This window comes from Emydura macquarii, unplaced genomic scaffold (assembly GCF_026122565.2).
Source record: "Emydura macquarii macquarii isolate MOO-44397 ecotype Brisbane River unplaced genomic scaffold, CSIRO-AGI_Emac_v2 contig_2205, whole genome shotgun sequence".
Classification (NCBI taxonomy): Eukaryota; Metazoa; Chordata; order Testudines; family Chelidae; genus Emydura; species Emydura macquarii.
The window spans coordinates 28,475,877-28,620,055 of NW_027132342.1; the positions used below are offsets into that span (position 1 = coordinate 28,475,877).

Genomic DNA, 144,179 nt, shown 5'->3' on the forward strand with positions numbered 1-144,179 from the left:
ATCCTGACTTCTTTCCAGATGATTTAGTTTGTTTTATTACTATCTAGACCAGTGGCAGCAACAGTTCAAAAAGCAAAGAATAGGTTCAAGCTGGCCAATATATAGATACCTATATGTTCTTTATAAAACTGCTAAAAATAACCCACGTGATATACATAGTGTTCAGAGTGCGTACTAAGGACAGTACCTAAACATGACAGGAAATTCTATATGGCTGTCCAATTTCTGCCATCAGACACATTCATGCAATCCTGCTGAATTTCAGCTCAGTTCCAGATAGTGGGTGGTCCAGTTCTGCTTTCAGATCATTACATATAACTGTCACTAGCCTCTCTCTCAGCCCTTTATCTCACTAGTTACGCTTGGCAGAGTTGCTAGCTTACTTCACAATATTTAAAAAAAAAAAAAGGCTTGTGTATTTCTAAAAAATCTACACCTATAGTTGGATGAACGTGTTTTAATTTTTTTAAGATTCTACGAAAAATGCTGGAATACGTTTTTTAAAATTTGATTCTGGTTTTTGACCAGGTGTGAGAGAGGTGGACATTTTTTAAAATCTCTAAAATACACACACAAAAAGATTTTTTTAATTGTGAAAATTTTTCTGCAGTTTTTTAAACCAGCTCTACCCACAGCCATATTTTCATGGCTTGCTTCCCCACAGCTTGTGTATAACACTGCCTCCATTTTTCCATGGTCTGTCTTCACCCAAACATTCTACCAAGGAAAGATACCTTTAAATTGAGACTGTTGCCTTAAAAAGTTATTTGGCACCAAAGAGAAGCACTGAATCATTGTGTTTCCTGAATACTCAGATGGAGCAGGAGTTGTGGACGCTTATGCCACTGTGCCCTACTTTGAGGCAGATTTTTCCACCTCATTGACATTAATAAATTGAATTTCACTTGTTGAAGAAATCAGTAGAGCAAAGTATATGTAAATATTTTTGGACTACATAATTAGAATGGGGACATTGTGAGGCCTGCCATAGTGGCTGACACACCCAGGTTTGAACCAGGGAACTGACAGAGTTAAAAAACACAAACTATTACAGATTGAGCTAAAGAGCCAAGCCTCTAAAAGTACATACTGTCACTACTCATATCATCTGTAGAGGAATACAGATGGGGACCTAAAATACACATATTGTGGGTTACGCTGTCACTGCATACAAATCTGGGTTACTATTTAATGGAAGTTTTGCAATAAATGACGTGAAAATCAGAGATGGTCATTAGGTCTGAATTTTAGAAATTAGATAAAACTAAGTTTGTACACTTCTGTTATCCACCTTGTAGGCATTTTTAAAATGATAGTAGAGGACATTAGACTCTGCAGAATATTGAATGTGCATTTTCAAAATAAAAATAAAGATAATTTCATAGTCAAACATTGTATATAAGAAATAGGAGTTCCATAATATTTATGGTAATGATAATGTGTGAAAACCTACTTACTTAAATTGTTTTCTTAATTTCAAATTTGCTCTGGATGATGGTTGGCATTAATATCTTTGTGCTATGTAAAGGAATTCTAGAGGCTATATTCAGTCACTACAATATAATACGCTGTCTTGAATGTATGTGTGTATCAACTCAGAAAGTAGCTAGGACAAACTGCAACATACAGCATGTCCCACGGTTAATTTCAAAATCTTGTATTATTGAATCCTACTTCTGGTTTATTGCTGCATCCCAATCAAAACTTTATAGTTCTTTCAGTGAGGAATACAATACTCACATCTGAGCTGTATTTGTTTAGCTAAGCAAGAAAATTCTAAACTGAAGTTTTCCATCTCTGTGGCCAGGAACTGCATTTTCCTGAGAGTGTCTAACACCAATCCACAAGTTGGGCAGGAACTACAGGCCATAACTCTGAATGTTAACAAAAAAAACCCACATTCTGCCACACCACATGTTTGCATGCTCAGCAAAACTACTTTATGTTCAGCTATGATTAAAGAAAGATCAAACTTTAATAGACCAAAGCTGTGGCAAATTATACCTTTTGAACTGTACATTGTAAATTTGGTTTTAAAAGAATGGCATTCTGTAATGTGAATGAAATATAAGCTAAGAAGAATCAGATCCAGCAGCTATTATTCAAGCCAGTGGCCTTAATGGAAATTCTGTCTGAGTAAGGACTGAAGGATTTGATCCTAGAAGATTTCTGTGTCTTCTCTTGTAAGCTTTTTAGAGATGTTTTCCCTCCACATGTGTACATTAGGCATTGCTGAAGAAGAGACAACATAGAGGTTAGCAGTAAAGCTGAGTAGATTCTGCTGAGTTTTTGCTCCCCAGAACCTTAATACAGCTGAATTATTAATCTGGGTCAGGTAGTGGCAGACTTCAGCAGGACAAGGCAAGCAGCTTCCTTGTGTCGTAAATTGGTGTGCTTGTGTTCTTGCTATATGCTGTCCCAGCCCTGGACAGACAGTTGGTGCAGCAGAGCTTGATAGTACTACCCAGAAAGAAAGACCACAGGCACAGTTCAATTACAAAGGCACTTGGCCAGGTTTATTGCCTTCAAGGCACAGTACTAGCATCATGGCTCTGTGATTACAGGTACAAAGTACACTAACACATGAGTGCCCAGGAGCAAAGAATGGCTCAGTCAGCAGCAGGAGGCTCTGCTGTTTCGTAGGCCACACAAAGGGTTAAGGTGAGATACCAACAATTATAGACTGAGACAAACAAACATCTGTTTGTTACTTCCCCTTGTATCTTGCTCCAGGTGTCTTGGGTAAAACATCCCGATTCATCACATCTGTCAAACCCTCTTGTCCTGTGTTAGGTCAAGCTGTACCTGGGCTAATCTTTTGGTGTGTGTAACGTCAAACACAAACCCAGTTTCTCTTTCTTCTTAGAGGTGTCTGTGCTCTAGGCACACTAGTGTTACCTTCGCCAAGGTCATGTATCATACAGTAAATTTGTAGGCATCTGCTTTAATATGTGGCCTAACTTTGGTTCATGACACTTCACAGCCTCACTTTGCTGTCTATGGTTCAGGACTCAGTTCAGGTCCAGTGCCCCAGGTGTAAAAGCACACACTCTCTCACTCTCTCTCCCCCTCTCCCTCCCTCCTCACCTTGGAACTGGAGACAGACCTGCAAAGAGACACATGGATTACTGCTGCTCCTCACTGATCCCCACCATCAGTAGGGTTTGGTAGATGGGTAGGTGGTGCCACCATGGCACTACTACTCTGAGGACATTCTGATTGGTGGGTGGAAAGAAAGTTAGATAGAGTACTGCCAAAGTTACTGGAAGAGTGGGGGTTGTTTTACTCTTTATTTGTACATGTATTCCATTATGTTTTCCCAGTTTATGGCTGCATCCCAAGACTGTTTCAACTGCTCCTTGATGAGTAACAATATGACCTTACGGAGGCCCTCCACAACTTCCTGCAAGTTCAGAAGGGGTAAAGAGAAATCTTACCACTATTCTCTGTGGCTTCAGTTCAGTGAAACACATAACCATATACTTAAGTGCCATTGACTTCAATTGAGTAGGAGTAAGGAGGTGATTTTACCTCTTTGTAGGGTGCTGGTGGGACTGATACTAGAATACTGCATACAGTTCTTATGTTCACATTGTTAAAAGGTTGTTGGAAAACTGGAGAAGGTGAAGAAGACAGCAAAAACTATTCCAGGCTGGAAGAAATGTCTTAGAGTGACAGACAGAGAGCTCAATCAGTTTTGTTTATCTAAAAGAAAATTGAGAGGTTACCCCATTACAATGTATAAGTACCTTAAAAATACAAGGTACTAACTAGGGTATGTCTATACTGACGGCGGCAAAGTTGCTGCCGCCAGATTGATCTTTCTGGATCGATTGAGTGGTCAGTGTAGACCCGCTCAGTTGATCAGGAAGTCAATTGAGTAAAACCACCCCGTCAAGTAGCATAGCACTGCGTCGACGGGAATGCAGTTCCCGTTGGAGCAGTGCAATGAAGACACTGCGCAGAAGGAAAGCCCAGCAGTCGACAGGAGTTACGCAAGCTACTCTGTGTAGCTTGCGTAACTCCCTTCAACTGCCACTGAATCGCCAGGTCAGTGTAGACCAGGGCCTAGTGAAGAAAAGCGTAATAAGAACCAATGTCTGGAAGCTGAAGCCTGGCAAGTTTCAATGAGAAATATGGCATATAACAGTAGGGGTCATTAGTAATTGGAACAAACTATCAAGGGAGAGGTGGATTCTTCATCTCTTGAAGTCCGCAAATCAAGACTGGATGCCTTTCTGGAGGACATGCTTTAGCCAACCCTGGTTATTAGGGTCAATACAGCTATAACTGGATCAAATGATATAACCTGCATTATACCATAGTCAGACTAGATAATCAAATGGTCCATGTTACCTTAAAATTTTTGAATGTACTTGTAAGACTGTGTACTCACCACCTGTAATGCCCCTTTCTGCCAGGGTGTGATGTTGGGCGGGGTCCTCATTTCTGGCTCCTCGTGCTGGCTATCTGCTTCTCGCTGGTTTAGCCCCCGGCTATGCCATATCAAGTTAAGTCTTCTTCCAGGTAACAAAATGTCCTGCTTAAAGCCCTAACACAAAAGAACCTTTCCCCACTCCACACCCTTGGGCAATTCCTTGACCCATCCTTTGGGGTCAACTTCCAGCCTCACCCTGGGCTCAATTTCTTTCTGTTGGGCTTGCATGCCTCTTCTTCCAGGACTGGTAGGGGAATCCAGCTCAAGCCTTTACTCTGGGTTTGGCTCAGGGACCCTGTATTAAGCAGCTAGGCCTGTTCCTTTAGATATGCTGCTGTCTCCAGGTGCTCTTGTGCTCCTTCACCACAACTTGTGTTTAACCCTTTGGTTCTCAGCTCTCTGGCATCTCTCTAGATCCTCCCAGTTTCTCCTTTCTCTGCTCATCTAATAAGCCTTCTGCGCCACTCGGGCTCCACTAGAGTGCTTTTACTGACCTACCTTGGGTCCTCCCCCACAAGTGCCTAAGCCACTCCTGCAGAGTTCTTCCTTTGTTGCTTCTTGTTTTAGTAGCCTTTCCTTCACTACCTCCCTTCCCCAGCGACTCTGGTAACTTGGCCATAGCATCCTAGTTTGTCAGCCCTTGCTCAGGAGCCTATGCTGCTCCCTTTGAGCCCACCTCCCTTACTTCTTACCCATTTGAGTCCATCTAAATACATTTTGACAAAAATGTAAGAGTTGTCTCCCTGACCCAAAGATAAATGTCAACTTTCACAGATTTCAGAACACTCCAACAATTCAATCTCTCTGTAGCCTGAATGAGAAGGGGGTTATTGTTACCCTGCAAGTTAGAATAGGGTGTTCCCCCTCTGTTGTATCCACCCATTTATTCATCTTTTACTTAGGTTATACAAGCTTTTTAGCCCTATCTTGTCAGGCAAAAGGAAGGTATTTTCATTTGTGTTAGCTTAACCTGACTGAAAAGTTTTAGTCAAGTAATCTACCATCTCTGGTGTCTCCCTCATATAACCAATGAAATTGTTGCAACCAAATTAGCTGCAGAGCATGGGTTGTGATAGGCTGAGTTGCTGCTGATATCACAATATTCTAGGACACTTGGCATGGCATAGATATATGCCTTGCTGTCTCACAGGTGCAATTTGTAAAGTGAAAATGGCTGAAAATTTAAAAATTGGATGGTAACAGACCAGTTAGTGGTAATCCCAGTAATTATTGAACCTGGAGATATTCTGAACAAACAGAACTCTCAACCATGCTTGTAGCTGTTTCTATCACTTCACACTGGTTCAACAGATATTCTAGACTTCAGAATAGCAGACATAGTGATAATCTTGGAATCTTATTACATGGATAATAATTAATACATAATATCACCAAAATTAGCATAAACAGTTTCAAAAGAACAAAAATATTTTCCACTATTGCCCAAAAAGTGATTAGTAACCACTTTTCTCATAAATCACTAATAAAATATTGACAGTTAAGTAATTTCATACTGATGTCACCACCTCCCCAAAGAAATGCACAAACACTTACATAAAACTGCTTGATTTAGATTCAGAGAGCGAGAGAGTGAGCACATACTTATTTGGAAGACACTCTCTTGTTCAAGATCCCTCCCTTGAATTTTGTGCTACTTATTGACTATTGCTGACTATAATAGCAATGAGTAGGGAAATGGAATGGGAATAAAGAGACCTGGATCTGCCACAGACCTGCTGTTTAATCTGGGGTAACTCACATCACATCAATAACCCTATTTGTAATTATACTCATCCTCCCCTGTAAAGATTTTTACAATCTAAGGATGAAAAGCACTATACTTGTGCTGAGTGCCATAATTATTTAGGGAATTAAGAGAGAATCATTTCTTAAAAATCCACATGAAATCAGTGGAACTGTATATATGTTAACCAGGGGAGTTTATAGCAGCACAAGAACTAGTATTTTCCAATTTGAAATACATTGATCTGAAATTCTGTAACTTCAACTGATTAATATTACTTTCAATTCTTTTCCATGTATTCAAGTTCAAAGTTAAAGAGGAGGAATTCCTTGTGGACATTAGCTTTAATTACTAAAGGCTGAGTGAGTGCCACCAGAAAATCAGAAATCCAAAATAAGTAGGTTACAGTTGGAGTTATTTATGGTCACAAACAAAAAAAAAGAGTCCAAGCATTTATAGAAAGAAAAGTGTATGTGTAAAGCAATACAGTAAAGTGATGCAATACAAGTATTACCAGTACAGCCTTGAATTTTCTTCTACCACATGCAAAACATGCTACATACTATATAAGGCTCTTAATGCAATCAAACTAGTTCTTTCTGTAAAAAAAGAAAAGAAAAGAAGTTCCACATCCTAGCCAAGATTCTCCTCTACAGTCCTGTGCTCCAAGCCCCCCAGCCTTTCTTGACAACCAGGGCACACTGCTGACTCATATCCAGCTTTTTATCCACCGTTGGAAAGGCTCCGTCGGTCCCCAGTCTATAGCTGTGCATGGGATTCCTCCACCTCCCTGCACTTGTCCTTGTTGAACCTCAAAAAAGCTCTTTTCCTGGCTCTGTGTGCACCAAGTGACTACCTAGAGAACAAGTTTAGAAATAAGATTTAAAACTTCTACAGTTTTATAATGGAAAGGCTGACATGCTTTCAACAATGGCCTGATTAAGTATAGTTGGTGCCCTTTTTCTCTGGTGAGTCCCCAACAAGATCTGTGAAGGTATTAGGGGATCCATGGGGTACATCTACACACAAGTAAAAGACCAGTGGCATGGCTGCAGCTGGCCTGGATCAGCTAATTGGGGCTCCCACGGCTTGGGCTGCAGGGCTAAAAATTGCCGTGTAGATGTTCAGGCTCAGGCTGGAGTCCAATCTTGGGAACCCACCACCCTTGCAGGGTCTCCAAGTTCAGGCTCTGGCCTGAGCCCAAGAGTGTACACAGTCATTTTTCAGCTCTGGAGCCTGAGCCCTGTGAGCCCAAGACATAGGAGATTAGGGTTGGAAGGGACCTCAGGAGGTCATCTAGCCCAACCTCCAGCTCAAAGCAGAACCAACCCCAACTAAATCATCCCAGCCAGGGCTTTGTCAAGCTAGGCCTTAAAAACCTCTAAGAATGGAGATTCTGCCACCTCCCTAGGTAACCCATTCCAGTGCTTCACCACCCTCCTAGTGAAATAGCTTTTCCTAATATCCAACCTAGACCTCCCCCACTGCAACTTGAGATCATTGCTCCTAGTTCTGCCATCTGCTACCCCCGAGAACAGCCTAGCTCCATCCTCTCTGGAATCCCCCTTCAGGTAGTTAAAGGCTGCTATCAAATCCCCCCTCAGTCTTTTCTTCTGCAGAGTCAGCTGACCAGGGCCAGCCACAGTTTTTTTTTTAATCCCTGTGTAGACACAACCCCTATTGTAAGTGAACATGGACTCCTACTCTCTTCAACTGGGGCCAGACAAATGGAGCTCCTCTCTCGTATTCAGGTTAGTTCTACTCCGGGGACAATGTGGTCTTTAGCTTAGTGTTCTCATCTTTTATGGAAATGTATCTTCATTTACTGCTTTTGCTATATGATGTAATATCTAGGGGAAGACTGTGCAACCTTAATTATCCCAATTAATTCTTCGTATTCATGTGAATAGGCCTGATGAAATCAAAGTGACCCATCACCTGGCGCTCCATTCTGCCCTTCCTACTTATGTTGAATACTTATTTAGTGCACATGAGAAAGGGTGGCAGACTTGTACCCTAAGGGTCACATAAGGACTGTAGGATCTGGCCCTTGGAGACCACAAAGTATCTCTTTCAGAGACTGACTTAATTTTCAGATTTTGCCATAAAAGAATACCTTGTCTCTTATTGCAAGTTTTTATATCTGATGTCTGTGATCCCAAAAGAAAACAAAGCAAAAAACTAATCAAACGGATGCTGACAGTTGAAAACACATGCTGAATATTTTATATGGCAGATTGTGGAAGAGCAAGATGACACTGAAGCTCTGGGACTGAATTCAAGTTCACAGAGGTCTTTCCATCTCCAATAGCTGAAGAAGCTAAAATGCCAACAAAAACTTCTCAAAAACAAGTAAATAAATTAATTCATTTAACTCTGTCAGCTATTAGAGAACAGGAACACATTTTAGATAGTAATGTTTTAGGCAATAACCACAGCTGCCTGTAGTTGTATCTAAGGACTTGATCCAAAAAACAACGAAGGAAATAGGCATCTCTACATTGACTTCAAATGGGTTGTGGATCAGGCCCTAAATTAGTACATATGAGAGCAGGACTTGCAAGTGATTGGCAAAGTTTACAAGGCAAAGTAATATACGATGCTTTAACACAAGAAGGCCCAGTTAATTACATACCATGTATGGAAAAATAGACTAAAAATGTATGCTAGTCAATAATCCATTTCATCATCGTCTGTAATGGCAGGCTGCATCAGTAAGTATCAGCTTGGGAGCCAGAGATCCAGAGTCAATTTCTGGCTCACCCTTCCTGTGTGACTGTGAGTATATCACTTAATCTTTCTATGCCTTGGGTCCCCAACTGTAAATTGAAACTAACAATCCTGCCTTTCTCTAACACCCATCTCTGTTTAGACTGTAAGCATTTTTTTTCTTTTTTTGGCCAGGGAATGTCTTTTATCATGATTTTGCAGTGCCTAGCACAATAGGGCTCTGATCTCCAGAGGGTCCTCCAGAGGCTACTAAAATAAAATAATAATAATAATAAAATGTTTGAGATTGAATATATTGTTGTATAGTCAAAAAAGCATATTGTAGTTTTACAGGAGTCCAGAAAGCAACAAAAATCAGTTAAGCTGAGGCCCACAGTCAAGGGGATTTAAATGTTGTTTGTTCTGCAAATCACCGAAGCAGAACTTCTACAGAGCCACAGGTACCATGGATTGCAGGCCCTAGGCTACAATATGTCTAAATCAACCTTATTATGGGAGGAGTATTAGAAAGATGGATCTCCTTTATGATGAGCTTACCTTAGACCAGTGGTTCTCAAATTTATTTGATTATCCCCTCTTCTTTAAGTGTCTGTAATAGTTTAGGCTTTGCCCCCTGCCACATAAATACATGTACCACCATCCAGCTCTGAAGGCAGAGTGGAGAGTGGTGGCTGCTGGCTGGGCGGCCAGCTCTGAAGGCAGCGCCACACCAGTAGCACTGAAGAAGTAAGGGTGGCAAAGCCATATCACGGACCCTTACTTTTCCACTGTTGCTGACAGTGGCGCTGCTTTCAGATCTGGGTACCTGGCCTCCAGCCACTGCTCTTCCTCAGTTTTTCATGCCCTCCACCAAATATATTCTGCACCTCCCAGTTTGAGAACCTCTACCTAAGACAGTTACCTGCCTTAGACAGGCTCAGCAAAGAGTCAAGGATCAAGGCCTTGTGTGTAACTGAAATTCTATCACTGAAAAGTGTGCCTCTCTGGAAAGAATAATTTATAAAGGAAAGAGACATATTGAAAGTGATCTGAAGTAGGGAAAATCCTTTAAATGCACAAAAACATTAATGAATAAAACACTTAAAATAAATTTTAATGTAAAGAGCATAGTTCACCAAGTACCCAGTGAGCAGGTAAAAACACTTGTGTAACCAATGGAGGTGGAAAATCAGCACTAGATCAGTCAGGATGGGACTTACTCATTTTGCTGCAGTGTGTGTAGAAAGTACAACTGCTTGCTCAAAATGCAATCAGGTCATTTGCTTCAGAGCCCAGGTATAATCCCTTAGACTTGAGCCAGTGCTGCTTGATTCAAGAGCAAAGAGTTGGAATTATTTGCAGAGTGGGCCTACTTTAGCATTCAATTGTCCCAGTCGTCTAGTGGAGGTAGCTATTGATATGATGGGAGGAGACCAAGGAAAAATGAAATGACTAATATCCTGTACTCTTAGTTAAGACCTACCTTCAGATAGAAACAGAGCAGACTGAAAGTTCTTTACAAACAAGAGGGCAGTTCAAGAGAGGAGGATACCATCATGAGGCAGGGGCCCACATCCTTTAAACAGTAGCTATTTCCCAAAGACTGGAATGAGAAGCTTTTCAAGGATATTACTGCAAGACTGTTCAGTGAAATGTAAGAAGAGAATATTAAACAGTGCCTCCTGAATGCACAGTACCTATAGTAGACTCTAATTCAGTTAACACTGTCAGGTATGATGAATCAAAAAAGAAATATTACTTGCAGGGAGAACTATTTAATATTTAATCCAATTTGCTAAGGTCTTGCATTTACAGCAAGGGAAAATATACATCCCCATATTGCATCCCCATAGTGTTTGCTTACAGAATCCTGGTTATGTATTACTTATTGAATGTTTTAAATGGCTAAGACAAAATATGTGCTTTCCATTTAGTAATAAAGGGCCAAATTCAGCTCTCAGTTAAATCATTGTCACTCCAGAATAATTCAACTTAATCCAGAATAATTTCATTGAAGTCATACAGGTATAATTTAGGTCAGGATTTGGCCCAAAGTTAAAATCAATACAAATACCTTTTCAAAGTATGTAGATATTCTCCTGGATTTTGTTAAAAACTAAATTACATTTTCTTTCACCATCCTAATTATCCTGTAATTGGTTTTTTTACTTAATATCTATAGCTGAATATTAAATATTAATAAAGAAAAATCCTTCTAAAACCCTTCTTGAAATCCTTGTAAAAAACCCTTGTTGCTTTAGGATTTTTATTCCATTTGTTTCATTGCATTAAAGCAACCAGTACATCTTTGCATAGTTATAATACATAGAATGCAAGTATTTTGTTTTTTCCTTTATTGTAGAACTTATAATGAATGGAGTCTAAAATTAAAAGTCTCTCTCTCTACTACTAAGATCTGAGGCACATTGGTGGACTTTTTTTTTTGGGTACCATACTCCATAACTTCTGAAATAAACTGTACTTACTTACAATACTAGCTTTGTTTGACTTCACTTCTATTTGTTTCAACAAAATCAATATCAAGGTGTTTAAAGACCAAAAATCTTCTCAGAAGGAGGTCTCCACTTGTGGGTAGGAATTATACCACCCTCCCACAGGTTCAAAATCCCACTGCCATTGGTCAGGGTCAAATACCACTGGCTCCGCATTCTGAGTAACTCTGTGCCATTTGAGAAAGTAGAAGCCAAAGGTAAGTTTTACTACTTCTTTTCTTGATTGGTAAATTGGATTCTTAAAGATGGAAATAATTTTTTTTATGTTTGTTTTATACTATTATGAAAAATACTAGTTCAAATGAGGTACATTACTGATGCTATTTACTTTTTTTTTTTTTTTTCCTTTTCTTATTTCCTTCCTGTGAGAGTACATGATCTTCAACAAAATATTTGAACTTACAACTACAGTAGATGCCAATATAATTACAGTGTGTTCCAATATCGGATGCATAAAAAAGTAAAGAGACACACAAACTTTACAAGCAAGTCTTGTTACTACAGTCATAGTCATAGAGATACAGTTTAATGGCTGTGAGACCATAATTGATTACTTATTTTGCTGCTGATAGTCTTTTTATATAAGATAAAGTCTTTAAAACACATACATTTAAACTTTTATATCTAGGAAATGGTTTTAAAATGCTTTAAACATAAAGAAAATATAGAAAATTCTTAAATGATTAATTACATACTATATTAATATTAATATAAAGGAACTGTTCAGACATTTTTTCACAAGGCAAAAAACCCCTATGCCTGATATGTTAATGTTAAAGTTAGAGATAATACACAGTACACTTTATTGTTGGACCTTTGGGGATGGATGCCAGAATCAAGCCAACCATAAAATGAAGCCAGTAACAACCCTGAAAAAAAAAAAGGGAACAGAAAATAAAGAGAAAGAAAAACAAACAAACAAATGATTTCTTGTTTGCTTTGGCTATTAAACCAGTACCAACAATTAATAAAATCTGGGACTACAAAAATTGAGTGAGGACTGTAACTAATGTATTCTTTGTATATTTGAAGGATCTGTAATAGAATTATTTGTAACTTGCTCAAAGACTAGCTAAGCTGTCTCCAGGTTCTCCCAGCAGCAGCTAAAAAAATTGTTTGAAAAAAGCACTGGAAAGAAAAATGAGTGCCTTGTGCAATTCATCATCCCCACTGGAATTTCATATCCTCATGCCTGAACCTGCTTCATAAAGACCTTCTTTCAAGTAACTGAAGTTCAGTTTGTTGCTCAAAGTATGCAACCTCAAAAGGAAAGATTCTCATGAATTTCTTATCGTTCATACACTGGGTAGTTTTTTAAGCAGCTAGAATTTAGAAATGAAATAATAAAATACTGTATACAGTCCTCAGTTGTATTATGGTACCACATAAGAAGTACAGTTTATTAGACCTTGTTAGACCTATTCAGCACTCATTATTACTGTCAATACTGTTGAAATCAATGGTAGGTACAGAGAAGAAAAGGAGGAAATAAGAAATGCTGGAGAGGGCTCTACATGTGGATATTTTAGATAATATTGAATGTACCACTTAAGCAAGAGAGAGGATGAATGTTAATATTCAATCTTAGTGTGGATTTTCTACTGATTTGATAAATATGGAACATTTAAACATGTTCTAAATCAATTTCACATGGTCAGTGTTCTAGCTGGGGAGAAGAGGTGACTACATCATACCGCCATTTCTCATTGGAACTGGTTAAAAAATTGAGCAAGTGGCTAAGGAAAAAATGGACTATACCATCCCTTTTAATAGTGATGGAGACATACTGCTATTTTTTTTTTTTCCAGTTGGAGCTCTGCAGAAGCGATTTTTTAAAAAATGTATCATGCCTTCCAACCAGTTAAAATTACATATTTCAACATATTGGTAAACCAAAGTAAAAGTACTTGAAATAAGCTACTTCAGGAATGGTGGAAAAAAGGTTTTTCTCTTCTTGGGTTTAATTTTGTTGGTTGGTTTGTAGGGGAAATATAGACTATTGTTGCTGGACATTTTGAAAGGTGAATCATTTTTACTGTGAAGTATAAAAAGTCTACTAATTTGCCCCTTGATTAGCTTCTCAGAAGTCATTTTATGATGGAATTGAAATGGACAACACTATGAGAGTCACAATGTATTTCTCTTTCAGCTTTTCAAAGCTATTCTCATAGAGGCTAGTTTTGTCAAGAAATCATGTTAATGCTCTCCTGAAATATATCAAAATCAGTGGGCCAGATCCTAAGGTGGTGTAAATCAGCATAGGTCCAGTAAAATTGTAAGGCATATTCACATTAATATAATCATCAGTTAATAAATAATTACAATGAATGCTCCTGCAATTATTAAAAAAGCCTTCTTAGCCTTCAGAATTCTTGCTAAAATTGCATATACTAGTTGCATGATTGAAATTTTACAGGTTATTTGCAATTATATATTTATGCATATTATGTTTCCATTTTTTCCTTTAGAAAGGATTGAACAATGAAGACATTTGCAAATATTTTTCTGGGACTTTTTATCTTTGAGGCCATTGTGGCTGCTCCTACAATAGATACCTTAACATATGACTCTGAAACCTATGACATAGCATTGGAAGACTTGGATAATCTTTATGACTATAATGAACACCTCCCCGTCAATCAGGCAGAGGTAATCTGAACTTCATTTATTTTGTTTTTCCAAAAAGTACAATGCATAAATTCAGTAGATATTTATGTTTTTTAAAAAAAACTATTCATCATTAAGACAAGTCTATTTATGAGGTGGCTATTGCATACAGTTAACAACAGTTTTCTGTGTAATTTAATATACCACATTTAACATATGCTTTCTCCCCATTTTCACATGTAGTCCAAAATGTGCCCCTGAATTTTTTAGAGCTAATCCTTGAGATTATAGTCAGTAGCCTCTGTTTCCCTTAGCTCTCCTCCTTTGACTCCGATACATGCTGGAGGCTCTCCTGGTGGTACCATTATGTTAGCGGGACAAAACCAAGAAATGAAGAAAGTTGGGATGCAACAAACATCCACGGCTCCCCAGAAAGTAGGATATAGAGAGGCTGTTTCCTGAGGCTGCATTATGGAATACTGGATATGAGGGATACAAGTATCTCATCTGACAAGCTCTTTCTGTAACTGTTGGAACAGAGATGAAGGAAAGGAGAAGGGAAGGAAGGGGAAATAAGAGAAAAGAGAGACTGAAAGAAAGGAGAAAAGACTAAAAGAGAAAATGATTAAACTAATTATAGTCCAATCCTGCTGTAAAGATTTAGGCAAAACTCTCGAAGAGGGAATGGGGGATTTGCCTGATTCAGGACTGAGTGCTAAGAAAACATTAAGAATAAAAGAATGGTGACTAACACCAGATTTAGATAATAAAACATGGTATTTTATAAAATATTATATAATGGGGATTTTGAATCTGAATTCTTCCTGTGATATCAGATGTTGCTTGGGGCATAAATAAGACTCCGCCATCCCTGTCTATCATGATATTTGCCAAAAGGACTACCTTGTTGTGTTTCTGTAACTTCTTCAGGAGGACAAGTTATTGGCCTCTCATTTAACCCCTAACCTAACCAGTGACCGCTTTTTGTCTGGTCTCTACATTTTGACATGCTAAGTTTGGACAGCACTGCCAGGAGTTAAAGTTCCTACCTGCACAGTTCTCAGGGTCATGGGAACATGCAAAGTTTTTGCAAGGAGCAGTCCCCGACCCCCAATGTTTATCACTGAACAGAATTATACAGTTTATAGCAGTTGTTATTGCTTAGAGGTTTCATGACTGAGGACAGTAACTGTAACTAACATTTGGAAACTACATAATAAACATTTCCCAGCAGCCAAGCAGCCAAAGGACAACTTATTAAAAAAATAAAAACAAAAACAGCTCAGAGTCAGTTGATTCAAATTAGTTTGGGCCATTGAAATCAATGCTAAGCACCAGCAGAGAATCTGGCCCTAAAATTGTAAACACTTTCATGAACTTATTGATGTAGTGCAGGAGAAATATAGTGTTCCTTTTAAAATAGGGAGGGAGATTTCTGCTAAGCCAGGGACCAGTCTGTACACAAAAGTGTTTGAAGTGGTTTTAAAATGTTCTCAAAATATAAGGTCCACAATGAACTGATTGCTCTAAGAGATGTTTGCAAACAGTTTCTAATGGCCAGCTTCCTTCCCTGCTCCAAAGCAGCACAGTGATGGTGAAAAGATGGTTGACTCTCCCCTAGAGAGAGGACTTCCCTTTGTACACCTCCCTTATGCACAGCTCCCATTTGCAGATACACAGCTGTCCACACACTCATGTTTCAAATGTGTCTTCCCTGAGAAATTTACCTTCACTCACTGCAAGCCCCAGCTGCAGGTCAGCTGAGTTTATTTGATGTTGATTAATATGTAATACCTATGCCTTGCTTCCATCTGAAAAAAAAAAAATGAAATCTACACCACTGTTATAAGGCTTCTCAAATTTAAGAGACAATTTTTCACCTGCTATCCTGCCTTTGTGATGTTCCGATTAAACTAGTAAATATATTACACATTACAAATATATTACACCTTCTAGACATGAATCCCCTTCACTCTGTTCTCTTTGGGAGAGAAGTGTCTCTCTAGCTCAATTTCCCTCCACGTCTCTATGAAAGTAATGAATGAGTGCTAAGAAAGACTGAGACTAAGAAAGGGTGAGAGCCCCTCAAGAGGAAAGAAAGAAGAGATGGAAAAGCCCTTTTAATTTTTTTTAATCAATCTCTCACTGGAGGCAGGATTGACTCTTATTACTGAGCAGCTCATTCAGTCTTATTTTATATTCCTCAAGTTAATGCATTATCCATCACAGCACTTGGAAGATTTTGTAGTTTAATAGACCTCCCTGGAAGAACATTTTCCAGATATCTAGCCAAAAATGTCCTTTGCTTATTTCCATCACATTATTCCTTCCATGTCCCATCCTGAACAAGTCAAGGCACTCACAGTTCCCTGAAATCAATGATAGTTCTGGGTGCTCAGCACTTTTGAAAATCAAGCCACTTTAAAGTAGATATCTAAATATGGATTTAGGTGCTGAGGCACCCACATTTTAAAAATGTGGCCATCATTTATATTTTTAATGGCTACAAACAAAATGTATCTACTCATTCCACCATTGCTATGACTCCTATCAGAAATGGAATCCAACCGTGTTTATAGATCTGAGCTACACAAAAGGGGTCTGTTTAACAGAAATTATTCCTGCAAGAACACAGATTATATGTATTGGTGTCAAGTGCCGTGGAACCCCAGTCTATCCCATTAATGCATGGCTGCTCTTTAGGCACCTGACATTTCCATTCACATCAGTGGGCTTTGGATCAAGCCTGAGACCCTTAAGGTAGTGTAGATCCTTGTGTTAAGGACTTTAAAGTCAAGTTAGCTGCAAACTTTAATTAACTGTTTTAGAATTTCCTGTTTGCCATGTAGATGGAGGGTAAATTTTTCAAAGTGCCTGACTTGTGCACCAACATCCCATTGAATGCCTAAGTGCTCATCAAAATTTTACCCAACAGGTCTGATCCCTTGGTATTCAAATGTGTAAGCACCACATTCTGTTAGATCTCAGCAGACTGGGAAAAGAAATAAGGATATGAAATTCTGAATTCATCCCCCACATCTATCAGTGGTAAAGAGTGGGTGAGAAGAATTAGGTCCATTCTATTTATTTAAAAAGAGAGAGAGAGTACTTGAAAGTCTTCTTTTACGGAAGTCCATCACTTCAAGATGGAGATCATGTAGTCTGTGAGGTGAGCGCCATCTCAGCATGGAATTAATAGAACTGGAAAATGACAAGCCTTATACATTTATCTTGAACATGAGAACAAATAAAGAGCAGATTGTGTTTTCTAGACTGGTGGGGGTCCACTACTGTGAAGCAGCTGGAAGGAGCATAAGCAGATGATCTTGCAATAATGTGAAATCATATGAGTGTGTGCTCAGAACTGAATGTGTGAGAAGCTTAGTCACTAACATTTCCCCCTCTTTCGAGTTTGTTGGTATGGTGTACGAGCGGGGGGGACGGTGGAGGAGGGGAGGGCGCGAATGAGCCTGAAGGGAGGTAGCTGTAGAAAGGTTTGTGAGAAGGAAACCATTTGGGAGGTAGGTGAGGAAAGTGGGAGCTGTAATTGGTAGAAGAGGTCATTGGCAAGGTTATTTTCAATTAAGGGAGCTCAGAGAAGAGATCTGGTTGGGTAACATAAGCAGCCTGCTAGAGGCAAAAAGGGCTTTAAAGATCCTATCATTTTATTTCCTCTGATTACAAGTATATTTCCTTTACATTTTTTCCTGGGGATCCAAGTCCAGGAGTTCATTTCTGTGTCTTTGGTTTTAGAGATTCTTTCCTTAGGGAATCTTTGTATTCCAGTGAAAATAAATGCAGAGTGGTATTTTTACACAATTCGTTATTTTTATAGACTCCGTGGACTCGTCTGTGAATTTTGTCACACAACCTGTGGTTGTTGAAGTTACCCCCTGTGAAGCCTCAGGGTGCCTATTGTTTTTATTTGTTAGGGCAACTTTAAGGTTTGTAAAGTTAATAGGCTGCCCAGATGCTGTCAGTGAACCCCCAACAGTATGTAGGTAGCAACAGACCTACTCAATCTCCTTCGGTGTGTTCATCTGGTGTAATCAGGGTGTGTGGGAAATACCATATATGGATGTTAGAAAGGCAAGATAGCTGAGGTTTTGTATGACTTAGAAAAAATGTACTCAATCCTGAATCAGAGCCAGGCAGCCGTATAATAGGCAATGTCAAATTTTGGCTATGAAACCTAAAGTTGCTTCTGAGCACCATTGCAATGATACCTGTAAGTCCTACTAAGGCTATGTAGCTGAAGGAAATGTATTGTTGGACAGCCTTAAGTAAAGAAAAGAGGTAATTCATGTAGAATGTTACATGCTGTTTGTAAATAGACTAGTGCCAACCACAGACAACAGGAAAAAGAAACTAAACTTAAGAACCAGGAAGAAATGCTGAGGTCCTGAAAGAATGAGATTAGTAAGGAAGGAGATTTAAAAGGCAGTCTTCAAACAATTTTAATAGGGTTTTTCTTCTGAGATTGACAGGCAATCACAGTGGTACAGATATAAGTTGAAGTACCACAGCTTTTCCTCATAGTAGTTTCTATTATTAATGAATATTTATATTATGGTAGCAACCAGAGGGTCCCAATCAATGTTGTACTAGGTTCTATCAAAAACTATATACAAAGACATATTTCCTTCCCCAAAAAGGGTACAGTCAAAAGGCCAGATTGTCAAAGGAACTATTTGTGTGAGAAAAATGATCACTGATGTCAGTGAGGGGTTCAGAGACTTTTCCCTCCAAAAATGGCTTACACTGAGCCTTTGCAATGAAAAAAAACTTGATTTGGACAGCATATAAAAAAAATATCGAGAACTGGAGACTGATTTATGCATATTACAGCTAGTCAAAGAAAATCCTAGCACAGTCTGACTAACATGACTAACCCCCCTTCCTTATAGCAGACAAAGCTTCTTTATAGCAGAAGGAAGAAGAAATTAAAACTACATCTACGCTATGAGCTAGGTGTGTGATTCCCAGTTCTTGTAGACTTGTGCAAGCATAAATAATAGCATAGCTGTGGTAGCATGGGCAATGGCATGGCCTGCCTGGGTCATGTGCATACCCAGGGGGTTCAGGTGAGCAAGTATTCTGCACAGCTAAGCCACACCACTACTGATGCTGCAGCCCAGGCTACTATAGCTACAATGCTAGTTATACATGTGCTAGCCTGATGGGAGCCAGCATGAATATGTCTACATGAGCTAGGAATCACATCCATAACTTGTAGTGTAAATGTGACCTAAGAGGTATCGAGATGGGAGTGAAATCTTTTCAATTGAGATACACAATGAGATGGGGTAATCAGTGCTGCTGAGATACAAGGCGGCTATGTTAGATGACAGGAGCTAAGGAAACACTAACAACTTTAAGAGGAAAGATGAGGGCCAGGGTGAGATGTGGAAAAATTGGGTTGCGGAGTAAAGGACAGGGGGGGAAAAAAAAAAGAGTTAAAGCAAAACAATATCCTGCAGCTGGTATTGGGAGTGCAAAGTGGGAAACTGAGTTACACATCCCTACAATTTAGGCTTAATACAATTTCATACAAATTTGTTGTTATAATGTCTTACCATATGTTTATGCTAGACAATAAACACATAAGATGAAATTGGTAGAGGGCCAAGTTACCACATTCCTGGACACGAGGAAGTGCTGTACTTTGTGATGGCACTCACTGCCTGAGATCTGGACATTCAGTCCTGTTCTTTCAGTTGATGGTCTGGTGGTTGTCCAGTTTGGACTTGTTCACTTCAGTCTTTTTATACATTTCCTCATTATGTATTACTTAGCCTTTCTCCAAATCACCATTAAGCATTTGTTTTAGATAATATGCATGTGCAAGCTTCAACTTTTGCTACTTATACATTATATCATTCTAGTTCTGTGTCATCCTGCTTTTGGGTTTTCCCCATAAAGGTGGCTTCTTCTCATTAAAGGTTTATATATTTTACCTAAAATCTTCCAGTACAACATGTTCTTTTTCTTGTCAGCAACAACATCAACAATTCTATGTAAAAGGAGAACTGAAAGAACAACACTGTTACTTTATCTAAACTCATTCACTATCCATATTTGTGAGTTATTAAAGTACAACTAACAAAGCTCCTAATCTGAGCTTTCAACAATTCTTCATTTTTATGTTTAATTTAGCATGTGTGTCAAATAAACAGGTGGTAAAAAATGCCATGCCCTCAAAATGTCAGCATTTTCTTTCTCTTCTTTAAACATAGGTTTTCAGAGACCTTTCACTCAAAGTCCAACCTTATGTTTGCAAATCATTACAAAAAAGCTTTGTTAGCAATTTTCCCTGTATTGCATTTTAAGGGGTGTCTTAATTTTAGGGCCTTAATAGTCAACACTGGGGAATAAGAACCTACACAGAGGATGGCGCAGAAGACTGGTAATTGTCTGCCCACTATTTTATCACACTCATCAGTTTAAACTTAAATTATGTTATTAGTTTAAAGTTATTGCTCAGCTGCCCACACGAAATAAATTGGTGGTTGCAGTCCAATTCACAGAGTACAGGCACACATGACTAAAAAAATCCATCCTGCAACTGGCACACTTGTTGGCAATCTCATTTGAGAAGATGAAGACTGAAAGGGTGTGAAAATGAAGCTGTGAACTCACTCCAGCACGTGATTTAGGCCTCTAAGCCTAAGGTGCATTGTCAAGGTAGCGTGAGGAAGCTTGTACTGCTGCTACTGCCAATGCTGTACTTTCTTGGGCTAGACAGAAGACTTTAGGCTGACAATCCAACACTTTTCATGAGCATTGCATGCATTGTTAAGACTTTCCATTTGATGAAGCTAATATGGAGCTGGGAAAACCTCAATCAGCGGGGGAATTAAAGCTTTCACAAGACACCATTGGTCCTTCATCTTAACACTGAAAATCTGCTTTCTATTAGCTTCTTATGTAGCCCAACTGTGATAGGGCTCTGCAAACACCACACTAGAGAAAAAGGGGTTAAGGAGATGCTCCAGGCCCTGGTGGCCCAGCCCATTTGCAAAGGCTTTATAGGCTGGGGGAGGAGGATCTGAAAAAGGGAAGCAGATTAGTTCAGAGGCAGGTGACCTGAACTGACCTCACCTCCTGGAAAGTAGCATCATAGGTGCTCTTGCTGCCTAAGGCCTGGTGATACTGATCTGACCAACCTGCAAAGGAGGGGTTGATGACTTTTGAAGGTCAGAAACTTTATCTTTATGTTCTATTATTTACTTTACCCTGTGGGAAGAGGGGACAGTGGTAGAAAGTGATCTAGGGAGGCAGCTGCATAGCGCCTGGAACTGCAGGGCTTAGCTGCCTACGACTGGGGTCTGGATTGGAGTTTGGTGGAGAGGGTGGTCCCACGCTCCCTATCAACCTATAAAGAGTGGACTATAACAGAAGTCTGTCCCTTAGTGGAGAAACTATCTGGGGAAGGCTCTGACCCAAGGGGGAAGCCCTGCTGACTTCAGAAGACTTCCACATTATTGGACTCTGTGTATCCCAAAAGGGGTGGACTAGAACATGTGACCTGGCCAGAGGGCTAAGCCACTAAAAGTACAGGGTGCAGCTATCGTGAGAAAGGAGAAGACATCTGCCAAACCCTGGTCTGATCATTAATCAGCACTGGTGTAAGTGTTCCCCTTTGCACCAAGGTTTAACTGCAGCTTTTAAATTTTTTCAGTTATTTATGATTGTCTTTGCCCACTTGCACTCTCCAAAAGTGCAAACTCATGGCTATTAAAGGGTAGTAATGGAGTTACATGGCTGCAAATCTATTACTATAACTAATTGATAGAACTCTTGTGAAAGCAGAATTCCCTAGAGTATATGGGTGGCAGATCAGCTCTTTACCATGCCTACTCCCTGCCCCCATTATGACCCCTACATCAAGTGTGGAAAATGGCATGTGCAGGATCTTGAGCTGGCACAAGATGATCATAATTGTCCATTATGACTTTAAAAAAAAAAATCTATGACTTGCATGAACAAGTCATTCCACTCTGACTGGGAATTATCTGACATCCACTCCTTTACACCTCTTGGGCAAAGGGGTCATATCTAATTATCAAAACTAGCCTAGTACAGCTTTATATAGCACTATTGCTACCACTGGGTTTCTGGCATTGGTCCAAGCAAAAAAGCTGCTGCAAGCTGACTTGTTTCACCCATCTAATACACTTCTAAACAAAACATCAGGACCAGAACCTAGGGTACCTGAAACTGCAAATGAAACTGGTAATCAAGCTGGATTGAGTCAGAATTTTACATTGACGCCAATAAAATCAACCTAAAGCCTGTCCATTTAAATCAATAGGCTAAATCTGTATTCTGGTACAAGTACAACAGGAGCAGTAGTAAAGCCTCAGTCACACTAGTAGAATCAGTGTTTATTTGGGATTTACTCAAGCCTGTCTGAGGTCAGAACGCAACCCAGAGACTCTTGCCTTTGGAAAGAGGAGATTCAGGATACCTACTTGGGATTCTGTAACCAAAGATGAATGGATGGAACATTTCTGCGTCCCATAAGAGATTCAGTGGAAGAATCCAGGAACCTTCCTAAGTTTCCACAGACGTTAACTTCTGAAGAATCATGATACAGCTAATTTTGTTTGGACAGAGCTATATACGTATGACAGTATATCTGCCCTGAACAGCTTGCCAACATCTTCCATTGTTAGGTATTTTCTTGTATAGTAGCTTCTATCTTCTGAACCGCACAACCCCCCTCTTTTCCTTCAAATGCCTCCCCAAAACTCATTTGCTTTCAGTTAGTATTTCATCACTCATTTCTGTTCAGGGGTATTTGCTCTCTCTTGTACCTCACCATAAAAGTTCATAAACAAACATCACAAAAAATAAAGTAAAAGAGCAAAAAGCTCAATACATTGAGTAGTTTGTGTTATCAAAAATACTCTCCCACAATTTTACTCTGCCTAAAAAAAAATGCTCTGCTATGCATATGGGCATATGAAAATTGGTTTTAAGTGGCTCATTCCATGAATAGCATCTAAAGAAAGCGGTGATGCTGGTGGAGGAGAAAGTCTATAGAACATTGGTACTGCCCATGGGGCTTATCCAAAGCTAGTTGATTTCAATGGAAAGAATCCCATTAATTTTAATGGGCTTTGGAACAAGCCCAACATTAGTAAATTTCACACCTGAATTGAATAGTTCTATACAGTATTCAGTTCTAACAATTTCAGTCTGAGCTGCTAGTGCTCAGCAGTTCTGAAAACCAGGTCTTAAGTTATTTAAGATGTTAAAAAACAATGCCATTTTAGGTGTATCAAGTTGGGCACCCAAATTAAAATGTCATTTATCAAAATTTAGTACATACTGTATAAATACACAAGGGGAAAAATTACAAGATGCTATGTGTGTATCTGAGCTTAAAAGTTTGTATGATATATTATTACTTGAGAAATGGTTTATGATCATGTGATTAAATATTCTACCTTAATGTGTATGCAAAAAGAAACAGCTACAGTTATAGATACAACCTTAAATTTGTCGTTTCCTTGCCTTTGAGGGTATAAGTTTGCAACCTTAAAGTTTTCTGTTTGTGTGTGTGTGTGTGCATGAAGGGATATTTTTATACAGTTTTCTTTTGTTGTGGTGTGTTACGCAAGTCTCGGGAGATTGTTAAATATTGTGATTTTTTAAAATCATAACCAAAGAAAAAACAATCTCCTATACAAAAAAACCCATTTTGATTCTCTGCAGTTTTTGTAAAATTCTTCACTTTCTTATTTTAAGAAAGTACAACGAACTACAGAGAAAAAAAAACTACTAAATCATCTAGAAATGTTTTTGCCTGAAATATCAAAATATCTAATAAGGCAAATCTTGCCAAAAAAACAAACATCTGGAAGACAAAGGGCCATTTTTGACAGTATATAGTCTAGGAAACATCTTTCTCTCATTAAAATTTTGCGTGATCCATCAAATATGTAAAAGATGGAGGGCTTCAGGAATCAGAAGCTTGATAATACAAAACAGACTTTCACCTCTTGGTCACTGGTTCAAAGCCAGCCGATGTGTAGTGGCCAAGTGTTCATATTTTGTGATTTGTTTGTAATACGTATCTGTGGTTTCTGTCCATTTTCTAGTGAAGAGGTGTTGACATAAAAATCATGTCAACTGGCATTTTCCTTATGGCCTCACCAGAGGTGCTAAGAATTGAATGGACTTGAAGATTGTCTCAGCAACTCACTTTTTCCAAGTGTCTCCAGATCAGTATTTAAACCCATTGGCAGGACAAGTAAGGGACGCTTCCACTGCCCATGCTATAATTGCTTTGTTTGAAAGAAATACAATTGCAAGCCTTCTGGATTGAAAATCTAGTATCTTTTACAACCACTAAATTTAAAATAAAAATACCTGCAAGTTTACACAGGAACACAATAGGAAAAATGATCTTTTGCTTCGGTTATAGGAGTGGAAGCTGGAATATCAGGATTTCACTTCCTGACTCTGCCAAAGACTGACCTTGGATAAGTCACCTAGAGTGAAATTCTTGCCCCATTGATATCCACTGGAGTTTTGCCATTGACTTCTGTAAGGCCAGAATTTCACTCACTCTCTTTCGTTCAGTTTCCCATCTGGAAAACCAGGGATAATACTTATTTCAGAGGGGTTTTGTGGGACTTCATATCAGTGAAGTGATTTGAAATCCTGAGAGAGTGTATCCTAAAATATGTAAGTAGAAAGACTATATACTGTAAACATCAGTGTTCCAGTGATGTACCTAAAAATATGGATCTTGACATACAATAATGGTGTGGTAGACAGGAGTGTTGCTAGACCTCTCTCTATGACCTGTCAAATATAGATCGAGGTTACAAGAAATTATTGGATATCTGTCAGTAACTACTACCTCTGAACCTCAAAGGTTTTCTTCCCCAGAATTTTCTTTCCATATGATTTCCATATCTAACGTGAAGAAAAATGTGCCCAAAGCCATTACTGAGTTTGGAAACTTTTTGGATGTATTAAACTTTTCCATATCTGCTCTTACAAAAAGTGAAACTTTGCAGATGTCCACAAAACAAATAAAAGTTGACATCTGTAGACAGACATATGCAAACACTTTTGCACAATACTAGCACAGGGTCAATAAGTTTGGAATGCATCTCTCCCTCTAGGCTCTCCATTCAGGGAACATCTGTCCCTATTTCCTGTGTTCTCTTGGTCTTCTTTTAATTTGTCCCCACATCCATTCCTGTTTAAGTGGTGTCACTCAGCTCCACAGATTGAAACAGTATGTGTTTTTGGTAGATATGCTAACAAGGTGCATCCTCACTCACTATTACCCCAAAATTAGCAAGCACTCATATGCTGATTAGAAGTTTTTAGTTTTTCCTCTCTCCATTTGCTATCTTCTCTTACACATTTAGAAACACTAGAGCTTCTTAATTCCAGCATCACATACTATCATTTCAATACAATTAAAAGGAAAGCATCTATGAATCATTTCAGTCTAAACAAATATTGCTGCTTCTTATACACAGGTCATTAGGACAGGCTAAAGATATAGGGCTTGATTCTGTGTGGTACTGAACACTTCCTGTGAGATTCTAAACTACCTCACTGTTCAGTCTTCAAAGGAACTCATCACTAGAGCTGGACAGGAATGTTTTGGCTGTTTTTCCACTGAAAAATGCTGATTCATCAAAACTGAAATGGGTTTGCAGGAAAAGATCAGTTTGGCATTTTTTTTTTAACTTAAAAAAATTGAAGAGTTTTAAAAATGTTGAAACATCCTGTTATGCATTTTCAAAGTGAAAAATTCTAGTTGACCAGTTTAAAGGGACTTTTGACTCCCCTCCGCCCCCCAGAATTAGCTTAAATTTCCAGTCAGATTTTTCAAAATTATCAAATGAAAATGTTTAGATTGATCTAAACTCATTTTCTTTTCATTTTACTGGTTCATGATCATTTAAGATTGACATTTGTCCCAATTCAGGATGGGAATTTTTTTTGAAATCTTGATTTTCCCCAGATTGGGAAAAAACATTTCTCCCCTTTCAACTCTATGGGTCCCAGTATTGCAATGTGCTGGGTAATTACCATCTAAGTTTAAAACAAACTATTTCTGCTCAATGAGTGTAGTTTAGGTGGTTGCCAGGATCTCTTCCAGTTCAGCCTTATGGTGTTTATTATATGCAACAATATAAAACTATAGCACAATATTTAGTGAGATTATAATAAGTGTGTTTTTTCTTCCAGGACTATCCTGGAATCTATCCTTCCAAAACAAACTGCACTTACTGAAGGTTACTCAAGGTATAATCAAGCTAAGTGCTTGTATGGGAGTTACAATAGTGCATATGCACAGTTTGGTTTATGTTTAGGATATAGACCAAGTGACATTTGTTTGTTCTTAATTTATTTGGCCTTTATGGAAGGCCTGATTTCAAAAAATCCTAGCAATAAATGTCCTCCTCATTAAAATGCAGGTGGCTAGGATTTATGGTCAGCAGCTTAGGCCACCCAGCAACCCACACTCAGCTGGAGCCCGCGAGCCAAGAACAGACTGGGTTGGCCAAGGAAAGGACAGTGCTAAATCACCTGGGAGATGTGGGGATCCAGCTCTTCTCTCACGTCACCTGGTGGGACTTGTATAAAGCACCCACTAGTTTGTAAAGCTACTTCCCCCAGTGGAATGTGATTGTGATATGAATGCCCTCCTCCAGCACTACTCACATATGGGCACAGGGGTGTGTTAACTGCACCACACTGCACTTGCAGGAGAGACCTATAAAGGCAGGTTAAATATGCAAATTATCTTATTAGCACCCTTCCAAATTGCAAAATAAACCATTTACTAGGAGAAGAAAGATCTAGGACTAGATGCAGGCCACCCAGTAAATAAGTACACACAGCACATAGATGCCCAAGGTTTGGTTTCTAATTTTCATAACATCAGAATGATGAATCTGGACTATTCTTTAGTTTAGCTCTGTAGTTTGAAAAAAAAATAAATCAAAATGGTTTAGCTAGGGAGTCCATTACGGCCAGCACACCAGCATGTGTTGTTTGTTCAGTTATCTGAGCTGATGCAAGGCAGGCAGCTCTATTCCATTCTAAAAAACATTCTTTAAACATAATACTGAGATGGTGAGAGAGGGGTGACAGATTGTGGAGGATTTTATTCTTTGGAATTAAGATTCCTCAATGTCCCTTACTCCCCTCAAAAATGTTCCTTAAACTCCTACACAAAGTAACAATTTATAGAACTGGGGCACCAGATGATACATTTCAATTGGGCTCAAACACTAAAAGAGGCTTCCGTACACCTTAATAGGTAGGGATATATGTCAATTTACTGAAATAATTAGTTCTAGCCTGAGTACTTGGGGCTCATTTTCAGTGTACAAACATATGGCCCAAACCTGCAGTCTTTTCTCAGGCAGAGCTCCTACTTACTTCAGTGGGAGCTGAGCTTGAATATTATAAATACTTAGAAGTTATATAGCAACTTACATGTTAAAAGCATTATAGACATTAGCTACTTGTTCCTTCTAAAATAAAATAGTAATGCTCACTCACTTCCCTCAGAGGGGCATTTTGGGTACTATTTCCTTTTACATATGGGGAAATGGAGGCAGAGAGCTGAAGAAACATGTCAAAGGCCACATACTGAGTCAGTGGTGGCTGAGTCCAAAGAATTTCTGTTGAATTAGTTTCCAATCCTGTATTCATTCCTTCAGACCCCACTGCCTGTCTGTAATGGTAGACTTCTCCTGTACTCACCTGTCAACAATGCTTTGTTCTATGACAGCAGCAGACATGACACTAGAAACTGGCCACATTTATATTTATTCTAAAGTAGTGTTGGAGCAACATTGACAGAATGCAGCTTTATAGATAGTATAACAAATATTGGTTCTTCCAACTAATTAGGTGGTGGGACTCAGAAGGAGAAAATGTTTTCTAGTGCTATGGCAGGGTTTACCAAAATTTATAGGATTTTCTTCTGTAGCTCTTCATGCTTAGATACTTTTTATCTTCAACTCTTCACTTTTGTACCCTCTGCAACTGTTGATAAAGCTGTACAGTGCCTTCAACCATTCAGACAGTGAGAAAAAGGTTGACAAACACCAACGCTAATTTATTACGACAAGCACTGACTGCCTCTCCTCTTTTAAGATGCGGGCTTTTAGAAACATAATACAGTTCAAAGGTGATGTACATGTGCTGGTATGTTGATTTGTGGATTTATTCTGACAGCTTTTGCCATTCTAAATTCAGATGATTGCATTTTTCTTTGGAACCTCTTAGTAACTTTTCATTTGTCAGACCAAACATCACTGTATGTATCACAAAATTGGTTAGCTAGTTCTCTCTTTGAAGAAGTGTGAGAACTTGAATAATAAATTCTCATTAATACAGAATTTGTGTATAATATTTTCCATAACAAAAGAAAATCTGAGGTGAAAAGTGAATAAATATGTTTTATAAGCTCTACAGTTGGACCAAGTCAAAGTCATCTGGCAGCTGCAGTATAAAATGTGGATGTACCATTGAGCTTCAGAGCATGTGTGTCCTCTAGTGGTAGAATCTGATCAATGAAGTATTGTTAGAACACCACCAGCCAATGAAAGCAAACAACAACATGTGATATACCTCCTTAATATAACTATGTTTCTCCCCAGATAGAGATTGGCACCGTGTTACCTTCTGTAACTCAAGAGATTTATTCCCCACCACCACTGCCAGAAGAGGCTGAGGAAGAAGCATCAACACCAAAACTAATTGATGGTTCTTCACCACATGGGTCAGGGGTTCTTGGGCCCCAAACACATGATGGTTAGTAAAAAAAAACCGATGCCATTGCACGGGGTAGATTTCCATGATGCACTGAATACGTTGTGTCTGGTGGTGAGTTTGTACTTTTTATTAAGCATCTAAACTACTGAATATTCAGTAATTATCTATAAACCTAGTCAAATTTTTCTCACAAAAAAAAAATTGATGAGAAGTGGCCTGTTCAGAAACAAAACATTTTGTGAAAAAAGTCAAACATTTGGCAATTTGTGAAATTCTGTGACATTAATTCAAATTATCAAAATCAACTTCAATATTATTGAACATGTTTGTTCTATGATTTCTAACAATTTCAGTAAGTATTTCAATTAAAAATATTGATTTAAACATTGTGGCAACTGGCAAAAGACAAAAAAGATTCATGTTTAACTTACAAAATGGAAACATTTTAGACATTTCCTGTGTCTTTGACCATCTCTAGTCAGACAGAAATCTTTGACAAGTCACAAGGGAAATTCCTTTAAAAGTCTATAATAAAATGCAACTCTGCCAAACCACCCTGCCAAACCACTACACCAAATATCAGTAATTGATCTAAGCTGAAGCCACAGAAGTTGGAGTGGGAGTTCACCAATGTTGGTGGTTGTCATGACAAGTGTCAGTGTTATGTGGCGACAGAGATGCAACAAGGGGAAGACCCTGCAGGTTCTGTTTTGGTTTCTATCCATGAACATTATATGAGTGCCTACAGGGACAAAAAAAAGAAAGGAGTTCATATTTCCAAATGTGTATTTCAGTGGGTGGAATGGAATCACTTCTAGACCAATTTTTGTAAATGACACCAGTTAAACTCGACCAAGATAAAGAATCTGTACTGATGTCAAAACAAAAATGGGGACAATTCTGAAATATCCAGTGCAATTTCCTCCATTTTAGAAAATTTAAAAATGTTTCAAAAGAGGTGTTATGCTAAACTTCCCTATGCTATGCATTATGAATCTGTCATCCTTCACAGGAGTTCAGTGGGACCTAACAGAAAGACAGACTTTTCTTTTGAAAATGTGGATAGGGAACTCCAGGTTGGAACACCTGTTCTTATGTGGAGTGTTGCTGAGGATCCACCAACTAGCAGGAAGGCCGTGAGACCCAGGAATTCCAACTGCTCTTGCTGAATCCACTTCAGACTCTCTTGCCTCCTAAGTCCACACCAGCCAAGGAGGAGGAGTAGCAGTCCCCAAGACAAGAGGGAGAAGAGGAGAAACTCTGTCCCTGTTTTAGCTGCAAAGTCCTGTCTAAGGGTGGCCATCTAAGACTCTAAACTAAGGCTGGCTGGGAAACAACTCCGTTTCATGAAAAGTGAAAATGTTTTAATATTTATTTTCACTCCAGTGAGGAATGAAAACAATGCCTTTTGATATTTTTCACAAAAAAGAGCGAGTCCCACCCCAGAATAGCCAACACCACACTGATAAGGGCATTCATCTGTGATGTGGAAGATCTAGGTTCAGGTTGATGCTCTGAATGAGGCAGAACAGGGACTTTAACCTGGGTCTCCTACAGGCCAGGTTGGTTGGAGATTATAGAGGCAGTCTTTCTCAGTTTCTCCTGTTAGAGCTCTACCACTATGTATAAATAATCATTGGAGCAGAGAAATAGAGACTGACTGTATATCCCAGTGAGTAGGGCACTCCCCTGCAATGTCATTCAAAATAGGGACTAAAGTTTGGGTCTTCAACTACCCATGTGAGTGCCCTAATCATTGCACTATTGGCCATTCTAAAGTCTGTGGTTACATCTAGATCCTGGAGCTGAGAAACCATTTTAGTTGAAATTGATACATTCCCAAGAAAATGGTTTTGACAAAAAATAATATTTTTTTTGCCAGAAAAGTTGTCAATTTTGCCCCCCAAAACAGTTTTACTCTAAATTCACGTAGGCCCAGATTCATTACAACTGGTTCAAGGAGGTGTAACTTACACCTTCCTGTGTCAGCCATGCCCCTTCCAACCAGGTCAAATCACCCTGTGGCAGGGAAGGCAGGCAAGCAAAAAGAGTTTGCCTCTCAGAAATGTTTCTCTTGGATCCCCGAGCCCTGCAGACAGAGGTTCCAGAATAAGGGAGCACTTTACCCTGTGGTTCCTCTCTCTGTTTGCCTGAAGAGAACAGGCAGCAGACCTAGCATGTCCTTGGAGGGCTGTTCCTCAGCTAGGCACTGCTAACAATGATCATGGTCTTCGGTGATTGACCTTTTTGCAGAAAATAACCTTATCCTAGTTGGCCATAGAAGTCAAGCCAACAGGCAACTCCCAAAGCCACCAAGAGCCAATCCACCAAGAGCTTTTAAATTGTAAGTTCCACTATCTTTCACTAACTACACTGCTAACTGAACTGCCTAGCACAACTTACCAATTAAATTTTACAAACAAAAAACTCTCAACTGTGCATTTTGTACTGGATAAAGATATGGTGGGGCAGGAGTATTTAAAGCCTCAGTCAGTGAAATGTTAAGTTTCAGCGTTACACACATGTCCACTAATATTCACTACTCAAAATGGTCTGAAGGGCATCTGGACAAGCACATGATTTCCACAGTGTGACTCAGTGGAGGAAATATCAGAAAGAAGACCCACTCTAGTCTTCCATATCCCACACCTTTCAGTAGAAACCTTCTGTGAATAATGTGAAGTGGCTTGAGTTTCCATTTTCATGCTCCTCCTGGGGCATCTAAATGTTTTCTTTGCAAATGCACATCTTTCAAGCAGTTTTAGCTCCAGGGATGAAAAATCTTTCCTGATGTCAAGGTTCCGGATCAGAAATGTTCATTAAAAACAATGCAAAGGAAATTGATATCCTGTTTCCATAACCCTCTAAAAATTCATTTCCTTAATAATCATCCAAAAATACTGTTTACGGAACTAAACTTAAGTAACTGTAATAAGTTTCAAAGCCACCACATTTGAATCCTTAGGGTAGCATGGCATCTGAGGAGTACAATGTGACTTCAATCTCATAACCCTAATAAGAAGAAAATGTCAAATTAATTCTATTTCTCATATGAAACTCCTCTGAAAGTGGATTACAGTTGTTGTGACTGCTGTTCTTATCTCACTTTTTAATCACCAAATGAATCTATCAGTAACTTAGATGTTTCATATTATTGTGTATTAAATTCATGTTCAATGGACTTCGTTATATTGAACTCTGAAGCATTAAGTTTTGACTGACCATATCATGTCTTGTTCCACTGTTAAATAAGATTTATCAAAGAAAAGGATTAGCCATTTAAAGACATCAGGAGGATTGTCCAGCATCAGCCTATACAAATAAGTGAGATGATTAATTCCAGTTCACATATCAAATCTTTGTAATCAAAATTATATCAAGAAGGAATTTGCACACAATGTGGATTGTATCCATTGAGACCCTTTAAAGAAATCTGACAAAGGAACTTGATTCATTCCACTGCCATTTTAAACTTCTGCTCTTCTGGAGATGCCATAGGAATATGGGGTGTCTCGAATGTGTAAGGATTCAAGGTTCAGTTTCTACATATACTGTTAGTTCTATACAAATGTTTGCATCCTACAGTCTCTAGGAGCATGTATAGTAAAGATAATGACAAAACTTAGCATGCTGACAAATGTCAATATGGATAGTCCTCTCCATCCTAAACTACTGCACCTTATTAGATTCTGTACTTTAACTCTCCTCTGCCAAAGCCTAAGGCCAAGACCGTGAGTGGGCCTAACATAATTATGCAGGAGTGGGCAAGCAGCTTTAACCTCTTGCAATGCTGCTCAATAGCAGTCCCCACACCCTTGCCCTTCTAGGGGAACAGGACACTGGAAAGGGAACAGAAGGTGGTGTGGGAGGGAGGATCACAGTACCACACCAGGCCACAGAAAGGGCCTGGAATACCAATGGGAGCATTCTCCATTCACTCCATCACCTCAGGGGAGCTCAGTATCAGTATCTTCCCAGTATTGGGCCTGCACAGGTCTGTACTGCCCCCTATTGAACACTTGTGGCTAGCTACCACAGTCTAGCCTTAAACAACTCTTGCACCATGATTAGAAGGTAAACAGACTGACAAGAAAGCCCTGGGCATGATTTTCCACTTCATTGTGATCAATAGAGTTATACCCATGGCAGGGACGGCGGCAGTACAACAGAGTGAAGTGTCTTCAGAATAGCAAAGCATAATCTAGGAATTGAGGCAAATGGCTCCAAATGATTTCAACTATCATGAAGAGAGGGAGCGAGATTCCAAACCGTGCAGAGCCTTCTAGATCAATGTCAATACATTGAATTGCTCCTCAAAGCAAATGAAGAGCCAGTGAGATCTTTGGAGAGGACATGATCTACACCCTATAGCTAGAACATTAAACAAACAGCCTTATTCTGTGCTAACAGTAGACTTCAAGTGATCTTAGATATTAGTCTAATATCAAACACTGCCATAATTTAATCTGGAGGTCAGACATACATAACTGTGACAAGGTCCTCAGAGAGGATTAGTGCCCACCATCTTCTAATTAAAAATAGTTGTGGGGGGGAGAAGGCATTTTGGCCTCTACTACGAGCTGGAAATCCAGAAGTGGTAAGGGATCTAGAACCATCCATATACAAAGAGCCTCACTGACACACACTGGTAGACACCATCTTTAGCAGAACATCTACATGCTTCTGCTTCATTGTAATCATCAGCTACATTTTATCTGGATTGACTTTTATTAAACTAACCTCATCCAGACCCTTCGTACAGCTAGACACTTGGAAAGCAGAGAGACCGCACCAGTTGGGTCCAAAAAAAAAAAAAAAAAAAGAAAGTAGAGCTGGGCAGCATCCTCATAGTGATGGTAATAGAAAGTCCACTCTCACAAGCACCCCAAGTAGCCTTCCAAACATGCTGAATAGGAAGGGGTGACAGAACAGAACTCTCCATAAGAGCTCTCAAAGGACATGAGCAATTGATTCCCCCCCTCCTCGCCCCATAACCACTTCAGAGATATAGAGGAAGGAGATCCCATCCATCCCAGCAAGGTTTAACAGTCAGTGGCACTGAAGGCTGCTGATAAATATCCATATTGATTCCTTCGGCTCTAAATGTCTTTCCTGAGAGGAAGTCACTCCTAGCAATGAATACAGTGTAATCCCATTGCCATTTCTAGCAGAAAGCCAGGCTGAACAAAGTCAGGGAAATCAGGGGACTCCAGCTGGCACCAGAACTGCTTTTCCCAAACCAGGAAGTTTACAGAGCTGGCAGCAATTGACCAGTTTGTCTAAGAAAAGCTAGCATCTTTTGTTCTCCCTTCTAGAGGCATTAACAATCTCAGCAAATAAAGGGCCAAACCACCCCCCCTCAAACATACTTGATTTTACTGCCCATTACTACATCTTGTAAATTGTGGGCGCTCTGCAAAGAGATGGAGATGGATCCCTCCACTCTTGTAACTGCTCTCCCAGTTTATGGGCTGAAGGAGCAGCCACTCCCCATGTCTGCTGGTCGCCCAGGATGTTGAAGCAGTTTCCATGGCTTGGTCCTGGCCTGCCCCTTTAACCACCTTCTCAGCTGACCCATTCACCCATGAGACATTTGTGAACATCCTTTGTTGTGTTTGTAGATGTGCTCAGGCACCCTCCTGCACATCCCTTATGTGAGGCTTAAGAGCTGTAGAAACTCTTCCACCTGCCCTCTATACCATGGAGGAATCTCACCCTTTGTGAACGTGTAAAAATATACTTCTTTAGAAGCACAGAAAAAAGTCAGCTACTGTAGGATTATTTGGCTCCTCTTCTAGTATGATAAACACGTATATTTACAGCTACAATTACTTTAATTTCTATCTCAGTCATCAATAAGTCAAACAGGCTAAAGTATACAACATTAAAAACTTTTTAAGTTTGGAAGGAATATCTGGAACATAGTACAATTATTGCACAGTGTGCTATTTTCTTAATGATAATACCTCTTAAATAATACAGTTTTTATGAAACTGGGGCAATCTTAATACTCTCGTACATTTTTCTTCACAAAATTGTTTTTCTTTAATTTTTCATAGGCCTTCCAACTTGCCTTCTGTGTACATGCCTGGGAACCACAGTCTACTGCGATGATCACGAACTCGATGCTGTTCCTCCACTGCCCAAGAAAACCACCCATTTCTACTCTCGTTATAACAGAATCAAAAAGATCAACAAAAATGACTTTGCTAATCAAAGTATGGATGACCAAACTGATGCAATTGGTTTCCCTTTCTTTTTTCTTTTTTGGTTCATGCCATTTTAAGTGGTAAACTGTCATATAATCTTACATCAAATCTGTCAATGTTAATGGGACACATGCTGAAAGTTAAGCACCTGGTGAAGTACTTTGCTGCATTGAGCCTAAACCTTCAGTAGCTTGACTATAGATTCACTAAAATTTAATCCTAGAATTAGTGCAATTAGTACAGTACAAATATTTGACTATATTTAGCTATGCACTTGCTAGCATTTCTAATTAACTTTAAATTCTCCTTTGAAGTACAGTGGAATTAGTTCTCTTCTTTAAGGAAAGCAATTACCATTTAGGTAGTATAACCACTAATTAGCAAAAGTAAGAAGGGAATCTATGTAAGCGCTTTAAGAAATTTCTACATTTAAAGATACTTATTGATTTGCTCTGGTATGAACAGGAAAATCTTACAGAAAAGGATATATTGAGGCTAAGATTTAAAAAGAAACGTGCTAAAGGTTGGCTCCTTGAAGCCTAAACTGCCAAAGGCAACTAGGGATTTTTAGTCCCTCTGTTTTTATGTAAGCAACATGCCTTAAAGGGGCCTTTTTTAAAAAAAAAAATGCAGAGCCCCCACAATTGATTTCAGTGGAAGTCACTGGGTACTGACCACTTTTAAAATCAAGCCACTTTTCAGGAACCCAACTTTTGAATTTTGAAAATCTTGTCCTGATTTTGTTTACAAAGTCTAACACCAGTACTGAACCACTACAGTAATACACTTAAAATTAATCATGTTATAGAACTCACTGACTTATATTATCATTACATTTATTAATTTGAAAATGTTCTATTTGACTAAGTAAGAGTTCTAAAATAAACAAATTTATTCTTACTGGAAGTGATTGAGTGAAATTATTCATCTCAAACACATTTACAATATCCAGAGACACTATCAGGCTCACAAACATTGTACTGAAATTTTTTTGTGAAAATTTCCACCCCCTTTTAATGGAAAATACTTTTTAGACCAAAAGAAAAAACTCTCCTCTTTCTTATGTTTGTTTTGTTTTTGATGAAAAATTGTTCCACCTTGGTAGAAACAATAAAAATCAAAACTCACTCTCACTTTTTACTCTTTTCTACTGGAAAAAGCTAGTAAAAAAGACAGTGAGTAATGAAAGTGTTTGGATAGACATGCTCACTTTTTACCCTCCTCCCTTTCATTTTTCCAGTATGGAAAATAAGGGTGCTAATTTGTCCAGAAAACACTTATTTTAAAAAAGCAGAAAGTTTAGAGACTATGACAACATTTCATTCTGAAATTTTTCAATTAAGAAACATTTTGAAAAAAAGGAGAGAGTCTTTTTATGCAATTTCATGAAAGACTCACTTTTTTTTTTTTTTTTTTAACAGCTCTCCTCACAATCTATCAAGATAAAACTTGTTCCCATTGTGTAATTTTGCTCTTAATGGAACACCCCCACTAAATGGGCTTACTGGAATTCCTCTTGAAGCTACTATTTGTGCTCATTAATAATGGAAGATGGTCCCTTTCAGAAAAGGAAAGGTTTTTCAAGCCTGAAATTGGAATTACTGCTTTAAAGACCTCTGGGAGAAGTAATCAGTGCTTTACCATACAGGTGCATGTGTGTCATTAAATACCTTAAGTGGCTGTTCATTTGTAATTTAAAATATATTTGCTTCTCTTTTTTTTTTTTTTTTTTTTTTTGCTTTTTAGGTTTTAAGACAGTCAGAAATAAGTTCTGGAGTGCACTAAATATTTTATTAATTTTCTCTGCCAGACAATTTAAAGAGGATTGATCTGACATCAAATTTTATATCTGAGATTGATGAAGATGCCTTCAGGGAGCTGCCCCAGCTTCAGGAGCTAGTGCTCCGTGATAACAAGATAAGGCAGCTCCCCGAATTACCGCCTACCCTGACATTCATTGATGTTAGTAACAACAGGCTTGGCCGCAAAGGAATAAAGGAAGAAGCTTTTAAAGTAAGTTTGGGATTGACAGAAAAATCTCTCCCCCTCTCTGGGGAAAATTGTGGCCTGACCAGAGCAGCAGCATAAGGGGCACAAAGATGCTCTTTACACACCTGCACCATATCACAGGTAACAGCACAGGAGGCAAAGCAGGCTCCATAGCGGTGCTATGTCCACCTGTCTTGGTGGGAAGAGCTTTGGCTATTCCTCTCCAATAGGCTCAGCAGTGTAGCTACACTGGCACTTTAGAGAATATACACTATTCTCTAAATGCCCTCACTGGAGTAGCAGATACTCTGGAAGCTGCAGTTTGACACCGTCCCTCCTGGGCTCTTCCTAGGGCAAATCTATCATGTGCTGGCCTTTACTCCAGTCACATCATTAAATCACAACCCAGACCTCTATTTTAATAGATCTAAATAATAAAAATAGTGGGACAGATTCTCATGTCTGATCTGATTCTTATACACCACTCTGTTGTCCCCAAGGAGCTAGATTCTAGCCAGACCTGATCAGCTATGAATTCCTTCAGGGGAAAGTGGCTCTCAGCCAGCATAACAAAGCTTGCAGAATCAGCTCCTACATCAACTGCTCCTGCTCAGCCTAGCTCAGGGGATATGCTGGGGAACTCACAACCCAGCCTCTAGGATCAAGGCTCCCTCATGATCTCTCACTCATGCATTCAGTGAGTCTCAGACCTGGGAAAGAATCTGCCCCAGTATTCCATACCTATCATCCTAGAATCTCAAAGAGGTTGGCAAATGTTAATGAATTCACAACAGGTAGGTAGGTAGTTTTATGCCTGTTTTACAGATGGGTAAATTGAGACAGAGATTTATTGGCTTCCCCAAGATGCTAATGAGGGATGAGAGCTCAGGAGTCCTGATACTTTGAGTAAGCAGAAGATAGTGCTTCTCCACCAGATTTCACTCCCTTGCCACTGTTGATATGCAGGAGTCTTTTTGTTTTGGCTCAAGAACTTTACTTAGAAACATTCTGCTTGAACAAAAGTGATTTTTGCCAGGCAATAATCTGATGACTCTTCTTAAAAAAAAACAGACCCAAAGGAGTTTCTGTAGAAGCTGGGAGAGGCAGCATTTGCACTTTAAAACACTGAGCTGAAGACTCCACTTAAATATTTATTTCCCATTCTCAGTTGCTTTACCAAGACATCTGATCTCTAATAGTAACTGATCTTGGCCAATGCAAAAGGAAGTTGCTATCGGTATTTCATTGTATTTTTTTTAAAACCTAGAATCATGTTGATTTTAAAGGAATTGGTGCATTAAGCATCTTTTTGCAAAGATGGATGTAAAACTTACTATGACTTCCTAGGAGATTTTACAAAATTCTAGTTTTTTAGAAAATACTCCCCTTCCTCTTCTTCCAGGATATGATCGACCTGCATCATCTTTACATCACTGACAATAACCTGGATCACATCCCACTCCCACTCCCTGAAAGCCTCCAAGCTCTTCATCTTCAGGTAGATTACAAAACCAATTGATTTTTTATAGCAATACAGAACAACAGATATAACTGGGAGGGCAAACTAATATTACTGTTTAAGTGTGGGGGTTTTTAACTTCAGGTAAACTCATTAGCCAAATGCATCATGACATTTACTTTCTATACTCATTTCAGAGTCAGCTGACAAATATGAAATGTGAATAATCCAAACTATAGTTCATCTCGATATGAATCATTAAAACTTACCTGTGCGATGTAAATGTTTTCAAATTTAAAGGGCCAGATTGATATAATTTAGAGTAGGAAACGGAGCCATTTTGATTTACACCAATGAAGGAGCTGACCCATAATTCAGAAATCCTTTCTAGCTTATTCAATGTGGGTATCTAAAAAAGCATTCAAGCCAACGTGGATGCTTTTAGATACCCACAGAAAGTTATATTACATCATACAGAGTTCTGTTATCATTGTGTTATAATTCATTCTCTCCAGATACTTTACTAGTGCTGTCACTCTTCTCTGGAAACTCTCCAATTTGTCTGTATTGATGTGCTTAAGCACATCTTCTGCTTTCCCTCTTCACCTTTTCTATCCTCTTATCCATTCCTTCTTCTTTTTTTCCTTCATGCTTTCTTTCCCTTTCTATTTCTTCAGTGCTCTCCTTCTCGCCCTTATCAATGCCATCCTTCTTCATTAAAGAGTACTTTTGTTTACTATGTGGTTTGGCAAAATCATTTCATCATTCTGGCTTGGGTTGCTCTACTCACCATGGGGTGACACCTCTTCCTGGTTGCTCTGGGAATTAGCTCTTTCCAGGTCCAACACAACCTCCTGCTGCTTGCCACATTCCCTACCATCACTCTCTGTCAGTCAGGGTGCTCAGTCTTCATGCTTGGCTCTCCAGCCAGGTCACTATATTCCTCCCTTTCCAGGGTACTAAAGTCCTACTGGACAACCATGCTAGGCAGTCTGCGCTCCACTACCTGATCTGTGCCACTTCCCCAGTGGCTGTTAAGGAAAATTGGGCCCACCCACTACTCCAGGTTCCAGTCCAGGGACCCTATCCCTGGCAACTGTTGGTCTTTCAGTGGACTCCTTCCTACAACTTCTGGCCCCCCCTTCTCTGGATATACATGATGGAGTAGGTGTGATCTCTGGTTTTTTTATTGTTTTAATATGTTCTCTTTTAATGGTTTCACCTTCAGAATAAATGTGCTTGCTTAGAAAGATTGTGTGGTAATTTACACCTATGGGCCATTATGCTGCTTATAGTGTAAAGCAGGCCTGTATAGGCAGTCTGATTAGCTGAGGAATTCACAGAGTAGGTAAGTAATGGTGCAGCCTGGAAAAAACCCTGGTAAGGAGGGAGAAGGAAACATGTCTCCAACCAAGAGAGGTGACAGCTGGGGAGCCTGAACTCTGAGAGTGGGTGCCCTGGGTGGACCATAGAGGGGGAATACAGATGCCACTGCCCTGAACTCCCTCCTCCTAAGAAGTAACTGCAGACTACTAAACTCCATAGCCTTAGACACCTCTCCCCACAGCCCTTTTCTGGTGGCAACTTACTAGCTTTATACCACCCTCTTGATCCTCTTCAGCTGAGCTCCATCTTCAATCAATCCTTCAAGCCTTAGCTCTTCCCCAGGTGCAGTCAATCAGATTGATTAGCCTCTCCTTAGCCTCATTAACCCCTTCTGGGCTGATGTGGGGTGAACACATTCATAATTTGATTCCTACCTTTCAAGAAATAAAGAACTGTATAGAATACATGTATTCTAAAAATAGTAATCCATTCTTTTGGTTTCACATTGCTATGCTGGTGCTACATACACTACTACATATTGAACAATGATACAGACAGGCAAGAAGCTGGATTCTCTCCTGCACCGATATCTGGCTGGCACAACAGTGTGGGAGAGGCTCTCCATAGCTGGCAGATGCTTCTCATTTTGAGATGTGTCATTTTACTTCTAAAATGAGCTATGTCCCACCTGAATTTGCTGTTCTATCATTTTTATTTGTGAAAATTATTTATATCAGAAAAATAATCACAAAGCTGGGGTTACAGGAAGTTATTTATACACTAAATGAATGAATCCCACAGCATTTTAAGCTTCCTGCATGAATTCTGTGTGCGTAAGTTCGTTGACACACATTGCATTCCAGATCTGTGCCTTGACAAATTGAGGGGTCTGAGGCTGTCAAGGAGATGGTTATGGTTCCATGATTCTTTGGGCTGACCTCTGCTGGGCACGATCCTTCAGCTGAGAATTGCTCTGGTCTCTCACCTTCCCATCTTGCACCACCCTGCCTTCTTCGCCTATTCCACAAAATGTGAGGTGTAGCTTGGGACTACAGTTTTATACCAGTTGGGAGCTCCCCCTAGCTGGGAGAATTGTATTTCTGGCAGCCAGAATCTCTGTGAGCAGTGCAAAGGAACTGGGTCAGGGAAACAACTTGTCCTTTGATCTTATATTACTTATATTTGTTCTTGTCCTGATCCTTTGTGCTTCTGTTACAACACAGAAAATGCATCCATAAATTGGTTTTTAAAGACAACTGTCGTCAAACATGTATTTTTGTCTTTATGGATATTTTTGTTTTTCTTTTTAGAACAACAACATTCAGCAGATGCATGAAGACACTTTCTGCAAAATGAAAGATGTTGCTTATGCCCGTAGAGCTCTGGAAGACATCAGACTGGATGGCAATCCCATCAATTTGAGCAAAACTCCTTATGCTTACATGTGTCTACCCCGTTTGCCAATCGGTAGTCTCATCTGAGCTTGGACAGTGGCCAGCACTGTCGTTTGACATGATTTTCTCTATGACAAAAGAGAAACTCATTGCTACATAAAGCACTATACATATTATTTTCAAAGCTCATTAATTTGAAAGGCTTTTGAATCAGTAATGTAATTCATAAAAAAAGACACAAACAATAATGTGAAATGCTAAAAGATAGATCCATTATGTACTGAAATATAGAATGTACAGTGCTATAGATACCAATACTGTTCATACAAAAACTTCATTGGATATATAGAAAGGAGGGATCAGAAAAACTGAAAATGTATAACTCTGAGGCTGGAGCAGTCAGATTTAATGTATGTATGCTAAAATGTAATAATTTTATATAGATTTAAATTAATTATAACACAATGAATGAATAACATAAAATACATGTACATAAGATATGTACCGATGCCATTTTCATTTTAATTGGCATCATATTCTCAGAGAAATACAGATCTTTGTTTACTACTAGTTTTCTAAAGCACCAGCTTATTTTGGAGAAATATAAATAATATTTGAAAAATATTAACCCTTACCTTGCATCAATATCAAAATGTGGAGAATAAACATATACAAGTAAATACATGTACGTAAAGTACTTATCAGTGCCAGTGTATAATTGGGCTTTATAATCTTGATGAGACACAAAGCCTTGTTTTCTATATCTTAGCTAAGCTAACCAGTTCTTTTAGAGCAATAATAAAATTATCATGTTAAATGGCCTGTTTGAAAAATATTGAACATCAACTTGCATCTGTTAAAGAAGCTGAAGAACTTTACCTGGAGTATCTTGATAGTCATACAAAATATTGTAGCTGAATAAGTTTGTTTTGGCATGTGATTTAAGTTTCCAAGTATGTATAGGAATTTCTCTGAATTCTTCTTCATTCCTCCTGGAGTCTCAACAGTTAGGATCTGGAATTCTCTCACCCTGGCAGCTCTGAAGAAATCTGTTTTCTGTTGAATGTTTCACATCTTCCACTTTGGAAAAAAGGTGGTCAGAAATAACCTGATGAATTCAAAGTAACTGGCCATTCATGAAGGCAAAGAGTGAAAAGTGACACCCGGAAAACCTTTTGAAATATTTCTGGAAAAAAATTGTGCCAGCCAATAACAAAAAATATCTTCCCACCTACAACACTGACATTTTTTTGGTATGAAAATTCTCCTGCACTTAATTGAGCATGTGAACCCATGTAAGAGTCAAATGCAACGGAAAAAGTGCACTTCTGTTGAGCCAGGCAATGGAAAGTCTGCACTTAGGGATGCTACATGTCCCTTTCCCACGCACTCTGAACCACAACATGAAAGTAGGCACAGTGGGGACATGGACGGTAGGTTTGTGCATGGGATGAATTCAGAACAGCCAAAATCAACACATAGCAGGCTACATCCACTACTCCTTCACCAAACGTGGCAGTATTTTTCAGAAAGTTAGATAGGAAGGATTTAAGTTCTTCAGGATTACAGCCTCTGTTCATGCTTCCGCTCAGAATTCAATTTTTCAGGGTTTCCTAAATCCTGATATATCAAGGAATGTAGGAAGATAGTTTATATTTGAGTTCTCCACCCCACCCGCCCAACATTGGTTGTTTTTGGTATAAATGTGCTATAGCATCAGCCTTTCCTATGATGAGACTTCATTTTGTCCTTACAGGGCCCTGTTGTCTCAGACGATAACTTGATGGGTCAACAGTTTCAAAATCTCCCCCTGCTTCAGATAAAAAAAACCTTAATCAGATGGTTTGTGTTTGGCAGTCCAACGGTGACAAACAGACATGCGTTATTTTTTTACAAGATAGGGACTCCACATTGGCTTGTTCTGCTGCCATTCTGTGTAGCCTCCAGGACTCATCTTATCATGCGTTATTTAAGCTGTGACCAATATGACAATTTCCTCCAATATCATTGGGAGATCTTATTGTTTTAAATTTATGTACCATTGCGGGCCAGGGATTGTATGTAATTCCATGAGGTAAGGAGATCACTGTTCTTCAGGAACAAAGTACAGTGTGGGATGGGGGGTAATTAGTCAAACACTTCTAGAGAAGTACCACCAGTGGGAGAGGCTTGCATATGCTGGTTCTGACTGGATTCTCTAGAGACAAGCAGACAAATATAGGACTTTCTGATCCAGCAAACAGACAGGATCTTCTGCCCAAGGGAGGCCCCATTCCTTCATGGGAAGGGTTGGAAGGACTTGACCTATTCATGGGGATGCTTGTTCTGAGCCAAGGTGCGTATGAACTTGTTACCACAGAAAAAAACTTTGGTGGGGTTTGAAGGACTGAACACCTGCCGGAGCTCTTGTTGGAGTAGGTGTGATCTCTGGTATTTTTATTGTTTTAATATGTTCTCTTTTAATGCTTTCACCTTCAGAATAAATGTACTCGCTTAGAAAGACTGTGTGGTAATTTACACCTATGGGCAATTATGCTGCTTATAGTGTAAAGCAGGCCTGTTTAGGCAGTCTGATTAGCTGAGGGATTCACAGAGTAGGTAAGGAATGGTGCAGCCTGGAAAAAACCCTGGTAAGGAGGGAGAAGGAAACGTGTCTCCAACCAAGAGAGGTGACAGCTGGGGAGCCTGAACTCTGAGAGTGGGTGCCTTGGGTGGACCATAGAGGGGGACTACAGATGCCACTGTGACACAAGCTATATGTAAAATTTTGACCATCAAATGGAAAGTAATGTTAGGAAAAAGGATCATTTACCATTATTTTTATCTGCTTCACATAGGCAATTAGGATTTCCTAGTACTGAACACTAATGGCAGAGGTCAAATTACACTGATAAAGTGCAATATGTTTCATAACACTGTTTAGATATTTTGAAAAATATGCGGTTCCTCCTGTTAACATTGGTTCTGAAGACAACCATTTGTTTGGCTGTTCTAGCTAGAGAGACAGTTCAGGGGAAACAGTGGGACAGAGAAATAAAAGAAATAGTATTGTAATAAAGGGGTGTGGATTATTCATACCCATTTATCAAGAATCTCCCATTCTCTCATTGCACACACAGCATTCATCTTTTCTGATTCATGTTTTCCTGCTTTGTTTTTATACAACAATTACATAAAAGCTTATATTTAGAAAGAGGCCTCAGTCACAGACAGACACCCACATTTTACTAATATTTATGATAAATCATGGAAATCTTTTTATTTTTAAAGTGAATCCAGTGTTCACTATTTGAAATGCTGGATCTATTATGTAGGGCGCCAGCAGCTTCTACATATTCTGCTTTCTTCGCTAGTGCTGCAGCAAATAAATACACTCAGAGGCAAAATAATGGCTTTTTATTCACTTTTTTAGTCACAGGTCCAGGATATAACAAAATGATTCTAGGGTTGGAAAAATGCCCTACAGTGAGAGACTTAAAAAGCTCAATCTATTCACTTTATCAAAAAGAAGATCTAGAGGCAAGCCCGGATTAATCAATGTGACTTGCACAGGGTCTCCATCTCAGCAGGTCCCCAACCAAAGGAAAAACAAAATCCTGAGCAATGCTGAGACCCCACGCACCAGAACACAATCCCACTCACTCAAATTTGACCTGCCGCCACTCCATCATGAGGGAGGTGCAACCAGGCCAAACATGAGTGGTGTGGGCACATGTGAATGCAGAGCAGGTGAATGAAATGAGCAGAGCTGAGCAGCCAGGGTCAGAAGGAGCCATCTTAGCTCAGGACAGGAGCAGATCACTGAACTGCGTGGGCACCGGTGAGTGGCAAGGAAAGTTCCAGAGGCAGTGGCCAAGGGGTGGGCGTCAGTTGTTGGTGGACTTTGAGGTGAGTGGTGAGTGTTGGAGAACTGTGGGGTGAGAGTTTGCAGGCAAGTGAGGGATGATGGGGGCTGTGATGAGTGGGGTGTGTGCAGGCCACTGGGATGTGTATGGGGGCTGTCAAGATGAGTGGAGACTGGTGGAGGATTGTTGAGGTATGTGCGGGGTGGGAGGGTCATTCAGGGGTCTGTGGAAGCGGTGGGTAGAAAGGGGCATTATGGGGTCTGTATGAGATGGGCTAAGTATGGGGCGGCAGGGACCAAGCATAATTTTTTAGGGCCCAGTACAAATTTGTAACATGGGCCCCCTCCCACACACATACCACAATCCGTCATCCCATACATACAATCTCATGAGCCATGAATTTTTTTTCCTCATGGTAAAGGGGGTTGCAGCCTGGGCCGGGCCTCCCAGGACCCCCACGTCTTGGTAAAGTGTTCCCTTTTTCCACCCCATGTGGGAGCCCTGGAGGGATGGGGGCCTTTGAAGAGCCCCACACACACTTCCATAATGCACAAGGACCCAAAATTCTTTAATCTGGGCCTGTCAAAAAGTGACTTGGCCATGGGGAGAAGGTACCAGGTACTAAAGGGTTCTTTAATCTAGCAGAGAACAGTATAACAAAAACAGATTGATCAGACAGAAATGTAAGAAGATCCCAGTGATCAGCTGTCTGGCGAACATTAACTAACTGCTCTGGTAAACTTGATAGTGTGGTGTTCACACAAAGGGGTAGATTTTCAAAACAGTGGCCGGGGGAAAAGTGTATGGCTTTCAATACACAATGAGCAAAGTAACATATCTAATGTCCCTCTACATTACACTGAAAAACATACATACCCTATGTACGCCAAACCAAAATACCTGAACAATAAAAGAAAGATTTGCTGGAACTTCTGTTTGCCGAAAACTCAATATTGTGGCAGGTGTATGAAAAGTCTATTAAGAGTGAAAGCACAAGGGATTACATTCTTGTCAGACAACAGAGTTTTTTCACTGTAACAAGTTCAAAATGACTCAGCTCAATAGTGATATTAAAGTCTTGACCACCTTACACTCCTGGATTACTTACTTGGAATGAGCTGATGGTAGAAGTCTTGTTCCTAGTAAATAGGTCATTAGCAAATATGTCATCATTGTTAGCACACTTTGTAAAGGGGCCAAAGATGCTAGCACTTAACAAGTAAATAACAAAGACAAAATAAAATAAAATCGTCATCTTAATAGATAATCATAAATACTGAAATACACTCTCACCCATAAAGGTTAGATTAGTGCCTGATCCAAAGCCGATGGAGGACAATGGAAAGAGGCCCATTAACTTCAATACGCTTTGGATCAGACTCTTAAGTGCTTAAATGTAATTGAGAAATAAAGAATGAATAGGGAAATCTGCTATAATTAATGTGATATGCCACAGATACCCGAATGATATGACTGAGCACCCCCAGACTAGTTCATTACACAATGGAGTCTAGATTGGAGACCATATTTGTAGTTACATCTAGCACAATTTTGCTCAACTGCATTAAACAAAATTGAACATCTCTCCCACTCTGTTTGCAGCTCATCCAAGTAATTGTTGATCTACGTAAGCTTTTGTTGTAGTTGTCTCCATAAAAACAAAAAATAAATGAAGTTTGGTTTCACATATCCATACATGGTATGCAGTGTTGTTGTAGTCGTGTTGATCTCAGGATATTAGAGAGATAAGGTGGGTGAAACAACCTGAAGAAGAGCTCTGTGTGAGCTCGAAAGCTTGTCTCTCTCACCAACTGAAGTTGGTCAAATAAAAGTTATTACCTCACCCACCTTGTTTCTCTAATACCCAAACATTCTCACTTAATCATTTTACACAGACTACTACTGCCATCGTGTGTTGATAAATGATATACATCTTTCTAGTATACCAAAGCCTTATATTAAAAATAAATGTACTTGTCCTTTGCTCAAGCTTGCTATGCTCATCATGTGAGCATCTTTCCCTTTGTAGTCCCAGTATATCAGTCTGCTAGAACTTTCACTATGGCCTCCTTACTGACAGCTAAAAGAGTACATGGAAGTGGTAAGGTGACACAGTATGTAATATTGTTTATTCAAATAGAAGAAAAAACTAACAGTAATTCCTTTTGTTATGCTCTCCTTCAAAAACAGCAAATGTATTGCATTTTAATCGCACTCCATTCTTAACTGGTTTTATTTTATTTTTTTTCTGATTTAGCATTTAAATAAAGAAAAAAGCTTGCCAGAACTATTTGGGTTTGGTGATTACAGCGACTGTATGGTGATCACACCTTTCCCTGATTGAGATAGTAATAAGGCATAATATTCAAAAGCCCTTGATGGGAAGTGTCCTTAGTTATCTCAGAGATCGCAGCTCCCTCTGTCATAATAACCACATCTGACAACTACATTACATTGATACCATGAAACTGGCAACCCACAGGAAGAGGCTCGTGAGCAAGAGAAACAGAATTTTCAGAGGAGATGGACCGAAACTAGGGAACTCACTCTCACAGATCATAAGAATCAGCACAAACCTCACCATTTTCAGAACTCTTTCAGAACTCAGAAAGCTCTTCCTTCTCTTTTACAAACACACAAACTAATCAACCTATTTCAAAGGAAGGAAGGAAGGAAGGAAGATTTTTAAATACTTGAGAATTGCTACAGTGATGGGTCATAGAGATATATTATATAGCATCAGTGCAGGGATATGCTGTAACTTGTGGTCTTCATTGAAAAGAAGAGTGACTGCAGGGCTACATTACAGAGCTTTGTGGGCTGCATTTTAGCCCAAGGCTAGGTTTTCTTTCCAGAAATCCCTAATGGTAGAGTACATAAGGCAGCATGCTCCAGTAATTGGGTATGGGACGTGGAGTCAGGAGAGCTGGGTTGAATTCCTGGCCCCAACTACTTGCTCCATGTAACCATGGAGAAGTCACGTAACCTCTCAGTGCCTCAAACATCCTATCTGTAAAATGGAGATAATAATAATGATCATGCACCCTTACAAGATGCTTTGAGAGCATCAGATGGAAATCTCTGTATAAGTAGTATAATTTAGACTGGTATTAAAACCAGAGGTGGGGCTGGGTCCTGGATATAATAAAGGGGTGACCCACACATTTATTTCTTAGCCCCAGTTGCCTGACCTGGGTCAAAGTCACAAAGGTTAATACACTTGTCACTTGACAGGGGCCAGCATCGACTGACCCCAGGGGTAACTGTTACACTAGGTCTGATCTACCCCAGAGTTTGGGGTGTTTGGATCTGCATCTTGTTTCAAGTTCCTCTCTAGTTAAAACCCAGGCACAAAGCCTGGCAGGTGTGTGGGGTATGAGCATGGGGCTATTGCCCCATAGCCTGAGGCAGCAGGCAAGACCTTTTGCTTTCCTTAAGCCCAACAGGCAAGAAAAACAATCTCAGCTCCCCTCTGGGCAAAAGTGCCTGTGGAATGTTCAGCCACAGCCCCGCCCATTGCTTTGTGATTGGCTGCCTGTTGCCCATGGTGACTGGGAGGCAATGTTCAGTGTGGACAGGACTCCTAAGGCGAAAGGAGGCCGCCACCCCCGGTGGCACTACACCCGCGGCCTGCTGAGTCTGTGCAGGGACAAGGGACCAAGCGGCATCTCGCACCGGGGACTCATCATGTTACGAGCCGCTATAGGAGTCGGGCATGGCCCCAAGGCAGGAGGAGTTGGAAGGAACAGCATCAGACAAGGAGAGCAGCTGCAGGAGACGCAAGTGCAGGAGATGGGCTGGTTAAAGCCAGGGGGATCTGGCAGTAGCAGAAGGAATCAAGAGTACAGAGGAAACTGGCAGCTGCAGGAGGAGGTGGAGCCAAGGAAGCAGCTGGTGGTTGCAAAGAAGTACCTGGTGAAACAAGTTCCCTACATATCCCTGACTAGCAGGTGGAGGAGCCAGCATTGGTGGCAGCAGCTTTCTATTCAGAGTCAACAAAATCTGTGGCCTGCAACAGCAGGCAGGGCCATGATGTGGGGGAGAAGGAGCCTCGGAGAGTTTTCTCACTGCCACTATGGCACTGAGCAGAGGCAGCCAAGGGCTGCCCATCCCTCTTCTATGTGGTACCACTATAGACTCCCTAGAAGGAGGAGGTGTTGGTGGATGGGGGAAGGCAACAGCAAGAGATCCTGGAAGAAGAAGCAAGCGAAGCATTGGAACACAACACGGCGTCGCTGGGTCCCCAAGTTCCGTGTACCAGCAAGTATGCGTGCAGCTGTAGCTGCACTGCTACGACCCATGAACCTGTGTGGGTGGCGTGCACCAGGGATGCGTGCACCTAGGAACACGACCCAGTTCATCATGCACCAGGTGTATCAGGATATGCAGCGGCAGGAGAAGGAAGCAGCGGCAAGCAAGGGAGCAGCAGCAGTGTCCTCTATAGATGGAGAGAAACCAGCAATGCAGCACCCTAGAGGAAATAATATCTGCAATCTGGTGGCAGAGAACTTCTCTCACATGGTCACCCTCTCTGCCATGACCCCAGAGAGGTGCATATCTGATGGGGAGGGGGAGGAGGAGAGCAGACAGCAAAGACAAATTGAGTCCTTCTGTCAGGACCTAGGGTCTCATGTTGGTATCTACTGTGAGACATAAAATAGAGTGATGGGAAACGGAAGGAAAGTGTCTTGACTTATGGAATCATCAGCTATTAAGAGCAGTCCTGCTCTTGACATTCAGGTCCCTAAATAAAGATATATCTGCACTCCTAATCATGCTTCCTATTGCCTAGTGATTCACACACACTGAGATAGGACTGGGATGATGAAAGTTGGAAAAGTGCCTGGGCTAGTTTTGCATATTCCCAGGTAGTCACAATAGGAGTTCTAAAGGTGTATCGTTTAGCTGTGATAGGTTCCTCAAAGGTCTATTCAAGTCCCTCTTTTGCACATACATCCCATTCAAGAAAGCATCCCTCTTTAGAAAAACACTTAAGTACATGTGAAGCCAATAGGATTTTAAGCATATGCTTATGCATTTTCCAAAATAGGGATGGACCTGCTCACATGCTTAAGTACTTTCCCGAATCAGAGCCCTAGTCAGGACATTGGCTGTGAGAATACTTCTTAATTCATTAATTTATTTAGATTTATATAAACATTGAAATGTGCTCATCAAGGACTTTGGGTGACTTTAGGGTCTATATACTAAAAAACCCAATAATATGATAAAAATAAATGCAGCAGCTTCCCTAAAATAAGAAAGAAAAGGGAAAAAAAATCACACTCCAGCCACAAAACACTACTGTCAAAGGATACATCCTAAACCTCAGCTCACCTACCCTCGCAAAAAAACTGTGAAAAGAGAGAGGCTTTCCAATGGGTCCTAGCTTCAGTCTGTTAGGTGATGAAGGTATGGCCCCAGATATCACAGAATACATATCAGTAGTCTAATCTCCAGGTAACAGAGACATGGATCATGAATGCACAGTCCCTATTAGAGAGAAATCATTGCAAACACTGAGACATTCGAAAACAGCAATTGAAAAAAGAGCCTTCCTGGCCACTGCTGCTATATGATCATCTAACCGCAGCTGGGGATCCAACAGGATGCCCAGATTAAGAATTTGAGTAACAAGTGGCAAACATACACCATCAGTTGAAAGGGCACATATAGTCCTAACCATAACTCCCAATTTCTTGTGCCCACCTCCCAGGCAGCAGCACTTCTGTTTTATCTTTAATGAACTACAGCAGGTCCAGGGGCTTTCTTTTGTACAAATGAGTTGTGGGGTGGGAATGGGAGGTAATGAACTGTCAATTGTGTTGCTGAGTTTGAAGTAGGCTTGGTTGCAGTTGTTCCTCTTCTCATTGATAGTCCCTATTCCCCTTGCCCTTTCCCTATAGAAGTGAGCGTCTTATTGGACTAAAATAAAGAGCCAGGTTCTTTTTACTTAATTTAGTTGGGTCTTGTTTCTTTGGTGGCTCTCAGATGGTTTGGGAACTTGAGTGAATGCCTTTGCTGGTAAATTGAAAATTTCAGCCTACTCCTGAGGTCCTTATTTGGATGTTTCATTGTGGCAGTTGTTTCCCATCAAAGGCCAGTGGATAGTGACTGAAGATGGAACAATGCTGATGGAGGATGGAGAGGGGAGTTTGTTGCATGGGCTGGGGGCTCTTGATCCCTGTATTTGCAGTAGAAGGAGACAAGAGAAAATGACATATAATGGGCCTTTTTCATCTCTGTGATGCTAATACGCTTTGAGCCGAGAAACTGTCTGCAAATCAGCTTCATATTTACATGTTTGAATTTTCACATGCTGGCAGCTTCTCGAAAAAGAATATCAAATTTAAGAATTCACATAGTAGATTGGAATAGTGATGAATTTATTGTGCTAATTCCAGAATTTGTTATAGAATCCAACAGAACTGTGTAGGACAAGATTATTATTTATTTTTAAATTTCTGGGAAAACCCTAGCAAGAGTTAACTGATATAATTGCAGGGATCCATTTTTTCTTTTAGATCCCTCGGCCAAGATTATTGCTCAGAAATCTTTACTGCCCTGCCCGAATGTTTCTAGCCATAGCAGGGGCTGAGATTTCAGACTTTAAAATCCCATAATTCTTCATTGATATCTTGCTCTCCCCCTTTCTCACACTCCTGTTCCATTGGTAGTTAGCAGGCAATTCCTTTCAGAACACTAGATTTTGGATGTCGATTTCTCATTATTATTGAAAATTGATTTCAACCTTTTCATTTGGCAGAAATCATTTTTATTTTTAGCTCTGACAACTTAAGATCTACAGTACTGGTACCATATACTGAAATTGGGGAGAGGGAAAGCAAGATGATCCTAAGGTTTGGTACCTTACAAATCACCAGAACTAGACACCGCTAGATGCTGGATCTTCTAAAATCATTCCTTTGTCTACCTATACCCACCAGGCAATGACTATATTTATATCATTAAGATCAGTTTAATTTTTAATCCTTGCTGTGCTTATAAAAATAACTTTAAAATCTCTAGCTGTGATAAAAATAGTTTAAAGAAATGTAAGATTTGTAGCCTCATCATTACCATTTGCCCTTGTATATTCCTGACTTTAAAAGGTTTTCCAAGTTAATAGAACCTACCGAGCCAAAGAATAATAAAAGCTGAACTTCACTGGAATTATTCAATACTTACTGAAACATTTAAAAGTAGCTAGAATACTGAGCCAGAACATTTTACTACATAAACATTTTTCTTCACTTTCACTTCCCAGTTTGACATTTAAATATTTAATTTTTCATATGGAGTATGAGTAATGTGTCAGCTTTGAAAAAAGAGAATCAAACTTATGGCCTCCATCAATATGGTTTCAGAGCAACTTCCAGGTATTTAACAGGAGAAGTAACAATAGCAATTTCTCTGGTTTTTTAGTTCCCAGCCTGTAGGAGAAATATCTTAATTAATGTGTAGTTCTGTGTGAGAGAGAGAGCTTGTTATGGAAAAGGCTAAGCTGAAAGGAAGAGTTTTGCTTTTAGTTCTGAATACCATGAGCTTAGTTATTATTTTTCTCCCTTGCAGGAGTGAATTCCATAGTTTAGGGCAAGCGAGATTAAGGGCTAGATCTACAAAGGGAACTTAGAAACATGGTCATAATGCATAAAGTTTTGATGCCCTGCTGTATCGTGCAATCCACAACCCTAAATTAAGGATCCAGGGTTCCTATAGAATGCACGGGGAGAGTTAGGCACCTAAGAATGAGATTCATAGAAGCCAGAAAGCTGGGAGTGGTGATCCACCTAAGATAGTCAGTAAGAAATGCTGAGGAGAGGGGCAGGATCTAAGTCCCACTTCTCAAAAGGAGTGAGGTGGCTAACTGGGACAGATGGAAGCAGCTGTCTCTGCATGGGATTCACATTCACAAACACTGTCCACGAGTTAGGTCTTTACACCAGATCATCTCTTTCTCACAAAAACCAAAACCATGCTTCACTCATACTCAAATAACTCAGTGGTTAGCGTACTCACTCAGGATGTAGAAAGCTGAGATTCAAATCCTACCTCTACATGATTCAGAGAGAATGATTCTGTAGGCCTCTGGCTAGGGCACTAAGCTGGGGGATTTAGGGACTAGTCCCTGCTTTAATGGATGTTTAATTATTGATCCACAGTGGAAAAATTACAGTAGAAGGGACTGAGAGCACCCTACCTAGAAAACCCAATAGCCTGGTGCTTATGGCATTCAGCTACAAGATGTGAGCTAAACTTCCTGCTCCAAATCAGGCAGAGTAGTGATTTGCATCTGGATCTCATGCATCCTATGTGATTATTGTAATCACTGGGCTGGTAAGTATTAGGGAAGCAATGCTCTTCCTCAGTTGTTTTTTGTTTGGGTCCCAGTCCAGCAGGGGGCCGCTAAGAACACCTACCAAATTAGGCCCTGTAAGCGAGATAGGCAAAGGAACACTTAGTTTCCAGGTCCCACAGGGATTAGGTCCCGAGCACCTCAGCACAGTCAGGATTTAGGTAGCTTTGTGAATGCCCACTAATAGAAATTTAGGTGACTAGGGAATTTAGGTACCTACAGTGTTAGGTAGCAGCTGAATTGGGTTTTGAAGATCTAAGTTTTTGACTTAGGCACCTAACTGCCACTTTAGATGCCTAAATCCCTTTGTGGATCTAGCCCAAAGTAATTATCACTGGCACACCTAGCTGCTCTAGTTATATTCAAAAATAGATGTTTTTTGTTGAATTAAACACGAAAATAAACAATACACTCAGTGCATTGGTGTTATTTATTTTGATGTTATATTCAACTTTCTCTGCTTTAAAGTGCTGAAGATTTTTGCACTGCAGGGGAGTAAAACTGAAGTTTTGGCAATGGTATTGGGGGATAGCTGAGGTTTCGTTCACATGGAAAGGTGTGAGAGCTTATTCATAACAGTGGAGTAAGCATATTAGCAGATGTGTCTGCCAAAATTATCCACAATGAAATAGTAGTGTCCATGTTTAAATTGCCATTACTAGGATCGAGTATTGATACTCCATTGACATGAATGGGTCAGTTCACACCTCTCTCAAAGCTATTGTTGCAGGCTGTCTCCCGACTCAAGATGACAATAGTGTATCAGTTTACATTGAGGTCTATTCAGAAAGTTGTCCTCATAATCACAGGAAGTAGTAACAGAAACTTGCTTCTTCTGCTTATTATTATTTTTTAATGGAGGCCTAGCATAATAGTACCCAACTGAGGCACAATTCTACAAAAGAGGTCAATATTACAACCATGGAATTGGGGAATTCATGGAACCCTGACTACAACAATATGAATATGCATAATGAGTCAAGATCTGAAGAGTCCATTTTTCCTTGTTTATGACTCAGTTCTTAAACCACTGATATTTTAATGACCAGTTTGGAGGGAACGGCCTATTAATTTTGTTTGTTCTGCTGTGGAATTTCAAATAGCTGAGAATGGAATGCAGTACGGTTGATTCAAATCTCCTCTTGATATAGCTTAATTGGCTTGTATTAATCATGGAATATTTCCCTCAGGACACTATTCTTAATTTATCTACAAGTTTTGGGCCCTCCGCTGGACTCTCTCCAACTTGTCATCTTTTATTGCATAAAAAATGGAAATGAAGCCAGATTTATAATGTTAACATTTTCCACAGAACCAGTCTCATCATAGAAAGCAAAGGTTGGTCAGGTGACTTTCCCTTGGTGAATCCGTTTTGTTCCTGATCACCTTCCTCTCTTCCAAGTGCCTTAAAATGGATTCCTTAAGGACCTGCTCCATGATCTTTCCAGGGATTGAGGTGAGGCTGACCGGTCTGTAGTTCCCCGGATCCTATTCTTAATTTATCTACAAGTTTTGGGTCATCTTTTTGCATAAAAAATAAATGTGAAGCCATTTATAATGTTAACATTTTTTCTTTCAAAGTGATTTTTTGTGTGTTTATTTGTTTTTAAGTGAACTCTTTAATCTTCCTGAAGTTCTTGCAATCTTACAGTGATGCTATTGTTAAACCCACAATTCTATATTATGATTATTTGATTTATTCTGTTTTCTTCTGTAGATATTGTTGGGAAAAGGCACTCTGCTGTAGTGCTCATACACAATCCAAAGGAACATGGATTAAGTATTGTTTCTGAGAAGCATTAAGACCCCAAAATGAACATTTACTGCATCTTTCACAGTTTTATCGCTTGTGATAAAAGATGATGGATTTTAGAGGCGAACAGCATTTTATGTCACTTTATCTCAAGAGAGCAGAGAGAAAATCTTCACTTTGAAGTTACTGGTAGGGTACTACTGTAACAGAGGGAAGGAGCTGACCAGGATTAAAAGAGGGCAGAAATCCCTAAAACTGCATTTAACAAATTTGTGTTGAAGATCTTATATATTGCCAACCCGTGGATGTTATAATTGGGGGATTAGGAAGCCCATAAAGAAACCAAGAAAAAAATCTAAATTGTTATTAAAATTGTTTAAAAATGTGACCAAGGATATCAAAATATTTTACTCTAACATGGACATTAACTTCTAACAGGTCAAATGCTGTGGCAGCATCATAATTCTTTGGCATCAGTTTGAACTATTCCTGTTTAACAAACTACATTTTGCATCTAGACTAGTAGTCTAGAGAAATAGCATCTGAGTAATCTTTAGATGAGATCTGATCATTTTAAAAAGGTAGCATTTCAACTGAAGAGTCCCGTGTTTTATTTAATTATAAAGATAACATTTCTTAAGTGATGAATAATTTCATAATACACTATCTGAATATGGATACATACTATATAATAAAATTGAAATGACTATGAGATAAGTGAAGTGTTCTGATATCAGTGTCAATCTGAACTCGATGTAGCTTCATGTGTAATTTGAAAAAAAAATAATTTATTTTTTATTTAATCTCAACCACGAGTATTTTGACAATGTATTATTAGTACCGCATTGTACCTCATTGGATCTGAGATTCCAAGGTTTCTCCCAGACATCTTTTTCAACCTGCCAAGGCCAAATGTTGGCCACATGAGTGACACAGAACCAAAATGGGAATGCAAAACAATTAGTCATGTAGGCATATTAATATGATGTGAGATTTATTTCATTAATGTAAATAACCTTGTGTTACTTCATTTTAATTATCATTATTTCTGATGTCAATAATTTTCAATAATAAATGAAGGGACACGAAAGTGGTGTGGAACATAGGTAAATATAGGATTGAAATAAGGGACATTTGTTATTCATGCTTCTAGGAACCCTCACTCTTCCTTCTTCTGATCCTGAATTTCTTTTTTCAGCAGAACTTTCACCCAGATTTCTTCTCTCTTCACCTAGAAGTTTGACTTCTGAGGTGTTAGCAGGGAAACCTTTCCAGTTTTTGAAAGAGATCTGACACCTTCAACCAGATGTTGAATCATTATCGAGTGGGTATGTTTCCAGTGGGGTTGCACAGGGAATCAGTTTTTGGGCCTAAGCTACTTATCATTTTTATCAGTGACCTGGAAGAAAACATAAAATCATTACTGATAAAGTTTTCAGATGACATGAAAATTGGGGCATGTCACTGATACAGAGCGAGCTGGATTGCTTGGTAAAGGGGACAAAAGGAAACAATATGTGTATTAATATGGCTAAATGTAAATGTATACATCTAGGAACAAAGACTATAGGTCATACTTACAGGATGGAGAACTCTATTCTAGGAAGCAGTAACTCAGAAAAAGATTTGGGGGTCGTAGTGAATAATCACCTGAACATGAGCTTCCCAGTGTAATGCTGTGGCCAAAAGAGCTAATGTGACCCTGCGATGTATAAACAGGGGAATCTCAAGTAAAAGCAGAAATGTTCTTTTACCTCTGTATTTGGTAGTGATGCAATCACTGCTGGAATACTGTGTCCAGTTTTGTGTCCACAATTCAAGAAAGATGTTGATAAATTGGAGAGGGTTTAGAGAAAAGCCATGAGAATGATTAAAGGATTAGAAAGCATGTCTTGTAGTGATAGACTCAAGGAGTTCAATCTGTTTACTGACTAAAGAGAAAGTTAAGGGGTGACTTGATTACAGTTTATAAACATCTACATGGGGAACAAATATTTAACAATGGGCTCTTCAATCTAGCAGTGAAAGGTGTAACATGATCTAATGGCTGAAGTTGAATCTAGACAAATTCAGATTGTAAATAAGGTGTAAATTGTTAATGGCAAGAATAATTAATCGTTAGAACTATTTTCCATGGGTTAAGGTAGAGTCTCAGTCATTGACAATTTTTAAATCAAGATCAGATGTTTTCCTAAATATATGCTTTAGGAATTATTTTGTGGAAGTTCTGTGTCTTGTGTTATGGAGGAGGTCAGACCATATGGTCCCTTCCAGCCTTTGAAATGGGAATGCTCTAGAGAAGGTAATCCACATTCTTGCCTGATTTTACTTATTGGGTGGAATAACTGAAGTACATGGCAAAACTCATACAAAATAGCCATTGCATTTTCTCAGAAGTTAGGTATGTTTCTGTTTATTGCTAGGGTACATTTGACACCTTGAGCCTTCTAATAAACTTCTGCACATTTTCTTTTCTTTCCTCACATCCTTAACTGAATGATTCCCTTAAGGGTTTATTCCATTTGTATCTATCAATTTGGAAACCTAGAAGTCAACTGTTTGTAAATCTTGTTTTTATTGAGATTATCAATGCTCTTTTTTGAGTCATGAGGGGGTAGGAGAAGGGGGAGAAAAATTGGTTCCATCTTTCCTTGAAGGTTAGCCTCCTAGTGGCCATCACATCCACTAGAAACACTTATGAAATTCAGCCTTTTGGTATTGACTCACACTACCTTTCACAAGGATAAGGTAGCCTTGCAAACCCAGAGAGGAAGATTATCAAGTTATGTCTGTTCAAACATATCTACCTAAATGAATTAAAGTTTGTATGCCATTCCCATTCGAGTTTCACTATCAGAACTTAAAGGCTGCTTTATCAGGAATACAGCAGTCTTAATCTCATGTTGTTCAAACATTTCCCTCTTTGAAAGTTGTAAATCTTGGAGTTCAATTCACATTTTCAATAAACATAATTCTCTCCATCTTGCAGCCAGATTGAATCCCTAATTTCATTCAGTTCATTCAGTCCTTTTTTTCAATTAGTAACCATCCTAACTAATGCTATTACATGCTAGGGAGCAAAAACCATACCTTGTGACTTAGGATATGTCTTCACTGATGGTGGCAAATTCACTGCCATCAGATTGACTTCTCTGGATCGCCTGAGCGGTCAGTGAAGACCCGCTCAGTCGATCCAGAAATCGACGTATTAAGACCACCTCCTCAAGTAGCGCAGCGCTGCGTCGATGGGAACATGGTTCCCGTCGATACAGTGCAGTGAAGATGGCGTGCAGAACAGAAGCAGAGAAGTCAATGGGAGTTAGGCAAGTTTTTTGTGTAGCTTGCGTAACTCCGGTTGACTGCCGCCAAATCTCGGAGGTAAGTGAAGTCAAGCCCTTAGGTGACCAGTCACACACCACATATAATGAATCAAGAAAAGTCTAAGCAAACCATTTGGAAATAACCCATAGGTTTAAACTTTCTGTCCAAACTATTTGGCAAATACTTACAGATTATGGAGGTGCTGGTTACAACTCCATAGTTAAGGCTGAGTTCAATTTTGCATTTAAATCAGGAAGTCATCTTCTATTTTGTATGAAAAAGTATATTTCTCCAAAATAACAGTACTCACTCTTTGGGAACAAAATGATTTTCTGACAATTTACAAGGAAATCCATTAATTAGTAAATTACTTAAAAATTGAGTCTTTTAAGAAATATAGCTTCTGTCAGGCTTTTCTTTGTTCTGAATAATCTTTAAAATGGAATAGTACAGACACTTCAAACTCTTCTTGTAATTAAAATTAACTGAAATCTTTTGGATAAGCCATATTTGAAAACTTTGGGTTATAATTAGTTGAATATTAACAATTGTTTTATTTAATTGTTAAGATTGTATAGGCTAAAGACAGGCTCAGGTAACCTTTCATGGAACCACTGCAACTCAAACAATCATCACCCATCTAATTTACATGCAGCATTTCTACTGGTTGTAATGATTCAGTGGTATAAGAGAGCTTGGATATGTGTGTCAAGAATTCTCATTAGACAGGGACAAAGTGGGTGGGGTAGTATCTTTTACTGGACCAACTTCCGTTGGTGAAAAAGAAAAGCTTTCAAGATACAAAGAGATCTTCCTCAGGTCTGGGCCGAGTGTATAGGAGTGTGTGATGATTTCTTGTTTTAGATGGTTCCTTCTGGAGTATATGAGGTTCAGGAAATGGGTTCCTCAGTTTTTCTGAAGTCCTTCTGCAGAGATATCCAGCATATTTGGAGTTACATGTAGCAGTCAGAGGGTTACAGATGGGGAGTCTTGAGGATGATGTTTTATTTCTTGCATTTCTCAGGGAGTAGATGCCGCTATTAAATTATGCTTCCTTTTTCTTCACGTTGTGGAGTTTCCATTTAATTTGATATCTTCCATTGTTGTTTGCAATGTTGTGCCAGCTGTGTAGCTCTTCTTCAGGTCTGGAGATCTGTGTAGCTCAAAAGCTTGTCTCTTTCACCAACAGAAATTAGTCGAATAAAAGATACGAACTCTCTCACCTTGTATCTCTAACATCCTGGGATGAACATGGCTACAAGAACACTGCAAACAAGAATTCTCATTCTCAGACTGCTTGCACCAACTCTCACTGCTGTTTAAAGATTGCATGGCTCTATGTTAGATCTAGGCATCAGTTCTTGAAAGGCTCCCCAGGGTACTGCTGCCTTGGCTCCTCTGTACATTGAGGCAATACTGCTGAAGAAAGTGAAGCAAGAGCATGGGGGACCCTTAAAGTACGGAGACATTGGGACTGGGCTCTCCCTGCCCCACCTTTACATATCCTTCTAAGGGAATAAGCTAATTGCAAATTTAGGGTCTGAATCACCAGCACACTTTGGCTGCTTTGCGTTCCTTTGGCAATGCAAAGCAGCTGTAAACCTAGATTTACTGGCAGTTACACTCTAGCTGCTTTGCATTGCTCTGGTGTACCAACACATATGTCTTTAAAAGTTATTTTTTAAAAATAATTTAAGATTGATACTACAGATCCTCACATTTTTAGAAATGTTCTATAGCAGCATTCTCCTTGGATTTACTTTTTTGTTTGGAGTTCTTGTATGAAATTTTTTAAAACTAAGGAAATTTTCAGACAAAACTATGTTAAAATGGAGTTAAGTTTGAGAGTCTATATCAGTAATTTAACAGTAATAAACATTACAGGGATCTTGTAATTATCCTAAAATTAAGCAATTAAAAACCAGGAAATTCAGAATTAAGGTTATGGTTAAAAGAAATCCAAACATATTAAGGAAAGAAACATACAGTTAAGACATTCAAACAACTTTAACTCTGAGCTGTAACGATGCCACAAGAAAAAAACCTGAAAATAATCGGATGTTTTTAAAAATCCGTGTAACCTAATCTGGGACCACAAACACTAAAACATGTTAATCATAATTCTGTGGTTATTGGATGTTATCACTAAAGGACACAGTTAAGGTTATTTGATTGGATTGTACATGTCCCTCTGCTATGGGTTTGGGAGAGTGATGGTGTAAGACCTGAAAAGGGATTTTAGTTCTTGACTCAAGGTGGGGTAATGCTTTCTACAAAAGTGTGATTTCTAAACCACATTGATGTGTTATGCACTAATTGGTCTGTGTACACAGCTGGTTCACACCAATGTAGTGCTGTTTGGAACAGTAATATGTTAAAGCACATTAGGGAAACTTTAGTGTATAACAGCAGGATTTATATGGACCAATTAATGTTCAACACCTTAGTACTTTAGAAATTACACCTCTGTAGAGCACATTATCTCACCACGTACCTTAGACTTTCAAGGTAATGTATATACATATGTCACATGTATAACACATATACACACAACTTATTATATTATATACAAATACTACGTTTAAGAATATTATTAAAGTTTAAAAGCCAATTATTCAAAAGTCAGGAAATGCTAGAGTTCAGGTTGTCTGTGCCCTCTCATGCATATGCAGTATGATACAATCTTTACTTATTGGTTCACATACTATGTTTTCTACTGGACCCTTCCCTCCAGTGCTGGCCCTAGATCAAATGGCACCCCAGGCCATAGCAAGAAGTGTCTTCAGTGCCCTCCCCTCCATTGGTTAAACTTTTGAATACCTTATTTTTATTGTATTTGTAGCCCATTTCACAATTTTGATGCACGATTTGCATGCATAATTTATACCTGTCATATAAGAAGATACATTTGCATGCTAGGATTTGTAAATCTGTATTTATTTATGCCATATATAAGCAAATAAAAAAATTGTTTCCTCTAAGCTTATAGAAACTTTTTAATTTTAAGAATAACTAAAATGTATTCAGATCAAGAAATTGAACTGTGCACCAATTCTGGGTGGACCAGAATTAAATAGTGTTACAGAATGTTAACCCTAGGCCTTTAGTTCAAAAGGTTGCTTTTCTGTCCTTTGCTCTTGCAAACTGGCATTTTTAATAGACATCTCTGATGTTTCATTAAATATTTCCTTTTTTAGTCACTACTTAGATACTTTAAGTCTTAAAACACAAGTACACTTTCACAATTACACAATGAAACAAGGGTCACAATATCACAGTTGGGCTCTGACTTCACTTAAGTTCATCCTTATATTTCACTGACTGACTAGTGACTAGATATTCCCTCTAGGGCATGGCTGACAACTTTCTAGACATTTCCAGGAAAATATAGTTCTCAGAAAGTCTGGAAGGTTCCATGAGATTCTACAAAGTTCCAGAACATTCTAGGTTAGTGAAAAATAAATCCACCTACTGAATACCTGAAGCATTTTACTTCAAACATTCTATTTTCCCTTTTGTCACTAACAACAAAAATAGCACCCCGAGCCTGGCACCCCCCCAAGGCCAGCACATCAGGCAGTCGCCTGGGATGCTTGCCCCTAAATCTGACCTTGCCTGCCTCGTTCAGTGCACTGGGTGTATCTATTCTGGGAACGAGTCAGGGGTGAGTAGTAGAAGAATCCCTGCCTCATTTGCTACAGAAGTTGGAAATCTGGGAGGGCAAAAGGTACCTAACACAAAAATCATCCCTCTGCTGAATCTCAAATCTCAGATCCAAAGTATGGGAGCACTAAAGCATTTCATATATTTCAAGACCAAATTCATTGTGATCATATAGTCTGATCTGTATAACACAGACTGTAGAAATTATCCAAAATATCTTTACTGAATATCATATTTTATCCATTGTATCTTTATTGAATATGGAAATTGAATATGGATTGGAGGAGAAAAACCTCCAATCTTGATTTAAAAATTGTCAGTGATGGAGAATACACCACGACCCTTGAAAAATTATTTCAATTGTTAATTATTCACTGTTAAAAATGTACGCATAATTTCCAGTCTGAATTTGTGTTAGTTCAGCTTCCAGCCATTGGATCGTGTTATTTTTAACACATTCAGCTCAATGTATATTTAAGATAAAGCTAGATTTTAGAGCCCATTAGGAAATATTTGTTCTCCATTTAGATACTTATAAACTGTCATCAAGTCACCCCATAACCTTCTCTTTGTTAAACTAAACAGATTGAGCTCTATGAGTGTATTGTTATAAGGATGTTTTCTAATCCTTTAATTATTCTCATGGCTCTTCTTTGAATCCTCTCCAATTTATCAACATCCTTCTTGAATTTTAGATACCAGAACTGGACATAGAATACCAGCAGCAGTCACACCAGTAGCAAACACAGAGGTAAAATGACCTTTCTACTCCTACTTGATATTGTTCTATTTATGCATTGAAGTATCACATTAGCTTATTTGGCCACAGCATCTCACTGGGAGCTCATGTTCAACTGATTATCCACCACAACCCCCAAATTATTTTCAGAGTCAGTGCTTCATGTAATAGAATTCCCCATTTTCTAGGTATGGCCTACATTCTTTATTCTTAGATATACATTGAGCTGAATTAAAATGTATATTTTTTGCTTGCACCCCCTTTACCAAGCGAGCCAGATCACCCTGTATCAGAGAACTGTCCTCTTCATTATTTACCACTGCCTCAACTTTTGTGTCATCTGCAAACTTTATCAATGATGACTTTATGTTTTCTTCTAAGTCATTAATAAAAATGTTAAATAGCATTGAGCCAAGAACCAATCCCTGTGGGACCCCACTAAAACCACATCCATTCAATGATGATTCCAGTTTACAAGTACATTTTGAGATCTATCAGTTAGCCAGCTTTTAATCCATTTAATGTGTGGCAGGATAATTTTATATCTAGCTTTTTAATCAAAATGACACATGGGACCAAGTCAAATGCCTTAAAGTCTAAGTATATTACATCAACATTATTAAATTTATCAGCCAAACTTGTAATTTTATCAGAGAAGTTATCAAGTTAGTTTGACAAGATCTATTTTCCATATACCTATGTTGATTGACATTAATTATATTATCCTACTTTAATTCTTTATTAATGGAGTCCCATATCAGCTGCTCCATTATCTTGCCTGGGTTAGATGTCAAACTGATGGGCCTATAATTACACAGGTCTTTCCATTAACTCTTTTTAAATATTGGCACAACATTAACTTTCTTTCAGGATTCTGGAACTTCCTCAGAGTTCCAAGACATATTGAAAACCAACATAAATGGTCCAGTGAGCTCCACAGTCAGCTCTTTTAAAATTCTTGAATACAAGTTATCCAGCCCTGCTGATTTTAAAATGTCTCACTTTATTAGCTGATATTTATCATCCTCTCGAGGTACTAGTGGACCAGAAAGTGTTCTCACATCATAATGACTGCATCATCTGTTTTTTTCCCCCTGATGTGGGTTAGGGGTTGTCCATCCCACTCTGGCTTGGAGGGAGGCTGCTCTGCCTTAGTATACCACTGTGGGGTATTAGCAGGGAATTAGTAAATCAGGGGCTATGATCTATAGGGATTCTGGCCCTCAAGCATGGTGGAGCAGCAAACTGTCTATGATGCTATGTCCCTCAGGCAGGGCAGAGTAGCAAGTAGTCTGTGGGGTGGCTGCCACCCTAAGGGTCGGGTTGGCAATGGGCGATAGGGGGCCCAGGTCCACCCTACTCCACCGAGTCCCAGCCCAGAGCCCTGAGAGTAGCGAAAGGTCAGTGGGGATCCCACCCAAACACACCGACTCAAGAACTGAAGTCAAAATCGTACTAAAGTCTGGTTTCCCTACTTCCTAACACAGTCTGGGGAGGGGGATCTGTCATTCAGGGGTCTTCTGCCTTGTTGGGGTATTTGGCTGCCAACAGTCTCAGCAGCTTCTCTCCAGACTCAGTCTCTTCTGGGGTTAAGGTGCTATCTGACTCAGTAGCAGAGCCAGAGGTCTGCAGTGAACAAGAGACATCTGCCTCCTTCCCTGGCTTTCTCTCAACTGAACTGGAAGCCCCTCCTTTTATACTTCCTGTCCCACTTCTCAACCCAGGCTCAGCCCGCCCAGCACAGAGGGTTGACTCTCCTCCTCTGGTGTGGAGGGAGGGCACTCTGCCTCACTACATCCCCCAAACACAGAACAGAAATATTTATTGAACACTTCTGCCTTTTCTGCATTATTATTGATAATTCCACCACTGCCAGCTACTAATGGACCAGAACCATTGCTGTGATTCTTTTTGTTCCAAATATACTTTAAAAAACTCCTTATTATCCTTCACTCTGCTGACATTTCAAAGAAAAAGTCTGAAGGACATATTAACATGAGCAAAACAACTTATTCTTCCCTAGCCTGATTCCCAGGAACAGTTGAACTATTTTGAATGATGTTTCCTAAACAACATGGCCTGAGGCAGACACCAGGTATGGACAATTTTGGCCCAAATGGTTAAAGTTTGGCAAAATTATGAGCAACTGAAAATGGGAAGTGCTATAATGGTGCCCTTGAAAGCTAACACTACCAAGCCCGTTTATAATTACAAAGATAACTGATCTACCAGTATAACACTATATGCTTGTGAGGTAACCTTTAAGACTTACTCCCCCATATATAACCCCATCTGAATGAAAACATATTCTACAGAATGCAACCACACCCAGTAAGGAATAGAAATATTGCCCTAGCAAGAAAATGCTGAAGTATAAGTTCTTGTACCTGTTATTATTGGTGGTCTATATGAAATTAGATAGAAAAGTTGTAATCAGGGGGAGAGAAGTAGGCAGTAGCTATTACCCTAGGGTTCCTAAGATCCACAGGTCCCATTCATGTGAGTCCTAGGAGCCATGGATTGGCAACAACCATCTGTTTCTTATTCCCTCTCCTCATATTCATGTTCATCCCATTTCCTAAAATTTGCCCATCAGCCCCCACTCCTGTGAAGCTTTTAAAATGGTGGTGGAGAGGCAATTTTGGAGGGATTTATGTTACACAAGCAAATTTGTGCCACATCTTAGCAGAAAAATACATTATAGAGTTACCTTTATGGTTACAAAAGTACCTTATACCAGGGGTGCTGCCAGCCAGTGCTTACAGTGAGCCTGATGTGTTAAATCTTGGCCACTGAAATTCTTATTTACAAATCAATTAGTTAAGTATTTTATAGTCAGAGGAGAGGCTGTGGCTGCCAGCCAATACTTACTACGCTGGGTACATAATCATAATCATGTGGCATTTATTTTAAGATGGGAGTATAAACTTTAATTAGATAATGTTTATAAAGTGCTTTGGACATGAAAAGTGTTATATAAATCTTAATTAATTACAAAGGTGCCAGAGCAACTAGGGCTGGCCAGAAAACAAAAAGTCTGTTCCATGAAAAATTTCAAGGTTTCAAATTTCCTTTCCTTCCAATGAAGAATGAAAGCGAGACTTTTAGATGTTTTTCATGAAAAAACATAAGAGCAAGAGTCTAGAACAGCCAACAGCACAGTAAGGCACTCACAAGTGATATAGGAGACCTGATTTTAAATCTCTGCATTGAATCAAGAATTTGCATCTAAGTCTACCATATTACAGTTGAGTGCTCTAACCACCGGAGTATTGGCTATTCTCATGTCTCTGATCAGAAATTCCATCCTGGACGGGAGAAACCTTCCTCATAAAAGTTTACTTGAAATACATACATTTCCACGAAAAGTTTCAATTCCAACAAATCAGCATTTGATGAAAAAAAATTGTCAACAAATTTCCTACCAGCTGTAGTAATGACTCAATAGATAAAGGTGCTTTGAGATTTGCACTGAAATAAATAATTAAGCCTGTTTTTCTCAGTATGAAAAATAGAGTATCTTCCCCAGACTCACTGCATTTATGCTCTGTGTACACAATGAATTCTCTGAGAATTTTCAAGTAATTCAATTTGTTTACATTTAATGAAAAGGTAAATATCCATGGGATCTGCTGTATTGCATGGGTAACAAAATGCCCATACAGTGTAGATATATTGCTTCAATGGTCAGTTACCCTAGGTGGCACTATTTACAAAGAAACAGAGCTATTTAGAAGTATGTATTGGCATTCAAACATTTGTTTTATAAGATCTTCATACAGCTTGCTTTTGGAAAAAAAAAAAAACCAAAAACCCTTAGTCTTGGAAAACAAAATGTTAAATGTTCTTTTTCAAAGTTCCAGCAACCTGGCTATTCCTATAGTCTTTTCTTTACAGGTGATCTTTAAATTTACTTAAAGTACTGAAATAAATTATACAACTACTGTAATATGTTCAGACTGACCCAAATTACAAGAGCAAAAGGTATATCAGCACATTAGTCATCTAACCTGATCTTTTTGCTGTTGCTTTACAGATCTGCAAGGTACAGATGTATTGTATGTTAGTGCATCTAGTTTTGCATTGCACTCCAGTCTGCATTCTCCTGCAATGAAATTCATTCATCTATAGATAAAACTAGCACAAGGCCTATGCACCAAATGACACAAGAGTGGTACCAGTATGATTTCCTTTTGATTCATCTAAGAAATGGCATCTGGCCCCTTACACTGCCTCTTGAATGCAAAAAAAATGATAATTAAATGCATTAGTGGTGGGCTGAAGGATGCAAAACAGTTTAGAGGCTTGAGCAAAGGGCCAAGACTCAGACAAAACCTGAGTTCTCATTCTGCTCTAACATTGATTGGCTGTATAGTGTAAATCACTATTCTGTGCCTCAGTTTTCCAATATGTAAACTTCAGATTATAATATTATCTACCACGCAGAGATGTCTTCAGGTTTAATCCATGAATGTTTGTGAACATTTAGAGCTCTTTGGATGTACCGTAAAAGAGAAGGGCAATTTTTTATAATGTCAATAGATCTATCCCAGCTCTTGCTCTAGCACTGAATTGTTTTGAGAACTTTGGGAAATACCACACAATTACTTCCCAGCTTTTGTGTGTAGCTGATAGTGATGTAGGTCTTCCTTTTAATCACATTCAGAAACTTAAATACTAAAGTAGTATAGTTTGCCAGAAGTACATCCTATAAATACAATATTTTCAACAGTTAAATTTTAATTTCATTTTATAAGGGGGGGAGGTGCGTGTTGAAAAGAGAAAACAAAATGCATGAGGAAAAATGAAAAAATGAAAAAAATGAAAGGCAGTAGTACAGTTGATCTCAGTCCTAAAGAGGACTGGGGTAAGGGTGGGGGGAGAGAATTCTTCTTTTAAAGCTTTTCCCCAAGTCAGCAGAGCTCAGCTTGTTGATAGCCTTATTTATTTAGTAAAGGATCAAACATTATTTATGATTAGAAATGTCCAGGAAATGGAAATTCCTTCCCATGCAAAAATTGGCATTTTTTAAAAAATTGCATCCCAAATGAGGGCAAAAAGTCAAAAACTTGAAATTTTTTAAAGGAAGTGATTTCCAGAAAAATCCTGTTATGCGGGAATTTTGTTTTGACTTCCTGGCTGCTCACTAGGCACAGGCCTGTCCATTTCACTTTCTGCCTGCAGAGAGAAAGTGAAATGGCCAAGAGTATCCAGCCTGAGGGCTTGAGAGGCAGAGCACCAGGCATATGGCCACCAGCAGCCTGCCTGGATTTATGAGGAGAGGCTGAAAGAACTAAGTTTGTTTAGTCTGAAGAAGAGAAGAATGAGGGGGGATTTGATAGCCTAGGACTACCTGAAAGGGGGTCCAGGGAGGATGGAGCAAGGCTATTCTCAGTGATAGTAGATGACAGAACTAGGAGCAATGGTCTTAAGTTGCAGTGGGGGAGGTCTAGATTAGACATTAGGAAAAACGTTTTCACTACGAGGGTGATGAAGCACTGGAATGGGTTACCTAGGAAGGTGGTGGAATCTTCATCCTCAGAGGTTTGTAAGGTGTGGCTTGACAAAGCCCTGGCTGGGTTGATTTAGTTGGGGTTGGTCCTGTTTTGAGCAGGGGATTGGAATATATGACCTCCTGAGGTCCCTTCCAACCCTAATCTTCTATGATTCCATGATTCCAAGTGACATTGACAAGATCCTTACAGGCAGGTAGCTAGAGAGCCGTCATTTTGATTTTCCAATGGAAAATCAAAGTCTTTTGGCAAAACTGAAATCTTCTCAAGGAGGAGAAAAGGGCATTTTCCATTGGAAAATCATTCTAATGGAAAAATACTTGACCAGATCTACTTATGATAATTTTAAGGGTATTTTTACACAATCATGCTAACCAGTATTCTTTGAACAATTTAAATACAAGTGGCTATGTTGTTGCTGTCTACTGGCAGGAAAAGACAGTGAATACAGAATGCTGCAATGAATAGAACTGGTCACACGTTTTCTAACACATTTTTTCATCAGAAAATACCATTTCATCAATATTGAAACTTTCCTCAGCAACACATCGATTTTTGACAAAATGTCACATTTTGGGAAAAAAAATCAAAATGACAATGAGAAAGTGGAATGCTTTGATTTTGTTTCAGATTGACATTTTATATTATTTCATAAATTTAAGTTTACAGAAAGTTGCAAGCAAAACATTTCATTTGATCCAAAGATTTCATTTCACAGGAAATTTTTAAATTCTACATTTCCATTCCAAATGGAAACTAATTTTGAAATCACAGAATTTCTCACAGAACAGAAATTCTGGTTTCCGTACAGCTCTAGCAATAAACCATTTCCTCTGTAACCTCAGTATTACAGATGCAGCACCTCACAGTCCTCTAGGTCCATCTCTTTGCTCCCTATTACATTCTCTAATGCCTCTTTTGTCTTTTCTCATAGAAGATGCCCTTTGCAAGCTGAAGAAGCAAATTAGCACAAAAAGACAATGTCTAAAAAGTCCAATCCCCTTAACCAAGGAGAACTTTCACACCTAGGGAATCCTGAATAGCGAAGCCACAATTATTGCCTCATGACTATAGCTGTGGTAATGGTCCTAGATGCTGTCTCAGCTGCATCCTCTGCCTCTTGGAGTGATGTCTTAGACACCAATTTGCCTTCATCAATGAGGGCTTGGAATTGAGTCCTGTCTTCCTGGGAAGGTTTGTCTTTGAATTCCAGAAATTTAAGAAATCATACTGTGTTAACAATGCCTGGTAGCTAGGAACTCTTAATTGGGGACTTGCTGACAAAAATAACTTCCTCCTCAAGAGATCAAGGAGTTTTAATGCTCTAGTCAGTTGGAGTAGTCATGGGGTGCTATATCCTCTGTGTACCACCTGCATCACTAATGAGGTGGGTACTGGGTGGGTAAATAAAAATTCTACCCCTTTTGCTGGCAAGAAATAATGTTTTTCAGTCATTTTTAGGATAGGGGAACAGCAAACAAGGGTATACCATACATATCTGGCAGGTTCCAAAATGGCTTTCTTGACTGGGAGGACCATCCTACTAGAGCTAGCAGGTTGCAAGATATCCAATAGACCATACTCTGTGTCCTGTGCTTCCTCAAGGGATATCTGGACTTCACTAACACCTTCCATAACAGTTCCTGATACTGCCTGTAGTCATCAGGCAGGGAAGATGGAGAAATTGCCTCATTAGGTGAGCAGGCTGACACATCTGTTGGGACTAGAAAAAATGGCAGATCTATTTCAATTTGTTTCTCTGCGAATTCTGATGGAGCTGGTTAATATCGGCTGGGAGAGGAGAGTCAGGGAAATTCTTTCACAGATCCAAGTCTTCCATTATATGGATCCCATGGTTCTCAGTAAGGCCAGTAGGAAGGATCACTGGCCAAGAGGAGGGCCCAAGGCATTGGGTACCAATTGTCCCCTGGGTAGTCATAACCAGGAAAAGAAGGACAACACCAAGACCTCCTATGGGTACTGTCTGTGCTTGTTTCCCTCAAGGAGGAAGGCTCATCTGGATCATTGGATTAATCTGATGAAAAGATAGGTTCCTATTATACTAGTGGTACCAGTGGAAGAATGCTCTGACTTGTGGATGTAGTTGGGGAGGATCTTCATCTCTTCATACTGGTTTTTGGCTTTGAAATGTCTCTAAAGAGGACTGGGCCTGATAGAAGACGGGATTGTGGACAGACCAGAGCAAAATATACTCCAGCAAGGTTAAGATTTTAGTTCTTCCTAGTGTTCAAGGAGTCCCTGAAGTAGGGACTGATGAATCTGGGGTCTCCAATGGTCTGATACTCAGAGTATCCCAGTTAGAGTGTGCCAGAACCATTGAATGGGTGTCCAATATGAAGCTCCCAAAGAGGATCAGTGAGTGCCAATATTTTGGCCAGTAGAACTGAGATGGTACTGTTGGATCCTTCTTCCTTCATACATTTCCTTCTTAGACAGATTTATGTGGATCTAATTCCATTGGACTATATGCGAGAACTCACCCGATTTGGATGAGGACAGGAAGAGATCCTTTTTCTTAGAATATCTTAACGGGGATCTGTACTTATGCCTATGGTCATGACCTTTATTCTCATGAAAGAGTTTCTTAGGCTTATCTACTTTGGCCTCTGCTCTAGAGCTTGTGCTCAGAGGGATGTTGCTCGCAATCTGAGGCTGCTATATAGCCCAGCATGTATCCGACTGGGGCCTCATGTCCTTCTCCTTGAGGAGATACCATAGATGTAATTCTCATCCCTCAGGGATTCAAGAAGGGAAGGAGCAGCAGATGCTGCACTCTCTGGTGATGTGAGCCTCTCCAAGGCAGTAAAGGCAGCGCTGGTGTTTCTCATTGACTGAGAAAGAACAGAGGCAGGAAATACAATTCTTAAATCCCAGGACTCTTAAGATAATCCTTCTCCATAGGCAGAAGCTCCCTAAGTCAGGAAGAATTAACAAACTATAACATCTACAGCATACCAGGACGCCATACAGACCAGTAAGGGGTTGTGTCACCACCTGCCCTACAACCTTGGGTGCCTCACAATGCTATGGTGTGGTAGTTTCCAACTGGGCTGTTCACAAACAGCCTGCCAGCATGCAGGTTACACCCTGAGTATCTGTGTATAGCCAAAATCCTGGCCCAGCAATTCTCACCCCGGCAACCTGTCAGCAGCACACCAGTCACACTCTGGCTTCCAGCAGCCTTGGTTATTAGTTGGTTACTTGGCTGCTACTACTACAGCAGGGGGACCCGAATAAACTCCCAGTCCCTAATTTCCCCCTAAAATGTGTGCTTCATACTATCCAGACCTCTCCTGGACAGGTCATATGTTTTAAGTACCTGTTGCCCCTGTATGGGGACAACATCTAACAGTTTGCTACTATAAATGGAATTACCCCCACAGTTCAGTTTAGACACAACACTGGATTAATTTTGAATAAAGAATAAAACAAGTTTATTTAACAACAAAGAGAGAGATTTGAAGTGAGTAGCAGTATAAAACATTAAAGTTAGAAATGGTTACTAGAGAAATAAAGATAAAACTTTTATAGTAACTGAAACTTAAAAATCTAGACTTGATTCCAGATGAAATCCTTTCCACATGTTCTCAGCAACATTGCTGACCAACTTCTCAGGTCAGAACCTCTCCCAAAGTGCAAAGGCTGGTTCCTTTGTCTTCTCAGATGACAAAAAGCGAGAGAGAGAGAAAAAGAATATCTGATGTGTTTTGCCCCCCCCTTTTATAGTCCAGTCATCCTTTGAAATGCATTTTCCTGAGGGTTACCCCTAGATAAAGTTCCTTCCCTCTGTGAGGATGGAGACATGAACTCTCATGGTGAAAGAGATTCCATTTTGTTCTTTTCTAAAATGAAGATTGATCTGTTCCTGGCCACCTCCATTCCCAAAGAATGGCCTCTTAACTGGTGATTGCCAGTCAACTTTGATGGCACCTGGCTAGAGGCAGCAGCTTGTCCTTTGTCTTTGAGAAACTGGTTTACCCAATCTACAGACTTGTCTGGTAAAAACATTTCAGTCATAACTTCATCTTATGTTCATAACTTTACATATAATGTCACTGCACGCATTTCACCATGATATTATTGATCAGTGAGTTATTAGTTTTCAAATGATACCTCACTAGGCATATTTTGTACAAAGATTATTACAATATTGTGTATGGTGTGAATATAGGGGTGCATTCAGTCACAAGCTATAAAACACTAAGTCTAAACATACTGAAAACTATTTAAAATACATGCTTACAGGTACTGAAAGTAGAGGAAGATCATAACAAACACAGGGAATTCCAACTCAGGCCACACAGTGGTAAAAAGTGACTGGAGCGACATCAGTTCATGCCACCTTTTATGGCCTCTGTTCAGGGCACAGGAAGAGATACTGTGTCTGTACAGACCAATGGACATTTCTTGCTACAAATCTCTGGTGTGAGGTGCATGGAGTGCATGTGTACCCTTATGAAGAACTAACAAAGGGGCCAGCACTCGAAGAAGAGTTATTCACTATTTGAAATACTTTATATCTAAGATTCATTCATGAAGGTACTCAAAGAGAGTGTACATGTTAAGAAAAAGTTCTGTTTAGTTGATCATGTCACCATACAAGGAAATGAATTTTAAAAAATTGTCATCAAATGATGTCAAGGAAATAGATTCTTTTTCTTAATGCAAGAATTAACATTGCTTGAAACTTAAGAGAAAAAAGTGATAATTCAAGAAGCCACAAGATGATAAAATCATAGAAAAAAGTGATGTGCAGAGAATATATTAGTCAATTTATCAACAAACAGAAGGCACAATTTAAGAAAGCCATGTGACTTTACAGCCTACTAATGATGCACATGTTCCAGCTAGTCAGCATTTCTTTTGAAAGTCTGGAACACCATTGTTTGCTCTTTAGTGACAGATTAAGTACAGATGGCAATTCAACAGTCTTGTCTGTGCATGTTAGCCAAGTGGACGTGATCTGCATCTGTATTAAGTGACAGACCATCGTATTTGGTTAGGACAACAGCAGGCATTGCTGAGTAATACTTGAATTCACATGACAGTTGACTTCTTTTCTTGCATCTCTCGTTGTTCCGACAGTAAAGAACAGGTGTCTGTGTGTTTGTTCTAGGGTGAAAGATGGCTTTCTGGAACACTTTTGAATTTTATATTTTGACAGCTTTTGTAAAGAACAGTACAATGATCTCATTATGCTTCAGAGAATGGTTAGTAGAGAGCCATGTCAACTTTATTTTTCAATTTCTCAAGAGACTAGGCCATGATTCAAATTTGTGTTTAAAAAAAAAAATCAGAAAGTTTTACACACATCTAGATCTACTTGCTATAAATCTGTACAGGCTTTATTGTATTTATTCCCCTTGTGGAAATGCTGTGATGGAAATGGTGTTATATTTTATTTTCTAAGGGATGTCTACACAGCACCTAGACTCAGCCTCTAGACTCTAGTCTAGACTATGCCTCTATAGCCTCTAGAAGACTATGCCAGCCGACTCAGGCTTGTGGGGCTCAGGCTGGGGGGCTGTTTCATTGCAGTGTAGACTTCCAGGCTCAGGCTGGAGCCTGCGCATTAGGACCGTGTGAGGTGGGGGGGAGCAGTACCAGAGCCCAGGCTCTAGCTCAAGCCTGAATGTCTAAACAGCAATGAAATGACCCCACAGATCAAGCTCAGTGAGCCTGAGTTGGCTGGCCTGGGCCAACTGTGGGTGTCTAGTTGCTGTGTAGACATCCCTAACACCCTAATCCCACAATGGCTTATACATGAGCTTAATTTTATGCCCATGTCTTCACTGGCCATATTCACAATGTGTAAAGTTAAGTAAGTGCATAAGTATTTGCACGATCCAAGCTTTAAAGAGTAGTGTTTCCAAATGTGCTTTCTTATATCTTCCAGAGTTAGTTGGTTCCATCATTTTAATAACTGCATTTTAACATCATGGCCACAGCTCATTGTGCTCTTACATTCTGAGTGCATGTGTGTATCTGGTGGCAGAATGAGGAATGGCCGAGGGCTGAATGTCACAGCATGGGCCATGCTCTGGGTTCTGGGGTGACACCACAGTGGAGCTGGAGGTATAAATCCTAGCTTGAGGAGACAGGCCCATGCTAACTGATCAAGCTAGTGTGCTAAAATAGATGCATTGCCACAGAGGCAGGAGGTGCTAGCTGCCCCAAGCATATATCGATAGTCTTGGAGTGGATCATACTTGGGCCAGCTTGCATCAGCACAGCTACACTACTATGTTTAGCACACTAACTCAATGAGAGCTGGTGAAGGTATGTCTCCTTGAGCTGGAATTTACACCTCCAACTTTAGTATAGCGATGCTCAGAGAAGCAAAGATTATGGAGAGCTCCGCTCCGTTGCTGTTTTGAAAAGAAACAGTATGTGTCCTTTGCAGGCCTGGGCATGTCCCTTAACCCTGGGGGTTGGTAGCCCATTTAATGTAGTTACAGAACTCGGTCTTTTAGTGAGAGGTTATCATCCTACCCCAATGCTCCACTGGGGCCTGATCAAAAGCCTATTGAAATTAGGGAGTGTTTCCACTGACTTCAGTGGGCTTTCAGTGCATGGAGGGGGATGACTCCCTATAAAGTCCTCTCTCTCTCTGTCTATGTGGTTTCTCTCCCATCAAACTATCCAAGAACCAACTTGAGTCTCCTTTCCCCTCCTTCAACAAACAGAACAGAATTTGATCCTATGTGAAATAAATACAATTCTAGACACTGCAAGTTCTTAAGTCTGTATTCCTCTTCACCAGTCAGATAGGAAAACTATATTTGCCTTTATGCTGAAATCACAGATGTACCAAACTACTGGAAACTGATATTTCCTAACCATCCTTTCTGGGTGTTTAGACAAGGGATCTTGGACGAGCAAAGCTTACTTGTAAATAAAAAGTGCCTTTCCATGTACCCAGTGGGTCAAATTTGACACTGAACTATTAATTTACATTAGCACAATGGGCAACATTTTTAGCGTGTGCTTCCTTAAGGAAAAGGTGTGTTCTCTGGCAGAAATTCTCAACCGCCACCACCATTGAGATTTTCACACAATGGTGTGAACATAATGACAATCTGAATATAACGATGTGTAAAACTATTAATTTCTGTTTTGCAATTCCTACTAGGTCTCAAAACACCTTTCACTGCCACCTGTTATTTAAAAACAAATGTAAACACTTGCTTTGAAAATTTGAAATTGTCAGAGAGGACAGGCTAGTTTCCTTATTGTTGTGAAGTGGAGTTCTGCCCATTTATGCCCAAGGTGAATGTCATTCTGAATTTTCATTTTCTCTTGCTTCTCTTCCTCCTTCTGGATTTCACCCTATCAGCACATAACCTCAATATAGGGCAATATCCAGGAGAGTGAATATGAAGTTGCTTTCCTGAAGCCAGTGAGAGTTTTCATTTTGGTGGAGACCTAGGCGGTGCAATACACAAAACCTGTAGCGAAGGTAGAATTTACTAGTAATTGGTAAACATTAGGGAGTTGGAGATTCTGTGATGCTCTTAAACTGTTATTTGGGTTTGCAAAATTAATATGAATTACCAGTATTTTCCCATAAGCTTTTTGTTTCCCCTTTCACTTCATCCCCAAATTTGGATTGATTTTATTTAAAAAAAAGATACTGTTTTAGTTAAAGGGAAGTCTGTGCAATGAGTCATGTGCAGAAGAACACCTTGTCCCACAGAATGGCTTCCACAACTAGGTATCCTCTGTAGTACTAGTACCTTGCATATACCAAGCAGCAGGTCCTCAACTGGTATATGTCGTCATAGCTCCATTGACTTCACTGGAGCTATAACAATTTGTCAGCGGAAGCTCTCTCCTCAGGTATTTCAGAGGATTGGTAGTTGGACACAGAGACCTTCATCATCAAGCCAGCACTAAACAAGTGTCAGAAACTGATGTCAGGTTTCATGTAATTATGATTATATCAGAATTTTCATTAAAGCTACTTACTTCCAAGAGCTTCTCACTCCACCATAAAAAATTCCTTATCAAAGAACTATGAAGGGACCCTGGGCCCCCCTCTATTTATATCATACTTCTACTGCAATAAAATTTGTACAAAATATGTCTTGTGAGGAATCATATGAAAGCTAAGAACATGCTGGTAATTGATATAATTGTAAAATGTGTGTGCTATCTTTATATGTGAAGTTATAAATTCCCTCTATATGATGTTACCAGAATATGTTTGAGACAAAACAACCTATGATAAACAGGTCTGTCCTAGCCAAAGTAATGTGGGTTTTCTCAGTTCACATATTAGCACTGAACAAAGCAATCAAGCTAAACTAGCTGGGGTTATCTGGGGTTAGCTGTGTCTGAATGCAATAGACAAAAAATTAACATGACTCCTGCAACTCAGAGAGTCACAGGAGACTGTATCTGCAGGAGTCCTTTCTGATTTAGGGAATATAAGGAACAGAGAGAGACTTCATCTTTATCTTTCACTGTAAGGAGACAAAGAAACAAAGGGTCTGATCAAAGGACATTGAAATCAATAGGAATCTTTGCATTGACGTCACTGGACTTTAGATCAAGTTCATGGTGAACCACAATTATAAGGAAAAAATATAATCGTAACAAACAAATGGAGAAAAAATAATAGAGATATAATGTGTACAATTATCTAAATAAAGCTTACAAATTAAAATACTGCAGTCCTTAGTCACTCATAAATCAGGGACCATAGGTTTACAGTGCTGTAAGTAAACTGTCATTTCAAACAAAAAATATACCATGTGAAGGATAACATTAAAAAGAGAAAAAAGTCATGTGTTTCAGATTGCAACATTCAGAATTAATCAGACACAAAATATGAAAGTAAGAAAAAAATCAATATAAGAAAAGTCATAATTCAAAATTCAAATATTTTTATTAAAAATTGTTATCCAAATCAGAGTAATCCATTTCTCTGGTATCTTATCCTGGATATCTCAATGTCAGCATAACCTTACCATGGCCAGAACTGACCTCCTGGGGTGATATCTTGGGGGTAGAGGGGTGAAGGTGAAAAAGTAGGTAAATTTTGCAGTGCGATTTGAAGGTCATCAAAAGTCAGGCTGTGATGGACAAAGATGAGAAATGCATTTCAAAGTGAAGGACCCCCTAGCGAGAATACCCTTCCACTTCCCCATCCTATTTAAATGAGAGATCTGTTAGCTCAGGTGCTTCAGCTGATCACTAGTCACAGTTCTGAGGATAATAATTTAAATTGCAGTGAAACAACTAACCCCTGTAAATTCTGAGAGAATCCTATACTGGTTTAATCTATCTTTCTCTGACCATAGGAAGCCAATACCATATTTATGTATGTATTGCACAATATTAGTTAAATGAGCTCAGCTGTATAACATCTAACTAGTTGAACTATACAAAAGAACCAAAATGTTAAAAAGCTAAAAATGGTCTTTCCTCTAATTTAAATCAGCATGACCTCATATCAGCTTCCTTTTTGAACTCCAGTTTCTTTAGTGCTTGTTTTATCTTTGGATTCATTACCAAAAGTCTTCTGTCAACATTTGTGGGAATCTCAATCTATATTCCTGCTATAGGTCAAGCCTGACAGAAAAGCAATTGTTTTCTGTTCTCATCATCAAAATACATTCTTCATTTTTCTTGCTGCTCCCAGATATAGATCCATCAGACTGACACGGCAGTGAATACATGCTTCAGAAACACAGTGAATATTAGTAGCTCATTAATCCCGATACATTTACAGAGAGATCAGAAGTGTCTTTAAAGATGGTTTCAGTGATGCGTGCTGAAGCTTTCTCTTATTGCACTTGGATGTAGTAAAGCACATGACCATGATCCATCCCTGACACTTGACCCAATGCAGTTTGATTTTTAGAAAGTGTATCATGATAGGGAGTAGGATATAGAACTTGTATACACAAGACCACAGAACTGTCAATTTAAAACAGGGGCGGTGCCAGCCTCTTCCAGGTGGAGATGCTGAGGTGGGGTAGACACAAAATTGGGGGCTTCACCCTCACTCCGTACGAGGCCCCTCCTCTCTTAGTAGCCCCACCCCCTACTCCTCCTCAGTTAAGTGCTGGTCCCACCCCCTGGCCAGATTGGAGGCCAGAGCTGGGCAGTGTGAGGGAGTTGCTATACTGGCTGCTGCCATGGTGTGGGTACTCACGGTGTTCCCCCATCTCCTCCTCATCTCCCTGCCACCCTTTGACTGCTCACAGATTGTAAGAGTAGCCCGGGCAGAGGGATCTGGCTCCAGTGCCGATAAAGCCCTCAGGGACCAGTGACCATGGAGGTGGGGAGGGGGCAGGAGCCCAGGCTGGAGCAGGTCAGTCCAGGCCACTGTGGGGAAACCCGGACTCTCCACCTGCTCTGGGCAGCACACCCCAGCACACCCTGAAGGAGGAGGGTCAGAGTTCAATGTGTGACTGACTGAAGCACCACTCTACCAACAGCCACATCCCCTCTGGTTTGTTGAGTAATGGCATAGAGTGCCACAAAGGTGTGGATGGATGACCACATTGCGGCCCTACAGATGTCCTGGATCAGGACCTGAGCTAGGAATGCTCTTGAGGATGCCTGAGCCCTTGTGGAGTGAGCTGTCAATAACGGGGCCAGTATCTTTGCCAAGTCATAACAGGCCCTGATACATGACGTGATCCAAGAACAGATCCTTTGAGATGAAACTGGAAAGCCCTTCATCCTGTCTGCTACTGCCACAAAGTGCTGCATCATTTTTCTAAAGGATTTAGTCCTTTTGATATAGAAGGCAAGAGTTCTCCAGACAGCCAATGAATTAAGCCTCTGCTCTTGGGTGTTGCTGTGCGATTTTGGGTAGAAGGCTGGGAGAAATATGTCCTGGTTCGAGTGAAACTGCAACACTACCTTTGGAAGGAAAGCTGGGTGTGGGTGCAGGTGAACCTTGTCTTTGAAGAAGACCGTGTAAGGAAGCGCAGATGTGAGGGCCTTAAGCTCTGAAACCTCATGGCTACCTTCCATGATAAGTAGAGAAGTGAGCACGTCGCTAATGGCTCAAACGGTGGCTTTGTCAGTTCTGATAGCACTAGGTTAAGATCCCATTGGGGAATTGGCTGATGCATCTGAAGATATAACCTGTAGAAACCATTGGGAAAGCACCCTACTGTGTGCTTTGCAAAGACCGAGTGGCCTGCTACCCAGGGATGAAAAGCTGAGATTGCAGCCAAGTGGACCTTAATTGACAATACCGACAGCCCCTGCTGCTTGAAGTGTAATAGGTAGTTCAAGATAAGAGGTATGGATGATAGTTTGAGTGGAATACTCATCTTTGTGACCCAGATGGAGAATCTCTTCCATTTAGATTCCATTTAGCTTAATACAAACCAAGATTTATTAAAAAGAGAGACAATGGAATTAAAACAAAAGAATTGGGTGCTTAAAATATTTACGTTTATGCTTTTCATGAGCTAAACTAGATAAGGCATTCTCTGCTTAACTACAGAGAAAAAAAGAAAAGTGAATAGCTTAAATAAACCCTTCCACAACCCCCCTCTCTGGCAGTTTCACTAATTGTTCAGGCAGCTGTGTCCAGAGATGTCTCTTATCCATTCCCACCCTCACTCCCACAGGATCCAGGGCCATTATCCCCCCTTTTCTCCAGTCACCTACACACACGATTTGGACTTGCTATTATCTCTAAGAGGTGGACCACTGAGGATACAGAGACCGTGTAATGATCATTAGTAGCCATCATTCAAAGACTGAGGGTATGTCAACACTGCACTCTAAGCCTAGACTCTGACTCAGGTTTGAGACCAAACCCCCCTTCTGTCCACGCACAGATCAATCTGACTCTGGTCAGCAAGCAAGGGGGGGAGTGGGTCAGAGACAGAGTCTCGCTGTGACTGGGGTTCAACCCCTGTTATTCTGTGGTGTGGACATAGGTCAACCAGCAGATTTGAGTCAGAAGGTCTGCATAATTCGGTATGGATGCATTAGCATGGGTATGTGACCCCGCAGCCCAGCAATCACAAGCCCAGGTTTACAATGCAGTGTGAACGCTCAAGTGCAGGCTTGGAAAAACTGAGTCCACAAGCCCTGGTCCCACAAATCCAAGTTTATAATGCAGTGTAGATATACCCTTAATGACCTAGCTCAGATACTACCTTTCATAGATTTCTTTGGTTGGTTGGGTCTAGTTTTGATCAGGTCTCTAATTAACCCCCCCCAACCAGTTCTAGCTTTTGCCTACAAATATGAATTATGGGCAGGTTTCCAGACTCACCATGACATTCCTCAAATTCAAGTGGATTTAATGAGAGTTGAGTGCACTCAGCACCTCACAGGACTGGGTCATAGGAGAGGGACTTTTAGAATATGCACACACTTCTCTGATGCACTCTACTTTAGTCTAAATTGCTTGTGGTATACCATGCCAGGAGAGGTATCTTTGGTAGTTGTGGTTTTATCTAATAAGTAGACTATTTTTATCATCTCTAGTAATTAATTGGACCAGTTCACATACCTGTAGACAGTCAGAGAAAGAATCAAAAGGACAAAATTAATCAGTTTGAAGGCTCCAGTTGAACTGTCTGTAATATGAACCACTCAGAAGCTGGAAATTAGCTTTGAAGAAAGTATCGGATGTAACATATATCCGTGCAGCTCTTGAATAAGAGCATCTGGTCCAAAACTAGAAATTTATTCTTAAAGGGTGAGTGTTTAAGGCTGTAACTCGTAATGGTATTATTGTCAATCTAATTAATTTCCTTCTTTCCTCCACTCACACTGAAATCTCTCTTACAGCCTAATTTATGTTCTAGAGGTGAAATCCTGGCCCCAAGAAAGCCAAAGGGAGTTTTGCCAGGACTGTGATTTTACCCCAGATGTTTAGAAGGAAGACATCTTTAGAACAGCAATCCTAACTATAGATTTTTTATTTTAACTAGGTCTGGTGATTCTCAAAGCTTACATTTTAACTTTCAAACTTGAATGTTATCAAGAGAAAAGGCACACACACAGGAAACATTAAGCACAGATTTTATGTGTAAGTAACAAGAACTCCAGCTTTCACAATGTCATTACCTTTGAGAAATAAAGACTGATTCAGTGTCTCACTGTCAGAGGAAAAACGAGTTCCATGTTAATGAGTATTTTTGACATGGGAGATGTACTATCTATGGTGCTTTCCTATGTATTATTTACTGGGGGTTACATACTTGTTGCATCTGTAGGACAAGCTCATTGCACACACCAGGTTTCCTTGAATCCGTCCACTCCCCCTCTCAAGATCACAGGGTGTCACCCTCCCATCCCTCTCTATTTCAGGGACCCTCCACAAATCCACAACTCTCCCCTCATGCCAGTGCCTTCTGTATGTACCTCATGTCCCCTTTTCCCTATACAGAGTCTCCAATTCTCACCCCCCCCCCCATGTCAGGGACTTTGTGCTCCCTCTTCCCCAATACCTCCTTCCCCCCACATACGAGGGTCCCCCTTCCCTCCTTTCAGGGGTTCTGTGTGTCCCCATTTCCCTCTTCCTCTTCATTTTCCCCAACCTCTCTGCCAATTATTTAGTTAGCAACTGTGTCAACACTGTACAGAGGAATGCCTCCTTTTCCTGAAGAACTTAGGGCCATTTTAAAAAGATTTTGTTGATGATCTTCCTGAGGGACTCATTAAAAATTAGGGCAAAAAATGCCCATTGACTTTAGTGGAAACAAGATTTTATCCTACTCTGGTTGACCTTTTCCAAAATCAATTGAAATTGGCTTGCAAGTGTAAAAGTTCTCATGTTCAGATTTCATTGTGGACTCATAGGCAAAGATTGGCTCTGAACATGTTCTCCCACTTCACTAGAACCTCAAATGGCACTAAGCACCATAGTGGAAAATACCAATGGGGCCCACAGATGAAGTACTGGATAATACCATTGTGGGGTTTAGTGGGAAGTAGAGAAAAGGTCTTGTTGATGAGTAAAGAACAAAACAACACATTGTAAAATATTGCACAGGAGAGAAACATGAAGGGAGAAGAAGTAGGGGCAGTGACTCAAATGACTGCAGGATTTAACCCCATTGACCACCACTGGAGAATGCAATCTGATGTCTGGGTGTTGCAGGAGGGGCTGAGATAAAAGGGCTCTTTTATGGTTTTTCCAGTAGAAAAAGAGCTCAGCTAAAAGAAGGTGCTTTTGCTTGGGAAAACAAGTGGAATGGCATCTGATGACCCTCCTCCCAAGCCATGCGCTCAGCCATTCAGGGTGTATGGAAGGTATACTATTTGACTTGTCAGGTGCCACTTTCAACAGGGAAAAGATTCAAATGCATCACAGAACAGCAGCCTTGAAATGTTTGCAGACATCCAGATGGAGCAAAAGAGTTTGTGTCTAACCGCAATGGAAAATTCAGAGAAGCCGTACTACGGCTGGTTCATGAATGCAGGTCAGACCTGAATCAGTCAAAATGTCCTTTGCATTTTGATAACATGCAATCACAAGACAGGAGGCAGCGTTTTGGAAAATAATTAAACTGCCTAAACAACCATAAATAAACACGCTATACGGCTAGATAATAGAGCAGAGACCTCCAGCTGTAGGGCAGGCCAAGCAGCCGCTGAATGACTCCTATGCTGGTGCCGGGAGCACTCTGCAGCCCTGCTGTCACATGAGCAGGGCCAGGAGAGCAGAGCTGCAGAGGCCTCCTCGCACTCCTGCAGGGCCAGTGACAATCAATCCCAGCAGGCACAAGGTGTGGGCAGGGCAGGCCCTAGACCAAATGGTGCACCAGGCAAGGAGTGTCTTCAGCGCCCCACCCTCCATTTGTTAAATTTTCAATACCTTATTTTTATTGCATTTGCAGCTCATTTTGCACCTTTGATGCACGATTTGCATGCATGATTTATCCCTGTCATATAAGATGATACATTTGCACACTAGCATCTGTAAATCTGTATTTATTCATGGAAGGTTCCATGAGATTCTACAAAGATCCAGAACATTCTAGAAGGTTAGAGAAAAATGAATCCACATACCAAATACATGAAACATTTTACTTCAAACATTCTATTATCCCTTTTGTCATCACTAACAACAAAAATAGTTCCCTGAGCCCAGCACCCCACAAAACCTGAACCCCACGTAGTCACCTAGGTTGCCTGCCCCTAATCCCGCTCTGGGTGTGGGGAAGGCTGCGATCCAGGCAAGACAGAGCAGGGTCCTGGCTGAGGGGTCTCTGCTCTGCCCTACCAGGATGGAGGATTCCCCCTACCCTCCACACCTTGTGTCTGCAATAATCAAGACGGCAGGGAGCACAGGGAGCCCTCTCCAGCCCTGCTGTCATGGGACAGAGCGAGCAGAGCTGTGACAGCGGGACTGCAGAGGCCTCTCTGCACCACCGCTCCTGCCCTCTCGATTATCCAAACTCCTGATTATCCAAATACAATCCATGTTCCCCATGTTTTTGGTTAATCGGGAGCATATGGGAGCCTAACTCAGGGCTGTGAATTTCAATGGGCGGCAAGGCACCTAAAAGTTGGGCACTACACCATTGGGTGTTGCAATGCCTAAAACCTTTGTGGATCTAGCCCAGAGGGTTTTGTCAAAGAAATTGCGCTCAAGGTGATGCATATAAACAATGGCCATTTTCCTCTGGATTATTGTGTCTAACTTTGATCACCTTATACAGAAAAGATAGAGATTAAAAAGGTTTAGAGATTTGCTCCATAAACCCAAATATATGATCCAAACTTCCCATTAGATGTAGCTTCATCTCTCTTTTAAAATACTCCCATCTAGTTAGTCAGACCAATAATAGAGGAAATTTTCACATTCTTTTGATCTGAAACAGAAGGGGGAAATGTCACAATCAATTCTCATTAGTACTTATGTCATAGCAGAATGATATTATATGTCTCATTGGTCTAAATGCAGAGCTTACTACTGATTTCACTGCAATGCTGGCACCAGCATAATAGACATTGCTTTCTGTTTTAACAGCTCATTCATTCTGTACATACGTACTTAACACCCGAGAGGTGTCACGAATACACTACATCATATTCAAAGCTAGATTTCAAATTTGTCTTGCCTGGGTACATACATCAGATTGCCAACAGCTTTATTGTCTGTCATCATTCACCCAGTTCAAAATTAAACTCTTCCTCCCCTTCTCTAAACTTCAGAGCCTACTTTGAACTATAAAAGAAAAGTCTGAAAATCAAGCAGTGATATTAGTGTCTGGATGACAAAATTAAGATCCCACTGTCAAGATATTATCTGTCTCTTTTTAAAAAAAAAAATAGGCTGAGTAGGAAACGGTCTATTTTTTATATTTTTGAATGCCTTAAATCATATTCTTATATCTCTTCCACTATGAATGTTTCATATACCAAGATTTTTTTTCTTACTGCAGATTATGATCCTGAAAACAAAGACTCCTTTGTAAATCACTCCAGGCAACACATGCACATTGGAAGATGTACCTTACTGTAATAAACAAATATTTATGGGGGAGTTATTACTCTATGATCAAGTAGCATGATCATTCTTTCCTGACTCAGTAATGACTAAAGAGGACAAGTGGTATGTATTTGGCCAATAGTTATGTAATTTTATTAGTAACACCTCCTGCGGTAGCTTTAATTTCATTGGGAAGTGAGGGAGAGCTGTCGCAAAACACATCTTCATTCAGGCTAAAATTTACCCCTGTGTAGGGGATCAGCACAAAACCTATGCACCATTTCAGACTCTGTAGTTTCACCCTCAGAGACTCAGGAAATTAGAATTCTCATGCTTTTAGCACTTAACTGCCCACACTCCCTCAAAAACCGCTGCAGTACCATCCATGGTATTAGATGGAATAAATGAAACCTATGGTAATGTGGTACAGTATGCGTCATACCATTTAGCAAGTAACTACTGGAAATAGATTATTCCCCCTACCCCTTGTACTGTGAAAAGGTTTCCATGTTAACAGAACAATCAGCCTTTTTTTTCTTCTTAAAAGCATAAACTAGCAATTCTAAGTTGCTCAGTGTGGGTGAACACTGTCTACCATGACTACTGCAATTTTTTGCTGCAGAAGACTGTGGAGTGAATAAATAAATGCCTGTTTCTAATTTTTCCCTCCGCTTGGAATCTAACATCTGCCACTAAATGAATCAGTGAAGTCAAGTGCTGTTGTCTTCTTCTTAATCCTAGGTCACATCCATAGCTCACATACTATCTTTTAGTTAGAGGCTGAATTCATTATACATTCTTTTTAATGACTGTTTGATCACAGGTTTTCATTCCTGCAGCAGAAGCTTTACAAAAAAAAAAAAAAGCAACAACAATAACAAAGGCTCTTATAGATGATTCATCATGAATGTATCAGGTATTAAAGTATGATAATGAGTTAATAAAGCATCAAATTAGTATGAAAAGGGATATTTTCTTAATGCCTATTGGGAAACCAGTGGAGGATTGTATGAAATAGCAAAGAAGTTCAGGGCAGTCCATCTTTATTGTATTCTGTGTGATCAGTTTAATTATGAAACCACAGTGGGTTTGAACCAAAACCCTTAGAAACATTCCAGTTAACTTCAATAAGCTTTGGATCAGGCCCATTGTCTGTAATGAAATAATCTTCATGTTATATTCATGGCATACACACAGAGAAGTTAGATTACAACACTCTTGCTGGAAGGTTGCAGCATATCACTACTTTTATTTCTTAGACTCCAGAACCCTAGCACACATTAACAACAAAACAGGGAGAAAGCATTCTGATACTTAAGGCAGAAAGGCACAACTCACCCCACCTTGTTCCATACTGGCTCTGTCCAGATTACCCAAGAGGACCCAGATCACATGGCTTCCTGCAGCGCTCCCTAGCCTGTAAATAGGACCGGAAAGCCCTTATAATTTAAAGTGATAGCCTGTAATTTTAACAGTTTTCAATACACCACACTTGAGTGATAAGGAGATGCATGATGTTAATGCATTGCCCTTTCACTGCTGGAGACCTCACTTTAAATTGTTAGGTCACAAGGGACACACACACAAAAGGAGTCCCGTTTTAAAATCATTTATACAAAACACAAAATCATTGCACAAGTTGAGTAATGGATAAAGGAAATGACTGGAATAACAAGTGTGTACCAGTTAAAAATATGCAACTGTAGAGTTGTATTTTGAAATTAGGAGAACAGCATGTTACAAACAACCTTCTCTGAAGGGACACTAGTTTGTTATCGATGGATCCAACCACTGGATCCCAAGTGCTTCTAAGCCCCCTAGGTCTGGCTACTTCTTAGATTTGGGGTCTTAGACACATTTCCATAAGCCATATCCAATACCTTCTTGGGTAGTAGGATTTTATAGTCTGGTCACTTTAGGATCCAGAAATAGTGCCTCAGCCCGCCCAAGCCCCCAGTTGATTAGACACATTCCCCAAGAGTTCACTTGAGTGTGGGAGCTCTGGTTTCTAGTTAAACGTTTCAGGGACAATATAGCAGGAAAACAAGGAATATAGGCTTACAAAGGAATTTCTTGACCATAGACACTTTACTCTTAAGTAGCAATAGAAAGCTACAGATCTATGACAAACAACAAAAATCCTGAGTGCAACCACCCCTACACACACACCCCAGTTTGATCTGAACCCTCTTGCTAAGCCTAAGTTAAGTCAGAGGCTTTAGACCAGGCTGCCTTCTTGTACGGATCTTCTTGCATATCATGGTGGTCTGGCCCCCTTGCTTAGACAATCACCCCTCTTTTAAAATAGCCTCTGCCCTCCTCTTTTTTTCTCATGTGCTTCAGCTAGATAAGTTCCAAACTCCAGTCCCACACCACCTGGCTTTTGTATAAAAAGTCACAACATTTTTAAATATAAAAATCAGGCTGTGTATGATTGTGTAAAGTACTGAAAAAATTGCACCTGCATTTTTTGCTCACAATTCAGCACTGGACTCAAATCCAGTACTTGTTCCTGTAGCTGCCTCACTACAGGTGCAAATCAGTTAGCTAGAGGTGCAAGTCCTCAGACATGCATCTACAATTCTATTTTACAAATGCAAAATGTGGACACGTTCTTCTGGAGAGGCTGGGCCTTCTGAAAATGCTAGCTTTTTGAAAACATAGCCTTTTATGAAGTCCACAGCAGGAAGCCCCTTCTTCATGCAAATTAAGAGCTCCAGAGAAAGCACTTTGACATATGATGTTTAAAGGTTTATAATTGCCTTAAATTAAATTAGCTTTCCTCCAAAACAAGGAAAAACATTAGAATTGATTTCTCCACAGCCTTGCCCCTTGTGTAATGAAAAGTGAATGTCAAACACTAGCATTCTGATTCAGAAACATTTAACACCCTGATTGTGCAGGAGTAAATAAATGACTACATGAATACCGAGACAGAGGAGAAATCTGTTCCTTAGTGAGAGGGATTAATGCTAATTATGTTGCTCAAACAAGCATCATCAGTGCCAAAGATGGGATCTGCAGAACTGCCTCATCAAAGGACTAATATATTATATAGTATGGGGTGGGGGAAGCTTTTCATTAGTAAACAAAGTTTAACCCTTGGCTTGCTCCCCCACCCCAATGTCAAATGCGTAAATTTGAAATTATGTTGGGATTTTCTTCCTCTTAAGAAACTTGTCTAAAAATGTCTCCTTGTTAAACAACATGCAGACCGTCCGTTTTTCAAGCTAAAAACTAAGACCATAATAGAAACCTTTACTTCACTGAAATGATCTAAAAAATTTTGTGGGGGGAAAATGAAGCTTCAGACCACATTGCTTTAAATACTGCTTGCTAGTGGGTGACACATTAGAGATTAAGCTATGTAATAAAGAGAACACTGTGCTGATCATCAGTACAAAAAAAAAAAAGACACTATTGAGCCTAAACCCTGAATGGCCATATTAATTAAATGATTTTTCCACATTATGGCTGTTTTCACTAACGTTCTCTTTCACTACATGCATCCTTCACTGGTATACTGTAATATGCATTTTGAAATAATTCAATTATCCCTGGTGAATGGAATGGCTCAGGTGACTGATATTGTGATATACAATCTTTCATCTCTAGGATAACAGTCGAAATCCCATCCAAATCAGTCATAATAGCCATCTGATGTCTTTTTGGCAGCATATGTGAAATAAACTGGTGATTTCAGACTAGTCCACAGCTGGCAGCTCTCTGTCGAACAAACACTAATCTCAACAAACAGAGCAAGGACCAAATGTACACAGAGACCAACTAGCTTCTCATGGTTAGACATGGTCCTTCCATATCAGAGTTGAGACACACTGGAAGAGCCAGATAGGGTTTTTCAGTGCCCATACTATTTTGCACCTGTTCTGTGGCTATGTAGATCACTATCAGTCTCCAACATCTCTCAGTCCAGGCCCTTTCATGAGCCATAAATCCACTTTAAAGCATTAAAAGAAAAAAAATAATACTCTGCAAACAAACAAGTCTGGAATCAATCCAGTATTCCTTGGTATCAACATGAATATTTCCATTGACTTCTCTGGGTGCTGGATTGAGCCAATATTGCTTTATATTTTTCTCTTCTGTTTGTGTGTTTGATTTGTTTTTAATTTTGACTCAGAAAGGGCTACTGAATGACCAGAAAATTAGTGTGTAGTAGCAATCAATATAATTTAAAAAAAAAAAAAAAAAGATTATTTTCCTTCAATCTTCTGCTAGGAGCTATTCTTCATACTTTTGCATTAAGCCCTTAAAATTGTTTTAAGAAACAAATAAGGAAAAAAATTCAAATTAATAATTTCTAGCCTGAGTGATCCCGTGCTAATCTACTGATCTGCTTATTAAGTAGCTGAAGGGAGGCCTGTTCTTCATGGTACGTCCAAAGCATGTACTAATAATTTACTAATGCATACCCTATTGTGGCTAATTACAAAATTAGAGGGGCCAACTCATCTGATGTAAGGAGTTATGACAATTCACATCAACAGAAGGTATTTCATATTCACAGCAATGGGCCCAGATCCTGCAAACACTTATAGCTTATAAATTTTAAATTTCACATATGCTTTTGAAGGGTCAGGGCTTTTGTGCTTAACTTTTAACATCTTTCACATCTTGAACATCACAACTGTGCTTAACTTATTTTTAGAAGTTGTTCAGAAATGTTTTGGAAATATTTATTATAAAGACAATACAGCTGGTGACAAACTGACACATTCATCCTTCAAACTGCAACTCCGGACGCTGCTTTAAAAAAATTAACTCTGTTGTGATTGGAAAATTAAGACAGGTTTATGGGATGATGTCTGTTTGATTGAGAAGATATTGAGGCTGTACCTGTGGAACCACAAAAATTCATTCTGTTTTCAAGCAGTTGCATTGGAAATGTGTCTGCTTTGCTTAAACCAGCCATAAAAATAAGTGACTGGTTATAAACAGCAGCATGACTGCTTGAGTATTATTGATATTGCAGTGCTAAGAATTGGAATAAGGTTTAGTATCCACATAGATCTTTCACATAGTTTTTAGAACTGTCCAAACTCTACCTCATAAAAATGCCCTAATTTATTCTGAGAAGTAAAATTCTAGGTTAATTTAAAACAATTATTCAGATTCTTTGTCATATTTTATATATCTTCAGTGAATTTGACAGGTATGTAATAAACAGGCTGCTGTTTCTTTTACTATTGTTTAGTTTACTCTGTTTAACTGAGGATTGTTAACTGCCAAATATCAACATGTTGCTATCTGTCTCTGTTTATATCATTGGTCATGTTGGAAAAAAGGAGATTCATATCATAATGACCTACACAAATTCAATTCAAGCACTGCCTACACAGTGAAAATACAGGGCTTGATCCTGCAAATAGTTAATATGTAAAATGTAATGCTTACAACCATAAATATCCCCAGGGATCCAAAATGCAAAGACACTGATGCGACAAACACACACGTCCCTAACTTTACTCACACAATTAATCCCATTGAGTTTACTGATTACACTTGGTAGTAAAGGTGATACATGAAAAATGCTTAGATTGAGTCCAAAGTATTCAGGGTAATAAATATGTATCTTAGTTTTATTTTTTCATGCTATATAAACTACATACAAAAGATGGAGGAAAAACCAACAGAATATGTTCAATATTTCTATATACTGTATATATATTTTGTATATGCATTATTCTATTACATTTTTATTTAACCAGAAAGCACATCGTCCTACCCATTATCATTGGGTACAGATCTATTATACAACATGCAAAAATTCAAATACTCCACCTTAAACTGAAACTGATATCTGCAACTATGAGCCATAGGACAGAAACACACTATAGAAATGAATTGTGAAGAAGGTATTGCAATTATAAACAAACATATAGGATATACCAGTAAGAAGAAAATGTTTTTCAGAGAATCATAGTGTCCTGTTCTTAAGAGCAAAGCCTAGGAGAGAACAAATATCTGTTTTTCTGACTCTTATTTTATGGTGAAATGAAAAGAGCTCATTAAAATGAGATATGGATGAACTGTTTAATGTAACATGATGTAAATGTCTTGTGTATATCCCTAACCCCTGCTGGTGCTGGATCTGGCATGTTAGTTGTGGTGGTTTTAGGACCTGAAGAAATGTCTCTTAGGAGTAAGACTATGCCAACTTCCTTTGTATTCTATGACCGTTGCTTGAAAGTTTGAAGCTAGGTTTCCACTGACTAGATTTAATTCACTAAACATCACAATCCTCTATTTTTTCCCTTTGTTTTCAGAGGAACGTGTGTAGGATTTTTCTAGTTTAATACACAGACAAGGCTTGAGTATGTTGATATACCCACAGAGGACTCAAGTCCTACAAGATGCTGAGCACCCTCAACCCTCAGGACTTAAGTGGGAGTCATCACACAGGATCTTGAAGCCTATAGGAGTGGTGAACCCTCAGTAGCTTGCAAGGTGTTATGTGCTTCTCGCATGCATACGCCTCTAGCTCTGGGCCCACCATTTTACTCTCCATCCCCACTGATCCTCCCTCCATTTATTAGACATTTCTCTCCATGATGACATTTCTTTATCATCTAGGAGAGCAAAACAAGTAGCCCCTTCTGCAACCAAAGCACACTGTTCGCATGAAAGGCCAAAGCATACACAAGCTTGAAAACTAGCATCATAATTTCACTGCTGGATCTGGCATGGCACAGGGCTCTGGCATTGCATTGCAGTCTGCCTGCATCACTACCCATTGAATTGCAAGTTTATACAAGTATGTTATACTATAGGATTTTGATGAAGCAAGTGGGTTTTTTTGTTTCAATGTAATTGTTTTAGTGTTAGTTTTAATTTTTGTCCTGAAAGTACTTAGTATATGTTTATTGAAGTGGAGGGGCAGAGTTGAGGCAGGAAGATGAGCAGGGAAAGAAAGTATATGAAAGAACATTATGCAATGAATTGCTCATATGGAGCCTGATCCAAAGCCCATTGAAGTTAATGGAATGACTCCCACTGACTTCAGTGAGTTTTGGATTAGTGCCTTAGTCGGACACCCACTACCAAACAACAGACAGTGGGCACATCAAATTAAATAAATGAAAATAAGTAAAGCTACTTGACCAAGGTTATACTAACAACATCTAACCAGGCTCATATGGGGCATGCATTCAAACTGGCTTATTTTAAACCATAGCTGGCACTTTTTGAAAAAAGTATTTGTGCATGAATTGTTGATATATAAGTGTGGCTGCCCCCTTTCCTCCCAAACATAAGTTCCTTAGTGATGACAGACTGTAATTAACCAGTTGTCCAAAATAGGTTTTGTTTGGTCAGACATTCACAAAAGTCTGTTATTTTAAGGTTTAAATAGGTGTCTGATGACTAGGTTCCTGCGCTCCTTGTAAAAGTTGCAAATAGAATGGAAAGTTTCCAGATACAAATCATATTTAAAAAGAGGGTACTGTACATCATATTAACAGAAATCTGTACTGCTATGTGAGGCCCCAACCCTGTCAGCACATATGAATGTGCCGTCTGCACTAGAGTGCATTTCACTTATGCGTAGTCTCATTGAACTCGTGCTTTTGTAGGATTGAGGCCTTATATATTGTTTGATAGTGGAAGCATTACTTTGGACCACATGTAACTATGATATTTGGGTAAAGGTACATATATTGATACATTTGTTATAGAAAACAGTTAATTTAAATACAAAGTAGTTAGCACTGCTCTACCTTAGCAGTTTTCCTGAGCAGTGCTTTTTTCCTACAAATTCCAGGAGAAATCCAGCTTTTTTATTCTTCTGCTACTATATTAAGCAAACAAAGTTGTTATTGAGCCTACAAAGAGATACCAACATTCCCTGTCTTCTATCATGATTAACAATACTGTCTTTGTCTGTAACCTTTCCCAGTCAGTGGCACATATTAATCAAAGCTCAAGTTTCATGTCCCAGAATGCGGTCTGTTTTATTTCTTTCAAAATTCCACCGTCAGATTAACACTGCCAAAACTCAAGGCTTGGAATGGATAAAGAAGCCTAGATAGGACTGGCACTGCATCTCTGACCAAAGAGGGAAAGCGTTTTATAAAAGGAAAAGTATTGACCATTGGCATACTCTTTTAAAGTAAGCTCTTTACACTGCTGGGCAAAAGCCATGGTGTTATGCATGGGCAGATGTTTTCCCCACAGCTCTCAGCCATCTGTACTGTGGTGCTATGTAGCATCTGTCACATTAACATTAAGTTTGATTGATTTAGAATTCCATCCTTTGTTTTAACAAGATTTCCCGAGCACATATTAAAAGATTTAAATTTAACTGACAATGGGTGAAATTTGCTTCTGTGCAAAACACAAGTCAAGGGCCTATCTAACACGCAAGTCCAATTTAGGACCTATTTTGAGGACTTAATTAGGAATTTGGTGGTTCATAGACCTTGTGCTAACGTGCTATACAAGGATGAATATCACCTATAGCAAATATGACAAATATGTTCTTTAAGGCCCAAGTTCAGCAAAAAGTTATTCATGTGCTAAATTTTACTCAAATGAGTAGTCCCATTGAAGTAAATGAGATTCCACACCTGCATAAGTCTTTTAGGATCTGGGATTAAGCCAGCAAATTGTAGGTCTATCTTTTCCTTCCCCTATCTACATACAGTATACCTACCAACATTCATTCCATTAATTCTATCTGTGGCTCTCCAACTTCGCCCTGGTCTACATTTACCTGGCAATTTGGTGGCTGTCGACAGGAGTTACACAAGCTACGCAGAGTAGCTTGTGTATCTCCCGTCAACTGCTGTGCTTCCTTCTGTGTGCCGTCTTCACTGCACTGCGCTGACGGAAACCGCGTTCCCGTCAATGCAGCGGTACACCACTTGAGGGGGTGGTTTAACAGCGTCGACTTCTGGATCGATTGAGTGAGTCTTCACTGACTGCTCAGTCGATCCAGAAAGGTCGATCTAACTTTGCCGCCATCAGTGTAGCCATACACTTCAATAGTTGTTTTACTACACTGTAATTCTAATCTGAACTTCACAGCTCATTGTTGCTCAATTAATACCTTTACAGTTGTGCTTGTTATTTAATTGTGTGGGCATCTGTTATTCAAGAAATTATAATGATCTTTAGAGAGACTGATTGCATTATAAAGTCAAAGTAGTATAGACACCATGAAAACTTCCTCATTTAACACTGCTAATGTACTGCACACCTGCCAATACTGTTAATCATGGCTGTGATCCATTCAAATGCCCACCCGTAACTAACATCTCAATTCACTTCTATGTGTTTTTTTTTTTTTTTTGCTTAATTTGAACTTATGTCACTATACAATAAAAACAAATGCATTATTATTTTACCACCTAGCTCTCCTTACTTAGTTTACTCAGTTGAATTTCAGGCTGGTATCTAAGACCAATGAAAAGCCAGAGTATAAACCTGCAGCATATGTATCAAATTTTTTACACTTTAAAATGTTTACCAATCTTTCCAAAATGTTTAACACTTTTCTCCAAATAAAGGACGCAGCTGTCCAAGCCTTGCACATATTGGTGAGCACTCACTGGCACAAAACATTCTGTGTGAATAAGGGTTGCACAATCAAAAAGTAAGCATAAATATTTTACTTGTATATCGTTACTAAAGATTTGCTATTTACCCTTCTAAGTATGCTGCTAGATGGAAAACCCTGATACCATTGGAGACCAAAGGGAATATATCTGTTATTAACTTTATTTGTACCAGAAAAGTACAAGTACCAGAAAAGAGAAAAAATACAAGTACAAGTACCAGAAAAGAGAAATGCCTACCTAGAATGTGGCAAAGCTACCCATCCAGCCACAGTTAGGTCTAAGAAGGGGCGAATTTGCACTGTTATCGACATACACTATAAATCCGGTAAATTTATACTGCAACCTCAATGTTAAGGAGAATGCTGAGCATCTTGGCTCCCCAGACTTTGTAAGTTCAATAAATACTGTACACGAGACATGACAAAGATGAGGATTATGTGGGCTGAAGTCTCTGGTTAACGTCATGGCAATGACCGTATCCTGCCGACTGTACAGACTGAGAAAATCAGCTCCTCTAATACAAAGATTAATTACTTTAATGTATTTTCCCATATTTAATGCAGTAAACTTAAATTCCCCTATTCCTTTCTCCCCCAAAGAATCCCAGTTACTACTCTCATCCTTCATTACCACTAAGCATGTGAGTGGCTGATTTGACTTCAATAGAACTACTCAAGTGCTTAGACAGGCACTTATGTACCTTGCTGAATAGGAGCCACTGTGTCCTTTCATTCATTTTAGCTTCCTTTCTCATGTCCCATGTTTCTCTCACTTTGAAAAAAGGAGTGGAGCCATGATCAGCTGGCCACAAATGATCCACAAACTCCAGTTTAGGAACTTCTACATTATAGAGAAGATTTTGGGCCAAATTCTGATCTCAGTAACTATATAACTGGTGTAAAACCAGAGTAACTCCACTGACTTCAGTGTAACTGAAATCAGAATCTGCCTCTATATGTGCTATTAGCCATGTAATAGGTAACCAGATGGAGAGTTTTGCAGAAACTCAGAATTCCTTTGCTATCGTCAATTTATGTATGAGCCTAAATATTAAACAATTTTAAATTAATAATAATTATCTTTAATTTAACCAGACAAGTTTTCATTCATTCATTTAAATAAGTGTTAGCTTTGTAACGAGGGATGTGACTATTTCCTGTTTCAGAATTAATTTGTACGAGAATCCACCCAAATTGTATGCTAATGTATGGTCTCTTCTTGACATACAAACACAGCCCTCCTATAAAAGTATGAATATTGGTTAATAAGTTGTATTTTTATTGTGTGATTATGTAACTGTAGAATAATATTATAGTCATCTAAATCATAGGGTTTTAAAAATGAAATATGAATGGGCTTTAACGTCGTTCATTTGATCAAGATAGTCACCAGGATTCTCTTAACCCACCTATCTTTAAAATAGATTTCTTAGTGGGGTTGGGGCTGTGACTTTTAAACATTATCCCCAGCCCCTATTAAAATTTGCTAGTGGTTAAGTGACATTTCTGAGTCTGCTCAGTTGTGCTGGCATCAACTGTCTGCACCTATCACAGTGGGCTGCAGCAGCTCAGTTCTTGCTCTCTGGGCCAGCGTCTCTTGCCCTGGGTATATCACGTACGTGGAGGTAAGGCCCGTGTGATTAATTATGGCATCATAGGACTACAGAACTGTGTAAGGACTGGCTTTGCTTCTCATAAATAAGGAAACAATCCAAACTCATGCCAATAAAAACCTCTACCACACCACTCTCTAACATATTTTGTATCTATATTTCAAAATAGTCAAAAAGCAACTTTCACTCAGTGATTCAGACTACCAATTCATGGCTCCTAACAGACTTATTAGAACTGCCAGCACTGAGTTAAAGACCATCTATCTCAGTATGTCTTAACAAAATATTAAAATTCCTTAACTCCCGTCAGCATGGGAGTGCAATATGATGTTGTGTTTACTATTTTACAGGCAGCTGCCTTTAATGATTGTCTGTTTGTCAGTGTTTTATCCATGAGAGCAAAGGATCAGTAATAGTACTGCACTGTAACTCAAAAATGTAGAGTATCTACAGGGCTTGAAACATACTGCAGAGGTCAGTCCAAAAAACCATGTTCGATCTTGCAGCTGGCTAATGTTTGTTAATTTAGCTAGCTGGCCATAACAGGAGTCAGTTTTGGTCTGCAGCTTACTGTAAATAAAGTTATGTTAAACTTTGAAAATATTACTGTTCTGAATTCAGACCCAAGCAACAGATTAGAACATATACAAACACACAATTAAACTGCCAGCTTTTTAGCTACATTCTAAGTTATATGAAGCAGCTGTGATATCACATCCTAAAAAACAGAGTATTATGGTAAAAATGGAAAAAGATTTAATGTTAACATCTCTGGTGGAATATTCTGGACATCACTGTTCACAGCTTGGGATTCACAGTGCTAAAAATATTTTTGAAGGAAAGATCACTCAAATTGCTGATTAATACATATATGTTGCATGAGGAGATGAACTGTTAGAGGGTTCATTCACAGTGTGGTCACAGTGTGGCCTTGACGCGGTTAAAAGTGATGCTATTATTGGTTCTTCATCCACTATAATATATGCTTCGTCCATCTTTTCCCAGTAACCATCATCTACTCCCTTGTATCACTATTTTTTCTCTTCCTAAGAACTTTATTTACACTGTACTTAACAAGATTTTTTAAAAAGGAGTCGGGACTCACTTTGCTGTTTGCCGTAGATGGCAGCACTAGCTTATGATAAATCAACATGGGTCTCCCTCTGCTAAAGGAAATTATGTATTAGGATGAGGGGCCAAATCATGACCTACTTCCAAGATAGTGGCATTAAAAATTTACAGATAATCAAATCTCAAGGTAAAACAGTTTCATATTCAATTTCCTAGTGACCTTAGGCTTACTGGGTGGAAACGAACTACATCTATAGTGCCTGAGGTTGCAGCCATGAATGTACCAAATAATTAGCCACTATGAAAGTGTAAAGCACTGTACTGAAGTAAGAAATAAATTGAAAACAGGGGAAACTGACAAATGGAAATAAGACACACACTGCACTGAGAAAATATTTTATAAACAAAAGTTTTAAAATATTCAGCCATTTTCTAGAAACTGTTCCACTGTGAAATTGTGAGAATGTCACTTTTGAATCACTGTTATGATATGAAAAAGAAGAAAATCTCAAATACTATTTGGCTGCTATAAATGAGATTCCACCATAAGCCCACAGATGGTTTAAAGCTATTAGTTTCCATTACTTTTTACATAAAATATTGACAACTACAAAAAGAAACATTTTCTATTACCCCTGCTATTCTTTTATATATGGTAGCACTGTAAAGGGACACCACACTGCAGTATTAAATTGATGCCACACAGATAAAGATCCTGTCACAGGACTTCCAACAGAAAGGGACTGGATATAAAGAAAGGCACAAGGGATAGTGTCTATGGTCAAGACCTAAGATTTTCAAAACCTGAATAGAGGAAGAGAAAAGGTGTGTGGATCACAGAATCCATCTCCTTCAGTGATAAGACCGAGAATCTGGGACTGCTTCATCTAAAGGATTTTCAAAGTCGTCTTAGGGGAGTTTTAATAGGAGCTGGGTACCTACTTCCTTAGAAGAGTATGTGCCTAACTTCTTATGTGGACCAACCATTACAGGGGACAAAGACTCCCGTCTTCTAGTGTAGGTTGCAGAGGCCGGGGATTAAGAGGGAATAAATTCTCCCAAGAAGCTGGCACAGCCATGTAAAGGCTACTGGGATCACAGCTCTGGGTCCTGTGGAGAGCACAGTTCCCATGTGGTGGCCGCTTCCCACACGCAAAGAAGAAAGTTCTGGGTGAAATCCTGGCCCCAGCGGTGTCAATGTTAAAACTCCCATTCACTTCAGTGGAATCAGGATATCACCCTCTATATCTAGAGGGCTTGCAGAGTCAGCCTTTTATTCAGTGGAGAGACGTGCATTTCACTGTGAGCCTGATCATGCGAGGTGCTGAGCGCTTTTCAAATCCTGTTGACATTGTGTGAAGAACATAGGAGATTTCTGCATTATTTGTATAAAATACAATGTGAGACTCAATTTGCCTGTTGAATCTTGTGCTGCTTGTTACCTGATCTCAAGGGATTAAATTCTTTCCAGAGACACTCACTGAGAGTGGGGAATAGGTGGTCAATGGACTAGTGCATTTCACACAGCCATATTTGGGTTGGGTGAGTGGACTATTAAGACTCATTGACATCTGGATAGGTCTACCTGGTTATTACAATGGAGGTGCTAAAGAAGGTGGCCAAACCAAGAACAATGATTTTGCCAAGTGGGCTGGTAACCAGGCAATGGCTAATCATGGGATTATCTGTAGAAGGGTATTCCACTGGCCATTTTAGGGAGAGTGGAAGGGCACTCACTGCAAGAAATAGGGAGAGAGACTCCATGATTCGGAGAAGTCATGAGATGAGGAGGAGGACCCCTCACACCCTAGAGGACTTTGACTAAATCACAAAGAACACTCCAGAGTGGTAAGGAAACTGAGGCAGAGAAGGACATATTGGAGTTTTATTCTTTTGCCTGGCTCTCTATATTTCTTGTTTAATTGTGTCCCTAATAGGGATGTAAAAGGTTAACCATTTAAACTGTAATCAGCTGTTTAAAATGTTACCATTTAAACTGGAGGTGGGGAGGGAAGCGGCAGGTGGGCTGGCTCCCGGCCAGCGAGAGCAACTGGGCAGCTCTCGCTGGCAGGGAAGCACGGAGCCCAGTGGGGGGGGGGGGGCGAGCTGCAGCTGGACTCGGCTCAGCTCCCCATGAGTGAGAGCTGCCCAGCTACTACCCAGTGGGGGGGGGGTAGGGGGAAGGGGAGCCGCAGCTAGGCAGCTCTCACTTGGCAGTGAAGAGTTGAGCTGGCACCCTCCCCCACCAGCGTTTAATCGTTTAAAAGTTCTATTTTTAAAACCTTTAAAGGGATTTTAATTACACTAATTTTTACATCACTAGTTCCTAAGAGCTCCTCAAGACCAACTGGCACTGGGTTTGCTGCTCTATAATAGCAACTCATACCAGGCCTGACAAACTCACTTCACCTATCACATTGTTTTCATGGTATCTATCCATAAAGAGTGTTGTGTAAGATCTTAAATGAAAGCCAGGATCATACTGGTTATTAATATTGTTCTGAAATGTATGTATTGATGATATTTATAAAGCTATGTCTGTCAACTGAAAATATGTCCTTATAGTTTGTATCAAAGTTTTCTTCCCCAGCAGAGGTAAGAAATTGGTTTTCTTCCAGATCTGAGATGTTTATCATCTATCTGATGAGCTGTAAATTGAGTATTATCTCATTCAGAATCAGCAATCTGAGCTAAATGCAGATTTAACAGGAAGAGGAGACGAGCAGGGGAAAATAACTTTGTTTGGGGTGTACTTCAAGGTTTATTTGGATAATAATTTGGGGACAGGGGCAGTGCCTATCCGTTATCACATGTGCTCAAAGAGGTAAACAGTAAACCAGAATGCACATGAGGCTGCCGTTCTAGCAAAGGTTGTTCATAAAGAACTGGGGAGTCTGAGGCGCGGACTATAATTTCTGCCTTTAACCAGTTGGATTGCAGGGGGTCAACTTTCAGAAAGTAGTGCTAGAAAGAGGATGTGTACCTTGGCTCTGCGTCTTTAGGCGTGCTCTCAGAGATAGTTCCTGGACCCAACTCAACCTCAGGCAGCTTAAGAGCACACATGTCCAGCACATTGGGACTCAACTTCAGCAGTTTGGTGAGTGTCTAGCATAGGGAACTTGGCCAGGCCTGCAGCACACGGATACAGCCAAATAGCCTTTAAAGCAAAATGTAAAAAATGAAACATTTTTTAAATAAGAACAGTGGCTCAGGCCATGACAAACCAGTGAGGCTCGTTAGCTTTGGACACACACCAAACCTTGGCTTATGTCATCTTTATTGTCTTTATTTTCTTTACTGCATAACCAGCCTGTCTGGATGTGTGTCTGTTTCATTTGCAGCTATTTTAGAAATAATTGCTTCCCCCTCCCCACTGCCCCAATCTCTTCCTGTTGTTATATTTCTGCTCTCCCCTTTCCCTGTCTGCAGCGATATTAAGAGCACTTTTGTCAACTCATCATGTAAAATAAAGAAACAAAAACAAACGCCCGTCTGCTCACCAGCCTAGAAAAGGTTCTGTTTTAAGCAGCAGATGACATCTTTTTTAAAACTTCCAATTTTATTTGTCTGTCTACCCGTCATAAATCTGTGCCTGTTCTGGAGCCAGTGCTAAGCAGACTTAAGCAAACAAACAGAAAGTTCATGAACAAGCATAAAAAGAAATTTGATATTTCAAAATTAGTTCCTCTGTTTATACAACATAAAAAGAGAGAGGTTACTCACCCCCTGCAGTAACTGGGGTTCTTCGATATGTGGGGTCCCATGAGTGCTCCACATCAGGTGTGTGTGTGTTCTCCGCGCCTTCGACCGGAGATTTTCAGTTCAAGCACGCGCCTTTGATAACCTCATATCCCACACTAAGCCTATATCAGGCTGTGCGGGTGAACTGCCCTCAGTTCCTTCTCCACCGCTCAGTCTCAGGAAGAGATTTCAAAGCAGAGGGGAAGGGGAGCAGGTAGTGGAGCACCTATAGGGGGACACAGCTCAAAGAACCATACTTACTGCACAGGGTGAGTAACCTCTCTTTCTTCTTGGAGAAGAGTCCGTATGGGTGCTCCACTTCAGGTGACTTCCAAGCAGTATCCCCATCAGGAGGAGGGAGCTTCAGAGTCAAGTCCACCACAGAGGAAGGGACTGCACTGCCAATTGCCTCATCAGATCTGGAGACATAGACTAAAGCATGGTGTCCGGAGAAGGTATGTACCAAAGGCCATGTAGCAGCTCTGCAGATTTCAGCAACTGGCACGCTTTTAGGTGGAGCCTAGGGTTGCCAGGTGTCCTGTTTTCAGTCAGACACTCTGGTCAGAGGGGGACAGGAATAGTGTCTGATCAGATGTACTGACCGGCTACCAAAAGTCCAGCTACCGCAGGCGGCGGTGAGGGGGAGACATCAAGCCCTGTCAGCCTCTGCTCAGCTGAAGCCACCTCCTACCTGCATTTTGTGGGCTGCAGCTCTCATCCCAGCCCTGGAGTAGAGGAAGCCCAGCTGGCCGGGGGGAAGGAAGTGGAAAGGATCAAATGACAAGGAAGGGGGAGGAAGGAGCAATCAGGGGGTGGGTCCTGGGGAAAAGGCTGAGCAGGGGGAAGTTCTGGCGCTCCTACTGTAATGTCCAGTCTTTAGAAATTAGAAAGTTGGCAAACCTATGTAGACGTCGTCAACTAAGCTGATACGCTTGTTGCATTGTAACAAGTTGTAATACACCCAGAAATCCATTCTGATAGCCTCTGAGTAAAAATAGCAGAGTCTTTTGATCTGTTTGCAAATGAAACAAACCAGCTAGGGCAGTGTTTCTCAACCTGAGGGTCATGGGACGAGTTTCAGGGGTCATGGGCTTGGGCTGTCAGTCCCCAGCAGCAAGGTTGGGGCAGCTGCAGCTCCATACTTTTTCAAGTCTTAGGCAGTTCAAGGGAAGTTCATAATTTTTTTTTTAAGTCCAAAAGGGATTGCCAGCACAAAGAGGTTAAGAAAAACTGGTCTTAGGGTATTTATGAAATTATTCAGTCCTATGTAGACAGGTTAATATCCTTCTGACTCCTAGGACATGGAGCACAGTCTCCACGTTGAACTTATGTGATTTCGGAAAGAAAACTTGCAGGTAAATGATCTGATTCAAATGAAACTCAGAAGACATTTTAGGAAGGAACTTGAGATGCAGACGTAAGAAAATTATATCATTGTAGAAATTTGTGAAAGGAGAGTCTGCCCTTATGGACCCACTCTCTCCAACTTTGTGGGCTGAGGTAATAGCCACTAAGAAGGCTGTTGTCATAGACAAATTCGATAAGGAGCAGGTTGATATTGGTTCAAAGAGAGGCTTCATGAGACTTTTAAGAACCAAACTAAAGTCCCAAACAGGGGTGGGGACTTTCACAGGTGGAAAGAGATTTCCCAGGTCATTCATGATCCTTGCAGTTGCAATGTGAGCAAATAGTGGTATGAAAGGCTGGTAGGGCTGTCAGATGAACATTCAGAGAACTTAGTGACAATTCTGTTTTCTTTAGATGTGACAGGTATTCCAGAACAAGTGGAAGTGGAGCAGATTGTGGAACAGCGCCTGAGAGTTCACACCAATGATTACATTTTCTCCACTTCCGAATGTAGATTCTGGTAGAATCTTCCCTACTATTTAATAATATGTGCTATGCCTCTGCAGACAGGATGACTGTAGCCATGTGAACCATCTCCGTGAGGTGGAGAATGCTCAGACCGGGGTGCAACAGTCAACTGGCATACTGAAAGAGGAGCTGAGGAGTGCTTGGGAGATTTATTAGTGGATAGAGAGCTAGATGGAACAGGTAAGGAAACCATGCTTGCCTTAACTACTTTGGGATTATTAGGTCCTGTCCTATTCAATTTTGTTCACCATTCTGAGGATCAAAGGCATTGGGAGAGAAAGTATAAAACAGCTTCCCTGTCAATTGGTGTAGGAAGGTGTCCCTCAGGGAACTGTGACCTAACCCCCCTTCTTCCCCGATTCTGAACAAAATAGGTGGTACTTTTCGTTTGTAAATGTTGCAAAGAGGTCCACTTCTGGAAATCCCCAAATCTGAAAAATATTGACCAGAATTTCAAGATTCAGCTCCTATTTGCCATCTTAGAAAAATAGCTGCTGAAAGCATTGGCCATGATATTTTGTCTGCGTGGAATATACATTGTTGAGATTCCTATGCAATGTTCTAGGCACCAGTTCCATAACCTAATTGCTTCGGCACAGAGGGAAGAGGATCTCGCTCCTCCCTGTGGATTGATATAGAACATGCTGGCCATGTTGTCTGTCATGACCCAGATGGATCTGTGTCTGAGGAGAGGCAAACAATGAAGGCATGAATTTCTGTCCACTCTGGGCTCCAGCAAGTTGATATGGAGGGTAGTTTCTTGGGGTGACCATTTTCTCTGCACTGTGAAAGCATCGAGGCGTGCTTCTCATCCTAATAGAGATGCATCCATCACTATGGTGATCATTGGCATCCGTTTGATAAAATGAACCCCTGCCCTTACATTGGGATGAACCATCCACCAGTTTAGGGCATGGTTCAGCTGCTGGGGAACTGACACTTGTCTAGGCTGTGTTTGTTTGGTGAGTAAACTAATCTGCGCCACTCGTGGAAACAGCAAAAGTGTAACCTTGCATGTTGTCATATGACCAAGGAGTTGAAGACAGTTTCTGACTGAAGTCTGGGGACTCCCTTGAATAGTTCTGACAAGGTCTGATAATGTCACTAACCTGTCCATGGGAAGGAAGATCCTGTCTGCTAAAGAATCCAGGGATGCCCCTGTAAATTGATATGTTCTGAACCGGAGCCAGTGTGGATTTTGCCACATTTAACTGAAGACCTAAGTCTAAGAACAGGGAAAGCATTTTCACTGTGGTAGATGAGCTCTTGGAATGATAGACCCTTAAACAGCCAGTCACTGAGGTACAGGAATACTATGATCATCTGATGATGCAGGTAGACAGCCACCACTGATAGAAACTTTGAAAACACTCTTGGAGCTGAGAAGAGACGGAACAGGAGCACCTGATTCTGAAACTGATCCTGCCCTACGACAAACATAGGAACCTTCTGTGAGACTGATGTATTTTTATGTGGAAGTTTGCATCTTAAAGGTTGAGGGCCGAAAACCAATCCCTGAATTTATAGAAAGAATTATAGCTGCCAGAGTCACCACCCTGAACTTTTGAGGTTTCACACATTTGTTTAGGAGTCTGAGATTTAAGATTAGTTTCCACCCTCCATTTTTCTTTGATATGAGGAAATACCTCAGATACAAGTTTCTCCCTGTGCTGAGCGGGAACTGGTTCTATCCCTCCTAAATGAAGAAGGTTTATTTAGAATCTTAACAGGAACTTACGAGAGGGGTCATTTTAGAGGGAAGGGGAATGAGGAGGTGGGAGGGAAATAAAACATATGGTGTAGCCTGATGATGCCTCACTTTCATCACCCATTTGTCCAAGGTGATACACTCCTGTGTTTGTGGGAAATGGGAGAGTCAGCCTTCATATGGGGAGAGGTGGGCAACATGTTGAAGTTGGCAAGCTAATGGGGGTTGAACCCTGGACTGTCCTGTCAAAACTGACGATGATGAAGGCTGCTGCATAGATGCTTCAGGTGGGTTAGAAGGTCTCATTCTCTGGAACCTTTGTCTCTTTCTAAGCAGTTCTGTCCGTCTCTGAAACCCAGAGAATTGCTTTGCACAGGATCTTCAGCCATGTATGATCTCCTAAACTTCCTTTTGGTTGAAGGAGTGTAGATACCTAACAAGTGTAATGTGGCTCTGGAATCCTTCAGGGTATGTAATGACTTGTTTGTATTTTCTGTAAACAACTTCAGCCCATCAAATGGAATGTCCTGTACCTTATTTTGGACTTCTCTGGTGAAGCCAGATAGCAGTAACCAGGAAGCCCTGCACATCACCACTGCTGTAGAGAAGGAGCAGGACTGCAGTATATACAGCATCCAGAGCTCCGTGAAGAGATTTTCTGGCCAGTAATTATCTCAGCAATAGTAGCCTGAAATTGTTCCCTTTGGTCCAGAGGAAGGTGTTCAATAAACAATCCAAACTTTGTGTAGTTTATGTAGTTATACTTTACCATCAGTGCCTGGTAATTTGACATATGGAATTGTAGGGTTGCTGATTAATAGGATTTCCTCCCCTGCAGGTCCAGGAACTTCTGGTCTCTGTTGTACAGGGTGGACTTATGACGACATTGCTTGCCCATCCATTAAGCACATCAATCACCAGAGATTTAGGTGGAGGGTCAGAGAATAAGAACTCAGAGTTCCTCCAGGGGAAGGAGAGCGAGATCCTGTAGCTCAGGGGTCAGGGCAGGGAGAGCGAGCTTTTCTAGCGCTGGGGTTGTGGCAGGGAGAGCGAGCTCTTCCAGTCCCAGAGCCACAGCGGGGGCACATCAAAAAGGGGTCAGATTGTTATTCCTGCACATGCTCGTGCACGCACGTGTGCGCACTCACATACGTTATTTTTAATTGTCCCTTTTACACAATACTGGAGTTCTAACTGCCCTCCCAAGGAAACCTTCTCAAAAAGCCTCATTCCCTGACCAGGTCGTCAGTCTCAAAGATGATGTTCTCGAGGTTCAGTACCATGGAGGCCAAGAGTTCCTCCATTACTGGTGAAGTGGGAAAGCCCCACGGCTGTAAGTCCAGGCATGGTGCTGGAAAGGCCTTGGTACGGTCTACTGGAGATGGACAGAGCAAACCCAAAAGATCAGTACCATCAAACTTAACTCCTCTGCTGGCACCCTTATCAAGCTTTTTGGTATCGTATAAGCTGCCAGCCACATTGGCGCGATCTGCAAAGTGCTCTAAGCAATCGGTACCGACCAGCAAGTACAAGCATACCGATCCATCGGTGCTGCAACACCTACCAGTACTGCAATACCCCTCGGTGCCATAGCATCTAAGAGAGCTTTGTTGATAGGAAGGGCAATTCTGGCTGGTGTCTCAGAGTGCGGAATATCCAACAGCTGTTGACCTGATCAGGGAATGAAGCTTTTTGAAGAGGGTTCCTTGGGAGGTCACTTGGAGCTTCTCTTTTTATGATGTTTAGAGGAGCACTCTGAGGATGTCCCTTTTCTGAGAGAGTGCTATGTCAATGTTGAAAGGGCACTAGAGGCCCCTGGGGAGTGATATACAGGAAGTTCTTCTGACCTGGCTCTGAAGCACGGTAAAGGGAACATCCCATCATCAGAATTCGCAGTCTAGTTTCTCAGTTTTTCCAAGATTTGAGAGCTAAACAAAAATTACACTAGTAAGGAATGTGTAACTCTCTAGGAAGTGAATGCAATTTGAGTGTCCATCACCGACCAGGATAGCTTCTCTACAGCAACATTTAAAACCTGGTGAACTGGGCATACCCCACACAGGGAGGATTTCACTGGAGGAAAAGAAAAAACTTTTTTTTTTTGATAAGTAAAAGAAACTACAAACTACTACTACTACAAACTTAGATAGCTAGGTTTTAGTTGGAATAAACAAGCATAGAAAAAGCCAAGGCAAACTCTAAGCAGACACACCAAGCTCCATCTCAGAACAAAGAGGTTGAGAAGAAACTGAGTGCAGTTCACCCAAATAGCCTAATATAGCTTCAGTGCAGGGCACAAGGATATCAATGACGCATGCATGGGCTGAACGGACATTGCTAATGAAATTTTCTGATCACAGGTGTGTGTGGCGCATGTGCACCTAAAGTGGAGCACCCATAGGGACACTACTTGAAGAAAAAGTGTGTCTTCCGGATTATTAATACAGATATGAAGCTGTTTCAAACATGCCCAAAATCAGGGTTGCATGCATATGTCCAATTAACATATGGCCTATATGGGCACTCCAAGTATAGTAGGGGTCTGAACAGAATTTATACACTGAAAATAATAAATATATACAATAAGCAAAGATATCAGCAGTAATATGCAAACAACAAAAGAGCAAGAGGTTCAGATAAGCATCCAAAAGTCTTGATATGTGTCCAAAGAAAACATGGATGTCTTGGGTCAGCAGACTGTACTGGAAATCTCATGAGAAACAGGCTCTCTCCTGACTTTTTCAGTATTTCCTAGGCTAATTGGGTCACTGAAATTGCTTCTCTCTTGGCAGTTCAGCTTGTGGCCATGTTCAAAAGAGGAAGCACTGCAGAGCATGTAAATGATGGTAACGAAGTTGGAACAACTTTTTCTAACCTCAGAAATGGCTTGGGGTTAGTCTACTATGAATCATTTGGATTTGCCCGTTCTTGGTGATAAAATTCTTTTAAACCCTTTAATGTGAAATAATAAAGATTCAGAAGGCTGTTTTCATTTAGTCTGAGGAAATCTCAAGGCAAATATCAGAGATCTTTGTATATGCTATACAAATATTAGAATGTAGAAGGGGAAATAAATTTGAGGGAATAAAAGAATGCCATACAACTTTACAAACCAGAACATGCAGTTAGGGAGAACCAACAAAAGTTTGTTAAAACCAAGTATCAACTGAATGCATTTATCTTATGGCCAAATTAATTTTAACACATTATCAAACTTTTAGGAAACCACTGGCAAATAAATGTAAAGGAGAACAGAAATGCCTTTTAAATAAATAAATAGAAAATACCATTTAAGAGCTCAGCTCATTAACAGAATACATGGAAAGACTTTACCATCATTTCCTCTTTTACTAACCTGACAAGACCTGACTTCAGGTTCTGTATTCTTCTGTCAAGAATAGATAACATTCCAGACACATAAACCCATGTAACTAAGTGTAACCTACATAGAAGGGTGATAAGTCAATTTACTTACCAATTCTATGCTATAGAGTTCCTCTTTCTGACTTAAAAGTATTTGCACAGACCATGAATTCCTATCCTTGAGAGACTATAGCTGGGATTTTCTATAGGAAACTTTCTAAATTCTAAAAGTAGAAATTATAATAGGATTCATTTTCTTTCTCTTCTTAGGAATCCAATACCAATCTTTACCATGCGACAGTTACACACTCTCACAAAAAATAACAACAACAAATTACTTTTAATGAATAACACTACAAAGCTAAACCATTACAGCACAGCAGCTACAATGCACCAACTGCACTAACATCACTAAACAGAGATTTGTTATTTTCCTTTAAAATGAAGAATATAACACAGGGCCTAAACCCCAATATATATAATACCTTACAAAATAAATACAGGGATTGGGATTTCTAACAATCAGAGAACTTCTACTTTCACATAGGCTCACCCTGGGTATTATATTGACAATTAAATGAAACAGTTGTACTACATAACCATTTGTTTCAGCATCCACACTGCTGAGCACATACACAACTTCAAATAAAAAAGAAAATTACAAATTACAATTACTGTAGCTGTTAGGCTCACACACTGTCTTTAGTTCAATGATGTAGTACACCTCCCCAAAACATTTGCCCTCTAGTCTGCAATTCCTTCTTTATGGTGTTTCTTCCCCCCATCCACCAATCTGACTTCTGTACAATTACAGGAAACTCTATGGAATTCCAACCCAAAGATTTAGTCTGGGTTACCCCTGACAGCTCCATCTTCTCCCTGCAGGACTGGGCTGGACCTGCCAGTCCTCAACATGGCTGCCAGTTTTGTTCCCCTGACAGAACTACTGCATGGCCAGAAGCTTCCAGATTCTAATGAAAGGGATATGTGTGCAATGCAGGAACGTCTGTCCTTAATGAAGCCATCCACACCAGCTTCAAAATACTACTGAACTTGGTTAACAACTTCCTGCCTTCCTAGCAGTGTGCTGAAATAGCAACTATTTCTTTGCAGTCACTCAAGGCTCTATGTTGCCACCTTGTCTGAGAGCCAGTAGAAACATCAGCTTTAATTACAGCAATAAGTATTTTTGGCTGGACATCATGAAATAAAGAAAAAGAAAGGGGGCGGGGGAGGGGAGGTTACAGAAAGACAGCAGCTCCCTGCTCCAAGCTTTACATGTTTGATGCCATCAATATTATATCCTGGAGGAGACATCCCATCCAGATTCCCACAGGACTTTGGAATAACCAGAGAAGAGATTGCTACCATAGAATCCTTTTTTGGTTTTCTACTAAGCCTAGTGTGTACTGGGAGAGGACTTTGGGTTTAGTGAATGCAGTCTGGACACCCACATTTACATCACACCCTGAGTCACACAGATAAAGCCAGTACGTTACCTGAGTAAATCAGACATCATCAGTAAACCTCATGGTTGCAGCATATACCTCATAGGTGAGTCTTAGCGATTGGAGACACAAAAATTGAATCTTGCTGGAAAAATAGAGGACTGAAAATCAGCCTGTGTGTCCATCAATACAAGGCAACAGAAGTCAGGCTCCAGGCCTTGACAATAGAAAGGCCACCAGGAATGAGGGTACAATGGTGTAAGTCTCTCATAACTCATCCTCTGTCACGGATCATGGAGCAAGCCATGGCAGCTGCAAAGTCAATGGGGTCAGTTTGAGAAGAAGCAAGAACAAACTGAGCAGGAGGTGCAGCCACTGCTTATGGAAGCCTTATAGTACACTGGTTTAAATGTAAAGCTGCCTTCTGCCAGCATAATAGCCCAGCAGGAGGGAATCAAGTGGTTGAACAGCCATCTGCCCTCTCCTGGGGGTAGTCCCCTCCCCTAGGGCAACTTTGTCTATAAGGGCTGGAATTTTTTTCCTCCCCTGTGCTTGTGGGTGTGAATTTTGCATGAAACCTACTATTTGGCTCCTAAAAGGAAGTGAAGTCTTCAGTTTACTTCTGTTTGCCATTTTAAAGCTACACCTGAGTCCCATTAATTATTCAGGATCTTAAATCACTTCAGTTTACCTTAAAAGAAATGCAAATGTTATAACAATGTAATTTATTCCCAAATGATGGTCAGTTTGAATCTTTACTGAACCTCAAGCAAGCAAGCAGGCCAGCATTGGAGTGGTTATTTTCAAATCATCTACTCCTTTAAGTTCAAAATAATTAGCTGAGTCAAGTAGCAAATGGAAAGTTCCCTGCAAGGGTCAGTAAATCGACGGTCTGTAAGTAAGTACTGATTGCTTTGATATAAAGAAGGCCATTATTTCTTGAACCTCTGGAAAGCTGCCCAGCTGGGGCACCTTATAATCTGATTTTTATAAATCCTATTTAACAACTTATTATCCTTATTTTAAAGAGCTGCACTTACAGCTACATAGAATTCTTCTCCAACCTTAACCGCCCCCCCCCCCTTCAACTCCTCATTCTCCCTCTCATAATAACCACCCAGGTCCATTTATGATTAATTGGTGCAATTTTCACCAAAATGATGTATTAAAATTAAGCTCCTTACAGTAATTTTCAATCAAGAACAGGTTATATTCAGAATAGTAAACTGCTCATAAATTACATAATTGCCCTCTTCCTCTCATATCCAGAGATACTAAGATTCCAGAGTATTAATTTTCCTTTGATTGTAAGAGAAACCAATTCTGATCCATCAACACACAGCTTCTGTAGGTATAAGACTTTGTAGAGATTAAACTTTGGCCTAAAGGATAGTAGGAGGAAAAAAAGAAACTGGATAAGAGTAATTGGTTTTACTAAAATCCAGTGATCCTTGGAATGATCAAGATGAAATGCAAAGGTTTGGGTAGTCAGGGGAAAGCAGAAATAAAAATCAGACATTATAAATGAAAAAGAATTATTGGTCATTTAGATCATCCATCTGCCAGCAAAGAATTTTTCCCTACAAAATATCATTTGTGCTTTGTCCAGTCTAGTTTTAAAAGAGTCAAGCCGATGCATTTCCTCATTTTTGTTTTGGTGATTACTTCACTATCTCTCACTGTGAGGAAATTCTTTTTTAAATTCAGCCTAAATTTTCCTATGCTTAATTTCACCCCGGATGTCAAATTATGCTCCTTCCACCATTATAATCTAATTCCTTTCATACTTCAACCAAATTTTGAAGCTGACCTTTGATGGGTTTTTTTCTTTCTTTCTTTCTTTGTTTTGTGACCACTTTTGAACAATTCTCTGACTCTGCCCACAAAAATGGAAAGAGCTTTTCAAGGAGGAATAGAACGAGTGGATGCCCAACTATGCTTTCTGCATGCACAAATGGCTGTTTGCATGAGCAAAAAGGTGTGTAGTGACTGCTGGATAACAAGGCCTTCTACACAGAGGCCCTGTGCTTCTATGCTGGTTCAAGTCCTTACATTTCTGCCCATTTCTTCTCTTGCATTGCCTAATCAAGCAATTGTTGTGCTGTGTGTGCTGACTGAGCTGAGTATCTGCCTCTAAACAAGATGCAAATTAATCAGTCTGCACTCAAAGGGTGACTATAACTGTTTTTACTTACAATGCTGTGTTTAAATAGTCCCTCTGTTATTTATTTATTTTACTTCAAGACTCTTTTTTAGGACTGTAATTGTGTTTCTAGCTCCTCGCTGAAGGCAGGCACTAAGGTGCACTTTGCTGGTGCTGACACAATGCAGGTTGGGAAATGGCAGGTTGCCAGAGGCTAGGCTGGGGCTATGCTAAGCTGGCATCTGTGAAGCCAGCTGGGGAAAGCATGGAGTGATGGATTAAACTCCTGGATCTGGGAGAGGGAACTAGGTGAGCTGCTTGATTCAAATATTCACAAGGGCAAAAATGCGTAGATGCCTTGAGTGGCCTCAGGCTAGATGTAATAACCAGAATAGTGGAAGCTGGTGGCCTTCACAGCTCCTGTGGCAGTAGAACCGGTGTGCTTCCCTTACTAGCTCTTCTCCTCCAGAGCAGCAGTGCCCCCCCACATCCGCTTCTGTCATCCACAGGGACGACCTCAGTTTCCACATATGAAAATGATTCGTTGAGGGAAAATGAGTAGTTTTTTTTTTTTGTTTTTTTTTTTTTTTGCAGAGCTCTAAGTTATCTTTGTTACTGAAGCTTTTTACCATTTAACTGAGAAAGTATAAATGAAAATCTCATCCTATACATTGTTAAAAAAACCCTCAAACCAAACCCTGGAACTTACCTCCTTCAAAAACAAATGTGAATAAAGTGCTGGCAGCTTCAAGAAACAGGCAAACTGAACAGCTACCACACTGTATCCTACTTCTTTTGATTAGGCTGATTTCAGAACAAAGCTGCTGTAGCTGTGCCACTGTTGTGCTGTAGACACTTCTTACATGGAAGGAAGGGGTTGTCCTGGGGTTAGGTCAGCTTAGCTCTGGTACTCAGAAATTGGAATTTTTCAGACCCCTGAGCGATGTAGCTATGGTGATCTAAAATCTAAGTGTAGACCATGCCAAGGAATTAATTTGGCTTCCCCCCTCTCTCCTCCTCTTTTGCTATCTAATAGTACTCTTCAGTGCCTCCTCCATCAGCTGTCTAGTTAGTGACATTTATTTAGCCATTTCAGTGCACTGGTGCTAATCTGTTTTGAATAAACACACTGCACATGTCAATTATTTGACTTCTCTTCTGTGCTCTTTCCAACTTAGAATTCTCTTCCATTAACGGGCTTTTACTAGGAGGTGAGGAAAGAATCACACTTGAATTCACCAATTACATTCCAAATTAGCAATGATTCCTGTTCAGTGGACACTGGATGACATGCAGCTTGATAGACAATAACGCACTTTTAATATTAAATAGTTAATTAAGGCTCATCAGAAGGTGTAGAAATGTTGTCAAAGAATGGATTTATTTTTCCATTTTCCAATCAGCTCTACTAAGACCCATAAAGCTGGATCTTGCACACGCATGCACAAGAGAGAAACTTTGTTCTTGTGACTAAAGTTACTCATGTGCACAAATATTTGCAGCATCAAACACTTAAACACAAACCATCAGAGCTTCTGGCCAAGATTTTATAAAAATGGGGGGCCTAAATTTAAGCTCCTAAATAAATGGCTGTTTTTTCACGAGTGTTGAGCTCCCAGGAAGCTACTGGGTACCGAGAACTTTTGAAAAATTCAGACTGCTTACTTAGGTGCCAAAATATGTATTTCAGAGCCTAATTTAAGGCATCCATAGCAGGTTATTAAAGGCATAAAGGAGAGTGAGGCAATCAACACCTATTGGAAGCCAAACTGCCCTTTGTGCCTTTGAAAATCTACACTCATGTTTTTTAAATCTTGGCCTCTTGTTCTAAGCGTGCCTGTCACTCAGATTGTACCAAATTAGAATGATTATATAGCTACACTATCTGAAAATTAAAGTAAGCGGCAAAGTAACACATTGCTATGGCAACAGGTGCTAATGTCATGCATGCTATGAGTCACTGATGTATAAGCACTCAGGATGAAATTCTCACCTCACCCACATATTTATTAAGGAGATTGTGTAGGACAACGGACCCTGATGGGCAGTGCAACTTTTTCAGAGGTTCCTTTGTGTTGCAGAGTAAACACAAAGGGAAGGTTAATGAACAGGCTACCTTTCAGTAACCATGTGATCCTAGATGAGAAGTTTTGGGCTGGGGAGTTTTCCCAGTAAAAGTCTAGATGGCAGTATCGATTAAGGGTTAGGGAACAATGTGTTTAAGATGTGAGATTTGGAGGGGGGGGGTTCCAAAACAGCTGGTGTGACAGGGCCATGGTGCTTTAACTAAGGACAGGTCTACACTACTGCTTAAGTTTATGGGTTTACACCACTGCTTATGTCGCTCAGGGGTGTGAAAAAGGCACCCCCCTGAGCAATGCAAGTTACAGGGCCTAAACACTATCCACACCGGGGCTATGTCAGTGGGAGACGCTCTCCCACTAACATAGCTTCCACCTCTTGCGGAGGTGGAGGAATTATGCAGACTGGAGAGCGCTCTCCCATATAGCGTCTTCACCAGACAGCTGCGCCACTGTAGTACTTCTAGTGTAGGCCTGCCTTCAGGTTTCTGCGAAAGGAAGTCTGGTACAGTTGGTGACTATGCGCGTTCAAGGATACCAGACTTGTGTACATTTTGTAAATAAAGAAATTACACTAGAAAATGCTTCAACTCTGCATCACCAAATTTTCCCTCAAAGACAGGCTGACCTTTCACGGCCCTAAAATCAGTTACCACTTGGCAGATGGGAAACAATAATTCATGTCTTGCATAGAAGTTATTAAATATGACTATAATTGTGTCCTGTGCCTTCATCTTTTTCCTCATCTCCTCCTACACATTTTCCCACTCACTACTTGTACTCCAAATTTCTCTGATTTTGCCAGGTTTTGTGATTTCTTTCAGTCTATCTTGCATGCCTGGAGCATTCTCCCAGTCACCTGCCGTCCCATTCCTCTTTTACAAGACATCTGAAAACTCTGCTGTTCTGTAAAGCATTCCATCTATAAAGATGTTGGGCCAGATTCTCATCTGATGTAAATCAGTCTAGCACCACTGAAGTCAATAGAAGTATCCCAAATGATGCCATCTGGTCCCTGGTGCTACACTGTGCTTGCCTGTGTAATATTCTAACTTCTTGTTTCAAGCTCCTGCTCTTAGCCTGTAAGACGTCCCGGGTAGGGACTTTAACAGTATACTGTACAGCTCTGTGCACACTTGCACAGCTATATAAATAGTAATTGTTCATTTTCTTTCACCACTTCCTAAACCTACCCCCCACAGGTCAGTGACTTCTACAGACAAAGTGATGAAAGATAAACTTTGGGCAAGTTACTGGAAAAACTAAAAGCACAGACTGTCTCCAGTCATGGGAGTTAATGGCTGGAATAGTTGCTTATGATAATAGAGCTACTGTAAAAGCTAACAACACAGGGTCTAATGACTGAGACTGTTGTTTCTAACAACAAAACTAGTATTACATGGAAACTTTTACTATTCAATTTACTTTACCCACAACATGCAACCACCAATATGTACTTTTTCCTTACTTTTTCATATTGTTTTTAACACATGCTAGTAAAGATATCTTAAAATAAGGAGGAATGCAGCTCCTTCTCCTTGACTATAAGCAATTGAAAAGTGCCCCTTTTTCTCCCTCTCCAGGACCAGCAGAGCTGAGCTCCCCTTCATCTTGCCTCTTCACTGGGTGGTGAAATGGGGATTTATTGGAAGGAGCTGATGGGCTTCAATTTTTCTTCAGTTTTATGGGTTTTCAGGCTTCCCACCAGAAGGTGAAGCAGCATTAGCACCTGATGGGAAAAAAAGAATTTTGCAAGCTGGGGGATGCCCTATCTGCCTCCTTTATCCTACAGGAAATCACTTCAATTGCTGGTGCCTCTTCTTCTCCGGGCAGGGAGTGAGGGATAGAAAGAAGTCTGCAACTGGCTTCCTCTTACCCAGTCAGAACCCAGGGGAACAGAATAATTCGGACTCTTCAAATTGCAGGAACTGAGGAGTTGTTGCAGGGGTGGGGAGTTGAGTTGGGTAAATATGTGATTTTAGTTCCAAAAAATTAGAAAAAAATCAGCTTAGGTCAAACCAAAAACAAAAATTCCAAACAATTTCAGTGAATCAAAAAAGTTGGCAAAAATCTAATTTCAGGTTGAACAAAATCAGGCTCTCTTCTCTTCCTATTTGTCTCCTTTGTTGTTGTTGTTGTGATAATTTGTCATTGTGCAGCTACATGACAGAGCAAGGCAAGCAAGGTTGGGTGCTTTGCTGTTAAAACCTCTTACAAATAACCAAGAAATGTAGCTTAGGTCTTGCCTAAATCACTAATCCCCATAAAGTTCTTGTGGTATTGGACATGGTAGTGAGGTCAAGTATTTCTACTCCTCTCTTTGGCAACCATGTTTGTTTTAAGATACAGCTCTGCAAAAGACAGGCATTTCTGGTGCATTCATAAAATAGAGATTCTCAATTACCTTGTGCTATACCTGATCTTTTTTTAATTATCACTTATTTTTGTAAGAAAGAGACACTCACTTTCTAACATTGAAAAAGATCAGCGATGTGATTTGCAAAAGTGCTTAAGGGAGTTAGGTGCCTGGTATTGTCCTCTAAGGACAATTGGGCAACTAATTCCCTTAGGCATTTTTGAAAATCCCATTATAGGAGAAAGAACCAACCAACCAACCTACAATGAATCTTGTATGAAATAAAGGGACAGATCCTCAGCTGGTGTCTGTCTACTTCTATTGATTGTAATGGAGCTATGCTGATTTACGCCAGCTGAGGAATTACCCTACAACCTAAAAATTTGAGTTAATAAAAGCAATTTTAAAAAAAACTGGATCTTTTAATTTCACTTCCTCTGTCATATAAACATAGCTTTGACACTTGCAAGCTGGTGTGCTGTTGTGCTATTGGTGTAATGGTTTGGCTTGCCTGTATGAGTCATATTCTCCAATGAATTAGAGATCTCACTGAGTATGACACTTCACAATAATGCCTCAACTTGAGAAATTTAAACTGAAAAACAAAACAAAAAACCTTGCAGTTTCTTCTGGGAGCTTAAAAAGAGTTTTAAATTCCATCCTTCACAAAGGTACCACCCAAATGTGGTAGGTTTCAATGCAAAAATTTGACTGAGCAGTGAGATATTTTCCTGGTGACTTTAATTCAGAGTCACTGTGTACCCTGGCTTGAATGGTCAGAAGTGACCATCGGTTTTGGGTTCCCAAACTGAGACACCAAGAGGTGATTTTCAGAAGTGCACAGCATCCACAACTCCATTTCAAATCAAAGATTTTAGGTAACAAGTGTAAGTAGTGGAAAGGTCCCACTATTACGGAGAACTTCCCACTACCCTGGTGGAGTTGGCTAGCGAAAGGATTTGCGTCCTCTCTCCCACTACCTTTATGCAGAGGCCTGCCGGACCTCAAGGACTCCCTTTCCACTCTTCTGTGTGGCAGAAACTGAGTCCTGATTCAGTCTTTGATTCAGGCATCTATGCAAGAAAACCGCCACCCTCTGCATTCTACGTAGCTTCTACTCCCCTTTTTCCTGCTCAGCTGCCTGTTCCAGTTTAAATAGACCATATCTAGGGTGGCGTCTCCTTGATTACACCCTAGCCTCTGGGCTGTAGGCCCCAACCTGCCCCTTAAAGGGGCAGTACATGCCTTCACAGGCTGGCATGACCTTGGAGAGGTGGCAGAGCTGGTTACTCTTCAAAGTATGCTATGGGGCAAAATGATACGTATCACTATGGACTGAGGCCTGAAATGTAAAGATGCCTACTAATTTTTCATTTTACATAATGTAAGGGGATTGTTGGCTCCTTACTGAAACTTAGTGGGGTTTTTTTGGTTGGCCATCTCCCAGTGCAAAAGGAAAGGGGAAGGGTCAATGAGAAATCAGGACCCTGAGATTGACAGTCCCCAGGGCCAGTGGGGAGAGGCCAACGCTTCAGGTCAGCCTGATTGACAGGGCAGACAGACCAATGAGGGAGTCAGGATGCTGGGGAGTATTAGATGCCTATACCCCACAACTAGACACCTACATCTCAGGTTTAGCTATTTAAATCCCCATTTTGGCTCCACTGCAATCCAGAAAACTCCCACCAAACTCTGTAAGTTCCTAAATTAAGTCGGTGCATGAATTTTCAAAGTGACAGTGCCTATGTTTCAGCCTCTGAGCATGGCTGCTTCCCTCTAGGCATCTGGACACCTAAGCCCCAGAGTGATTCACAAACCAGAAGAAGATTGACATTCTGTTGCCTAAGTTGTGTGTGGAGCCTGATTCAACAGATGTGCTCAGAGGCTGCCTACCGGATGGGATCCCTTCAAAATCCTGTTCCAATCCTCCTTTAATTATGGATCCACAGTAGAACAGCTTAAAAAAGAGAAATTGAGGGTGTCCCCACACCAGGATATCCCCATTGCCCTGTGGTCACAGCCCTCTTCTGAGAGGTGGGAGACCCCCTCTTCAAATCCTTCTTCCCTCTGGCAGAAAGAGGGGAAATTGAAACTGGGTCCACATGCAAGGCAAGTGCTCTAATTGCTGGGCTAAAAGTCTAGGGTGGGGGCATTCTCTGGCCATTATGTATGGAAGATGACAGGCATCTAACATACTTCCTCAACAAGGCAGTGGATTTCTGCTCATGGATTGCTAAGCAGAGCCAGGTGCCTTCCTGCAGCCTGAACTTAAAGTGCCTAGCTCAGAAAGAGGCAGGGCTTAGTGCAAACTACGCATGTCATCTCCCATTGGCTAACTTAGGCAGTTGCCCACTTAGTGTTCTGGTTCTTGTGGATGGCATTCTTTGATGCCCATTCCTCTGCATTCATTGTCTAGGGAGCTTAGGAGTGGCTCTCAGTACCGTTCCTGAGATTTTCACGGTGCGGGGATGCTCAGCGTTATAAAGCCTAATCTCTGTGTGGATCCCACCGCAGGAAACTGGCTGACCAAACTCAGAGGCTTTGTGTGAGGACTAAGTTTGGAAATGCTGAACCAGGGTCCTGAGGTGAGGACATTATGAAGTGTTTGTTGTAATTGCTCCTGTCCTGAAATCTTGTTAAAAGTGGACGTGCTGTTTTGTTAGCGTGTGTTGGCTTCTCCTTGTTTTGGGCTGTTAAAGTGAACCTTCTGCTGTCCCACTTGGGGAAATTAAGGTGGGGTGCACCTGTAGTGTCCCATTGGGCCACAAGGGGGTTGTTTGGATGGCCCATGCCTTTACACAGCCCTTCCCCACTCTCTCCTTAGTCATAGATGTGAATCCCCATGACAGCTCCATAGGGATTCAAATGGTATGTAAGGAAAAGAAGGGAGCAAGATAAAAGCTGGCTTTCCTCATGTGTTCACCTCCCTGGCTGAGGCAGGGGGTGGGGATGGGGGTGGAGTGCTCCCTCTGTTTGCAAAAAGGGAGGGAAGAGTGGGGCACACTGTGGAGTCCTGGCTATCTCTGTACGCCAACACTTCTTGGGTGGGGGTAAAGTATCAAGTATCAGAGTTGAGTTCATTCATTCAAACCTGATCCCAAACCAATAGCTAAGGCAAGAGGCAGGAGTATAATGAAAAGTAATTTGTTACGAGTGTAAAGCTTATTAAAACAGGAGAAAGAGCTGCATTAATTTCCTCAGGGAGTTTGGCAAAGAAATAATGTTTAAACTGCACCAGTAGGTGATGATCAGAAACATCTGCTTCTTTCTCCTTCACACTGAGACTGTTGATTATATCTTTGCACCAGATCCGAGCCACGTTGTGTGATAAGACTCATAGTAAAAAGCTGTGTTTAATAATGTTACATCAATGTGACAAAAGCAATGCAATTCAGAGCTAGCACTTCCATTATCTCACGGTTAACAAATGCCCAATGGCAGAAGCTGCTTGCTTTTGTGCAGATCATATCCAGGAGCGTCATCAAAATTAAAATCTTTAGTCATGCTAAACACAGGTTTATACAGCATTTCCAGTCATTTGTACAGTCATTTTCCTCCTTCCACATCAACCATCAAATTTTTTATCAGGGATAGGCGAGTACTTGGGCTGAAGACCACCAATATATAAATAAATAAATAAACACACCCAGTCACTCAAGTGCTGAAGGTCATGTTAATGATTCACTAGGCATCATTCTTACCTCTGCGTAAGTACTTAGCCAGTGTCCCATCCTGGTGCAAGGTCACACCCTGCTGCTACACATGCCATCTTTCAGTGAAGATATAAAACAGTAGTTTTGACCACGTATAGTCATTAAAGATCTCATGGCATTTTCTGTATAAATAGTGGTGTTGATAACCCCAGTGGCAAATTTCCAGCCTGGGTAACTACAAACTGCTTACCTAAACATTTCCCTGTAGTTTAAATCAGATAATAAAACTGGTGGGTGGTGTTGGTCTGCAGTTAAACAGCTGCACTGTTCTATCCCAGAAGGAACTTGTTTTCAGTGGGTTAAAGAATACCTATATAGAGACTGCAAGCCGCTTTATAAAGCACTTTGAGATTGTTATGCAGGGAATGTGCTATGGACTGTAAATGTAAGATTATCATAAATATTGCATAGGAAACTGCAGGAAGATTATACACCTGTTCCAGCATCTGGGAATGACTAAAGTCAGAATATCAGCCCTCCAAGTGTCATAAAACAAACACACATTTCCTCATATGCAGTAGCATACCTCAACATGGAGTAGGTTTTATGTAAATTTCAGGATAGAGAAAGGAGATTTGTATTAGGTTTATACAAAACAGTTTTAGCGTATTTCCTTATTTAAGCACTGAACATGCTCCATTTTGATGGGAAAAGGCCTGGCTGATGAAGACAATCTGCACACTAAGCAAGATAAGGCTGTAAGAAAGCTATTGTGAGAAGCAAGATGTTCACGTCTAGGAAACCCTTCAAAGAACACAGCTGTATTATTAACTATCCTTATTTATATAGTGGTAGTGCCCCATGGTACCAGTCAAGATGAAGGCCCTGCTGTGCTAGGTGCTGTACAAATATAATAAGATACATTCCCTTCCATGGTGTGAACAGTCTATATAGACAAGAAAGAAAAACATAGCAGAAAGTAAAAGATTAGGGTAATGATGGATGCTTATACAGTTAGTTCAATCCTTTCTTTTATTTATGCATTTATATTTATGTATAGCCATCAGACACATGCCAGACATGTCCACTAAAAAAATGGAGAGACTTGTCAGCGCAATCTAATTTACCTACTGCAATTTTAATGGGCCTTCCTAGTGCCTTGGGTCTGCCCAGCCAATCCCTTGCCTTTGACTCTTTTAATGTCTCTCTCGTTTCTCTCACCACCAAAAAATATTCCTGTTTTTTTTTTAAATCTGTTTTTTTTAAAAGACCTCTCATTGATATTTATCACACCAACAGTGTAGCAAAAATCTAGTCCTTCTTTTCTGTCCCTCTTAGATAGGGCAAATGCAGGGACATCTTTACATTTTATCCCTTTGGGACTGGATAAAGTGGGTTATAACAGGAGAAGTCACTCACTGCACCAGTTGGGGAGAAAAAGGAAACCTTAGGGATTCCTATTGGCAAAGCAGTCTACTCTAGGTGTCATTCAGCTTCCATTTCTGATGTCATTCAGCTTCTAAACTGCAGCTGTCCTACAGAAGCAGTATTTCTCAGACCTGCTACTACAGCAAGAGAAGTTTGGAGAAGGGAGGCTATCCACATCCCAGACTATACAGATAGCTCTGGATGAGACATACATCTCTCATAGGCCTCACTCAAGTCTCAAGATATTGGGAGAAGACAACCAGCCAGTCCTGTGAAGATTTTGAGAAAAAGTAGGATTTTCAGGCCACTTAGTTTCACCCAAGAAGACAGCAACAAGTAAGATGGGGAGAGAGGTCCTGTAGAATGATCGGCTCTGCCTTAGTGTGGGCACAACTGTGTGGTGTGGTATGTGGGAAGAATGTGGAGCTGAATGCAGCCTGGGACAGACTAGGCCAGCTTGCCTCCAACTTGCCTTCACTTTCATAATGCAATTGAAAAACAGGCAATTTTCATTATGCAAGTTTTGCACAGCTATACCAATTAATAGAGCAATTAATTGATTTAGGCTGCCAGGAAATCCTGAGCTAATTATGCCTATAGAATATGCATTGCAGGCCATCTATTTACACATGCTGTCCATTGCTTTAAACACTGTCTATTAAAGGGTTCATGCTTTAACATGTTTACATTTTCCCAAGATAATTTTGCATGTAGTGTAGATGATCTTACTAAATATCTCAGTTAATTTGATATTCCAACAAGGTTCTTGGATTGAAGAATGTGAAAATAATCCCAGATTTCTATGGACACAATTTGTTTTCTCCCACAGATTAATTCAGTTATATCTAAAATTATTCAAAATGTTATTTTTGGTTTTTTTAAAATTGGACTACCTACTGCTCTCAATGTGTGAATGCGACAAGGACAGTGTATTCTTAAAATTGGACCCCTTCCTTGTGATCTTATGAAAGTTGATCAAAATATGTAATTAGTACAGTAATTCAATCCGTTTTTGTTAAGAATAGTTAATGACTCAAAGTCCATTGAAGTCCGTTTGCAAACCGCCAATTAACTGCAGTGGAGCTGGATTAAGCCCTAAGAGGAAGATTTTAAAAAGTGAATGGTGATCTTCGATGCCTGATCTGAGACACCCTTAAAAGGGTTGATTTTTCAGCAAGTGATGAAAATCCACGCTCTTAAAATCAAGCCTTCAGTTGAGTACTCAAAATTTGGAGCACCAATCACTTTTTAAATCTTGGCCTGGGTCTTTCATTCAGTCACCACTGTCCTCTGATTAATACATCTGAATATCAAATTATTAGTTATTTAATTAGGTACAGGTAATTATATAGCTCTTAAATAAACAGAATCCAGACGTTTGTTATGTTTTGCCTACGGAAGCTCAATTTCTTCCATTTCCTACTTCTATGTATGTGATGAACAATTTTGTGTGTTTAACTAAAGCACAAATCTCAATAATTTGTACAATGACTAGCTCATATTGTGGTTGCAGTTTTAACCCTTGTTTGCAACTGTATGGCTTTCTGCCAGCAGGGACAATTCATTTACACAACAGGTGTATCCATGTCAACGTAAGCTCATTAAAATTTCACTGATCTATGCTGTGACCCCTCCTGGAAGAAGAATGTAATAAATATATCATCAAGGTAGACAACAAACCACTGTACAGATGTTTCTCATAATGCTGAGTAACATGATACAAAAGCTTAAGGTGTTACCCTACTATATTTCACCTCAGTAAGCAACTGATATATTTACATAACCTCAGAGCATGAGCAAACATGTCTCAGAAGACCTGGGTATGGAACATTTAATCTTAATCCAATTCAGTGGTATCATATTCTCTGCCTGATGGGGCTGTCAATAGTTTGACACTGTTGAAGCAGAGATGTGTCAGTAATGGATGGTGAATACCTCCCAACAGTATTGTTTTAGGACCTGACGCTGGCAGGTGTTGAGTGCATCCTGGAAGAGATTCTAGGTATGCACAATTCATACTCCATAGACCAAATTCTGCACCCATTGAAATCAATGGCAAAGCTCTGAGGTCTGATGTGTCACCACTGAAGTCATTAATACACTAAGAATTTTTTACATATAGCTTCCAGGTCAATTCCTGGGAGCACTCATTCCCAACAAAGTCAATTCCCAGTAATTTTAAGACACTATTAATGTGTTAAACACAGAGTTTATCCTAAGTATCCTTCACTGGAGGAAACATGTAAGAATTTGTTTACAGTTCTATCAGTTTTAATTTTAGATTTGGAGTAGAAATTAGTGAATGATGCATAGCAAATAATCTGATGAATTTAGCCTTTTGTTCTGCTTAATGAATGTCTGCAAGCAGATTGACTAACTAAAATGATGTGCTGTTATTCATCATTTGATGAATGTTCTTTGCCAATTTCTTAAACTATTGATTGTGCATGATTGTCTGCAAGTATTTACTGCTGAAGCTGTGGTGGCTGGCTAGATAGTTTCTCTCCAGTGATTGGATGAGCTCCTGGCATGAATACTTGCATATGTGATGAATATTTTTCACTGTCAGTTAATCATGTATATAACTTCGAAATTCACTTTCATTGAACATTTGTGCCAGTGAAACTCAATCGTTTGAAAGTTCCTTGACATCAGACACAAAAGAAGTGTCAACATGGCCAGAGAGAATTCATTAAAACTTTCAAATCAAGATTCCCAAAAACATTTTTCACTATTTGCCCAGCTTTTATTTTGAGCTAGTTAATGGCAGTTCTTCCTAGAAATATGCAGATATCAAAGTACTTGATTTTTCTCACCTACTTCATATGTGCAGTTTCTGGTGTGATTAAATCATGTGATTTAAAACCCTCATGCTGTGCCTCGTTGATCTGTCATCCAGATGATGTGTTATGCTCTGATACACCGGCACTTGTCTTCTACCAGTAACTATTTGGACAGCTTTAGAGCCAGAGTTTATGTGGCTATGCAAACCTTTAGTGATGAAAGCAGCTTCTTTATCTTCCTCATTTTATAATGCAGAGCACAGTTTCTATTTGATAGAATTCTAGGCATTGTTTTTCTGTACTCAGCCTCTTCAGATCTGCCAAGAAAGCCTCAAAGCTATTTTACATCAGCGGACAGTCTCATCCTTATTTTCTGTTTCACTTATGTACACAATGTCCCACTGCCCTCTGATAAAAACAGCAGCCATGAAGGTCTGTTGCTGAGAAATATGGCATTACTATAAATATAGAGATTATAAAGCAGTCACATTTTCATACCAAAAATTAATTCAAATACAATGTAAGGTCTCCATTCTGCAAAGACCTACATAAGTCCTTACTGTGATGCTGGTAGGCCAGATGTTAGTTCTTGCCCAAGCTGCAGGCATTATAGCTCTCCTCATAGCTGGAGACCAGACTAGGTCAACTATATGTTAGTTTGCTCAAAACTGGTGTTAGTCTTAAAAGACTGTATTTAATATTTAGACTCTGAAATGCTTGCATGCTGCCACATACATTAATTTCATTTATGATATCTATATCATCTATATCATGTTATAATATATAAGTAGTTTTTGCTATGAAACTATAAACAGTCAGAAGCGAAGCATTAGCAAGTGTGAAATACTAGTTTGCCACAGCAGGTGTTATCTCCTACCTAACAAAAGAAGGCCCTATACACCTGACAAACCATTGTGGAACATCAGAGGACAAAAGACTTTGTTGATTGCTCTTCCCCTCCCTCCTGACCCAGGAAGAGGAGACATGCACATGAACTCATCCCATCATTTTGGGGAAGAGAATAAAAATCCTTGACAAGAAGAAAATGCATCTTTTTGGCTCTTTGAACTCTGAAGGGCCAGAAACTCTAAACTGAAGCTAGAGATCCACACATGCTGCTTCTGGGTCTGCCCTGAAAGACACTTAGAATAAACAGATCTCTACAACATTATCACTCTTCAGATTTAGATGGTAACACATTTGTGTGTGTATGTTTGCTTGCTTTAACCTGTAAATAACTTTCTTGTTCCTTTTTCCTAGTTCATAAACCTTTACATAGTTTATTATAGGATTGGCTACAGGTGTTGTCTTTGGTGTAAGATCTACAATACCAACTGATCTGAGGTGACAGGTCTCATGGGACTGGAAGCAACCTGAATGTGGTGTGACTTTTTTTTGGTGTAAGTGACCATTTATCACTAAATCCAGGTTGTCTGGGTGGCAAGATAGACTGGAGAGTCTAAGGGGATTGTCTGTGACTCCATGGTAAGACGGTTACAGTGATCCAAGAGTTCACATTTGTTACTGGTTTGGTGAAATCTAATTATAGAAAACACCACCAGTATGGGGTGTCTGCCCCGTTTTTGACAATCTGCCTTGAGGTTGGCATTCATGGTCATGAGCAACTCCAGACAGGATGACACTTACCTTTAAGCTCCTGAGTAGTTCTATTTAACCTGTTTGCAGGATCAAGGGCAATACTGGACATGTATTGCATCTATAATACATATCTAAGAAAGGCTTTTGTCATTAGACTTAAAAGGTACCCTATTATAGTTAAAATAGACTACCACAAGTTATCTATTAAATGTTTTATTTCTTTGTAACCCTTCTGCCAGTCAAAGTTGGCAGCAACAAGGTCCGGGTTCAATATCTAGAGGTTCCTTTCAACAATACAACACAAAACTGGCTCATGCCCCACTCAGTAACTTGGGACAATTACCCCTTGAGCACCTCTAGAGGCAATACTTCCCCTCTTGCAAGCACGGAGACTGACGGTAGAAAATGGACTTTTAATTAAAAGGGGAATTAACCTGGGAAAATGCCACAAGCAGGATTCACATACATAAAACAATGAACAAAACACCCACCCCAGAGTACATTGGGCAGTTTCCTTTTGCTTCAGATTCTTAAGTCCAGCAACAAGAAGTTCCTGGAATGTGCCCGTCCTTTCACAGCAGCCCACTCATAGGTGTTGTCCTTAGTCAGGGCAGACACAGAGTTTAGAGGTGCAGCTGCAGAGTTCACCTCCCACCCTGGTTGGGGGGGAGGGGAAAAAGGCACCTTGCTCACTCTACTGTCCAGCCACTATGTTCTGGCTGCCTGCTGCTCCGCTAGACCCTCTGCCAACCACCCTGGTGGCCACTCATTACTCCACAGGCCACTTCTCCGGTTGCCTGCTAGCTGCCCTCCCAACCACTGTGCTAGCTGTTCCACTGCACACCATCAGCTTCTGCTACCACTTGCTTCTCTACTATGACCTTTGTGGGTATATCTTTTGAGATTCCACCCAGCCGTCAGTGATTTCAGCTCATAGTGATCATCTGCTCTTAGTGGGTGAACCTCACTGCTGAAGCTGGGCAGAAGCGCTGTCCCACAGTAGATGATTTCAGCTCTAGCAAGCACTTAACCAAACAAAAGATTCCTACCAGAATCTTAAAGAGCTCTATCTTTGAACAGTGGGAGGGGGACGGTTAAACCATGCCTGGGGCTCTTAGACCAACGGTTCCCAACCTTTTCGAGTGTGCGGACCCCTTTTCAACCTCCAAACATTTCGTGGACTACCACATGCTACTAGTTATTTTTTACACTCCATTTTTTATGGAAATCTAATGTAATAACAAAGAAATAATATTCACTCAGTAATAATTCGTAATGTACTCACCTTTAATTGTGTGAAATTCTTATTCATTACCTCAACAAATACATTTGCAGAGCATAGCAGTACATGTGAGAGAACGTATTTATATTGAATAACTTACTTAGGCCTGGTCTACGCTGTTGGTGAAATTCAGCAGCAGTCGACAGGAGTTACGCAAGCTATGCAGAGTAGCTTGTGTAATTCCTGTTGACTTTGTAACTTCTGTTTAGCATGCTGTCTCCACTGCGCTGCGCTGACAGGAAATGCATATCCATCAATGTAGCACTACACTTTTTGGGGAGGTGGTTTTATTAAATTGACTTCCGGATCAATTGAGCAGGTCCTCACTTCCGCTCAATTGACCCGGATAAATCGATCTGACAGCGGCAAATTTGCCGCCGTCCGTGTACACATACCCTCAATGAAATGGCTGGTGCTGTTTCGCTGACTTTAAAGCCAGGATGTCAGGTTGGAGTGATGACCATTTTAGCTTTAAATCTGATTCCACATCCAGCCTACTTCGGCACTTTGATTTTAACGCAACAAGCATGGAAAATCCAGTTTCGCAAACATACGTTGTGGCAAAAGGCATCAGGTAATTCACTGCCTTGTCGGACAGTTCTGGCTACTCAAAGCCAACATGTAGCCAGAATGAGTCAGGTACTTTCGTGTGAAAACCAGCTTTAAAGAGTTGTCACATGAAAGTTCTCTTAGGCTGTCTTGCTCTTTCAGTATCAGATTTGTGAGCACATCATTATCAAAGTTCACAAAGGAGTTTCTAATCCAGTAATTTTTTAACTTGGGGACACAAAAGTGCTCATGCAACTGTACTTTCAGGCTTTGCAGGTGTTCCCTAATGTCACATTGTACTATGTCTGGAAGCTGCATTTCTGATGTGACCAAAAAATCTGAAAGATTTGGAAATGAATCGTAGTTCGATTGATCAAGTCTATGGGACCACAGATCTAATTTTTTTTTTATCATAGTATCTATTTTGTCCTGAACTTGGAATAGATTCACGGCTTTTCCCTGAAGGCTTAGGTTAAGCCCATTTAGATGGCTGAAAACATCTGCCAAGTATGCCAACTTAGCTAAGCAAGGAAAATCACTGAAGCAATGTGAAAACTGAAACAAAGTAGAAAAATCCTCACTTCATCATTCAACTCAAACAGCCATGTGAGTACCTTTCCTTGAGAAAGCCAGCTGACTTCAGTATGCTGAAGTAATTGACGGTGATCACTGCCCATCTCGTCACATAGAGCTGCAAATATTCTTGGATTCAAAGGACAGGCCTTGATGGAATTTACTGTTTTCATGGATTCCTGCAAAATCCTCTTCAAGTCAGCAGGCATTTTCTTTGTAGCTAGTGCCTCACTGTGGATGCTACAGTGGATGGATTTTAGTAACTGTGCCACAGCTTTAACATGAGTAACACCTCCACTGTGTTGGCCTGTCATAGCATGAACCCAGTCAGTGCTCATTCCGACACATTTTGACCAATCAATATCATTCTCTTGTATTAAATTATTCAAAAATTTAAAAATAGCCTCTGCAGTTGCATGTGTAGGCAACAACTGGCAAAAGAGGAAGTCCTCATTCACCTCTCCATTGAATTAATACCTGATGAATGTGAGAAGGTTTGAAAGGTTTGCAATGTCAGTGGATTTATCCATTTGTAGAGCATAGAAATGTCTTTTGCGTATTCTCACTATCAGCTGTTCCTTAACATTCTGGGCCATCTCTCCAATTCTGCACTGAACGGTGTTATTTGACAATGAGATTACATTCATTTGCTTGCAAGCCTTCTCTCCTAGCATGGTACTCACCATTTCCTTTGCTGCTGGTAATAATATCTCTTCTCCAATTGTGTGCAACTTTCCTGTCTTTGCTATGAGGAAAGCCACCTGATAATAAGTTTCCACGGCCTTTGCATTATCATTGCCTGTGGCTGTACACTGCACTATTTTCTTGCTTCCCTTGAATTCTCTGAGTTTGTTGTAAAAAAATTCAACTGGCTTACATACATACTTGCTATGTTTTCTTTCTAAGTGCTGACAAAGATTGGTTGGTTTTAAGCTTTCATTTGATAGCACTTCATAACATGGAATGCACAATGGTCATGACCCCTCTTCAGTACCAGTGCATATAAATCCAAATTTTAAGTAGCTATTGCTGTATTTCTGCATTTTTCATTTACTTTGCTTGTGCACAGTTTCATTTGATGTTCCACTGTCATTTTGTTCATTTACAATTTCTTTCCTTTGTATTGTGCCTGGTTTAATCCACCGATCCATTTTTAATACTTTCTGCTACCTTCACTACCATGCCACTTTGTATGTACAAGGGGTATGTGACTGGCACCACAGACCAAAATAAAAACAACAATAATTAAAAATAATACAATATAAGCATACTTGTAAAATAAATTACAGTAGTAGGTTTTAGAAATTATTTTTTATTTGAAATGATACATTTCCTTGATGAGGATGCTATTTTTCTTTTCCACAGACCCCCATAGTAGTGTTGTGGACTACCACAGGGTCCTCAGACCACCAACTATGAACCACTATCTTAAACAGTATCCACTCTCTATCCACCTTCACAGGCCCCTGGTATCCGAGGCCCTTGCTTAGCCAGTTCTGTTCAGATGATAGTGAGCCTTCAATCAGAACAGGCTAAGCACAGTTCTGCTGCCCTTTACTCATACAATAAGGGGAACAACATTTCACTACCCCTGCATTTGACACTAAAGTGACTTGTATCCCAGCACCAGCCAAAGGGATCATTTGGGCAAAGCAGTCCCATCATGCTGAGCACCTAGCAGGGCGGGTGTGCTCATGCAAATATCAGCTCAGCAGGGGAGAGTCCATTCAGACCCTGCTTACAGTTGTTTAGATTAATTTGTCAGTCTGTCAAGGAGAGAATGGGCCATAGTGACTTTTGAATTAGGGTCAACAAGAATAAAATGGTAGATCAAATTTTGAAAGTCAGGCACACAGCAAATGTTTATGAATATCTAGCTGAAAATCTATCAGCCTGAATTTATTGAATGTGGATGAAATTCATCCTGGTGCAGTGAACCAGCACATGGCTTATATCATCAAATGACTGTGTACACAAATGGTTGGTTATTGGCCCCCAAAGCACAGAAGAAAATTTGTATTAATGACATTAAAGGCTCTGTAACCTAGGTGCTGATATTTTAAAAGTATTCAGGTTCTCATTACCTCTGAATTAGATTAGGCAAATAATCAAAGTGTGCAGGGGATCCTAATTTTATCTTAATCTCTTCTGAATTATTCTATATCCCTAACTGTGAACAGAGATGGTAAATATTGTAGAGGTCCTGATTCTAATCACATTTACTTTACATTATTATATTAAATTATTACTGTTCTTATTATTTATTTGTAGTAGAGTAGAGCCAAAAAGCCCCACATAGTCTGAGTTCTGTTGTACTGGGCACTGTACAGGGATACAGTAAGAGATGGTGCCTGCCCTCAAGAATTTATCTAATCAGATGGGACACTGAGAAAAAGGAAATATTATTATCTTTATTTTACAGAAAAGGGAGTGAAACACAAAGAGATTATGTGACCTCAGGCAGGAACTGAATCCAGATCTAGTCCCAGTCCTGTGTTGTTACAAGACCTTTGTTCCTGTGCATTACATTTACCACCCTATAATTCTATAAACTTCAATAGAGTTACTCCAGTTTACACCAGTGTAAATGAGAATAGGATTAGGCATAGATTCTTACAGCTTGTCATTTTGTATGTATACAAGGGTATGCATGTGTATAGTAAAGATGGATGTAGATATTGTATGCCAAAAATGATAGTGTAAAATGGCTGAAAATTAAAAAACACAGAAGCCAGGATTCTAGTGAAGCTATAGAATGTATGCAGCTCCTAATCTCCATCTCTCGTTAAGTACTGTGTAATGTTCTGGTAAAATGAATAATAATAATAAAAGCCAAACAAGAAATATAAAGAAATACTCTATGTTGAAGCATCCCTAAACTACATGTGAACAGACAGTATGTTCAGGAATATTGTTTTGTTAATAAAGATCTGAAATGCTTGTCCTCCTTACTGTATAGAAACTAAATAAACATAGCTCACCCATTTGTCTTCTAACTCTACCTTTATTGGAACTCTTTTTCATGGTCATGCATTATTTAAGATTTTGGCATCCCATTTTCTTCTTTTATTATCATTCTTCTAAGTAAATAAATAGTTTATACCATTGTGTGCAATGTAAAAGTCAGATGCTGAGAATTTTGATATTATCAGACTGAAATATGCTTTGCTTTACCACAGTTCGCCTGAACTTGTACAAAGGTGAAAAAGGGATGATCTGACAGGTCTCTTTTACTTCATATTTTTATCTCACATTGAAAAGACTAGCACATATTTAACATTTTTACTAGACTTGAGTGAAATTCAGAATATCTGTCTGTGACATATAAGGTACAATCCAGACCAATGAGTAGCTGTGTCACCCCTGCTGTCTAACCTGGGGTGCCCTTTACAATGCTTTGCGGCTGTAGCCTTGAGTCTACTTTACTCACAAACTCTCCAGCATGTATGTCACTCCTAGCTATGTTTGTGTGCTGCAGCCAACCAGTCACATCTTGGCTCTTACCAGCCTTGGTTATACTGCAGGGTAACCCCAACACATTGCCAGTCTTAGATTTTCCTCTAGAAATGTATGTCTTGTATTGCCCAGCCCTGTCCTGGACAAGTCCTTATTTCTTTAACAGAAATAATATGTACACGTCTTGTTACCCCAAATGGAGTTGTGCCTAACTTAACAAACGATGTCAAATTCAAAGCAAAGTTTCTCTCACCATATACTTTCAAACTGACCAAATTTCTGAAGTCAGGACCCCTTTTCCAGTTCAATGGCTGCTTCCTTTGTCCAGTCTAGTGTAGTGAATAGATGGACACGGGAGGGGGGTGTGTGTTTGGGGTATTTGTCACTCCTTTTTATGGTATCAGTCCAACACTTGGAAAAATGTTTCCAGCTGAGATTCTGGAGACAAAAAGTCTATGGAGAAGGATGTTCCCTGCTCCTTTTCCTCACCTATTTGAGGTTTCTTTGTCAACTCTTTCTGCTTGATTACTCTGCTTCCTGATTAAATGCAGATTAATCTTAAATGATTAAGCAGAGCACACGTTCCTTTGCTGAGATAGACATGCTTGCCAACTTCAGCTGTGGTTTGGAACATATATTAACAACATTATACAGGGAAATCTTATAAATCCACATACAGTGTTGCCATACATTATTTTATCAGGACAATATTGACCAGCATATTATGAGTTTTCAGATGATACCTCAAAAGGCATACTTTAGAGAAAGATCATTACAGCTGTGATTAGGTTGTGAACACAAGTGTACATTATGTCATAATATCCCATGGGAAATTCCAATATTTCAACATTTGTTTTCATGCTGAATCAGGAGGAAAAGTTGAAATATAAACAATTTCTTGCAACGTAAAGTTGCACAACATTTCAGTTCATTAATAGCAAAAGACTTTGTTTTGGCATTTTGTATTAAAATGATTTTTACATTCCTGGATTGAAATGTTTTGTTTCAATTTGCTGAGCTGACCTGAAATATTTTGTTTTAAGTCAATTCAACATTAAATTGCATTTCCCTATAGTGGCTCATTGCCTCACGAGAGTTGTAGTTCAGGTTGCCTGATGCCCCTATTATCACTTCTGGGCCAGGCTCCCTGGCCAAACTACATTTCCCACAATGCATCCACAGCCAGATGATATTCAAGATTCACTGCATCACTTGGTAAAAGAAGACTTTGCATTGCATCATGGAAAATGTAGTCTAGCCAGAAAACCCAGACCATAGGAGAAAATGGAAGCCCACACTACAACTCCCAGACAGCAAGGTAAGAGTAAGGAAACACAGTTTAATATTGAACTGAACAGTTCAACAAACCAAAATATTTTGATTTGGGTGAAACTGACCTAAAGCAAAACAAATTTTTTTTGGTTTTCCCAATGGAAAATAAAATTTCCCCCAAAACTGAAATTTTCCAACATTCAGTTTCCATTAAAAAAATCCTTCTAACAGAAAATCCCTGATCAGCTCTAATTTTTACTCACTTTTTCACATTTTAATTATCTATAAAATCAATCAAAGTGTAAATAATACACTGAAGAGGATTGGTGGCCATGTGGCTCAGGCACTAGATGGCAACTCAGGAGATATATTATTCCTGCCTCTTCCACAGACTTGTTATGTGACCTTGGGCAAATCACACGGTAACATTTTCAAAAGTGTCTCAGGAGCCTAAATCCTATTCTCAACAGTGACTTGACCACTTAAGACCCTAAGTCCCACTGACTTACAATGAGATGGGCTGCCATGTGCCTAGGGTTATGTCTCTACTAAAACAACTACAGCATCTTAGATGCAGTGCTGCAGCTTTGCTGCTATAGTGTAGAATGCTTCCTACATACTCAAAATGGGGAGGGGGAGGGGATGGTTGATGTAGATAATCCATCTTTCTGAAAGGTAGTAGCTAGACTGACAAAACATTTCTTCCTGCTATCTAACTTGCTACCTATTAGAATCAAGAGAAAGATGAAGAAAAGTGTAGGTCCTCTACTTAGGGGAAAAAAGAGAGGTGATAACTGATGACATCAAGAAAGCTGAGGTGTTTAATGCCCATTTGGCTTCAGTCTTCACTAAAAAGATTAATGATGACCAGATACTCAACACAGTTCATTTTATCAACCAGAGGGTGGGGGGAATACAAGTAAAAATAGGGGAAGAACAGGTTAAAGGATATTTAAATAAGTTAGATGTATTCAAGTCAGCAGGGCCTGATGAAATTCATTCTAGGGTACTTAAGAAACTATCTGAAGCAATCTCAGAGCCATTAGCAATTATCTATGAGAACTCCTTGAGGACTGAAGAGATCTTAGAACACTGGCGAAGGGCAAATATAGTACCTGTTTTTAAAAAGGGGGACAAGAAGGACCTGGGCAATTATAGACCAGGCAACCTAACCTCAATACCTGAAAAGATATCAGAGCAGAGTATTAAACAATCAATTAGGAATAGTCAGCGTGGATTTGTCAAGAACAGATCATTCCAAACTAACTTAATTTCCTTCTTTGATAGGGTTACTCACCTAGTGGATAGGGAGGGAAGCAGTAGATGTGATATACCTTGATTTTTAGTAAGGCTTTTGACGCAGTTCCTCATGACATTCTCATAAGCAGACTAGGGAAATGTGATCTAGATGTAATCACTATAGGGTGGCTGTCTGTGTCTGAAGGAACACCATGAACCCCATATTTACTACAGTCATATAATTATATGTTCTGTACAAAGTATGCCTTGTGTGGTATTATTTTTAAAATCTCTATCGGTTAAACAATAATATTCTGATGAATTACATGTGTTATCATTGTATATGCAGTTATGAAATATTGTTGTATCTGTCATTAGAATACCTTGTAAGGTGGGAAACACCCACAAACAGGCTTCCAGGTATAACAATGAAGTGGCCAGACGTGCTAATCACCCATTCAAGAAAAGAATCCACTAGCAGGGATTATTTACAATGAGGCCTTCACTGAGGAAGCATATAGGCAATGGAGTATGTTGACCAATGAGGACGACCCTCCAAGTCACAAGCATCAATTGTTCCAGCAAGCTGGAATAGACTATAAAAGAAGGGGAGTGACATCATCACTTGGCTTCTCTCTCCCCACAGCTCAACACCTGAAGAAATGTCAGGAAGACAAATAATTTTGAACTGGAGGAGAGGCAGTCCCAGATGAGGAAAGCAGTCTGTGCCTGTGTACTGAAGATCTGTAGCCTGCCTGTACCGTCTCTCAGGGTGAGACATTTCTAGTTTCAAATTCTGGTGATGCGTAGAATTCAGACTGCAATCTTATTTTTATTTTTTGATAACTATTTCTTGTCTCTTTACACTTATAATCACTTAAAATCTAGTTTTCTGTAGTTAATAAACGTGTATAATGTTTTATCTTAACCAATGTGTTTTTGAGTGATGTGTTTAGGGAATCTCAACTCAGGTTAACAAGGGTGGGTGCATATTCCCTCCACTTTGGGGGGAGAAGGGTGGATTTATTAATGTGCTTGTACTGAACAAAACTTTGTCCAACACAAGATGGTATAATCTCAGGGTGCAATCCTGTAGTGAAGAGCTTGGGGCCTGTGACAGTTACTGGCTGATGTCTTGCGCCCTGGTGGGTATATGAGTGGCTCAGGCAGAGCATTCATGTGACTCAAGTTGGGTGTGTGGCACCACCTGCTGTTGTGTTGGGTGGTAACAGGGCCCAGTGGGCTTGTTCATCATCAGCAAAAGCATGGTTAGAGGTCAGCCCAGGCTGCAAGGGTAAGGAAGTACAGCAGTACCCCAGATTCAAGCTGCATCCGAATGCAGATTGAGACAGTGGGTGCACAATTGGTTGAAATAACATACTCACAGAGTAGTTATCAGTGGTTTGCTTTCAAATTGGGAGGTCATATTTAATGGGGTCCCTCAGGGGTCCAACCTGCGTCTGGTACTATTCAATATTTTCATTAATTACTTGGATAATGGAGTAGAGAGCATGCTTATAAAATTGGTAGATAACACTAAGCTGGGCGGGGTTGCAAGCTCTTTGGAGGACAAGTTTAAAATTAAAAATGACCTTGACAAATTGTCTGAATTCAACAAGATGAAATTAAATGAAGACAAGTGCAAAGTACTTCACTTAGGATGGAAAAATCCTAAATGGGGAAATAACTGTCTAGGTGATAGCACTGCTGAAAAGGATCTGGGGCTTATTGTGGACCACAAACAGAATATGAGTCATCAATGTGATGCAACTGTAAAAAACGCTAATATGAGTCTGGGGTGTATTTACAGGAGAGTTGTATGTAAGACACAGGAGGTAATTGTCCCACTGTACTCAGCACTAGTGAGGTCCCAGCTAGAGTACAGTGTCCAGCTCTGGGCATCACAATTTAGCAAAGATGTGGACAAATTAAAAAGGGTTCAAAGTAAAGCAACAAAAATGGTAAAAGATTTAGAAAACCTGACCTATGAGGAAAGATTAAAAATAAACAAGCATGCTTAACATTAAGGGAGGACCTAATAAGTTTTCCAATATGTTAAGGGCTGTTATAAAGATGATGGTGATCAATTGTTCTTCATCTTTAGGAGAAAGTTGATTCATATCCATGTTCAATTCATATCCATTCATATCCATGTTTGGTAGGATAAGAAGTAATGGGCTTTATATTCAGCAAGGCAGATTTAGGTTAGATACTTAGAAAGTTTTTCCTGATATAAGGGTAGTTCAGTTCTGGAATAGGCTTCCAAGGGAGGTCGATGAGTCCCCAGCATTGGAAGCTTTTAAAAACAAGTTGGACAAACACTTGTCACTCATGGCCTAAATTTACTTGGTTCTTCCACAGTGTAGGGGGCTGGACTTGATAACTTCTCAAGGTTCCTTCTAGACTTACATTTTTGTGATTCTAGCCACATCTATACCAGGTAGTAGGTCAAACTAACCACAGCACTCAGAGTGCAAAATTTTTCACAGCCCTGAGCGAGGCATCTAGATTTATCTAATTTTGAAGTGTAGACCAGAGCTAAATCGCTTTTGAAAGTTGGTCTTAGGTTCCTAAGGCCTGTAAGCACTTTTGAAAAGGTTACTTTTAATTTTTAAGTACTTTAATTTTCCTGGGTTTCCCATCTATCTCTAAAGTGATAAAAATATTTCCTTCTTCCCACACTTTAACTGTCTATTTGGAAAAAGGTTTCAAAAGGGGACTGTTCCTCTGAATGAAGTGAAGCACATATGTAAGTGTTTGCAAGTTTGGGGCCAAAAACTAGAAGTTTTCAGAGCAGGAACTGTCACTATACATATGAGCAGTACCTAGCACAGGGAGTTCTTGATGTGGATTGGGCCTCTAGGCACTAATATAATGTAGTACAAATAATTAATATTAATAATACCACCAGGATAACAGGAAATGGGTTATCATACAATAGGATATGTATTTTTAGGAGTCTATTCTCGGTAGATCATATGAAAAGTATTTACAAAACAAAGTAATATAACATTTCAGGCAGGCTAATTTTCAGTTCAGATTCTGATTTGATTAATGTTTGAGACTATATGAATCCAGCCTGACAGTGGTTTCCAGTCATATGTGCAAAAATGAGTCAGATTTGGGCTAGATCAGATTTGGGTCTAAAGAGGATCCAGCACAAAAAAGAACACTCTTGAGTACTTCTATGTACTTGTGGGTGTAGTTTCTATGTACGCATGTGCATAGTTGATTAGGAAGCGGATTAGGGGATTAGGCATGTTGATACATAACAATGAAAACAAAAACAAAACAAAAAGATTTCAAAGTCTTTCTGTTCAGAGACAGCTGTTAATCCAAAGATCAATTATAATTAGCGTTAATAGAGCTGGTCCTATGTCTTACAAGGGCCTGTGACAAAACCCACACCCACCCAGAAGGGCTACTCCAGGTCCAAGCAGCTCCACCCTACCACACCTACAATGTATGGGGTAGAGTAGGGGGAAGAGAACAACTTTGTAGCAGGCAGACAGCGGAACTGAATAGATGTACAATCTTAGATCCTTGGAGGAAGTACTGTGGGAGTTCCAGTTGACTGGAGCTCCTGGCTTTTGAGACTCCAGCAGAGCTGCTGAAGAGAAAAGGACTCTGGACACCCAGAAGATCTGAGAATTACGTTGATTTATTTTGTTTATTGTCTTCACTTTACCCTTTGGGAGAAGGAGACTGGTCGGAAGCAATGGCGCAGCGTCTTTGGGGTGCAGACCTTTGTTGCTTACCATATGGCCCTGGATTGGGAAACCAGTGGACAGTATGAGCTCAGGTTCCCATACCAACCTCTGGACAGGACAGAAGGTGGAAAGCCTACTCCTGATGTAATGGAATCTAGACAAGAGAAGGCTCTGAAGCCAGGAGGGTCAACCTCCTGAGACCTCAGCCCAAGAGAGCCTGAAACTGTAGGGATATCCTTTCCCAGACTCTTTATATACCCCAAAAGGAGTGGATATAAACATGTGACCTGGCCAGAGGGATGACTAACAAGAGGGGAAGACCATCACAGGGCTGGAATGACTGTTGGCCGGGGAAGCTAGGAAAGATGAGAGCCTGCTACACCCAACTCTAGCCACAAGGGGGTGATTGCAGTGAGTGAACTCCTTCATTCGGACTTTTATAAATGAAGAATTGCAGGTCTGCATCCAGCTTCTGCCTCCCCAATGACTAGAGCCCCTAGCATCTATTTCCACATCAGCCCTCAATTCCATCTTGGGCCAAACTGTACCTTTAAGGCACTGGCCCCTCTTATAGCTCCATAGGAGTGCAATGGAATGAATTGTGTCTCAGGTACCATCCTTCTCTGAACTCCCCCAGACACAGGGTGGTGGAGGAAGCAGCACCATCCTTTAGGATGGTGCAGCATTTTTCCCAACCTGGATGTCCTGCCCACTCAAGGGGCTGTTGCAGGGGTAAGGGTGGAGCCCTGTCTCTGCTTCTTCCCTGTCCCCCACCAGACTCTAAATTTGTGACCACCACTGCTTAAACAACAGCTTATTTTCCACTCGTGCGGTAACCCTTTTTCAATACAAAAATAATTGAATCATGTTCTGAAAAAATGAAATAAAATGTCTGAAAATAAGATGAGGTAAAAAGAATAATCCTGAGGTGCTAGAAAGACAATTCCCACTATTTGTTCCTGCACAGACCATGACACATACAGAAAGTAATTCATGTGGAAGAAGCACCTACAGAATACAAGACAATAGTGAAGATTCTTGTTCTATCTGACATCCAAATTCATACTGTCCCAAAGCAATTATATTCCTTTCTATTTCCCACTCTTGTCCGAAACTTTGCTTCACTCTTCTCACTTTTATCTAATGATCTGTATTTTATTAAATTAGATTGGATTTTTACTTATATTTTTAAAGGTAAAACTGTATAAGGGAGCTCACTTTCGTCAATGTTTTTCCTACCAGTGTCTTTCAAGAGCCTGATACAAAGCCCCTTGAAGTCAATGGAAAGATTCCAATTGACTGCAAGGGGCTTTGGATCAGTCCCATCTGCCGGAAATGGAAACCGGCAACACGGTTTAGAATTGATTTTCAGTTCTGTGTATGGCGAAATACTTGTGGCTTTGGTTTTCTTAATGTCTTTTTTTTTAATATATATCTTTGGTCAAACGTTCTGAAAATCCGATAATTAAAAAGTAAACACAAAATAATGATTTAAAATATTGCTTGATGTGATTGTTGCTAGACTGTGACACAATAAGGCAATTCTGAGTTAAAGCGGGCACTCCCTCTTTATTGCACCACAAGATTAGAGGATTGTGTGTATATCAAAGTCTTTCCTTCAGCAGTCTTAGATAATCTTCTCATTCATTGCCTTGTCATTGCCATTTCCTCAGTAGAGGAACCCAGGGCCCCCCACTACTCCAGGTTACAGTCCAGGGACTCTCAACCCAGAAGTTCTGGACTTTAGCTCCTTCCCTAGATTGCTTCCTACAACTCCTCGGTCCCCCACTTTCTCTGGGTATACCAGCTCCAAACCCTCCTCCCTCTTCTCAAGAAGTCTGTTGCCAGCTTCCTTGCTTTATCCAGGTCCCAGCTGAGCCTGCTTCCAATTAGTTCCTGCTCCGTGGCTCCTGATCCAGATGCAGCCTGTGGAATTAATTGGCCTGCCTGGTCATTTTAACCCCTTCCCATCTTGTGTGGGTGGACACCCCATCATATGTACTTTAAAAAAATTGATCATTCCTCCTCTTCAATCCAACAAAATCCTGCTATAGGTATTAAACTAATATTTAACCTAGGAGCCTTTGAAAACAATCTTCTTTCCCTTTGACAACAATAGTTTGAGATGAGAAAAGGAAAAAATCATATAGTTTTCCCTTCAGATTGAATGTTATTTTAAATCAAAGAACAGTTAAGGCCCAGTCCTAGTAATTCTCTTATATATGTTCTCAATAATATTCACAAGATTAATTTCATTGAAGTTAATGGAACTACTCATATGTTTAAGGTAAGCACATATTTGTAGGACTGGAGCCTAGGGGAGAGGACTCTTGCCAAAAAAAAAAATTGCTATGAAATCCTTAATGGAGGATGGTGGTGGTATCTAAAAGGGGGAGGGGAGGAAAAACTGATCCATAAAGGTTTGCTCAGTGACAGTTTATAGAAGGAGGTAAAAATCCTGGGCCACCCTTACTCACACTGAGCAGTGCCTTATTTCATGTCATCTCACTAATTTCAGTATGACTGTTCCTAGAGTACAGTACCGCTATTCTACATGAGGAAAGTTGGCAGAAGCCCTAGTACCTCCATGAAAGCAATGCCTGCCATCCCTGAGGAGCCTCTCCTGGAAATCATTCTTCAGGATTATGATTTAAACATTGTCATAATTGAATCAAACCTAAAAGAAAACAGAATGTCAAAAACCTCTGGCTTTTCCTGTAACATTCTGATCTCATTTTGTTTCAAAAATTGCCTTCCTAAGATCTATTTCTCTGTTAACATACACCACTCCTGACATATCTGTCAGCAAAGGACTTCTGACTAGAGGTAGTGAATTGAGAGAAGAATCTATAGTTCAGTTATTCTTTCAAATATGTTAATACACCATTGTGTACAGCATTTGAGAAAATCAATTACTGTGCATTCTAATACAAGTATGTTGTTAATATGCAAATATGTGGGCACACACATCCCTATAAAGTATGTAGCTAAGTCAAGCCCTAACATTTCTGGAATGCAACAAAGTGTAGTGGTCAAGTCTGGTGCGATCCTACAACATAAAGAATTTTAGTTTCTTGTGGGGAAACATAGCATATTTTCTTTTCTTTTTCTGCTACTGATTTTTCTAAGCATTCTTGCTATGAATATCTGCATTGCTGAATGTGAAGAACTGACAGTAATTAGGGCATGGAAACTTTTCATGCACTATATCCCAACAGCTCTGCCAATGCACTTACTTGCTATTTCTATTTTGGGCCACCCTCAAGCAAGTCTGTCAGCGATGTCCTGAAGCCTACTTGACAATGGTTTTATGTGAAGGAGCTAGGATGAATCTTTTTTTTAAATAGAGCCACCACCCACAAAAGAAATCATCCCTCATTTCACTCGACTGTGAACCCCTGAGAAGCAAAATCAAAGAAATTTGACCACATCCTGCCAATCAACATGACAGAGATCTACCTTAGATCCCATTAATGGAAGCTGCACAAGTTTCTGAAGGCAGAATTTAATGCTTTCATTTCTACACAGGTGACTTTCTGCTATCTTTCTGTCCCTTCCCACCAACCATGGGGATAGCCAGTTGCTGGTTCAGCCCCTGGAGCAATCAGTAGTTATTTGTGATAACTGAAATGTCCCCTTAAGGGCTAAAAGTGCACATCTAAAATGCACAAGTGAGTACATATCACATAAATGCCTCTGAGCACAATCTATAATGTGTCATCACAACAGTTAACTAAATTGGTAAAATTCCCACTGTTCCACCAATTTTCTTCTGTGATTTCCCCCACTCAGCACCCAACTGCATCTCAGTAGGTAACATACACGTCAAGCCAGAGTACGGTCCGCCTACTGGCAGACACTATAGTTGTTCTATCTTATTCTTTGGCTTTCATTCTCATTACCAAAACCAGATTCATTTAAAATATTCAGTATGTGCATTGCAATAGATTCTATCCCCTTTCCTAGTATGAAATATCCAGACAACGCACAATGATGGTTTTGCAGTTTATCACCAGCGTACAGACATGTCAGGTTTGTTTGTTTATGTCAGATAGAATAGCATAAGCAAGGGGGTATTTATGAATCTGATGCATTTCAGGCAGAAAGCAATAACTTTACTGTTTCTTTGGAGGAAAACACTTCCTCTATGTGCATATGGGCACATGAATGTATATGATAAATATTCATCCTGCAAAGACCCCAGCTGAATTTGATTTATCATCCTGGTCCTGGAGGAAATGGGCAAGTATTATTTTAGTTCACAATGCCTCATACCCTTTTAAACATGCACGTTTGTCATCTAGTCCTAATTCCAGCAAAGTCTATTAATTTATTTGCTCTTTTTCTGTCAACAAAGGTTTACAATGAAAACACTTTGAATAAAAATAAGCTGAGCTTGCTTTTTGTCGTAAGTTATATCCTTCATCTCACCCGTCCATGTATACTGTTAAGCATGCAATAGCCCTCATGAAACAATATTTCTTTATGTCCAGAAAGCACTGAAATGTATCCATTTAGAGAGCTGCTTGCTTCAAGACTGTCAAGTTTAATGATGGTGCTACTATTTCGACATAGCCTGGTGAATAAAGGCTGAACTGTTCAGAGCCACATTCCTCCCTACCCCCCATATCCCCCGGCAGCTTTTCCAAGTAGTTTTTTCTGGTTATTAAAATTGTTTTGAGCTCTTAGAGCTTATGTGTCAAAAGCATGCAATGGCAAAAGCTGATCGATGCTTAACATAATTCATGTTAAGGTTGGGGAGGTGTCTTTAAAAGTTAGCTGATTTATTTTTACAACAAGCAAGGTCATCCCTGGTCCACAATTTGCAGAGAAGGAAAGAAAACAAACCCATATCCCAGCAGTAGAAATGCAGCTATAATCCTGCTGATCTTCATTTGTCCATATTTTGGTGATCTCTCACGCAGAGTGCACTATTCCTTACTGCAAAGTCTTCTCAGTAAAAGCCGTTAAACAAGTTTTACTTTGAACACTGAAGAGCTGAAGTGCAGGAAGTCCCTGCATGAAAATAAAATTAATTTAAATGAAAATAAACAAGAGCTTTACGCTGACAGTTTTGCTCATTACATTTTTCTTTTAATGTCTATTCTTGATCATTTAAAATACTTTTAATGCTAATGAGACATATCATACCATTCAGTTTTTACTCAGAACTCCTCACTGGTTTCCTGTACCGTATCCCTGTGGTGCAGAATCTGACATCCTGCCACAAATAAGCACCTTCACTGTATCATAGAACATAGATGATTTTAGATACTATGGCGAGGAGGGCCATGTAAGTAAATGGATAGAGGTCTCTTTAAGAACCTCCAGTCCACCCCACTCACCCCTTTCCTTTTACTCTTTGGCCAGGCACACCAGTTATCTGTCCATCCCACTTGGCAGTTGTCCCTTTTTTCCTCCATCTCGTGGGGATAGGGGATAGGTTCCTTTCTTTACAGGCCAAATGTGAGTCCCAGTAGCAGCCCGGCTAGGCATTGGGAAAGTGCAATCTCTATCACTGCTTATATTCAACTAGGTCCTGCCTTATTATCGGTGTTCCAAAGGGATTGAAAGAAAGTCTTCCTGACCAGTAGAATATGGGGGAAGCGACACTGATACTACTCCTGTGATCATAGGAAGAGAGATGCTTCTTCATCTTCAGCCACGGAGCCCCTAAGTCCTTCATACACGGTTTCCCCATCTATGCTGAGCCATGCGAAAGAACAGAAAATCCTTTTAGCCAAAAGCTTCTGGAGGGAGAATGCTCTCTGCCCATGCAAGTGGCCACTTAAATGCTCATCTTTTCCTTCTTCTTAACAGGTGCCTTTCAGTCAGATGATGGCTGAGTAAAAATTCCACCAGCATAGCTTCTCCCACCAACATAGCTACCACCGCTCATGTGGCCTGGAATAAAAATGCAGTGGTTCTCAATCTATTTACCATTGTGAGCTGCATATGCCCACAGTGTGTTATGAGGGCCACATCCAATAATACCTGTATGGCCCTGGGTATGTCACATGGGCTGCAGCTGTGTACTGGCCCGTGGGCCGCAGGTTGAAAGCCACTGGCTTAGAGCAGCCGCACTAGCAGCGCTACAGCGGCACAGCTGTATCTGTTCAGCTATGTTGCTGTAAGCTCTGTAATGTAGCCATAGCCAAAGTCTCTGAGATTGGTTAGGCCGGTCTACTAGAGCCTGAGAGAGAAACCATCCACTGCAGCATACCTGCTCTCTCTCATGCTCAGCCTCCTGTTTATGTAGCCCAGCCTTATGGCAGAGCAGGGCCTCCTTGATTACACCCCAGGCTGATCTGGCCATAGGCACTAATGTGTCCATTAAAGGAATAATTCACTCTTTCACAAGCTTTTTTTCCACAGATAATAAACTTTTCTAGAAACAAGCCTGTACAGTATATGTATACACACACTCTAATTTTCTATTTCCTCAATGTTTCTAATATTGACCTTACCTGTAAAATAAATCTATTAAGTTACCACAATCATAAAATATTTAAAGAAACCTATGGGTTTGGGGATTTTTTAAAACTCTCATCATGATTCCTGGTTTAAAGAGGCTTGTTTCTGTTAGTTCTATGCTCCCCACTTTCAGTTTCCCATTTGTGAAAGAATTAAAGCACAGCACACCTTTCATTAGTGCAATAAATCCCTTTGCTCAGTGAATGGTAGCTTCACTGGAGCAGGAAGAAGGAAATTTAGCCTTCATAATAAAGCCATAGAAGAAAACACTAGGAACAAAATCTATTGCCAGATATGATTCCACATCACCCATGCTTCACCCATGCTAAGTGAGCGGAAAGGTTGGTGTTGATTCTACCTTGGATGTCAGCCTTTCCAATGCCTT

General features: G+C 40.0%; 1 protein-coding gene and 1 long non-coding RNA gene across 2 annotated transcripts; one reads left to right on the top strand and one right to left on the bottom strand.

Moving 5' to 3' along the window:
• Nucleotides 1-12,015: 12,015 nt before the first annotated feature.
• LOC137160531 (uncharacterized) lies at nucleotides 12,016-109,617 on the bottom strand. The gene is made up of 3 exons (XR_010921906.1): nucleotides 109,248-109,617; nucleotides 86,144-86,217; nucleotides 12,016-12,273 (listed from the first exon to the last, which is right to left on the bottom strand). It is a non-coding gene; the product is annotated as an uncharacterized lncRNA (long non-coding RNA).
• On the top strand, nucleotides 13,886-41,247 carry EPYC (epiphycan). Its single transcript, XM_067559095.1, has 6 exons — nucleotides 13,886-14,053; nucleotides 28,669-28,822; nucleotides 34,843-35,001; nucleotides 36,803-37,005; nucleotides 38,384-38,479; nucleotides 41,077-41,247. The coding sequence occupies exons 1-6, from the start codon at nucleotides 13,886-13,888 to the stop codon at nucleotides 41,245-41,247; spliced, it is 951 nt and encodes a 316-aa protein (XP_067415196.1).
• Nucleotides 109,618-144,179: the final 34,562 nt, after the last annotated feature.

What these genes read in the sequence shown, in the direction of transcription:
- EPYC (XM_067559095.1), top strand. Translation starts at nt 13,886, where the DNA reads ATGAAGACATTTGCAAATATTTTTCTGGGACTTTTTATCTTTGAGGCC. An exon ending in TAAAGGAAGAAGCTTTTAAA is followed by an intron (nt 37,006 to 38,383) that starts GTAAGTTTGGGA and finishes CTCTTCTTCCAG; the next exon opens with GATATGATCGACCTGCATCA. An exon ending in TCCAAGCTCTTCATCTTCAG is followed by an intron (nt 38,480 to 41,076) that starts GTAGATTACAAA and finishes TTTTCTTTTTAG; the next exon opens with AACAACAACATTCAGCAGAT.